The 133,081-nt window shown below is 47.4% G+C and overlaps 2 protein-coding genes across 2 annotated transcripts in view; both read right to left on the reverse strand.

Moving 5' to 3' along the window:
• Nucleotides 1-908: 908 nt before the first annotated feature.
• On the reverse strand, nt 909-75,109 carry HK1 (hexokinase 1). Its single transcript, XM_079135775.1, has 18 exons — nt 74,804-75,109; nt 55,824-55,986; nt 43,525-43,673; nt 38,253-38,372; nt 33,140-33,235; nt 32,498-32,597; nt 32,204-32,387; nt 26,797-26,952; nt 23,869-24,102; nt 20,902-21,206; nt 19,302-19,450; nt 18,841-18,960; nt 17,062-17,157; nt 16,481-16,580; nt 7,187-7,370; nt 4,891-5,046; nt 3,421-3,654; nt 909-1,900 (listed from the first exon to the last, which is right to left on the reverse strand). The coding sequence occupies exons 1-18, from the start codon at nt 74,864-74,866 to the stop codon at nt 1,756-1,758; spliced, it is 2,754 nt and encodes a 917-aa protein (XP_078991901.1). The 5' UTR covers nt 74,867-75,109; the 3' UTR covers nt 909-1,755.
• Nucleotides 75,110-107,768: 32,659 nt separating this feature from the next.
• Nucleotides 107,769-133,081, reverse strand: part of HKDC1 (hexokinase domain containing 1) — a 49,364-nt gene continuing 24,051 nt past the window's right edge. The window contains 14 exon segments of the mRNA XM_079135769.1: nt 107,769-108,273; nt 113,778-114,011; nt 117,581-117,736; nt 119,937-120,120; nt 121,896-121,995; nt 122,122-122,217; nt 124,291-124,575; nt 124,577-124,597; nt 124,599-124,648; nt 126,940-127,244; nt 128,347-128,557; nt 128,560-128,579; nt 129,601-129,670; nt 129,673-129,755. Coding sequence (XP_078991895.1) covers nt 108,126-108,273; nt 113,778-114,011; nt 117,581-117,736; nt 119,937-120,120; nt 121,896-121,995; nt 122,122-122,217; nt 124,291-124,575; nt 124,577-124,597; nt 124,599-124,648; nt 126,940-127,244; nt 128,347-128,557; nt 128,560-128,579; nt 129,601-129,670; nt 129,673-129,755 — 1,963 coding nt within the window. The 3' untranslated portion in view covers nt 107,769-108,125.

The raw sequence follows: 133,081 nt of genomic DNA on the forward strand, positions 1-133,081 counted from the left end.
CCACACATAGGATCAGCGCCCAGTGAAAGCCAGCTCTGATTGTGATCATTATCACACCCTCCACTTCTCAAGAGCACCACCTGCAGGTCAGCGGTGCAGCTCCAATATCACTTCTGCAGCAGAGACACCAACTGTCGCAATGCTCCAGGCCTGGCCCAGTCCAGGTGCACCTCTCCCACTTGACGACTCACCCTCCACACCCCAGTGGCCCTCAGGAGGAGCCATGTCACACTGCAATGTACACCCAAAGTCGAGGTCATTTGTGTGCTCCACAGAGACCACTGTGGCAGACAGACACTGGCACCTTTGTGCCCCAAATAGAGGGACTCTGATCTCGCCAAACTGAGTGGGCATGCAGTCGGTCCTGGGCAGCCCCTCGGACCTGTGGTCGTGGATGGGCCACGATGGTGCCCTGGATGCTCTGGTGTGAAATCCACCAAAGGGCTGCGGGAAGGAGCCCCAGCGACCTCCTGAGGCCAAGGTGGGGGTAGAGAGTCAGAAAAGGGCTCATTTCCTACAGATGGGACCTGGGAAGGAGGGCATGCAACGACTCTGCCTCCCTGGCTGCCTCCAGGCTCCAGGTGTGTGGGAGCGGGGGCACAGTTCATCAGCCATCTTGAGCTGGCAGAGCAGGTGGTGCAGGACCTGCAGGGGATGGGGAAGGACAGTCCTCTCATCACACCCAACCGTCTCTGGAGGCCAAGGTCCCCCTTTCCTGTGTTCTAACAAGTGTGAGGGGCGGGTTGCAGGAGAGCAGAGTCCTTTCCCATCTCCAGCCCTGGGGAAGGGCCACAGGATGCTGGGATTTGAGGCCCAGGCAGAGCAGATGTTGGAGACCAGGGAGAGGCTGCTTCTGTGATCTTTGCAGGGACGTTACAGAAGTCCTCATGCCAAACCAAGGCGAGGCGCTGATGACCGTACTCTTTATTTTAGACTCTCCCCAACCCAGAAAGTCACAAAAGTCCCCGCATGTGGCTTCTGCCACACCCTCCTCCCTCCCCCAGCCACCAGGCACCACTCGGCTTTTGAATTGGTACAAAGTTTACTAGGTCATACAACATGGCTCACAAAAGCGATGGGAAACTCCAGGGATGCGCGGCTTGCGGGTTGGTTCCTTTGACCCAAATGGAGACAAGACACTTTCCCACGGGACTGCCCACCTCCCCCCACGAGATCAACAGAACGCAAGACTGTCACAATGTGGTTAGGACCGGTTCCGTGGACACACGTCAAGTGGCATGGACACACGCCGCTGGGAGGCCAGGCCGCCGCGGTGGGGCTGGGACGGGAGCAAGCGGTAGCGCCGCGTCCGCGCTCGCCCTTCGGGCTGGGCCCCGGGCAGGGGCAGCGTCCGGCAGTGTCTGCTGGTGATAGTACACTTCACGCAGGGCAGGCGACCCCAGGGACGGGCTTCGGAGGCCACGGGCCTGTCGGAGGGTGTGGCTTTTCATCCGAGCCCATGGCCAGCTCCGCCGGGGGCGCCTGCGGGAGGAGGGATGCGGCTACGCTGCAGACGCGGGGACGCGCGACCGGGTGGAGATCAGATCATGCAGATGGCGGGGCGGGGGCCGGGAGAGACCATGGACAGCACACGCTCTAGGTCGTTCCCTACAGACACGCCTTAGTTGGACTGCTTCCTCCCCGCCGCGGGGTGGCGGGCTCTGGCGCTGAGGGCTCCCAGCAGGCGGGCCGAGAGGAACGGGGGTCGTCGCTTTGAGAGACGTGCCGAAGGCGCCGGGCTGGGGTCCTGTGCTCTTAGCAGCTCATCTCTCCCCGCAGCCTCACGCCCACGGCCGTGATAAGAGCGGCCCCCTTGCCGCTGCCATCTTCGGACAGGAGGAAGGACACGTTACACTTTGGTGACAGTTCCTTCACGGTTTGGTACATGATTCTGGAGAAGCTGGAACAGACACAAAAAAAAAAAAAAAAAAAAAAAAGGAAAAGATAAGCGGAAGAGACACTGGTCCACCTGAAATCAGGAAAGCACCCCGAAATAAGGTGGATGGGGCTGCTTAGAGTAGAAAGGCGGAGGAGCAGCCAATCCTGTTAGCACAACTTCCAGAAGGAGGTGCAGCTGAGAATCCCCCAACCTGCTGCTCTGAACGGTTTATGAGGCCAAGAGCATGAGGAACACATTCAGACATCCCCATCCCGGAGCCTGGGGCTCCTGGGGAACCTGAAAACTAAAAAAGTACATTGGGATCTGGCAGGGACCACTGAGGCAAGCCTGTGCTGGTCAGGTGCTGGGTTAACTCAGGAGGCTACCTGGGAACAAACGTGACCCATCCCCGGCAGCCATCCGCCCAGCAACCGTAGCCAAGATAGGCAGCACCCCAGGAAGGGACAGGCTGTAAGCGAGGTGACTCCAGGCATTTGCATGTTATGCTAAACATGAAAGACAGGCCAGGCTGATATGTCTGGGACAACGGGGTTCTTAGAGGAACTCCCATTTATTGAGTACCTACTGGGTGCCCCATACTTCACAGACGTAACTTCTAGTCCTGCCCATGGCTACTGTGCCATGAGACGACAGGACTGAGAGGAGAGCTGTCCAAGGATAAGCAATGCAGCATGGCTTCTGAAAGACAGAGCCAAGGTCCAATCCGAGAGGACACGGCTGCAAGCCCAGGCACTGCCTGTGCTGCCCTGCGAGGGCAGCTGAGAGGTGGAGAGATAGGTGAGGACAAAGCAAGACCTGAGGCCGGAGGCAAGCTGGTAATATCTCTGTGGAGTTGGGTGAGGTTGTTTTTAAGTAGGGTGACCTATGGCCCAGTTTGCCTACAGTCCCAGAGAAAGGAGTAGCAGCACTATGTTCATGATCAAAGCACCCCCAGTGTAGGCACCGTCACTCTGCTCCTAAGAGCCAGGTTTTGGAACGTACAGTGGATCAAAGAGCAGATGGGGTCACGTGTCCTTCACTGGTAAGGATGTCAGACACTTTACCCATAGTAGGCCACTCCCTGCCCCAGAGCCCAGGCCAGCACTGCCCCTGCCCTTCCAAGTTTGATTTTGCAGAACAAGACAATGGGCCCTTCTCTCCCTTCCCAAATGTCCTCTCCGAACTTACCAAGCACAGCCTCCCAGCTGGTTGCCCCTGGCCAGGTGGAATGGGCAAGTGCACCCCACCTGTACCTCAGTGGAGCCCAGGAGAGGCAGGGAGAGGGTCCTGCCACGCCACGCCACGCCACGCCACTGCATGAGTGCTGCTCAAGTGAAGCCCTTCTTCACTTCCCAAGGACCAGATTCTAGAGCTGCTCATCATCTGGCCCCAACCCCTGTCCTGTCCCCACACTCTCAGTCCCAGGCAGCCGTGCCCAATGAGGACTTTCCAGAAGGGACCCCCACCCTGAAACTCCATAACGCTCCGGGGAACTGGCCACCCAGCAAGCTCTGCCCAGCCCCACCCGGAAGCCCACTCACTGAGGATGGAGCTTGTAGAGCGTCCCGTCCACGCCCACCGTCACGTTCAGATGGTCCAGCCCTCTGTTCTCTCGGATCTTGTCCACCACAGCCGCCATGCCGGCACCGCACAGCTGCGCAGCCCTCTTGGACACCACCCCGCACACGGTCTTGACCAGGATACTGTCGTCACACGTGCTGTTCAGACCCAGCTGCTGGAGGATGGCCCGGACCTGGAGCAGCGCTAACCGGTCACTGCGGTGAACAAAGAAGCCCGGGGGCTGGATGAAGCAGGGCCCAGGGTGGGCACCGAGTCCAGGGACTGGCCCCAGGTCACTGCACTTATCCCTGAACATCACTGTGGGGATTTTCCCCTTTAAAATAAAATTTGTTATATGAACCCCAAGGTATTGCACGTTAAATTATAGAAAATTGGGCAAGTCTAGACAAATAAAAATGGAAAATTAAAACCATCTGCAACCTCAGCACCCAGGAAAATGCTGTTGACATCGTGACACGTTTCTCTGCCATGTGTTTCCCAGATGTCATCGCACCATGATGTTGCTCTGATGATGTGCAGAACAGGACTGCCCTTTATACATGCTTTTCTGACTTTTTTTTTCCATGTGATACAGCTGAGCATCTTCCCACAGTCCTCAGTCCTATCTGAGGACAGGTTTGGAAGTGGTTGCCAAAGAGTTCCACTGCAAGTGAGCCCTCAAACTGTGCCAGTCTGGAGAAAGCTATTTGCAACTGACTGCAATTATATAATGACATTTTGATGCAACTTCTTGCTTATAAACCTTGTGTGGGGACTGGGGTTGTGGCTCAGCGGTGGAACAGTTGCCTGGCATGTGTGAAGCCTTGGGTTCGAACCTCAGTACCGCGTATAAATAAATAAAAGATCTGTTGACAACTAAAACATATTAAAAAAACAAACAAACCAAAAAACCCTTGTGTGTGACTCTGATTTTTTTTGCCTTAGGATATATTTGTGGGTCAAAGGGCTTTTGGCACCCACTGCTGAAGGCCTTTCAGGGAGTGTTAACTCACTCCCTAGCTAGTACGGTATTTGGCCACAGGGGTCCTCAGAAGCAAAGAGCACTTTTAAAACTTTTGACCATTTCTTAAGAAAACCATTGCCAAACAGGTTTACTTTGCAGTCTTCTCTACTGAGGAGGATGACTTTCCCCTGTTTATTAGCCATGACTACCTGCTATGTTCCAAAACTTTTTTCTCCTCCTGGTATACTTGTCTTATTTGTAGTAAACAGGACAATGATGACAGTGAGGATGACGATGATGATAAGACCAGCCAGTCTTTTTAAAGGACTCACTCTGTGACAGATATTTTCCAGACTTACATCATTTAGTCCTCAACCAACCACTGTGTGTATGACTACTCCCATTTTAAAGACGAGGAAACAGAGGCTGGGAGAAATGGAGTCACTTAATCACACCAAAACGGAGGCAGAAAACCATCCCCACTCACCTCTCAATCTGAGAGAGATATTTGGTCTCAAAGATGCCCCTGGTCTTCAGCGGCTCAGAGATCTGCCCTCGGAAGAGGAATCCCTTCTTGGTGAAGTCGATCAAGATGTTGCGGACAATTTCCCCCAGGTACATACCACTAATCATCTTCTCATACCTGCCATAGGAGGAAGGGGCTATGGCGTCGTTCCCAAGAGGCCCCCTGCCCTCACAGTCCTTCCGGGTCACACACCTGCCCTGTGCTCCCCAGCAGAGGCAAAGACCAGGAAGGACCAGGGACCTCCACCCTCTCCATGTCAGACACCACCCACAGCATTCATGCCTCGCTGCTGAGTGCATGCCCCCTGCTGACAGCCTGCCGTGGCCTGGATGAACCTCAGCGAGTGCCAAGTCCTGGGGCAGGCTGCCTTGCCCCCCGACTGGCTCTACCTTTCTTTCCAGCCTTCCTCGCACCTTGCCCTTTTCCTTCTCAACAGTGACACAGGCCACCGCCCTGCGTCATTGCCACAGGGATTGACAGGCTCAGGAGGACAGGGAGTGTGCATCTTGCTCAGCTCTGAGTTACAGCCTGGCACCATGTAAGGCCCTCAGCTAGGTGCTCAGCACAAAGCTGCACAATCAGCGCATGACTGAGCTGGGCCTTTAAGAGACACGAGGGTCATGGAGGGAAGATTCCTCAGGTTTTTTTTTGTTTTGGTTTGGTTTTTTTGGTACTGGGGATTGAACTCCAGGGCACTTATCCACTGAGCCACGTCCCCAGCCTTTTTTTTTTTTTTTAAGAGACAGGGTCTCTCTGAGTTGCTTAGCACCTCACTAAGTTGCTGAGGCTGGCTTTGAACTCACAATCCTCCTGCCTCAGCCTCCCATGCCACTAGGTTTATAGGTGTGCATCACTACGCCCTGCTTTTTTGAAGGTTTTGCAAATACCCAGAGTGCTGGGCAGCACGCAGCAGCGTGATAAGCCACACAGGTGGGAGATTTGAGTGATCACAACACTTGAGATCAACCTGTTCTTGGGACTTGTAACTTCCTGCCCTTTCCAGGTTCAAGGACCTCAAGAAATGACAAGAGATTTAAAAGTTTCCGTGGCAAACACCCAGGCCCAGGTTCCCCAAGCTGAGAATCTGGATACTCCAGAATACTTGGGAAGATTTCATGTGGTCCACAGAAAAGATGCGGAACAGCAGAGAATGTCACAGAGTGTGGGTATCATCACTGTTCCTAGCCAGCCCTTCTTATTGCATCAAGGGGACAATCTCAGTTTACTGCTGAAATGTCTTTGGGTCCTGCTAACACTTGCTGGTCTCCTTTCCAACAAAAGTGGTTTTGGTTTAGAGCCTTTAGCTACACTAGTTATCTTCACTACATTCATCCCATGATTAGCATCTACTTATGGTAATATTGGTTTTACCTTTTTCTCCTTGATCGTTAAATTTAAGAATATAAGCTGATTTTTAAAAAACTCTACACAAGTCAGGTGTGGTAGTGCACACTTGTAGTTCCAGCTACTTGGGAGGCTGAGGCAGGAGAACTACAAGCTCAAGGCCAGCTTGGGCAACTTAGTGAGTTCCTGTCTCAAAATCCAATAAATAAATAAATTAAATTAAAAGGACTGGGGATGTAGCTCAGTGGTAGAGTGCTCCTGGATTCAATCCCCAGTACTGGCCGGAAACATACAAACACTAAGTAAATAACAACACACAGGCAGTATCCAGAAAAGGCAAAACCTTGAGAGAGGGGACCAACTTATGTTAGGAGGTGCTATTCAGACCTTCTTTCTGTTCCTGGGTATACAAACTTGACAGGCTGATTCTTGGGGTCTCGAGACAAAGGGCCGGTCATTCACCTCACTTCCAAGAGGCCCCTGCCAGAAACTGGAACTGCAAGGCTCCAAGTGGCCACTAGGTGGCGATAGAGGCTTGTGGGGTTCTAGACAGAAGACCTGGGGAAGGGCCTGGGCCTCAACCCTGACCCATTGCTCCCCCATATATTCTTCTGACGGGGGAGAAACGTAGAGCAAGGGGAAAGCCAAGCTCTTCCAGGCCAATAAAGGTCATGAGGTGTGTTCACTGTCACTTGTCCTCTTGGCATATTCTGGGGCCATCTTGTACTGTCAGAGGCTCATCCTCCCAGGTTCTCTGCTGTCCTTAGGCCAAAAGTCAAGGTCAGGATCATCAAAGGGTCCAGGAGCCAAGCTTCTGTCCAGACCTCATTTCTATTAGAAACCTCTTCCACTGCAGAATGTAGTGGAACACTCTCCACCCCAACCCTCAGTACCACCTCCACCTAGCAGTTACCTTTGTTTCCCAGCATTTAGAGAGTATTCATCCACCAATCTGTCATAGTCTGTCCTAATATCATCCAGACACCCGTTGTCCCCAAAGGCACCCCACTCCATGTTGATACACATCCGCCCTTCGTTCCCCTCCAGCATCTCCACGTTCTTCATTTCCTCCATATAGCAGGCATTACAGCCAGTCCCTGGAACACACAAGGGTGGGAATGAGTGACTATGCCATCTTAGTTGAGGATCTTGCAACTGGCCTGAGGCCTGGGACCTGGGAGTCCACAGACAAGGGGTACATTTTTGAGAGGGACAAAGCAATAGCTTTGCTTTCCCAGTGTTTTCCAGGAAAACTTCAAGATACAAATGGAGTACCTGAGTTAAAACCGCCTAGAACATCTGTTAACTGACTTCATGTCAAGAGCCTCACAGGTTGACCTGAACAGGCAGGGGGATACTTATGTTAACAGAAGATGGTCGGGGCTGGGGTTGAGCTTGCCTAGCACGTGCAAGGCACTGGGTTCAATCCTCAGCACCCCATATTTTAAAAAAAAAAAATTATTTTTTAAATAAAAGAAAATGGTCTTCCAACAAAGACCAACAAATGAATCTCCAAAGGTACAAGTTTAGGTAATACTCAGGCTGGAAGAAAAAAATATGTGTACATACACACACAGATGCAACACATATACACATACATACACAAACACACACACACGTGTAGACATGCAACGTTATCCTAGGGGACTGTCTACTTCCATACCTCAGATGCCTACTTATCTTCCTGTCAGGATGGACCGTGCCTGCTCAAGCTCTCCTAACGCTTCAGAACCCACCTTTCTAAAGCAATGGTTCCTCACTTTTGGTAACACAGACCTTTCTGAAAAATCCGATGCTGCTGCTGAGACAAAGGAACCTCCCTCTGTGCACCCACAAATGCACACATGCCATCTGGCATATGGTTTCCAGGACTCAGGCCTATGATTTCCATTCCTCAACTCCCTAGAGCAGGTGACTCAGAGTGGCCACATGAGGTGAGACCACAAACAGCGTGCTGTGACAGTCCACAAGGAGCTAAGTAAAGAAATCGAGAGGAAGCATTCGTAGCAGTTTTAATTGTCATGACCCACAGGATCATGTAGCAGTAGTTCACTTTATGCTTTGAATTAGCCCTTCCCGTTCTGCCACTGACTTACTTTTAAAAGGACATGTTTTCTTTCTCTTCCTCTCTCTCCTTTTTCCCTTTCTAATCTTAATCTCTTCCTTCCTAATCTGAGGGGAAACAGGATTACCTTTCTTCCCCATCCTAGGCAGAGCTATCTGTCCCTGGGCACACACCCACCATAGGAAAGAAGTAATCCAGACTCTGGGGATGGCACCAGAAGATCTCAGAAATTACCATCTCCCAAATTAACAACTCCCAACAGAGAATACGTGGAACGCAGCCTTTGAGTCACCTCTTTAAAAGCCCCCTGTTCCCCCTGTGCTTCTCCTTTGCTAGCAATGTAAGAAATCTTTTTTCCTTTTTCTCAAAACCGTGTCCTTGTTATTGGATTGGCATTGAGGACAAGGACTGAGCTTTCAATAACAAATCTGGCAACCCAGATGGGACCCAAGAGCAGTCCCCCTTCCAGCTTTCTTGGGCAGGCCTGGGTCTCCAAGGAACTCCACTCCCATGCTGAGGATTCATGGTGCTGGCGAACTTGTTGACAGCCAACTGCAGGAGTTAGGAGACAGGTGAGTTTGCCTCGGGTCGCACCAGAGGAGCTGGTGAGTAGAGGGAGGGACGGAGGGGCCATCCCGGCAGCTGCCAGAGCCCCTTTTGCTTTGAGGAACTCCCACCTTCTCTCCCTGAAAGGTTGCTCCATCTTGGCCCACTTTGAGATAAAGGAAACTGAACTCAGTTAAGTCGCAAAACCCTTGGCCATCTGGTAAGTCCCCCAGTGTGCGCACCAAGATCCTTGATTTCACACATCTGGTTCCTCTTTGTGGGGACATCCATGGTGCCACTGGTATAGCAGTCATGGTTAGCAGACTTGAGAAACTAGGGATATTTACTCCCTTTTGGTCTGTTTGTTGTTTGTTGACCTTGGATTCAGGAAGTCCTTCTGGTTGTGTGTGAATCTGTTACTGCCACATTTAAGACATGGGCGACACTGTGTTGATCCTATAGAGAGTCTTTTGGGAAAGATCTTGGCTGGTCTGTCTGTTTTAAATGTTCCTGACTGTCAGGCATGGTTTTGGAGATCCTTTCTGGTTGTTTGTTTCTATTTTGTGCAATCTTGCAATTGGAGTTGGTCTGTCAGAGATAAAGTGGAAGAAATTCGTATGTGCAGGTCTGCCTGTTTTAAAGGTTCCCGTCTGTCAGTCATGGTTTTGATAATCCTCTTTTGTCTGGCTCTGTGTTTTTGCATGTTACTGGCCCTTTAAGATATGGGCCATGCTGCACTGATCTTACCTGCAGTCTCCCAAGAAATCTTGGCTAAATTGGCCACTGATAGGTATAAGCCTGTCTAAGAGAGAGATGTTCGCTGTAACACAATCTGGCCCAATCTTGTAGTTGGAGTTGGTCTGTCAGAGTAAAGTATATGGAAGAAATTCTGTATGTACAGGCATTTATGCAGTTGCATGATAAGGAGTCTGAATAGTGAGGAACTAAGTTGAAGATACCAAAAGTACTTCCTCTGATATGCGATGATAGCAGGACACCAGAAGAAAGGGTAAAAAAAAAAAAAAAAAAAAAAAAAAAAAAAGATTTAAATCCTTTAAACCCAATGTTGGCACTCCCAGCGCTGTTTCTCAGCCTGGCCCCAGGCAGTCCCAGATCATCCTGATGACACCAGCCCTGGCCTTGGCGATGGGGGGGGGGGGGATCCCAGAAAAGCTGCCTGGGCTGGAGAAAAATGGCCAAAGAGAACCTAGTCTCTGGCCTGCCTTCCAGGGCCGTGGTGCGGGTGGAGGCTGCTGGTCACAAAGGATGTGGCAGGAAGTTCCAGCACTGTTAATTTATAACCTGGGGACAGGAATAGTTCTCCCCTTTTAAGACCTGACGGGACGCCCCTTTTGGCCAGGGGATATCTGTCCATCACTGGGGCAGAGCAATTCTTACTGTAACATATTCCATCAAAAGAAATGCACGGGAGACTGGCAGGTAACAACCGCACCCAGGAAAGAACAAACAGAAACTAAGGCCGACCCGTGTTTGGGTGGCAGCCTCTGCAAAGGGCTCTTCGAGGAAGCCTCAAAAAAAGGATGGAAAGGGCCTCCTGCATTGAATATCAGTGTGCCTGGTTAAGATAAAGCCCCAAAGCAGCCTCTGGATACAGCTGGCATCACTTAAAGTTGATGTCATTGTGAATAATGAGGGAGACAGGCCAGACTCAATATCCTATGCTTCGACCCTCTGAATGTCACCTGGGAGAAAAAATATTAAGGCAATTTTTGTAGATGGTTGTCCAACCCTCTCCTGGGATGTAGTTTATTGGGTAAATTAATGCACAGATAACATGAATAAAGATTGTTTCAGAATATGAATTTAAGAAAGGGTCTGAAACTAAAAAAAGAGATATAAGAAAGTTAGTGTATGGAAATATATTTTAGTATGAAAAATTAGAGGGTAAAAGATATGTTTCTGGATAAGAAAGTATTTTGTCTGGTAAAGTAATATTCTTATGCTAAAGTCCAAAATGAAGGACAGGACAAACCTAAGGATGTGAACAAGTTGTGAATGTCTAAGTTACATTGAAGAATTTGTGGAAGGTTAAGTCTCAAACTGATATGAGGCAAAGTCTGATCTGCTCTTATCTATCAAGATAATTTTCTTGTATCTGTTAGATTTTATTACTTAGGGAAACTAAGTCTTAAAGGAATTAGAATTTGTACCCGCTTTAGTCTTTTAAATCATTATGCTGTAACTGATTAAATAAACGACTGTTATTTTAGGTTATAACAATATAGTTGACACCCTAAATATATGACTAGATATATGCATACATCTGAGAACTATGTTTGCATGAGACTTGTCTAAGTGTTGGTAATGAAATGAGTATCATTTATATTCATATAAATGAATAATGTTTCATTTTATGTTATAAAATGAAAGTTCATGTAAGTTTACCAGCAAAGTAACCAATAAGTGCTCTCTTTTATACATTGTATCTGACACAGAAGGGTCACACTGCCATTTGAAGACCTGTCTAATATCTGTTTGCTTTGACAAAGTCAATTTCTCATCATTAACACTGTTTCCTAAATGTTTAAGAGATTTAAGGCTATCCTTTGATTTTTGCTACTACTGCTAACCCATGCAGACCTGTGATTATTGTTACCACACATTGTGGATCCTAAATTTTATTAAAAGTTAAACTTGGTTAAATGTAAAGCATAGGAGAGCATTTTACCAGGTCCATGTTCTCCAAACTAAAATTGTCTGTAGCAATAGTCTCCTTCAGATTTACAAAGAAATAACAAATTTGGTTGGTATTTGTCATTTAATGTTTTATAACTGGATAAAGGAAACCTGTTGCTAATGAGTTATACATAAAATTTTGTGTTACTTTTTACACTGGGCTGGGAACTTTATAGTATTTTTGGAAGGTAATAAGGAGAGCCTGATTTGTTCAAAGGTTGACAACATGGACTACGAAAACATCCTGTCACCTCTTCTGCAAAAGGGAAGTTAAGAGCTCTCTTAGCCTCTTTGTTTCAGAGGCAATGTTGTATTCATGTTAACTGATATGCAGATGGACTCAGGAATTAATAAGTGAGAACTTTGTAGAATGATATTTTTTAAAGGCGTAAAGATCAGATTCAGAAACCAAACAATTTTTAAGATTAGTCAAGAGGCCAGCCTGGCCTGAGTTAAGGCTCTGCCTCTCATCCTTCTCCATGTTGGGATGGCTCCATAGTAGGCTAGAATTAAGCTTATTTAAAGTTGTGTTCACAATGGAATATTATTCACCCTTAAGGAAGAATGAAATGACGGCATTTGCAGGCAAATGGATGAAACTGGAGAATATCATGCTAAGTGAAATAAGCCAATCCCAAAAAAAGCCAAATGTTTTCTCTGATAAGTGGATGCTGATCCTTAGTGCGGAGTGGGCAGGGAAGAATGAAGGAACTTTGGATTATGCAGAGGGGACTAAGGGGAGAGGTGGGGCAATGGGGATGGGGAAAATTTTTTTAATTTTAAAAATGGGAGGGCTAGGGATTACTGTACCTAGTGGTAGAGCATCCCTGGGTTCAACCCCTAATGCTGCCAAAAAAAAAAAAAAGAAGAAGAAGAAAAGAAAAACAAAGTAAAAGAAACCTCAATTATCCTTTTTTTTAACTCAAAATTCAGGTAAGGCCCTGAAAGTAGAATAGTGATTACTAAATATTGAAAAGGGTTTAGGGGGAGGAAAGGAGGAAAAGGGAGGCTGGGATCGATCAATCCATGCTGTATGTATGTGCAGAAATATCACTAGCATACACAATTAATTTGTGTTAATTAAAAAATAATTCAGATGTGGTAATGGAAAACATCTTTGAATTTTAAAGACATTAATTAGAAATTAGAAAAGGGCCTCAAACGCTTACGACTTTGTTGAATTGCTTTCTCTTGTTCATTGTTATTGCTATTGTTATTTATTTCCCAAATAAATTCCTCTTCCAAAAGTTAAAAAAATTAAAATAAAAATAAAGTTGTGTTCAAAAAAGATGAATTTTTGTTGTTGTTGTTGTTGTAAAGATTACTGTGATCTCAAGGTGAACCAGGGATACAATACAAAATTTAAGAAAAGGTTTGGGTGAATTTTAAAAGGTATTTAGGTTTGTAAGAATTTTTAAAAAGTAAAACTTGTATGAAATTGAGTTGACAAATAGATGGGTCTTTTTAGAGGCTGAGCAGACATCAAAGGTACTATTTGTTTTGCATTCTCCTTATAAAACTTTATAACTGTTGCCTTTCAGTGTTTTGCAGAAATACTGCTTCTATCAAAACAACGTGAATTGGAGACAATTAGCCATCAGGGCAGATAGGATATAATACCGACTTCCAGTATTAATACTGACTCCAATTAAATCAAAGGGGTACCTGTGAAATTATAGATGTTGAAGTTATAACCTGTTACTCCCACTTGAAGACTGGCGAAACTGGCCTGCTGGATTGCTTAAAACCAAAACTTGGAGACCAGAGTCAAGGAAGTAAAAGGGTCACTGAAAAATCAGCCAATATTGTGGCCCTTGCCCTCTGAGGTAAGTCAGGACCCGGGGAATGATGGGAGCCCTCTCTGAGCCCTGCAACTCTGCTGAGTCACCCAATCTGTTGATCAGGGAGATGGAGAGGACCCTGGAGAAAAGGAGCCAACCAGTGTGCATTCTGCAAAAAGGAGGGTCACTGGAGAGGGAAATGTCCCTGATGCTTCCAAGAGAAACCATTTATGGTCAGCAGGACTCTGACCCATCCTAGCAGATGGCACCAGTGGTAGAGAAAAGCTAAAGGAGCTAAGAGGCTTCACACACATCCCCAAGAGCGATCTCTGAGGAATCAACTGATTCTTAACAGTAGAGAGAAACAAGGTTGGTTTTGACCAACTTGGTCTTAAACACCTGGCAGGAGAGTATAGCCGAAGTACAGTCCTATGTGGAAAACCAATGGATTTTAAAATGAAACTTAAGATGTACACTAGTGTCAACCCTACCAAAAGTAAAACGGGAAACTATAGGGGAAGGGTTCTTGTGGGGGTGCTTAATAAGAATGATCACAAAGGACTCCAGAGTCACAAGTTTGTCCTAAGTCAAATTGAGCCTGACCTCCTAGACCCTACACATCTTCCTAACTTCCTACATAGATTAATTTGATCTGTTTTTCACTGATATAATTATGAGTTACTGTTTTCATGGTTTTCAGAGACTGGCTGAAATACTAATTGCTTTGGTGCTCATTGTTGGAGTAATTCTTTGCTGTCTTGTTTACTGTTATCTTAGCATCATTCCCTGTCCCACGTATGCCTTATCCAGTTACCCATCAACTGCCCAGATGCTGAATACCCTGAACTGTCCATGCCCCATCTGATAAGAATTTGGGTCACTGCCCCCAAATTTACCCTCTCTCAGCAGGAAGTAGCTTGGAAATGTCATCACCCATTTTTCATAGAAATGGAATGCAGAAATTAATAGTGGGGAACTGTAACAGTGGTCCACTTTATGCTTAGAATATAGCCCTTGCTGCTCTGCCATTGCAACTTATTTTTTAAATGGACATGTTTCTTTCTCTCCCTCTCTCCATGCTCCTCCCTAATCTCTCCCAACCCCTAATCTGAGGAGAAACAGGATTACCCTTCTTCCCCATCCTAGACAGAGTTACCTGACCTTGAGCACACACCCACCACAGGAATGAAGTAATTCAGACTTTGAGGATGGTACCAGAAGATCTCAGAAATTACTATCTCCCAAATTAACCACTCTGACAGAGGACACATGGAATGTAGCCTTTGAATCACCACTTTATAAAACCCGTTCTCCCAGCCTCTGGGACAGGGGTATGCTGTGCTTCTCCTCTGCTAGCAAAGCAATAAACCTTCTTTTTCCTTTTTCTCAGAACCACATCCTCATTATTGGATTGGCATCGGGAATAAGGACAGAGCTTTTGGTAACAGTCACTGGACTGAAAATTTTAAAACCAACCAACCAAGAAGTCCTTCCCACAGATATTTCAATATGTACCTGAATCACCTGGGAATCGGTGATGATGCAGACCTGACTTGGGAGGCCTGGGGTGGGCCCAGGGCTCTGCATTTCTAACCAGCTCCTCTTAAGTGGTATGGATGCTATAGGTCCACTGACCACACTTTCAGTAACGAGGCCCTGAAGACCACCCAGGTGGGACATACGTGAATTCTGAACATCACTGGAGTGATTCAAGGATATGCCCCTTGGCCAAACCAAAAGCACCAGATCATTTTATATCCCCTCTGAAGAAACTCAAGTGGCATTTGCAGACTCTTGGTGTTATTCAATTCTTTATGCTTCTTTTTTTCTTTAATTTTCTCAGCTTCTCAGTATAAAACAGAAAGAAGAGGGCTGGGGCTGGGGCTGAGTGGTAGAGCACTTGCTTAGCACGTGTAAGGCACTGGGTTCAATCCTCAGCACCACATAAAAATAAATAAATAAAAATAAAGGAATTGTGTCCATCTTCAACTAAAAGTATTTAAAAAAAAAAAAAAAAAAAAAAAAAGCCCAAGAAATGGAAGGGGAGGAGATGTAAAGAAAGCCGAAACATGTCCACCACCCCTCCTGCCTAAGGGAGTTCTAAGCAAAGCCATCAATTATCATTTGATGGAAAAGAAATTGGCTGGAGCCTGGAGCCAGGAACACCCTAACCAAGCTGTCCTGAACTGATGGGCCAATCTCTGGGGCAGGAAGTGAGGCCTGGCCTGCAAGAGGAGAATGTGCTGTGTCACCCTAGCTCTGCGGTCCTACCTAAGCCCAGCCCCAGGCAAAGAGAGGGAAGTGCTGGGTGGAGGGAGCTTTGCTAAAGAAAGAAGAGATGCCAGGCCCCAGCCGACCTTTCCTGGGGCTGCTTCCTGGTTTTCTCAACAGAAGCCAAAAGTGGCTTAACAAATAAAAAGGTCTTCCTGGCACCAGGAGAGGGGCCTGTTGGAGTCATCTCCAGGCACTCTGCAAATGGTCCCCAAGGCAGAGTGACAGTCTTCCCTGTTGAGTCTGCAGATGCTGGCTCTGAGGGGCTTCTTCCCAGCATCCTCTCACACTAGGAAGGGGATCAACTAGACAAATTGTCTCCTCACTGCCCAAATCTAAGCTCCTGAGGCCCAAGCCCCTAACCTGTTTGAAATATAAGGGAATAGACTGCAGAACCAACACATAACCACTCTGTAACCCCCCTAGTGACCAGGACCTCACAAACAATGGCTGCTGAAAGCAAAATGGCACCTGAAACCACTCTGGCCTTTTCCAGCTCTATGCATGGTCAGGAGAAAAAGTGGTCCCACTGCAATCTACCAGGAGCCCTCTATATAACCCAACCGTGTTGCCCGGCTGGCCAGGCAGCGCCAGGTACCCCACCCTGTCCACCCAAGCCACAGGGCCTTTGCACCCTCCCTCCTGGAAAGCCCAGTTCTTAATGGTCTATCACAATCTGCGTGCAGCACTGTGGGGTCCTGGGGAGGGAAAGCCCTCCAGAGAACTCTGAAGGTGGTAAAGAGACGGTACAGACAGACTGTCCCAAACTGAGCTGCTGGGTCCAGGTGCTGGAAAAAAGGAGAAGCCAGCTCTCCCTTCCCCAGGAGACGCTTCCCAAGGCACCCACCTACAATAAGTCCAACCTCACAGGTGGGCTCCTCGTAGGCACAGGTCATCATGGTGCCCACGGTGTCGTTGACCATGGCCACCACATCCAGGTCGAATTCCTTTGAAAAAGAAAAGGGACACTGCAGGTTCACTCCGCTGCATAGCAACTGGAAAACTGCGGGCTCTGTTCTAGAAAGGTGCCGTCAGGGCAGGGCCAGTCCATGACCATGCTCTGAGTTCTGACGGGATTATGGATCACTCTGTCTACATCTGTCAGGCCAACAGGGTGGCTGTGCCCGATGCTTGTACTCTGGGAAATTGAGTTCAATAGAACACCAAGGCCTAGCCAGAGTCCCAGGCTGTGCCCCGCTGAAGACAGCTGTTTATGACAGTCCTGAGTTTACCTTTCTTTAAAAATAACACAAAACTAATGACCCTGGTTTTGATGCTAGCAGTTGAATGAGGAAATGGGGAACTTATATTACCCAGGTCCCAGACTTCTGTATTGTTCAAATTCTTTACACTAAGCAAGTACAATTTTTATATCTATCCATCCCACAAAAAGTAAAAGAGTTTTGAAAACATTCTTTTAATAGTTACCTCTCTCCTTTTTATCGCATCCCTTAGTAAAGTAGCTACGTTGTGACCCACGCAGTCAGTTGCCTTAAAACCCTTTGTCCAGGTGATCAGGATTCCCTGAAATTGAGAGGCACCAGGAAGATGGCTGGGTGACTTACCTTTCTGAGTAGAAGGCAAAATTTCACACCCTCCCTCCCAGGTCAACAAATGCTGAGGACGTCCATCCAGACAGTGTCCAAGCGTTGGAGTCCCAAGCCAAGAGAATGTCCCTTCCCCTGCAGGCTAGGCCCCTCTCTACTGCCCGCACAGGGACTGAACCCAGGGGTGCCACACCTCCAGTCCTTTTTTATATTTTATTTAGAGACAAGGTCTTGCTGGAATACTTCAGCCTTGATAAGTTGCCGAGGCTGGCTTTGAACTCATGATCCTCCTGCCTCAACCTCCCAAGCCACAAGGATTACAGGCATGCACCACTGTGCTGTCAGCTTTAAAATTCCCTCTTTGCAGTTGGAGAAACTGAAGCATATGAAGTTAATGGCTAAGTCCAAGTCCCTAGGGAAATGGCAATACTAGGGTTGGGGATGTAGCACATGAGGCCCTAGGTCCAATCCTCAGTATCACACAAAAAGAGAAAAAAAAAAAAAAAAGAAAGAAAGAAAGAAAAAAGGAAAATGGCAATACTGGACACTTTTACATGGCTTCTTAGCCTGTAGCTGCCACTGACATGACCAAGTAGTTCCCCTGAAGAATTTACTGACTACCTAACTGAATGAATGCAAAATTTTAGTAACTCCTGTTACTACCTAGTAAACTTCAGGTTTCCTTGGGTGGAAGTTAAACACTTGCTGGGGGAAAAGAAAGTGCCACAGAGGCAAAGCCACTGTGAGGAACACAAGGTGGTAGTATGAGCAAACTGCTTGGAAAAAAATCATCAGATCTTAAAAACTGAAAAACAACAATGACAAAACACATTATATAGATCCAACTGCTGAGCTCTAAATTAAGAGGAGCCAGCACCAAAGTCCCGCACATGACAGTGTGATATCACCCTCCCTGGTCCTCCCAGCGCTGCCAATCATGCCTTAAAGCCTGGCCCGAAGCCCCCTCCCTGGCCACACCCCTACTTGCAATGCCTGACATGTTTGAATTACAAGAGAATAACAGCTCTTCCAAGAAACAGGCAACGTCTTGCCTGGTGAGGGCACAGCCCACTCCCTGTGGCAGGTACCCAGCCATGCCACCCCAGCCCTCCCTACACAGGTGCTGGATGTTGGTGGAAAGGCCGATTCCTCATGGCAGGGAGCTGCTGAGGACAGAAGCTGTCACCCTCAGCTCTGTGCTCACAGCTGAGTCCTGAGCCTGTACTCAACCCCTCCAGGGCCCTGTTTCATGTCATTTACCAAACGAGCGTGGATCAAGCCCCTCCTCTGACAGGACGCCCTGCCAGGGTGCACAGGCACACGTGTTCTTGCTCAGGGGACCCACTACTAGCCGAGAAGAAAGACAGGGCTACTAACAAGCACGTAAAAAAGTGCAACCATCAGGTGACATTCCAGGGAATGCAAAGAGGGTGAGGTTCTTGGTGCCTGGAGGCCCCACAGGCTTCCCAGAAGAGGGGACTGCTTCTGATAATGAAAGAGGAGGAGCGAAGGGCTTAGGATGCTTTGGAGTGGGTGAACTCTCTGTGCCATGGAAGCCAGGACCAGACACGGAGGGGTGACAGTGAACCTGCAGGCGGCCTCCAGGGCCGGCACACTGGGTCACAGGGGTGTCTTCACTGTTCCAAGGGAAGAGACTCACCGCATCCAGACTCGTCTGCTTGCAGGGAAATGAGAAGGTGAAGCCAAGAGGCATTCGGGGGCCTTTGATCCCCATGTAGTCCAGGAAGTCAGAGATGCAGGAGACGATGTGGTCAAACAGCTTTAGGAGACAAGAAGGGATCACCAGGTTCTCTCTGGTTTCATACTTTCAGCACGCATGCGCACACACACACACATACACACACACACACACACACACACACACACACACACTCCGACATATGCAGAGCAAGCCCCTTTCTCCAGGATCTTCTAGCCACCAGAACGCTGTAGGCAAGGTAGGTAAGGCTGAAAATACCAATGCTTTGGGGCCACAAGGGAAAAAATGCACACCTGGGGGCACTCCCCCCGCAGCTGCTGGTCACCACGTGACCACGGATGCCTCCAGGCACATGGGTAATGCTCACACACTACAGGCGTGAAAAGGCAGAACCGACTCACCTCTTCCCCAGTGCCCTGCATGATCTCAATGGGAATGGCATAGATTTTATTGTGCATTTCCACTGTTCTCTTTTTCCCACTACGGATTTTCACTAGCAGGACACGGAAATTCGTTCCTCCAAGATCCAGGGCCAAGAAGTCGCCATGTTCTGTTAGAGTAAAGAACACAAAGGATGCCACAAATAGCTACGTGCCTCTGGGCAGCTGGCCAGCCCTGGACTCCAGACTTGCAAGAGGGGGGGTCTCCGTGCTGCTCACAAGAGAGAAGCTGGAGCTACCCCTTCAGTACACAGCGCAGGCTCAAAGGTAGAGTAGACACCAAATCACTGCCCACATCCACTGAGTCACATTGCAAGGACAAAAGGCCCCAAGAGTGAACCGCCTGTCCAAATAAACAAACTTCACAAGGCTTACTAAAAAGACTGGCAACGATGTCCTGATTTTAGGGAACCTCATACAAAAATTAATAATTCGGGGCTGAGGTTGTAGCTCTGTGGTAGAGCGCTTGCCTCGCATGTGTGAGGCACTGGGTTCGAATCTCAGCACCCCATATAAATAAATGAATAAAATAAAGGTCCATCAACAACTAAAAAATATTTTTAAGAAATTAATAATTCATGTCAATGAGTGGAATGCATATAAAAATAGCCACTATCCTTCCCACCAACAGATGGGAGCATGTTTCTCCTCCCCTTGGGCCATGGTCCGACAGAATATGGCAGAATCGCTACTGAGCCAGGTCCTGATTTCAGTCTCCAAGAGGCTCTGAAGTCCTTCCCTGTCCCCAGGTAGACCCTGCTGTTACCACTGAAGAACCCAAGCCCATCCACTGGAAGATGACACCCACAGCCAAGCACCCTGCACCCCAGCAGAGATCATCCTCCCAGCTGACCATCCAGCTGACTGCAGCTCAGGAATGAGTTCAGCAGAGATCAGCCAAGCCTGATCCACAGGAGCAGAACCATCCAGCTGACACACAGACTCGTGAGCAACAATAAATGCTTGCTCGTTTATGCCACCAAGTTTGAAGGTGGTTTCTAATGCAACAATAAATGACTTAAACAGAAGATGTATTCACATCACAAACATACATTATCCTGAGGATCTACCCCAAAGTTCTTCAGACTCTACACAGAGCTCAGCTCCAATACAAACCATGGAGGTGGCATTGGGCCTTGGATGGTGTTCTTCAATCTGCTGAGGCGTAAAGAGCCCCAGGCCCCTGTCTCCTTCACACGCACTCTTCCAGGACTGACAAGGCAGCACTGTGTGTTAATTCTGCTACTGCTTTGCCAGGTTTGTGAGAGAACCTGCAACAATCTCTGCCTTCTACTACGAAACCCACTCTCTAGTTCTAACATGGTTTGAAAGACAGTGCTAGACAGAGAGGCTGGACCAGAGGCACTTAGCCGCCCTGAGACACACACACAGGACAAGTCAGTGGTAAAAATGGAGAACAGGTGGGAATGAGCTTCCTGCTTTGGCCAAATGATGCATCATTAGTGCAGATGCATGATCCAGCCCCCTCCCCCTCCCAGCTCTGCTCTGATGGGGTCACTGTCAAGACCAGGAGGGCATGGCAGTCCCAACAGGCCCTCACCGGTCCCGTCTGGTGTGCTCCGGACAAAGGAGGGGAGCATCTTGACCATAGCCTTGTCGTTGGTCTGTTTCCTCAGCCCCATCTCCATCTCGGTCCGCATCCTCTTCTTCACCTCCAGCAGCATCTCCTTGGTGAGGCGAAAGTGGGCGAGGGTCTCCTCTATCTGCCGGTGCTGCTCAGCCAAGCGGTAGGCCACTGCGGTCACCATGGCGGCCCCCTTGCCACTGCCACTCTCCGAGAGGAGGAAACGAACATCGGAGTCAGGCACCAGGCGCCTCAGGGTCTTGTGGAAACGCCGAGAATACCTGGGGGAGAAAGTGGGGTGCATGTGCTAGACCGAGCCACCTGCCAGGAACCTCACACACTTTAGTTCCGTTTCTACACTTGCTTTCTTTCATTACACAGGTCCTATACATCCATTGTAGAAAAAGCAGCGAATGCAGACAAGTAAACAGGAAAACTAGCCAGGTACAGTGGTGCCCATCTTTAATGTCAGATGCTTGGGAGGCTGAGGCAGGTGGATTGCAAGTTCAAGGCTGGCCTCAGCATCTTGGCCAGACCCGCTCTCAAAATAAAAAATAAAAAGGATCAGGACTGTAGCTCAGCACTTGCCTCGCATGTGCTATGCCCTGGGTTCAACCACCTGTACAAGAAGAGCAAAACACAAAGGTAAAAAGGAAACACAAAATTGCCCACGATCCCCCATAAAAAGATCCTCATTATTTTATGAGTAATGAATATAAAAAAATTCAAAGTCCAGAAATTTTGTCCTCCACCATGTTAAGGAGACCATCTTAGTAGTCAGAAGCACTGTGCTTCAGTCAGGTCTGAAAACACAGGTAAGCGTTACCGTGTCTACATCAAGTGACCTTGAGCTAGTTACTTAACCTTGGAGTAAATAAGGATCAGTGTCTGTGTGAAAGTGGTGTGATGGAAACTGAATAAGGTCATTAACATGCTTACATTAGTAACTGGCGCTGAGGAAGGACTCAATAAATAATCGCTCTTGTTTTTCCTTTTCACATGGGCTCTTTCTTTCCCTCCACCCCCACTCCCAAATCCTGGACATCCTTAGCCACTAGAAAAGACCTTGAGACAGGCCAGCATAAAACACAGAAATTGTGGTCTGCAGTGTGGAGGCTGCCTGCCAAAGGGAACAGGAAAAATGGTTTCCCAAAATATTAACAGTAGTCAACTCCAAGAGATGAGAAGAAGAAGGACTTCTATTCTTTACTGCAACTTTTTGAACTATCTCAAATTTCCACCCTGAGTAAATATTACTTCTGAAATGAGAAATGGTGCAAAAATCTAATTAAAGTCATCATTTAAAATGTGAAGTTGCAAATGAAAAAAGGTTTCTGGATACAGCTCATGGTGATAGTAACACAGTAAGAATGAACTCACCAAGACCATACTGTGTGTTTCAAAAGAGTTAAATGATATATTTGATGTTATATACATTTTAGCACATTAAAAAATAAGGTGATGTTGCAAATCCTTAGGCTTTCTTGTCCAAAAAAAAATTATTTTTTGGTACTAGGGATTGAACTCGGGCACTTAACCAGTAAGCCACATCCCCAGCCCATTTTATTTTGAAACAGGGTCTTGCTAAATTGCCGAGGCTGGCTTTGAACTTGTGATCCTCCTTCCTCGGCCTCCCAAGCCACTGGGATTACAGGCATGCACCACCATGCCCAGCCTCTTATCTAAAAATTAGCCAAGAAATTCCAAAGAAAACCTGGGTGTGCTGGTGTGTGCCTGTAATCCCAGCTACTCAAGATCGAGACAGGAAGGATCACTTGAGCCCAGGGGTTTAGGGCCAGCCTGAGCAACACAGTGAGCCCCATCTTTCAAGGAGAAGAAGGAAATTAAGGAAGGAAGAAAAGGAAAGGAAACTCCAAAGAAAAAAAGGTTTATTTTGTTACCAAGAATTTTACAAATACTTCAAAAGTATAAAAAATTACAAAATTATGAACCTGGCTGACATGATCTAACTAGCTCAAACCCTCGCCCCTTGGCAACAGAACTATTCCAACTCAAATCCACGTTCACAGAACTGTCAACGGCACTGTGAAGGCACAATATCTGAGAGGCCACTTTTTGTGAAATATATGCACAGCAGGAAACCATCCGAGGTCCCGTACATAAAAGCAATGCCACAGGTAGTTGTTATTAAAACTTTTCAAACGAATACTTAAAATTTGCCTTTGAGACCAGGGATCGAACCCAGGGGTGCTTAACCACTGAGCCACATCCCCAGCCCTTTTTATTTATTTATTTTTTAATTTTGAGACTTGTCTTACTGAGGTGTTTTGGGCCTTGCTAAGTTACTAAGGCTGGCTTTGAACTTGGAATCCTCCTGCCTCTGCCTCCGCAGTCACTGGGATTACAGGCGTGCACCACTGCACCCAGTTCAAGTCATGTTCTTACTGGCCTAGCAGGCTTTGGAAGCTAAGGTCAGCTGCAGGGGTCAGGACTGGCCATGGCAGTCAATAACAGGAAGGCAGCAAGCACTCGTGGGGACCACTTACAACTTACATCTCTCTGGCTCTCAGATGACAAGCTCCCCACTTGAAAAAAAGGAATAGTCAAGATCTGGGGGACTGTATCAGGAGTTTCTGAAACAAGAATATGGGTGCCATACCTAGTACCTAAACTACGAGGAGGATGAAGGTCCTCCTGATGAAATGCAGATGAGCTACAGACACACTCCACCCAGGCCCTGCAGCTAGAGGTAAGGAAAGGGGGCAAAGGCATGCAGAGGCAATGGGGACATTGCACACCAGTGGGGACCCACTGAGGCCAGACTCCCCAAAGGGCAAGTTTAGCCTCTTGCCCAGAACCAAGCCTTGGGTCCGCAAAAAACAAAAACACAAAAACCATTCACTGGTGCAAAAGTCTGATCTCTAGAGAAGGCCTTAGCCCCAAAGGGTACCGAGAATCAATCATAGCAAAAGGCAGACTCACTGTGGGTGCGTCTTGTAAAGGGAGCCATCCACACCAACTGTGGTCCGCAGCCTGGGGGTCCCCTTGTTATCACGCAGGCGGTTCAAGATGGCACCCAGGGTGGCAGCGACCAGGTTGGCAGAGCGAAAGGAGACAATGGTGCACACGTGCTGAACCGAAACACAGTCGTCGTCAGACGGCTCTACTCCCAGGCGGGTCAGGATTTCTTTGGCATTGTGGAGGCCTTCCTTATTCCTGTGAGGTTGGAGCCCAGAGCTTGTGAGTTAAGGATCAGTCAGGCAGTGCAAAGCACCGGAGCTTGAAGGCAGAACCCGACTCACCAGGTGTGCAGAGCATGGGACTGAGACCCTCCACTGACTGAAAGGGCTGGGGAGGGTGCACCTCCGTAAGAAACACCTGCTGGTAGTGGGAACAACTACAGGCTGGGATCTGGTGTGCCAGGTGTGGAGGGAAGTGCACCAGAGAGACCAGCCGGCCTCTGGGCAAGGAGGGCTGTAGCTCCTTCCGCCCAAGGCTCAGGACTAGGTGAGGCCTGGGGGACATGCTGCTCGTGGGGCGAGCTGCTTACACACCCTTCCCGATGTTTTCCTGTCAAATCTTTAATCTGCACATGTCTTATACATAGCTTTGGGTAGATTCATTCAAAGGGACTTTATAGTTTCGTCGTTACTGTCCAAGGTACTTCTAAAAATTACACACACATACATACACCCTTTAATGCAGCTTGAGAGGTTAACAACGGGGGAATATGGAAGAGGAATGTGCAGTACTACCGGTACTACTTTTGCAGATTTTCCATAAATCTAAAACTATTGCAAAATGAGAAGCTTATTTCAAAAAACATACATATTTTAATGATTGTGAATAGACAGAAATGGACTTGTCTATATTATCTCCAGATATTATTCACCTCCCTATAGACTTTGGTGGGGGGGACTTTCCACACAGACATTTACCATTGGAAAATGATGACAATTTTATTCCTTTTTTGATTACTCATGCTTTTAACTTCTTTTCTTTAAAAAACACTTCTCAGTTGGAATTGGAGTCTTCAACTCCAGCCCTGTGGCAAGCAGGAACTGGTGATACTGTCTTGATTTTAGAGAGACCACCTCTAACACCGGTGCTTGTAGGGAGTTTTGTGGAGACTACCTTTACTACAATGGAGACCTGCCTTCTGGAGCAAGCTCAAGTGCATTTATGATCCTTGGTAACCAAAGAGCCAAGCGTAGAAGCAGACCAAGAGGAAGGCGGGTATTTTCTGACTTGGCAAATGACTTAAGTCAAGCCAGCGCCCTGCTCCGACCCTCCCCCGCCTCCCTTCCCAGGCACAGACCAGGAGATTTGCACAGAGAGCTCCCTGCCCAGGGGCCTCTGCACCAAAGGCTCCTGAAGGAGAACAACTCAAGGGCAAATCCCAGCGCACGGACTCTAATGTCCAGAAAACCCGCCTTCCCCTTGCGGCCGCCTTCTGCTCTAATCACAGAGATGGCTGATGTGCACTTTCCGTCCAGAGCTACAGTTCCAAAGCCAGTGGCCCCATCGGGGTTCCCAGGACCACAGGGGGCGGGGAAAGGACTCCTTCATGTGGGGATGCACTGGCACTCCTGGCACTGAGGACGGCGGCAAGCTGGCCTCATCTTTATGCAGGTGGCCCCACAAGGCACAGGCTCCTGACCCTGGGGGCACACAGAAGCCAGCCACAAGAGTACAGGGATCCAGCCTACCTATGACCCTCTCAGAGGCGGGCCTGTGAATAAGAGTCAAGACGGTGAGTTCTGGGTTTCTTTGGGGAGGCCTGGCCAGCGATCGGGTTGCCCTTAGTCAATCTACCCAATCTCATCTATTAAACAAGAGTTTCTCAAACTCGTCAGGGCACATTTCTGGCTGTTAACAGATGTTCCCTGAATATATGTGAGGGTGGGGTTTGGGGCACCGAAGACATTTAGAAAATAATGAGTATTATGGTTTAGAAATGAAGTGTCCCCAAAAAGCTCCTGCTAATGCAGGAATATTCAGAGGTAAAACGATTGGATCATGGAGCTGTGATCTGATCAGTCTGTCCTAGTTTGAATGGACTGACAAGGAGGTAATGCAGGCAGGTGCAGCGTGGCTGGAGGAGGAGGGTCATGGGGGGGGGGGGCAAAGAGTGCACCTACCCTGAGGACCCTTCTCTCTCCCTCCCTCCCTCCCTCTCTCCCTGCTTCCTGACCCCCATGAGCTGAGCAGCTCTCCTCTGCTGGGCCCCTCCCCCATGATGTGCTGCCTCATTGGGACAAGAGCACTGGAGTCACTGTCTGTCCGAGGACCGAGACCTCGGAATCCTTGAGCCCCAAATAAACTTTCCCTCCTCTAAGTTGTCCTTATCAAGTATTTTGGACACAGTGATGTAAAGCTGACTAAAAAAATGAGTTAACCAAAGCAAATTAGGCTGTTTTTTTAACATGCTAATAAATACTGTAAATCTCTAAAAGGTGGATAAATGTACTCTGTTTCTCAAACCTACTAGCCCTGGACCCATCCAATTATCATCTTGAGGTCTCTAGGGTTCCCTGGCACACAGTCTGGAGGGGGTCAGGATATACCTGAAGGGAACACCAAGAACATAGGCCGGGGCTTGGTCAGCCGTCACTCAACGCTAGAATCAGCAGCTTCCTCAACTATCTTGCCTTAAGGGTGCACGTGTGCGAGAGGGAGAGGAAAGAAGGGGGAGAGGAGGGGGAGGGGAGGGGGAGTGGAGGAGGAAGGGAGGGGGAGGGGGGTCATTTTCCTAACTGGAAAGGAAAACCATCCAGGAAGCATTTGCTGCTAACTAGGCTCTTCCTTAACCATCCACCACGAGGTGCCAATAGGCCAGCCAGGATGGGAAGGGCCCTATCTCCCTTCTCTGTCCCTTCTACCCCCAGAAAGCCTCCACACAGCACCTACTTTTCAATGGCCGACACGTCACTGGTGTTAAACTTGCCCCTGGTAAGCAGCTCCGGGGTGATCCGCCCTTCAAATAAGAGGCCCTCTTTCGCCATCTTGACCAGGATCAATCGGACCAGCTCCCCCAAGTACATGCCACTGACCATCTTCTCAAACCTGCGGGAGAAAGCATGTGGGCACCCGTCAGTCGTTCCTCCACATCCAACCCTGGGCCAGAGTGTGGGGCAGGGGACAGATGTCAAAGGAGTATCACCGCTCACAAGTCCCCAGTCTCCCTGGCAGGCAAAACCACACTCATGTGTCTCAAGGAAAATGGTGGTGGGAGAAGACTCCAGAGAGGGCGAGTCATCCAGACCCCATGCCTGTGCCAGAGAACACGCTGGCAGGAGCAGGCAAGGAAGGCTGCCTGGAGGCGGGGGAATGCTGGGATTCAGACTGGTCATGAAAAATGAGAAGGCCCCAAACAAGCAAGTGGAAAGCGATCATGTCTCAAACTGTATGCTGTGTTTTGTTCTGTCTTGTTTCATTTTGCAATACCAGGGATGAACACAGGAGTGCTCTACCACTGAGCCACATCCCCAAACCTTTCTGTTTTTCATTTTGAGACAGTCTCACTAAGTTGCTGAAGCTGGCCTCAAACTTGTGATCCTCCTGCCTCAGCCTCCCTAGTCACTGGGATTATAGGCCTGAACCTGAACCAGTCCTGCTATGTTTTCTATTTTTATTTATTTTTTATTTTTTGGTACCAGGCATTGAACCCAGGGGTGCTTAACCACTGAGCCACATTCCCAGTCCTTTTTAATTTTTTTCATTTTGGGACAGGTTCTCACTAAGTTGCTTAGGGCTTCACTAAGTTGCTGAGGCTGGCCTTGAACTTGTGATCCTCCTGTGTCAGCCTCCCAAGCCACTGGGATTATAGGCATGCACAGGGGATACTATGCTTTTTAGAGGGCTTTCACCTCCATTGCTCTATCAGGGGGCCCTCCTGGAGGAAGAAGGTGTCAAGGAAGCATTCTCCTCATTGGGCCTCTGTTGGGACCTTTGCTGATCACCTCCTTGGTGTCCTTTGGGCTAAGAGAAAGTTATCCCACCTGTTCCCCACTGACCTCACCCTAAGCCGAAGGGATGGGTTCTGAGAAGCTGAAAGCCAATCAGCTCATTGCACTGCTCCAGCCAATCCTGAGGGAACCCACTCTCTCCCTCCCTCCAGGGGTGCAGCTGAGGTGCGGCTCTGTAACTGAGCTCAGGGCTGCAGGGGAACGTGGCCCGTGGAGCCTAAGACAGAACTGAGAGAGGCCCAGCCCCGAACCAGGGAGCCGGGCTCCATGCTACATCTGAGCCAGATTCAGCCCCGGATTTTGGCTGCCCAGGAGCCACGAGGGAACCCCGAGCAGGGCAGATCAAAGAGGCAGGCCTCTGTGAGAGAGCCAGCCTCTCCTCTCAGGGCTGGCATCCCCAGAGCCGAGAGTGACGCAGCAAAACAATCTGTTCCAGGCGGAGCCGGGCCTGGGAGCCCAGATGCTGTTAGGACCTGCGCACCCAGCGGGCGTCTGTCAACAGCACAGAGCCTCTTTAGAAACAGAGTCCTCATTGTTGCCGCTCCTGCAGGACCAGACAGGACCGCCCAGCCACAGCCCTGGCAGGAGCACCCTTCTGGGTCCTAGCTGCCCAGCTGCCACCCCCAGCTACCTGTGGGAACCAGCTCCTGGGAAGGGCCAAGCTGGAGGGAGCTGGGGCCTGACAGAGCCTGACTACCCAGCTTAGCCCTGACTCCGTCTCCACAGGGCTCCTCACCTCTCTGGCCTCTGTCTCCTCACTTTTGTAATAGGGACAAAGTCAGGGCCTCCTATGAGGTCGTATAAAGCATGTGGGTGAATATAGGTTGAATACTATGGTGTCTGGCTAATACTAAATTCTTAAGACACTTCCTATGCGTCTGGTACTTTTCTAAGCTCTTTAAATATATTAACTCATTTTATCCCCATTTAAATCCTATGAAGTAGACGTTAGCATTATACCCATTTCACAGATGGAGAAACTGAGAAACAAAGGTTATGAATCTTGCCCATGGACAGAGCTAACAGTGGCAAACCCACATGGTGGACCTAGCTAAATGGAACAACAGAAGCTCTGCTCTCACCACTGCGCCAACTGCCCGTCTCATGGACAGTGCCATTCAATGTTAGCTAGCACTGTTACACCAGGGCCACCTAGCCTCATTCCTGACCCAGCCTCCGCTTATCTTCCTCCAGTCACTTCCTAGGTGACCTGTCCACCACCGGGCAGTGTGACAAAAGGAAAAGCTTTCCCTCAGGATGAGCTAACATCAGCCTCCTGGCAACCCCATCCCTGCTTCCTCCTCTGCCTTCTGGAGACACCTGCGACGACCTGCTCCCTGCCCTACCCGTGTCCTTCCCATATGCGGACCCTGATAACCCTACTCCAGAAGAAGCAGGCTCTAGGCCAGGGCTCCGTCTTTTCTCAGTCTCTAAAACTGCTGCCAAACAACAGAATGAACTATGGCACCTCCCAGGAGCCCCTCTCTGCACAAGCCAAAGGCTGGTGGAGACACTGCTCTCCCTGCTGTGCTCCCGTCCGCCCGCCAAGTGAAATCTGCCTCTCAGCAATCAGACACGGAGTTTCATGACCCAGCAGCGAGGGGCAGCACCACAGTGTCCGGCTGCCTGCTGGTGGGCCCAGGCAGGGCTGAGATGGGGTCAGGGTCATGGGCAAGGACTTGCACTCTGATGAACCCCAGCGGTCAGCCTGGGGAAGGAAAAGGAGGGTGAGGCCCATAGCCAGGCAGAGATTCCATGGAAAGGGCAGAACAAGAAGAAGAAAGGGGGCTTGGGCCGATGAGAGGGCCTGTGCCGTTACTCCACCACCACCCAAGCCAGAGGGTTCCCTTACCAGCCCGTGTCCGCAGCTGCGGTCACAGCGCTGGCTGCTGTCCTCGCACTTTGAAGACGATAATAAGGAATCACAGGGAGATGGGATTTGGGATTCCAGACACAACCCAGACAATAAAACAACAAGAAACCCAAGACAATCAGAGGAAAGGAAGAGAGTTAAAAAAGAAAGAAGGGGAGGACTAAAACCTATAGTAGGAGACAGGCATGTCACAAGAACATCAAAAAGCCTGGCATGTAAGGGCGGTCGGCAGGGAGCCGAACATGGGTCCCTTGTAGAGAGACCACCTAGCTCCAGGGCAGGGCGGGGGGGCCTGAATACTCAGGATGGTTCCCACTGCCTCCACCAATCACCAATGAAAGCAGCACTCAACAGTGGTGGCAGGCGCCACACAGTTATGAGGACCGTGTGCTCCATCAACATTTACAGTAGGTGCTCAGTAAATTCTATGTTCAAACAAAATGAGTGCGCAGGTGTATAGTGGCCAAGAGCTCACATCTAACTACCCCCCCCCCCACCCTGAGGACAGGGGGTGTCTGGCGTAGCTATTTTTAAAAAGGCCCTTATACAATTCTTATGTGGACTCCAAAGGGAAAATCCCCAGACCACCCCGATAAGTGTTATCTGTAACTGATAAGCGATGCCTCTTGGGAGATTCTAGATGCTCATCCTAAAAACCTTCACCTTTCAAACAAAGCAGAAAACCCCAACCTACATCAGGTCCAACCTCAACACAGTCCTGTGCCAGTGCCTTCGTTTTACCATTAGTCAAATGGAGCAAACACAGCTCGGGAGGCTGAGGCAGGAGGATCACAAGCTTGAGGCCAGCCTCAGCAACTTAGCAAGACCCTGTCTCTAAATAAAATACAAAAAAGGGCTGGGGATGTGGCTCAGTGGTTAAGAATCCCTGGGTTCCATCCCCAGTAACAAACACACACACACACACAAAAAAAAAAAAACAATACAGTCACAAAACCCAGGTTTACATGCAAGCCAGGCAGGGATCCCACACTGGGTGACGGACAGACATGGACCTAGCCCACATCTGCTCAGCAATGGCAGTGACCTTCCTGTCGGCACTGCTGAGAAGGGAGACATCTGTGTTTAAGTGGCTGGTGGAAGAAGCTACAGGCACATAACCCCTTCTCTGAAACCCCTGGGGTCACATGCAATTGAGATGGTGGAGACTGGGGGACGTTAAGGGCACAGTATGATGCAGATGCTGTATGTTATGAACCACTCAGAGGTCCCCAAGGCAGCCCTGCAATCAAGTACAGCTGGGCTCGTCAGTGAAACATAAACAGGCCCTGTAAATAACTTCACATCAGCTGGGATGACTGTCCCAGGGATCAAAGTCAGGGTCACGGATTACGGGGAAGAAAAACAAAAAACCTGCTGGTTATCAAAGCTCTGGAACTGGAGTCCCTTGTCACCAAGTCGGTGCCTGCAAGGCAGGTTCTGGTCTCTGGGTCTAAGAATCTGGGCATCCTCTCACTGAGAAACCTGGTTCCTCCACTTCCCCTCCCCCTGGGGGGAGGGGTGCCGCCCACAGTTATGCAATGCCATTAATTCAGGTGGAAAGACCAATTGTTTAGCTTGCACGTGGAGATCTGCCGGGGGATGGGTTTCAGAATGACCAGTCAACTCCTGCTTCTGTCTGGCATGGGACAAGGGCTGGCAGGTGTATGGGGGCTGTGAACGCCTCTCTACGGGCCCGCAGAAGCCAACTCCAGGACGAGGCCGTGGAGGCTGGGCCAATTCAAGAGGACTGGCGGCGTCCACACATCGTGGAGAAAGCCACTTCAGGAAAGGAGTGGCCGTCAGAGCAAGGGACATCCGCTCTAGCCTGAATGATGCCACTCTCACTTCTGCGGCCAGGGGCTCGCCAAGACCCAAATCAACCAGCCTGGGAGTCAGATGTTCGATTGACTCTGATCCACCCTCCTGTGCTTGACATGGGTTCCTCCTAAGGTCTGTACAGCTCATGTGGTTCAATGCGATCCACCTTCCCATCAGGATGGAAGTCCTGGGAGGGGAGGTACTGTTTTGGATCTCTGGAGTCTAGCACAGGGCTCTGCACATAATGCTCATGAACATGTGCCAAGCGAATGGCTGCTCCCTCTCCCTAGCTCAAAGTGGTCCCACGGATAATGAGGTCCCCTCACCCCAAGCAGCAGACCAGCAACCACAGCATACAGAAATGTCTTTAAACCTTATCTTACACTAATGCTTCTGTGCTTTTAATTTTCAAAATGTTTCACAGGGAAACAATTATAATGTAATAAACAAGGAGAATAATATCTAAGAACTGCTTTTGAAGCTATCTGACTCCACAGTTGTGCCTCTGTTCAAACAAGGAGTAAAAAACCATGCACTTCTGATGGGCTTCTGCATCTGGGATCACCTGGCTTTGTGCCCTTCCCTCTTCCACCCCCCACATTTCGTTAAGTGTCCCCGAGGTCACGTAGGTATCTGGAAGGGAAAGTCAAGGACTCACAGCTGTTTTCCAGGGTTGAGGGACCCTCGGTCGATTTCTCTGTCAAATTCGGTCCGGATGTCTTCCAGGGACCCATCGTCCCCAAAGGCTCCCCACTCAGTGTTGATGCACATCCGCCCCTCGTCCCCTTCCACCAGATCAATGTGCCTCAGTTCCTCCATGTAGCAAGCGTTGGTGCCGGTGCCTGGGAGACAACGTGGGAAGCTGCAGTCACGCGGGAGCGGAAGGCGGGGCCCCAAACCATCAGCCAGGTGACGGGCTGAGCAAGCGGGGTGAACGAGTGGGGCACGTTACCAATGATCAGGCCGACTTCGCACTGCTGGTCGTCGTAGCCGCAGGTCATCATGGTCCCCACCGTGTCGTTCACCACAGCCACGATGTTGGCATCATAGTCCTGGGAAGGAGAGCAGGTGTGGGTGTCCGCTCCCGAGAGGGTGCCGAGATGGCCGAGGGTCCTCGGAACCTCCACCACTCTGGTGGGCGGTGCTGGCTTCGGTGCTGCCAGGACTCAAACTAATTGGATTAGAGAACTGTGATTACACTGTGGAAGCTGCACAGTCCCCTTAATTATCTGGTTTAGGATCCTTTGGGGAGTGGATTTTACTCACGGAGTCACATTCTTCCACAAGCCAACGGCAGGACGCAGGGGATCCCATGCCATGAGGTCAGCTCCTCTGTCCTTGCTCTGGCCCAGCAGGCTAGTCTGTGACAGTGGCTCCCTCCTGCCCAGCACTCACTCCCTTGGGAGGTGATCTTCCGGCCCCGGGGTTGGTGTCTTTGGGCAGCATTTCTGAGAATCTGGCTCTAAACACTCCTGGACCCTCACCTGTCCCCTGCTCGGGTTCAGACCATGGCACTGCAGCCCCCAGAGAGGGCTTTAGTCTGCTTTAGGATGCCGCTCCCCTCCACCCCTCTGTGCAGCCTGAGAGAAATTACCCCTCGCTTTTTGATGGCTTTGTTCAGCAGCTTGACAACATCTGCCCCTTCCACACCGCTGGCTTTAAACCGCTTTGTCCAGGTGATCAGGATAGCCTGCAAATGAGAGAGGACGATGGGAAAAGAGTCGGGCATCTGGTGCACCCTGGGCCCCTGGGGGCTGTCCCAGGGAGGAAGCAGAAGACAGCAGGGGTTCAGTGGCCCTCTCCAGCTCACACCCAGTGACAGAGTCCATTCTGTCCAGCTCCTGTTTACCTGCAGGATGGGTTTCTCTGGGGGCAACCATGGGGAGGAAAAATGGGCCCACAGTCTCCAGCTCACACCAGCACAAAACAAGCAGCCAGTTGGTACGGCAGCACACACACAAGCAAGGCTGACTGGAAGTCAGCTTTGTAGCCAGACCCCACTTAGAAAGAAAGCTAGCTGGGTGCAGGGACGCACGCCTGTAATCCTAGTGACTCAGGAGGCTGAGACGGGAGGATCAGGAGTTCAAAAGCCAGCCTCAGCAACTTAGTAAGACCCTAAGCAACTCAGTGAGACCCTGTCTCTACATAAAATATTTTTTAAAAAGGGCTGGGGATGTGGCTCAGTGGTTAAGTGCCCCTGAGTTCAATCCCTGGTACTAAAAAAAAAAGAGAGAGAGCAAGATACTGAGATTCTGAGCTGGTGGCACGCACCTTTAATCCCAGCTACTTGAGAGACTGAGGCAGGAGGATCACAAATTCTAGGTCAGCCAATTTAATGAGACCCAAGCTCAAAATAAAATTAAAAGGCCTAGAGGTGTAGCTTAGCGGCAGAGGACCTGCCTACCACGTGCAGGGCCTGGGTTTGATCCTCCATACAACCCAATATATATATATAGCAAGAGAAACCTCAGCAGGACCTGACTGCCTTCCAAACTTTCCATTTAGGACACAGCTTCATGGCCCCAGGGAAAGAAGGCCACAGCTAAATGGGAAAGAGAAACACAATGCCAAGAGAATTCTTGGCTGCTGGGCTTATGGGAGTCAGGTCCTAGATACTGAAAGGACAGCACCAACTAATTAAGATGTGCGCCTCTTTGAAACTTATAGCTCCATTTGTAAGCAGGGGCTCCACTACTAATACACTAGGAACCCCTTTCTGTTTGCATATTAATGGAGAAACATCGAGAATAGGTAGCCAATGATTTATTCACTTGGGAAGTGAAGGGGTAGGAATTCTTGCATCAAAATTTTATATTATTTTAATTGCTTTACACATTGTTTTTGTATGTTTTTAAAAAAATCTAAGATACTAAAAAGAAAATAACCATTTGGCTATTTCTCTGAATGGGAGAAGTCCCTCTAGATGCGGCAGGTGGGGAAGATCACTGTCGGTACCCTGCAGCCTCTGGCAGGTAACATAGGCATGGGGCTACCCTACTGTAAGAGCCACACGGATTGGAGGCTGCACAGGGACAGGTGAGCCCTCGGGTGAGTTTGTGGTTCTTTTCTCAGGAGCAACTATGGCTACACTGGGCACTGCACAAACCTCTGCACACTCTGTTTTGTCCCCCTTGACCTTCACCCCCCAAAGCCTCAGAGAACAGGGTGCTGTAGTTAGATCATGGAGGTTGGGAGTCAGGAGACCAGGTCCTACTTCCAACCTCCTGCCCATTTTCTTGAGGGCTGTTCCCTCCACCCCTCTGAGGTTCACTTTGCTTATCTAGAATAAGGGGGCTGATCTAGATTTGAACAGAGGTCTTAGAGGTCCCAGCCTCCTGGAGTGTCTGTGATGTATGTGTTCCTTAGAAGGCAGCCTGGCCACCTAGTGGCCCCTTCCAAGCAAATCTGCTCCACCCTTGTTATGGTTTGCATGTGAGGTGTCCCCCAAAAGCTCACATGTGAGACAAGGCAACAAGGTCCAGAGGAGAAATGATTAGGTAATGAGAGTCTTAATCTAATCAGTGATTTAACTGAGTGGTAACTGAAGAGGTGAAGTGGTGGGGTGTGGCTAGAGGAGGTGGGAATTGGGGCGTGGCTTTGGGTATATATTTATATCTGGCTAGTGGAGTCTCTCTGCTTTCTGATGATGTGAGCTGCTTCCCTCTGCCACACTCTTCCACCATGATGTTCTTGGAGCCCCCAGGAATGAAGTCGGCTTTCTATTGCAGACTAAGATCTCTGAAACCATGAGCCAAATAAACCTTTCCTCCTCTATAATTATGCTGGTCAGATCATTTTAGTCACAGAAGCAAAAAAGTAACTAAAACAGAAATTGGTACAGAGAAGTGGAGTCTTTGCTGTGACTAACCTGATCATGTGGTTCTGAAGCTTTTGGAGCTTCCTGGAATTGGTGGGAGGAATTTTGAGATGCTTAGCAGTACAAGCTGGAAATGCTTTAGATTATTGTAAGTGGAGATTAATGGTCGATTCTGGTGGGAGCTCAGAAGACCAGAATGGCAATAGGGTCATGGTCAGGGAAGAGAGGGCTCAAGAGGGTTCAGAAAAGGAGTATTCTACAAGAATTTGGAGTAGAGGCCCTTTGTGTTACATTCTGGCTGAGACATTGTCTGCATTTTGCCCATGTCCTGAGACTTTCTGTGTGGCTGATTTTAGAAGCGATGGACTTCTTAATCTGGTGGAAGAAATGTCTAGGCAGCATAGCATTCAGGAAGTGGCATGGATATTGCTGGCAGCTTTTAGCCAAATTTATTGTGATAATCAGGAGCAGAAGGCAGAGCAGAAAGATTTGGAAAAAATCAATTTGAAAGGCCCGAATAAAACTAGGGCTAAGGAGGTTGCAGTTGTTAAAGACACAACTGCCACTACAGAAATGTTGGAGACTTCGCCCAGAGACGGTAAGAAAGATGGCTTGGAGCTGGGGTTGGGGCTCAGCGGTAGAGCGCTTGCCTAGTGCGTGTGAGGCGCTTTGGGTTCGATCCTCGGCACCGCATAAAAATAAATACATAAAAATAAAGGTGTCTACCTACAACTAAGAGAATATTAAAAAAGAAAGAAAGAAAGAAAGATGGCTTGAAGGCATCTGGGGAGCTGGCAAGACCACACCCGCCTCAAGCTCAAGGGAGTAAAGGTGAAAATTCTCTTGAGAAGAGACCACTGGGGCACCCTTCCTGCTCCAGGGAGCCTAGGAAGGTTTTTCTACACGCTCAGCCACCCACTCGGAGGCTGCGGCAGCAAGGGCCCCTGGAGGCCTGGCTACTGCTCGAGATGGCAGCAGATCTTGGCGTGAACCACGTGGTGCTGGTTCTGCAGGAATGCGGGATGCTGGAGTTTGGGGGTCATGGAGGCTTCCGCCAAGATTGCAAAGGAGGCCTGGGAGCCAGCAAAGTGCAGCAGGCTGGAGTCCCTATGGGCACCCCAAGAAGTCAAAGTGTGGAGATGCAAAGAGGAAGCCGAAGCTACAGTGGAGACCCCCAAGGTTAAGAAATGCCAGTAACATGGGACACTGTCCTAGGACAGCTAGAAGAACTGAGCCAAGAGGAAGGCCCTTGGGCTGAACCGAATAAGGCCACAGGGGCAGAGTTACACATGCCATGTGGAGAGAACATCAAGATGCCTTGTGCCCCAGGTGCCGGACGTGCAGCTACAGGACCTATTTGTCCAGCTGGATTTCGGTCTTGCTCTGGTCCTGTCCCTTCTTCCTATGCCCCTATTTTTATAAGTGGAAGTGGTTACTTAGGACCTTTATATGTTGGATATTTGTAATTGCTTTTAATGTTACAGGAGCTCACAACGCAAAATTGCCTGAGCCTCAGAGAAGTCTCTGGACTTGAACTTTGAGCAGTCGGAACTGTTGAGACATGAGGACTCTTGGAAATGGACTGATATGTTTTGCATCGTGAGATGGTTGTGAGCTTTGGGGGGGCCAGGGGTGGGGTGTTACGGCCTGGATGTGAGGTATCCCCCAAAAGCTCAGTGTGAGACAATGCAAGAAGGTTCAGAGGAGAAATGATTGGGTTGTGAGCGTCTTGATCCAGTCAGGGATTTAATCCCAACAGGGACTGACTGCGTGGTCACTGAAGCAGTGGGGCGTGGCTGGAGGAGGTGGCACTGGGGCGTGGCTGTGGGTATATATTTGTGTCTGCTGAGTGGAGTCTCTGCCTCCTGATGATGTGAGCGGCTTCCCTCTGTCACTCTTCTGCATGATGTTCAGCCTCACCTCGAGCCTGAGGAATGGAACCAGCCTTCCATGGACTAGGACCTCTGAAACAGTGAGCCCTCAACTAAACTCTTCCTCTTCTATAATTGTGCTAGTCAGATCCTTTAGTCACAGCAATGAAAAAGCTGACTAAAACAACCCTGAAGGCTCTTATGCTCATGGGGATATTCCCTCCTGGCTCCAGCTACATCTTGGTCCCTGGAAGACTGTGCCTTCGGGGAGCAGGCCAGTCTGCTGACCATTCTCTCCCAGGCCTACCCAGTACCCATTAGTCACTCAGTAGCCATACTGGTTATCAGATCACTGTCAAGTTTCACAGCACCAATTAACATTTTGAGGGAGTACGTTCATATAATCTTTATTATAGTATTTTGTTAAGATTGCTCCATTTTGTTATTAGTTATGGTTGTTAACCTTTTCCTGTGACTAATTTATAAATTAAACTTGATTATACATATGTACGTATGTATGTATAGGAAAAAACACACTACGTGTGGGGTTTGGAACAATCTGCAGTCTCAGGCATCTGTTGGAGGTTTTGGTATGTAACTCTACAGACACGGGGTGACTACTGGACCAACCCAGGCTTCATAAAAGGGTTTGGGGGAGAGACTCTGGAGGCCAAGTTACTTTGAACAGCTTGGAGGTGAAATAGTACCAGACACCAGATGTGGCCCCAGTAGTGCTGGCTGGGTAAAAGACTCCAGCGACATCTCAGAGGCACTGACGGAAGGTGGGCCCGGAACCCTGGATGTCTCCAAAAAACACATCAGCAACTAAAGTAATTGTTTTAAAAAAAATTACATTGTGACCTCATGTTAAATTTTTGAAAATGTTTCTAAAAATACCAGATACACAGGTCGTCCTGTAAGCCTGTGCACGGAGGGCAGACACAGCAGAGGAACAGGAAGGGCTCAGAAGCTTTTCCACTTGGCATCCGCGGAGCCCAGTCCTTCCAGAACAGCCTTACCTCGTCTATCTTGGATTGCCGGCAAGGGAAAGAAAATGTGAATCCCACGGGTAATTTCTTGTCCTTAATCTTCCTTTTCTCCATGAAGTCCCCCAGGCACTCGGCGACATGATCAAAAAGCTGGAAAGAACACCAGAGAGCAGTCAGGTGGGACGAAGGGGCCTGAGCATGTGGTGGGGGGGAGTGTAATGGATTCCATCTCGTCTACACAGAAAGAACCACGTCCACCTGAGGGTCCTGTCCCACAAAAGCTACTCAGATTAGGAAGTGTCTCAGACCCTCAGAAGGAACAGGCTTCTCAGCAGTCACTGACCTGTGTCACCTGGGTGCTGAGGAAACTTAGAAATAACAGAAAAATCAGTGTATCCCTCCACAACGCACTGGCCGTGGGCCTCTATCCGCCACCCAGGTGGAGAGTGGCCTTCTGGCCCTTTTCCATGCTGACTTCTCAGTGAATTCCAGAAACTGCATGGCAACTCTACAGCCCCTAGCCCACTGGAGTGACAGACAGGCTTCAGGATAACATGCACACCAAAAAGTGTGCTCACCCTATATGTGGCGTTCACTGGATTCTCACAGACTGCCCCTGCCTGTCACCAGCACCCACATCGGGAAACACTACATGGGGCCTAGGGTGCATGTAGTTCAGTGCTTAACATGCAGGAGGACTTGTGTTGCATCCTTAGCAACAGACAGATATTTTTTACTTAAAAAAAAAAAAAAAATTAGCAAGGTGCGGTGGTGCATGCCTATACAGTGTCTCAGGAGGCTGAGGCAGGATGGCGAGTTTCAAGGCCAGCCTCAGCAACTTAGCGAGGCCCTAAGCAGCTCAGTGAGACCCTATATCTCAAAAACTATAAAAAAGGACTGGGGATGTGGCTTGGTGGTTAAGTGCCCCTGGGTACAATCCCCAGTACAAAAATAAATAAATAAACACGTTGGCAAATAAATAAATAAACACATTGGCAAGACCCAGATGCCAACCTCACATCCGTGCAGTCACTTCCACTGCCACCCTCATTTCTAACACCCTTGACTCATTTTCCTTGGTGTCTGCGTTTTCTCGCTCTACAATGCCTGTGTGAGAGCTATCCATGCTGCATGCATCTCTGTGGACTCTTCATTTTAGTTGCTACACAGTATTCCATGGTGTGAGTACTCCGCCACTTATTGACTACACTGCAATTTAAGCTGGCCTGCTCTACAACACACCTCTGATTAACAGGTGCACACACATCTTAGGAATCCACTAGGAAGAGCCCAGAACACTGACACACTAGCTTCTGCACAGGCAAGCTGCCAATGATGAGAGACTGGTCACCTCTAAATGTTTTGGATCTTCAAATAACTCCCCTCTTTTATAACCAGAACTGAAGACAGATTTCCATGTGTGTTCCAACCAGAGAAAAGCTTAGTAGAAATAAGAACCTCCCTTTTCTTTAGTGCTATGCCCCTATGAATAGAGCCTGTACGTATGTATGTCAGTCTTGGTAACCTCCTTGTCTTTTTCACAGGGCTATAGTGACACTAGACCTTCCTTATATATGGGACTAACACAGCCACCAGGCCTCTTGGTTCTCAGAAGAAAGCAGCGTTGAAAAGGCCAAACCACTCAGGCACATAAAGTAGCTCCAGTCAAGCTCAGAGGAGGCCACCTGCCTGAAGGGTTTCCTTGGAGGTGTGTCCTTGAGAGGGAGCCAGGAGTCATTGCTGCCACTCCCAAGTTCCCCAGGTGCCCGACCCAGTTCTAAAGTCAAACTTAGGGCAAAAGAAACCTGATCCGTTTTGACTGAGGAGGGAGGCTTTGTCCTGAGCCACTCTTTTTCAGACAGCGCCGCATCTTTGAAGGGACACATGACAAACCTCCCTGGAGAACCCGGCTAAGCTTCTGGTGACCTATATTTCCGACTGATATAAACCCATTATTAAGTCGTGCTCATGCCCCCCGAGCCATCTGCACTCAGAAGCTCCTGCGGACTCCCCAGTGGCAAGCCAGGCAGAGGCGGGGAGGCTGCCCAGGAAGAGGCTGAAGCCCTAGTGCACAGGACACAGAAAACGAGTCACACGGCGGGCCTGCCAGATCCAAGCCAAGCCCAATCCCCGGAGCCTCGATTGAGAAGAAAAGGCCATTTCTGTGGAATTTCCACAACCCCGGGACTCTAGCTTGCTCAAGGAGGCAGGAAGCCAGCCCAGGGCTGGCCAGAGCCTGCAGTCCACCAGGAAGCAGAGAGGTATGACCTCAGGGTACCCTGTAGCATCTAAAGAAGCTTTAATGTTGTTCTTTCCTGACAAAATGCTTATTATTTTAAAGATATAGAGACTCAGAGACTCAGTCCCTCTGACCCAAGATGGCAATGGCTATGACAAAAAAATTCAATATTTATTATCCAAAATTCCCCCAGCTAAGGGATTTTTTTTTTTTTTTTAAATTGTGCACTGGGGATTGAACTCAGAGGCACTTAGCCACTAAGTCACAGCCACGTCCCTTTTTATTTTTTTATTTTGGAACAGGGTCTTGCTAAATTGCTTAGGGCCTCACTAAGTTGTTGAGGCTGGCTTCAAACTTAACGATCCTCCTGCCTCAGCCTCCCAGGTCTCTGGGATTACAGCTACCATGTCCAGCCCTGAGTCATGTTTTAATAATGTTGTATTTGTGCTTCTGATTTGTTAAAGCTTAAAATTACACTAAGGCTTTGAGGCACTCTGTGTGTGTGTGTGTGTGTGTGTGTGTGTGTGTGTGTGTGTGTGTGTTTAGAGGGGAGACAAGGATAAAGGGAAGAGCTGACAACTGGGGAATCTAGATGAAGGGGGTACAAAGGAGTTCCTTGTGCTTGTCTTAGAACTTCTCTGTAAGTTTAATAGTATTTCAAATAAAAGATTTAAAAATCTTAAAACACCCATATAAGCCAGGCGTGGTTACACATGCCTGTAATTCCAGCAGCTTGGGAGACTGAGGCAGGGGGAGCGAGTTCAAAGCCAGCCTCAGCAATCTAGCAAGGCCCTAAGCAACCTAGAGAGAGACCCTGTCTCTAGATAAAATATAATAATGGCTGGAGATGTGGCTCAGTGGTTAAGTGTTCCTGGGTCCAAAAACACAACAAAACACCCATATATCCCCCATGATTACAACCCCAAAATTCACCACTGTTCATAGTTCCTGAGTCTGAGCAGGTCCACAGGCAGGAGGAGGACCCTGGTCACCGGAATCCTCCAGGGTACAAGTCAAGAAGAGACCTCAGAAGGAAGACTCTCCGATACCAATCCTAACACCCGCCCAGCTTCCAGGGGAGAGGCTCCCATTTTGTCCCTGTTCTTCGTCTTCCCATCCTCTTCCCGTGTCCTCTGGTCTATTCTCCTTCCCTACATGGCCCTCACATTCCCTTGCCATCAAAATTTGTTTGAATAAATAAATAAGCAAAGATAAAAGACAGAGCCCTGCCTAGGCGTTCCAAGTTGGGGACACTATAACTTCTAGCAGTCAGATCACCCAAGCCCACATCCCAGTGGCTAGTTATTAGACAGCTGAGCTTCCAGGTTCCCATCCGTAAAATGGGAATGATAATAATACCTGCTTCATGAGGCTATTGTGATGATTAAATGCGTTAATACAAATAAAGTGTTTGTATCCCTGACTTGCGCAAGCACTATTAAGTATCTGTTGTAATGATACAAAATGATACCATCATCACAGAGGCAAAGGGAAGAAACAGAGGGCAGGAAACAAAGTTATCCTGAGACTAAGAGGGGAAGTTAGGGACAGAGACTGGAAGAGGGGGACTGTGGTTAAGAAGGAAGTTGGAGTGGGAGTCAATGTGGGGGACCCCTGAAGGAACAAACTCTGCCCCTGAAAGGCCAGGCCGGAGCCCACTGAGGATGTCTGCAGAGTGACGGTCTCAGTGAGGAAGGCACCAGGCTTAGGTGGTTCAACCCAAGAGTCACGGGAACAGAGGGTGACAGGCCAGAGAGCCTGTTGCCAAATGAAAGGACAATGTGCCCAACCTGACACCGCTGCCCACCTGCCAGAGGAGTGGTGCAGAGCCTCTGGGGCCCAGCAGTCAGTCGCCTGCCCACCCAGGTGCAGGGGCCAGTCACTGAAGTCCAGTAAAGAAGGGGCCATGGAGAACCGCCAGGCAGGGTCCCCAAGGACTAGTCCACACCTGGTTCAGTGGCAGGCTGTAAAGTGGCTGCAGTGATAGTGTCCCCTTCACTGCTCACTGTGATGGGGTCACAATGCTCTGAACCCCAACCCCAGCGAGTAAGTTGAAGGCTAGGATTAGCCCGTGTTTCCTGGACAAAGAAAGGCTGGGTGGCTGGTCCCTGGTCCCACCCACACTAATTTAGGAATAAAGTGGAGTTCAGAGGAGACCCTCCTGGGTCTCATCTCAAAGTCCATCCCAGAAACAACAGATCCGCTGGGAGAACTCAGTTGTGAACTTTCAGGGAACACACCCTCCCTACAGCAAACATCTGGCCAGCTCTGAACGGCACCCTGCACCACAGCCTTGACCAGGAGGAAGCACAACCAAGAGAGCTGGACGACCAGAGGAGAGCGGCAGAGCGCCTGCATGAACACCCAAGGAGAGTTCCTGAACGCTGGTCACGGGGCCCTGGGGAGCTAGGGACCCATTACTCACCACAACTGGACAGGCAGGAGAGGGTGGCGGCCCTTCCTGGACATGCCAATGGCCTGCAGCCACAGGACAGCAGCCTTCCCAGGGCCCAGGAGGAAGTGGGTCTCAGGTACAAGTGTCAGAGGAGGGAACCGTGAATTCCAAAGCAAGCCCTGATTCTCTCTTTGCTAGGCCAAGGTTGTACACAATGCTATGCAACCAGGACCCAGGACCCTTCGGTTTCCTGCCCAGCAAGGTCACAGTCACAGCCTACAGGAGTCTGGACTTTGACCAGAGGGTAAGGAGGTCAAGGACCTGGAGAAGGAGCATTTCCAGCCAAGGGCTGAGCTAAAGCTGCTGGGAACCACCCAGGATCCTCCAGGAATGAGAGATCTGCCCCACAGAGCGGCGAGGCCTGCCCTTGCACCCCTCACCCTGTGAAAGTCTGAGCCCCCACGCCCACCCGCCAGTGCACGCAGCACAGTCCAGCCATCCCGGCCGCCACATCCTTCACCAGGGGTCCTTAACACGTACACTAGGATGGCCTCCTTCCAGAGGCCCCCGTCAGGGGATCAGGACACCGGTGCTCAGAAGCCGGGTCCCTGGCAATGCCCCAGGGCATGCTGGCCCAGGAGGGCTGACCTACAAGAGAGGGGACCCACCTGACTTCCACTGCCGTGCACGATGCTCTCTGGGGTGTCGTAAGCCTCGGACTCCATGTGAACATTCTGGTTTTTCTCGTGATTCACTTGCACCCGCAGAATTCGAAAGGAAGACCCACCAAGATCCAGAGCAATGAAATCTCCTTTTTCTGTTTAGGGAGAAAACAGGTGTCTCATCAGACTCCAGCATCAGAAGGCCACATGTCACGCCCACTTCCTGGCCCTGGCCCTGTGTGCCTCCCACTAATGCACAGTGCTTTCAGAGAAAGCAGGAATCATACTGATCCCACCCAACCTCTGCCCTGTGGAGAAAAGAAACCCCATCCCAGACCAGCTCCCCAGGCAGAAAGGGCTTGGAGAAACCTGTCTTTTTTTTTTTTTTTTTTTTTTTGGTGGCGGGGGCTGGGGGAAGGTGGGACCAGGCACTCAACCACTGAGCCACATCCCCAGCCCTATTTTCTATTTTATTTAGAGACAGTGTCTCACTGAGTCGCTTAGTGCCTCGCCATTGCTAAGGCTGGCTTTGAACTTGCAATCCTCCTGCCTCAGCCTCCCAAGCTGCTGGGATTACAGGCGTGTGCCACTGTGCACGGCCTGTCTCCTGCTTCTGACCACAGGGAATGGAAGTACTGAATTAGGACAAAGTTCATTCCATCTTTTCTAACATCTTACCCAATTTCAAAAATAGCACCACTACCCACAAGTAAAACTCATACAGCATTTCAATTCAGAGAAAACCCTACACCTGAGGGCGATCCCATGCCCTGGGCTCCTTCCATAGGTTCAGACTGATCACTGCACAAGGCGGTTCTTACATTGTTGTGGTAAAATATACATAAAACCTACCAATGTAACCCCTTTTAAGAATACTGTTCAGGGCTACTAAGTACATTCACCATATTGAGCAACCATCACTATCCATTTCCAAACCATTTTCATCACCCAACAGAAACTCTGTAACTATGAAGTGATGACTCCCTATTTGCTGGCCCCGCCCCCAGTCTCTGGTAATCTCTGTTCTACTCTCTCTAAAATTTGCTTATTCTGGATATTTCATCTAAGAGGAATCATGTACCATTTGTCTTTTTCTGACTGACTTCTTCCACTTGGTGTAATGTCTCCAAGGTGCATCCAGGCACCCATGCTTCCCCATACCCAGGTCAGACCACCAATTTGCACATCAGGACTGCTACTGACCTCCGCATAAAAACCTAGATCCATACAGAAAAGATGTGCTGTCAGCATACTGACATCTTCTCAGGCTGAAATCACTCAGGGGCCTAAAACTTCAGAAAGGGTCATTTCTCTATTTTCTCCTACACAGAGCAAGCCATAAAAATTTTGGGATGGAGGTAGGGAGAATGTCCTTCCTCTACTGAGGCCAGGAAACAGCCTCAATCACCAGAGATGGCCCTCTGGATTCCCAACTAAACCAACTGAGGCCACACATTGTCCATTGGCTTCTGCCCCCACCATGTATTTCTTTTTTTTTTTTTTTCTTTCTTTCTTTTTTTGGTACTGGGGACTAAACTCAAGGGCACCTAACCACTGAGTCACATCCCAGCCCTTTTTTATTTAGACACAGGGTCTTACTGAGTGCTTAGGGCCTTGTTAAGTTGCTGAGGCTGGTTTTGAACTCTTGATCCTCCTGCCTCAGCCTCCCGAGCTGCTGGGAGTATAGGTGCTGGGACTACCGTGCCTGGCTAGTCCATCTCTTCTTAGTAACATCCCCAAAGTTTAAGTCCCCCATCCAGGACCAGACTGGTTCTGTCATTCCTTCACAGATTTGTTGTTCTTTGTCTAAAACAATCTAAAAGTCAGGGTTGGGGTGTAGCTCCATAGTGCAGCAACTGCCCAGCAGCCCTGGATTTAATGGATCTCCAGCCATGCAAAAAAATAAAAATAAAAAAACAGACGAAAAAGAGAAAGGCCTCAATCCCACAAGAGTCAATACCAGACTGCTTTGAAGCATCTCCCTTACCCAGAGAAGGACCGTTATTATTATATTTTATATATCAGCATTATCGAAAGGTAGTTCACATGCCATACAATTCACCCACTTATAGTCTACAATTCAGTGGCTTTTAGTATTTTCAGAATTACGCAACCATCACCACAACCAGTTTTAGGAGCATTTTCTTCAACTCAAAAAACCCAGTATCCTTTATCACTTCCAAAAGCCCTCATCTCCCTCTGCCCCAGCATCCACCAATCTGCTTTCTGACTCTACAGACTTTCCTAGTCTCCATCTTTCACATGAATAGCATCATACAGAGTATGTGGCCTTTCACGACTGGCGTCTTTCCCTTGGCAAAATTTTTTTTTCTTTTTTTTTTTCCTTTTTCCCAGTACAAGGGGTTGAACCCAGGGACACTTAACCACTGAGCCACATCCCCAGCCCTTTTTTTTTTTTTTAAATTTTAAGACAGGATCTCACTAAGAGCAAAATGTTCTTAAAGTTCATCCCTTTTGGTATTGGTATTTCATTCCCTTTTGTGACCAAATAATGCCCCACTATATGGATATAGCACATTTTATTTATACATTCATCCACAGATGGTGGATACAGGGCATGTTTACATGAATAAAGCTGCTATGAACCGTGGTGTTTTTATGTGAACATATGTATTTCCCCTGAGCATGCAGAATTGCTGTGTCAAATGACAAATCCACATTTACTTTTTTGAGATATGGTCACTGTTTCCAAAAGAAGCTGCATTTTCCATTCCCATCTGCAATATTAGACATTTCCAATTTCTCTACGTCTTCAGCAACACTTGGGACTGTTTTTATTATTTGCATTTTCTCAATGACTAAGGATATCAAGTGCCTCTTCATGTGCTTATGCCATTTGTATATCTTTTTTGAAGATGTATCTATTCAGATCCTTTATCCATGTCTATTTTTCCCTTTGCCTGTTTTTAAAATTGCACTGGCTGTTTAGTGTTGAGCTGTTCGTTCTTTAAATATTCTAGATATGACCCACAAGTGTTTTCTTTTTTTTGAGGGATGAACTAAATTTTATATTTCAATAAAAACAGAAGTTAACTGGTCAGCTAATAAGTCAAACATGTAAGATAATAAGAACAAAATTTGATCTATTAGAGGAGGAACAATTTTGATAATTTGAGAATGTTGAAATGGAAATTCAGGTTTCTAATAACAAGCAGGTTTCCCCAATGTAGACTTTTTTTTTTTTTAATTTTAAATGTTTTATTCTTTTTTTTTTTTTTTTTTTTTTTTTTGCAGTGCTGGGGATTGAACCCAGGGCCTTGTGCTTATGAGGCAGGCACTCTACCAACTGAGCTATCTCTCCAGCCCATGTTTTCTTCTTAATAGGTTTTTTTTTTTTTTTTAAATACCAGGGACTGAACCACTGAGTCACATCCCCACCCCTCTTTTATATTTTTATTTATTTTATATATATTTATTTTATATTTTTTATATTTTATTTAAAGGTAAGTTCTTGCTGAGTTGCTTAGGGCCTCACTTAATTGCTGAGGCTGGCTTTGAACTTGCCATCCTCCTGCCTCAGCCTCCCGAGTCTCTGGGATTACAGGCGTGCAAGACCACACCTGGCTCTTGAAAGCATCTTGATACACAAAAGTCTTTTATTTTGATGAAGTGCAACTTTACCTTTTCTTTTGTTGTTTATACCCTTGGGGTTTGTATCTAAGACCCCATGGCCAAATCCAAGGTCACAAAGATTCACCCCTGTATTTTCTTTTAAGAGTTTTATGTTCAGCTTTCATTTAGGTCTTTAATCCATTGAGTTAATCTTTTGTATATAGTGTGAGTTAAGGGTCCAGCCTCACTCTTTTGTTTGTGGATATTCAGTGTCTCAATGTCATTTGTTGTTTCCCTCATTGAATAGTCTTGGCATCCTTGCCAAAAACCAACTGACCGTAAATGTCGGAGTTGGTTTCTGTACTCTCATTTTGGCTTCATTGATCTCTATATCTATCCTTCTATCAGTACCACTCAGTTCTGATTAGGTGTTTGTAGTAAATTTGAAATTGGGAAGTGAAAGTTCTCCAACTTTGTTCTTTTTTAAAGATTGTTTTGGGGTATTCTCAGTTCCTTGGGCTTTTTTTTTTTTTTTTTTTTTTTTATGTAATGGTTGCTTTTGGTTTTAAAAAAAAAAAAGGTATTCTCTTTTATCCTGTGGACACACTCTGTATTTGACTTCACTAAGCTGTGAGCTCTGACACATAGCTGTATTTCTGGAACTTAGAACGATATTTGGCATATGGTAAAAGCTCAACAATGAAGGTGTGAAGGAATGAACGAATGAACAAACCGAGGACTCCTGTGCACTAATTTCAGAGCTCCCTCCTAAATTTCACATGGAAAGGACTATAACGAAGGAAAGATTCCCTGCATTTGCCCTTGGGACCCAGGATAGCTTGCTATTTTTTCTTTCTTTCTTTTTTTAGTACTGGGGATTGAACCCAGTGGTGTTTAAGGACTGAGCCACATCCCCAGCCCTATTTTCTATTTTATTTAGAGACAGGGTCTCACTGAGTTGCTTAGGGCCTTGCTTTTGCTGAGGCTGGCTTTGAACTTGCGATCCTTCTGCCTCAGCCTCTCAAGCCACTGAAATTACAGGTGTGTGCCACCATCCCAGCCACCCAGGACACCTTGGAAGCTGCCTGACCACAGGGATCAGTGGCCCTGTTCATAATTAAAGGCGCCTCTGCTTGTGGTTCATGAAGCAAGAAGCAGTTATACCACTGGTTGGTTTTTTAAAAAACAGCTTTATTGAAATAGAATTCACATATCAAACAATTAATCTATTTAAAAAATGTACAATTCAGTGATTTTCAGAATATTTACAAAGGTATGCAACCATCTAATTTTAGAGAATTTTCATCATTGCAAACGAAGTCCTGTGTTCATCAGCAGTCACTCCCGTCCTGTAGCAAGCTCTAACGTGCTTCTTGTCTCTATAGAGTTCCCTATTCTGACATCTCATATAATATGTGGTCCTCTGTGTCTGGCTTTAGCATGACAGGGTTTTTTGCTTTCCTTTGTTTTGTTTTGCAGTACTGGTGATTGAACCCAGGGGTGTTTTATCACTGAGCTCCATCCCCAGTTCTTATTTCTTTATTTAGAGATGGGGTCTTGCTAAGTTGCTTAGGGCCTGGCTAAATTGCTGAGGCTGGCCTTGAACTTGAGATCCTCCTGCTTCAGTTTCTTGAGTAACTGGGATTACAGGCGTGCACTACCACACCTGGCTATAGCACATTCAAGGTCATTTATGTGTGACATGCACCAGTGCTTCATTTCTTTCAATGAATTAACTATTATATGATAGAGAGATACCATGTGACATTGCTGTTTTAAAATTATTTCCACAGTCCAAAGGAAAGAGGCCAAGGCAAAAGGCTGGGAAGCAGGTATCAAAGATTTATGGGAAATTTTGAGCCTTACTTTGGGTGTTGTTCAAATCAGTTTAAGGCTCTTCCTAGGTTCCCATCAGAATCCTAACCTCATGTACCTTATACCACCACCAGGTTAAAAACCTGAATTCAGTATGAAGTGGCTCCTCTCAGGCAGGTGAGTCACTAGAATGCAAAAAACACTTTATTTTACTATCAGTTTTCACTCTCGGAGCCTTTCTCTACTGGTCACTAAGTATTTTATAAGCACCATTTTAGTTCTATCCTACCAACCTAATAAACAGGTATGTCATGGTGCCCATTCTACAGATGAGCAAGTAAAGGCAGGGAGGGGTTAGATAACTTGCCCAAGCCCACAACCAGTGAGTGGCAATGTCAGAATTTGACTATAAAACCCAGTTTCATAACCATGAACTCTGACTCCTGAATAGAGCTCAGGGACAAAGATCCCCAGGCATGGGATCAGAGTGAGATTTCTGCATAGCAGCAACAGTTATGGATCTTTTCTGGGGCTCCTCAACATCCACAATTCTTTGAGGCTTTTCAAATTTTTTTTTTTTTTGCTTTGTTCTCTAATAAAGAAAATGAAACAGAATCTGGTAAACAACTACAGACCACTCAGGCTGAGGGAATTCACAAGCGCGAATCCTATGCCAGGATGGAATTATGGGAACTTTTCCTTTTAACGTTTTTATTTAATGAGCTCCTTCACCACTGAATGTTTAAGTAAATATCTGTTTCGTGTTTTACACTGGCTTTCCATCACAACTTCAGTTTTGTAAAGGAACCCAGGGACTTGCGCAAGCTAGGCAAGCACTCTGCCACTCAACTCAGCTACGTCCCCAGCCCCATCATAACTACAACAGCAAGGAAAAGCCTTCAGTCACAGCATGGTCTCATTTTCCCATGAATTAGACAAAGCGGGTTTTCTGTCACTAAAGGTACAGGTGATGGGGCTGGGAAGCCCTGTGATTTCTCAGTGCCCAGGTTGACAAGCAGCCAAGAGTCTGCAGCCTCTCATCTAGGAAGGGGACAGCTCTGCAGCACCTCTGCAGGTTCCAGGCCTGAAGTTTTTCCAATAGGATACTCAGCTGGCTGGAGATCAGGGAGCAGCCCAGGCAAGGCCAGTACACAGGGCTGGCCCACATTTCTGTGGTCTGCTCAGCCTTTCCAGGTAAGCCCAGGTCAGTGGGGTCCCAGAGAGATAGAGTCAGAGCTGAAAGGGTGGCTATAAAACGCCAGGACAAAGCCACCAACCAGACTCTTCACACACCGGCAAGTGGGAGTGATGGGCTTTCGAGGGGCCTTGATCAACAGCCACAGGTGGCAGTCACGAGGGATCTCTTTCAGCAGACCCCTCCCTGAGCAGGGGTCCTGGTTCTACTGGAAGGCATGCTTCGCGACTGCTAAGGAAAGGGGGGCTGCAGCTTAGGAAACACTGGACAAGCATTAACTCACCTCGCCTCCTGGGTCTTATGGATAAGGAAACTCCAACCAAACCAGGTGAATGTAAAAATTAGGGTCAGGGCTGTGGCAAGGCCAGGGTTGACCCCACCCTAATCTCAGACTTGCAAATATTGAGATGCTTATTGTTTTTTATATGCATCTTGTCTTCTCAGTTGGATGAGAAGTAACTTGGAGACAAAAGCAATGTGATGACCTGCCAACCTCCCTCTCCTGAGTGCCCAGCCCCACAGAAGGCAGGCAGTCGGCAGGTAGGCAGCTGGCTCAGTAGGGCCTACGGGCCAGTGGCATGCTGTTGGCTCCTAGAGGACCCAAGGAATGATTCTGGAAAGGTCAATGAGATTTCTGGTAAACTCTGTTGGATGTCTACCCACTTCCTAAGACTGGGGGTGGGACTGACCACCTGCTCCAGCTGGGAACCGGGAGCATCCAGAGTCACCCATCTCAGTCATCCTGATCAGTTCAGGATGGACACGTGGCCCACTCAGCCAGTCATGGCCCTCTCCAAGACTGTCACAGGTGCTATGGGGAGCTCTCTGGCTGGAATCCCTAGCTCGGAGGTGAGAAGTGTCAGCCGAGGCTTCGGGGACCACCTCTGCAGTTGTAAGGAAGAGGTACCCAGGGATGAAGTCAACACAAGGGAAAGCAGGACTGACAGTGAAAGACACAGGAGCTCACGGACACAGAGGCCGGACACAGAGGCCGACAGACAACTGGACTTCTCCGCTGCAGGAACCTAGAATTTCCCCATTTTTGCCTAAACGGATTTGAATTCTTTCAGCAACAACTAGAAGGCTCCCAGGTTCCATATTCTTTATTTAGAGAAGGTGTTCCCTCCAAATACCCACTTTCCCTGTACAACAAAGGGAACATACCACCCCTTGTACTTCAGGTTGGTTCAGGTACAGTCACCCATAACAGAGGAAGCAGTACTGCAGCCTGGAAGCTCCCCCACTTCGCGTGGGGTGGGGTGTCAGGATGGAGGTAAGAAAGCCTTCTCCCAAAACATCACAGAAGGTCGATGAGCTGTTAAAAATTCTGCACCCTTCCTCCAGGGCCTGGGCTCACACATTTAGGCCCAATGAGTGGGGTCCTTGACTATCTGCGTCAGTTAGGAAAGGCCCCCAAAGAATTCTTACCAAGCCAGTTATAAACTACACTGATGATGTGGATGATATGACCCACTGGAAATCTTACAGTGCGTTACAGTTTCCAAAGTACCTTCGCTTGGTCCTGATGACAGTCTTGAGACACAGCAGGGGCCATCAAGCCCATTTTACAGATGAGGAAATGGAGGCTCAGAGAAGCAAAGTGACTTCCCCAATATCAGACAGAGAGTGAGTGGCAGTGCCAGAGATGTATCCAGCATTCTATATTTTTGCTACATTTACTTTTTCTCCTTTAACTAAAAGTCGACAGCAGTGGATTTTCCTCCAACTTCCTCTTCAAATCTGTGGTCTCAAAAATGCCTTCCTGGCCCCTAGGGCCTCCTGCCTGCCGCTTCTCCCGCCAGGACCCATTCCCGCCCAGGAAGGGACAACCATTCTTCGAGAGAATGCTCATTAAACAAAACACCTGAAGGGCCCTGGCAACTCTCTCCTTTCTAATGACAGCCGTCATTACCAGCAAATAATGGAAAACAAACACGGGGACAGATGTCTCTCGAGTGCGGCCTGCGCTGGACTACTGGGTAAACAGAAATCCACCTCCGTGAAGTGCCTACCTTTGCCCTGTGCTGTCAACGAGCCCCGCCACATTCCCTGCCATCTGCAATCCAGCCCCTGCCGAGAACTCCACACCTTCATCAAAACCCACCAGAAGACTAGGCAGGCAGATTTCAGATGGAGGCACCTTTTGGGATAAGCCAACCATCTTTCCAGACAGAAAAACTGAGACAACCTAACACCAGAGGAAGAAAAGGCCAAGTATTTTTTTTCCTTTGGCTGGAACACAGGACTATTTATATTCAGGGCCCCAAAATAACTATGACCACAATATAAATCATTCGGTTTGCATGAAAATAAGATAATGGGACATCCCAAAGCTTCCAGGAAATATTTGTTTGCTTCTCTTTGGGTAAAGAACATGCTAGAAACCATGAGGGAGAAACAAATGTTCAAATTTATACACCCTCAGATAGCTTGCTACAACATCCTTCGTGATAAATGAGAGGAGGTCAAAAGGGAGGTTTCATGAATGAGCCACAGTTGGCGAAGTCTACCGAGAAAAAAAAATTACTGTCCATAATACAGTGTCCAAAGGGGGGGAAATTAGTTTAAAATGGGCCGATACATATCAGAATGTATGTATCAGAGGTCTTCGTGCATCTTTCTGAAAAGTCACTAGAATTCCAAAACTGAGTCCATTCCCCCACAGTCAAGATCAGCAGGAGAGGAAAGGTGTGTTTCCTCCTTTGCCCTGGAAATCACATCTTCACGTCACAGGCTAGGGCATTTTTCCACCGAATGAGATCTATTTGTCCTTCTGTGGTTTGGGATTATCACTAAATCTGTCTCTGACTAATTACTACAGTCAAAGCAGTGATTAACGCTTTAAAAAGGGACCAGCAGCATGGCTTCCGAGCAAGGAGACCTGCATTCCGATCACTCCAGGAGACCTCCTGGTTCTTTGAGGGTGAACCCCGAGCCAGGGCAAAGCATGGGGGAAGCCCCTTCCTTCACAAAGAGGCAGAGGTCAGACGCGGTCAGGTATCTGAGACCTTGGCCTTAGTAGCAATGTCTCTGGCTGTAGGGACCATTCCAAGCAGAGTGTGGGCCCCAGGGCATATGAACTGAGCCTATCCATATCAGGAACAGTCACAGGGGAAAGGCTGTGTAGGATCTGTTTTAAATTGTACTATTCCCCTAAAAAGATACATTGGAGTCCTAACAAGCCCCCACCCGTGAAATGGAGGCTTTGCAAATGTGATGAGTTAAGGAGAGGTCACTGGCTGAGCCTCGTCCAATGACTGGCATCCTCAGAACAAGCTACAGGGACTCACCCTGCTGTGCACTGAGGGGTGGGGAGTCCCTGAGGTTCAGGCCCTTTCTCATCTTTTGTCCTCCACACAGGTTTGTGCCCCTGAGAGACCTACACAGCACCTATCAGCACTGGAGGAGACAGAGGCTCAAAAGCGGGGCCCAGGTGGCTGGCTCCAATTCCACAAGCCTTCGACAGTGTCCCCAGCTCGGGCCTACAGCCACACAGCTCATCACGGTGACTCATCATGTAAGGCTCCGATGGTGAGAAACACCTTTATTTGATGTAACACTAGCAGAGAAAAACTGCTGCCGATAACAATTACAGGTGTAATTATTAAACAAAATAGTCCTGATTTCAGAGATAGTCAAAAAAAGAATGAGTGTTTCAAAACAGATGAAATGTGATAGCACATGTTGGGGGGAAAGGCAATTAGGCCAAGTTAAAGAGGTTTCTTTCCTACAGGGCTGCTCAAGGCCATTAGTGGGTTATATCTACTATGTTTTCTTTCTTTCTGGTTTTGTTTGTTTGTTTGTTTTGGGATTGAATCTAGGGGCCCCTGACCACTGAGCCACATCCTCAGCCCTATTTCATATTCTATTTAGAGACATGGTCTCACTGCGTTGCTTAGGACCTCACTAAGTTGCTGAGGCTGGCTTTGAACTCCCAATACTCCTGTGTCAGTCTCCTGGGCCGCTGGGATTACAGGCACGCGCCACCAAGCCCCGCACTATCATGAAGCTTTAAGAGGGAACTAGAAAATGTGGTATTTCCCCAATGACTATGAGTTCTGGGCCTTGTTTCGAGGAACAACTGAAGGGGCAAGTGGCTAGATTACTAGCACACTTGGAGACCCTGGACACTGTAAATGAAGAATAAGGGAGAAGGCCCCCCTACTAACTCAGAGTCCTCGTGGGACGGCAGGTTCAGGAGGGAAGGGAAGGTACCTGCTCCTCCTCCTTCCATGCCTGCCCTGGGCTGCTCGCAAAGGACCAGGTGCATGCCGGGATCAGGTATCCTTCGGAGATCTCCCAAGCCAAGCCCAAGCAGAAGCTCCCCTGGGGCTGCCCACACCGCCTCCTCCTCCTCCTCTTCTCTCAGCAAATCCATTAGTCCTGGGACGGCTCCTATGTTCCCAGGTGTGGATGCCGTCCAGGGCTGGGAAAACATGCAACTGATCTAGAAGGGTCTACCTCCCCTAGCCCCAGGCATGAGAATACACCAGGGCACTCCGGACTCAGGTCACTCTGGTGGCCAGAATCCACTTAGGACTTCTTAAAAAGCTCATCATTAGTAACCAAAAGCTCAAAGTGAACAAAAGGAAAGAGGTGGAGTCCGTTATACAATAGCCAAAGAAATGTCACCGGTGTAATGCCAATGTGCGTGCATGAGGCAAAGCCCATCCGCACCCACACAGCAAATGGCACGCGCCCCTCCCTGGGTCCCACACTACCCCAGGATGTCTGCAGGCCAGCTGTCAGCAGAGCAGGACTCCCCAGCTGCAGCCCGTGACAGCCAGCTGCAACAGCTGCGGCGTTCCCGGCTCTGTTGCACAGACTGCACACAAGCCGCTTTACACAAGAGCCCCCAGAGCAGGAAGAAGAGCGGAGCGTGAAGGCCAGGCACTCCCGGTGTGTACTCACAAGAAGTACCCAACTTCCTCGTGACCTCCCTCCCCGCGGCACGCAGTAGGGGGACTCCAGCCTGGGGCACCAACACAGCTCCCAGCGGGTTCCGGGGACGGGCCAAGACGCAGAACCCACCTCTGCAAACTAAAAACTATGGATTTGCTGGGCAGGACAGCTTCCACTGAGCAGGTCAGAGCCAAGGGCAGGGCTGATGCCACTCCTCTGGGAAGGGGCACTGACAAGCCTCAGGGAACCCCTGAGCTTCCCACTGTATCATGAGCCACAGGATGCAGACCGAGAAGATCTTTTTTTTTTTTTAATCCAACTCTACCTCCTTTCTTCATTTCTCTACTTTGAGGCTGTGTGGATTCAGCATCTAGAGGTTCGTTCAAATGGAAACTTGAATACCCCAAGTCCCAGACCCACCTGGCCACTAGGATGGCTACGTATCTGGGGCTCCACAGGGAGGGCTTGGTGCCCTGATTGAAAGAGTCTCCTAAAGTGAATCTTTGTTTCTTCTGGAGACATAAGAGCAACCCACAGAGCTTTCCACAAAGTCCAAACCATATTTTCAAAGCACCCCAAACCACCACACCGTCAGGTCAATAAGGGCAGGTCAGCCTTGTCCAACATGGTAACCCCAGTGCCTGGCGCATGGTAAATGCTCAGTAGACAGATAGATGGATGGATCAATCAATCAACGGATGGATGGGTAGATGGGAGAACAGAGGATCTGGTGAATAAACGTATGAACTCACGAAAGGTGGAAGGACGGTTTCAGAGAACATTCAGCCCTCAGAGCCAGTTCTCCGGGTGAGAGACTCACCTGAACCATCAGGGATGGACCTTACAAAGGTTGGCAACATCTTGACCGTGGCTGTTGGATTAAAATCCCGGGAGAGGCCATTCTTCATTTCCTTCCTGAAGCGTGTCATGATATCTATCAGAGTTTCATCGGAGAGCCGCATGGTATAGAGATACTTATCAATCTGGGGGAAGGAGAGAGGGAAGAGAGTGAGGCTGAGGCTGTGCAAGGTCATTTCGCTCAAGCCTCTCTGGAGGAGGACAGGGTAGGGTGAGGAACCTGTGGGCCCAAGACAATCCGGCTCCTTCAGGCACATCACACCACAGGAGGTCACTCAACTGCCACCAACCATGCCACCCAGAGCGGGTTTGCAAGTGTCCTGGGCCCCAGTTCCTCACCTGCAAAATGAACTAGACAACTCCACGGTCCTCTCCAACCCTTGAATATAACATGGAAACTGCCCACCAGTCCCCCAAGACACAATGGAGGCAAGTTTCCTCCAGCATAAGAACACCTCAAGTCTCTTCCCTCTGAGAGGTGCCTGGCTCCTTGTGGAGGACAGTGCCACGGAGGTTAAGAACAGGGGCTCCAGAGTCGGATTCAAGCCCAACCCTATTATTTAAAAGCTATGTGAATTTCTGTTTCCTTGACTGAAAACCTGAGACAATAAATAGAGCCTAACTCATAGGATGCTGTAAGATCAAAGAGACAGAGAGACATATAGAACATAGTATGTGCTCACTAAACATCAGCTATTGTTATTAACATGAGACAGTTGTACTGATGGGCTTCCTTGGGCATGACATCGAGAAAGATAGAAATGGTGGCCAAGGGGTTAGAACCTTCAGAGAACATGGGGTGGCAGGTCCAGAGCACAAAGACCAAACCCCACACTCAGCCTATAAGGAAACAGCCCTGTGCACATGTGCAGAGGAGGCCTGTGTGCCAGGGCCAACATGCCAATACCGCCACACAGACCACCCTGCCCTTCCTTCCACAGGACTCACCCAACCTGCTGCTCTTCCTGGGTTCCCCCTTCTCCTCAAGCTTCCCAACCTTAACTCTAGGCCCCTGGGCTATTATAGGTTGTTCTTTCTTCCTAGTATCTTCCCATTTATTCTCTCAAGAAGTATTTAACAGGGCAGAGGTGGGCGGAGTGGTGGAGTGCTTACTTGGCATGCGTGAGGTCCTGGGTTCCCAAGCACTCCCCAAAGAAGTGTTTACTGGGGGCCTACTATTCAACACTGGTCCAGTAGACAGTGTGAGGGAGGTCACTGGTCGGACCGTGGAGAGCTAAATCAGGCAGGGCCTGAGGAGCCACATAAACAAATTCAGACAAGATCCCAAAGCAAGGCGAGCCTGGGCACGTCCTCAACGAGAATCCTACATGAGCTGGTGTTCCTGAGAGAAGGAGGCGTCTCCAGGTGGAGGATGCGCGGGCGAGCAGGAGCAAGGACCTGCAAAAAGTCACACTGCCACCCCAGCCGGTGACGTTTTCCCTCCCACACTCCTCCCCCGCCTCAGGACTATCGACCGCGGACAGCACATCCCTTCTGACACCCCCTGAGATCCCCAGGAGCAGCCCTTGGAACGCCCCAGCAGCCGGCCCAGAAGAGGAGCTCAAGCCACGCTGGCTGCTGGAGTAACACTACTATCACACACACCTGCCGAGTGCTTTCACATCCAACGTATCATTTAACTTTCAAAATGACCCTGTCGGGCGGAAGCTCTCAATCCCCATTTTACAGATGCAAAACTGAGGCTCCAAGAAGCTAAAAGATTGGTTCAAAGCACACAGCCAGGGCAGTGAGGTCTCACTCCTGGGGGACACCAGATCCCCCTACTCTGCGACCTAAGGAAAGCTGTTGAGGTTTTCTAGCCAGAGAGAAGTTTCTAGAAAAGGCAGAGCTCTCCGTAGCTCCACAGCCACCCTGCCTAACTAAGGTGCAGTTCAGCACACATAAGAATGCTGACACTTCAGGAAGGCCATGTCAAACCCCAAGAGGGCCTAGAAGCTCCAGGGAAAAACAGAACAGGCATGGAAGGCAGCCTGGCCCCGCTGCATGGCGGCAGGAGGCTCCTCCTGCTCAGGTGCATGCATCACCACGGGGCACAAACCCCTCTTGAAGACACAGTGGAAACCAGAGTCAAAAGAGGGGTACAACTGGGGCAGAGCAGGAACTACAACTAGGCCTCCTGGAGCTCCAGTGAACGACAAGCCAAGGGCAGCCCTCTTGTCACTGGTCCTCAGTAAGTCAGCCAGGGCCACTGAACCAGCGTAGATTCTGGGCCAGGACTGGGCTGGCCAGGGCAGAAGTCACCTCCCAGGTATTCGGCTCCACTGCCAAGCCAGGCGACACCTGGTGCAGGACTCAGCGCCCTATGGACTGTGAGGCTTGCAGCGGCCCAGAAGCATCAGCACCAGAGGAGAGGTCATGTCAAGCCCACGGTGGAAACTCCCAGGAGCAGAGCACAGCCCCACACTGAACACCAGCCCTGCCTGGCCACCCGCTGTCCACGCGGGAATGGGTGGTGAGGAGAGGGAGGGAGCGAGGAGTCGGGGATCACTCACTCCAGCACATTCGCTCCAGGGCTCTGCAAGAACCCGAGTGGAAAGGGGGCCAAGGGCTTGGGAGCTGGTCTATGGTCCTTGCAATTTTCCTATTTCTGTTCTCTCTACAGATGTTTTCTTCTCTACCCCCACCTCTCTCTCTCTCTCTCTCTCTCTCTCTCTCTCTCTCTCTCTCTCACACACACACACACACATACCACACAAACACACACACACACTCACGTTTCCACTATCCTGTCCCACCCCTTAGAATGCGCCTTCTGCAGGGCGCAGTGAAGGCACACCTACAATTCCAGTGGCTCTGGAGGCTGAAGTAGGAGGATCGAAGAGTTCCAAACCAGCCTCAGCAACTTAGTGAGGCCCTAAGTGATTTAGTCAGAACTTCTTTCTAAATAAAATACAAAAAGGGCTGGGATGTGGCTCAGTGGTTAAGCACCCTGAGTTCAATCCCCAGTGTCCACCCCACAAAATGCTGCCTCCAAATCACTGTTGAGGTTTACTGATGCTTTCCTGACAAATGTTGGTGGCTAAAGAATCCCTCTTGTCCCTGCAACCCCACCTCACACAGATGACCAAGGGCCCAGCCCAGCACCTCTTCCGGTGGCCTCTCCTGCAAGCCTCAGCCTTGGAATGTCACAGACGGGAGCTCCCAGGAGCCATGAAAGGAACCCCTGGCCATCAAAGACTTACTCCCTAACATGATTCCTGATACAAGTGTGTGAGGTTCTGGTAAAACTGGTAGGCACACAGGGAGGTGCCAGGTCCCTGACGCCAGCAACACACACAGAGCTGGGTCCTGCAGATTCCGGCCAGAGACTGATGACAAGCAGGCCGCCCACGCAGCTCCAGCCTCTTCCACCACCCCTGCAGGGGTGAGCCTTCCATGAGGATGGAAGCCAAAGTGGATGCAGAGACCAGGCGCTCTTGCCCAAATACTGTCCAAATACTTGTCTTGAATAGTATTTCTTGCCAGGCATGGTGGTGCCCACCTGTAATCCCAGCAGTTCAGGAGGCTGAGGCAGGAGGACTGCAAGTTCAAAGCCAGACTCAGCAACTTAGCAAGGCTCTAAGCAACTCAGTGAGACCCCGTCTCTAAATAAAATACAAACAGGGCTGGGGATGGGGCTCAGTGGTTAAGACCCCTCTGGGTTCAATCCTAAGTTCAAGAAAAAGTATTTCTTGTGGACCAGGAGGGCCTTGACACCCTCAGCAGTTCCCAAAGCTCTCAGGCGAGAAGACATCAGCAGAGAGGCTGTGTTCTCCCTGCCAGGCCCTTAGTCCCAGAACCCACTGGCCCGCCCTGGGCTACACTCACAAACACTGCGGTGCCGACCCCAGCCCCACCTCCTGCCTGCAAGAGAATGTGCACAAGAAACAAATTCAAGACTGGACATGCCCAGACGAGCAGGCTGGTGGTGGCAGGAGTGCCAGTAACCACTGGCAACGGGGCATTGTCACCTCCCATGGAAGGGGCACAGTCATGGAAAATTTCACTCCCTCTCAGCCACTCTTGTGTGAGGGTCAAGGAGGCAGAGCAACAGGCATGACTGAAGCTGCTGCTCAGCACAAGTTTTTCAAATAAACTAACTTTCTTTTTTCTTTTGGTACTGGGGATTGAACCCAGAGGCGCTTACCCACTGAGCCACATCCCCAGTCCTTTTTATATTTTATTTAGAGACAGGGTCTCCCTGAGTTGCTTAGGGCCTCGCTAAGTTGTCGAGGCTGAATTTGAACTTGTGATCCTCCTGCCTCAGCCTCCCAAGATGCTGGGATTATAGGCATGCACCACCAGGGCCCAGCTCAGAGGAACTTTCTGAGCAAGACATCACTTGCATAGGAAGTTGGGGAGCCAGCAGAGAAGGGTAAAGAAGGCTGTTAGCTTATGGGCAGAGTGGATGTTTCAACATCAGATTCACTTCCCTTTCCAAGGAGACTGAGCCAGGAGAGAGCGGTCCCGGGTGCTGCTTAACATCATTCATAATCGCTCACATGTGCAGAGGCCTTGAGGCCTCTGCCATTCATACTCAAGATGTCACACATTCTATCCGATTTGAACTTCACAGAAAGAGGTGAAATGAGCTTGCGGGTGCCAAGTGCCAGACAGGAAGCAGGCATTTGAATATGTTGGTTCCTTTATTCTTGTCACTACGATCCGGTGAGAGAGGCAGGATAGATAGCATTAACGCCATTTCAGAGAGGAAATTGAAACCCATGACTCATGCACAAGCACATGGTTTGTAAGTGGCAGCAGGATCCAGATTCCAGGTCTTGAAACCCCTCACTGGGGTTTCTCCTTGAGCATTTCCACTTTTTCTCATGGGTTGGAAAGAACAGGGGGGTGTAAACAAAAATAACTGGGTTCAAATCCAGGTTCTGCCATTTATTAGCTGTGTGATTTGGGACAAGTTATTTAACCTCTCTGAGTCATGCTTTCCTCACTTTTAAGATGGAGATAATAATAACTCCACCTTAGAGGGATATGGGGAGGACCTTAATAATGTGCCTATAGCAAAATAAGCATTGATGGCATTTCCTTCCCCACCCCTGAGCCATATAACCATGTGTCCCCAATGACTTTGACAGAAATGCCTTTAAAATGCATCTATTACAAATGCAATTGACCCACTTTGCAGAAAAGAAAACTACAACTATGAGCCTGAAAACATGGCAAAAGGAAGATTCTGGAAAAATTCCTCTGAAACATTTGCACTGCTTTCTTGTTTTTTTAATAAACAACAGCAGTAATCTACTTTCTTTTAAAAATATTCAAACACACAACAATGCATAAAAGAAAGAAGGATGAATTTCCCGCCAAGACCCCCAGAAATACATCCCTCCCAAAAGAACTTTTCTCCAGGACCAGTTAGTTTCCCAGCTAAACACTCACACATACAGATTTTAGTTTTTAAATTTGTTTCACAAAACTGGAATCATATAAACACCTACTCCTTAACTCCACCTCCCTATTTCCCCTGCAAACTGCCACTAAGACTTGCACTAGGAATCATAGTTAAGATTCCTCAGGACCCAGCCTGCGTAGCTGTCAGGACACCAGATGGGACAATGCAGACACTGGCATCTGGCTGCTGGCTCTGCCATCTGGGCAGCACCTCAGTCTTCCCATCCATCCTGTGGGTGTGTCCACATGACCTGACCTATAAAGGCCTTGCTGCTCTGCACAGCACTTTCACCTACTGGTCCTTAAACCACCCTATCTGGAGAAGCCAGGCAGGCATGGTCACTTCCAGTGCCCCAAGGAAGCACTGGAGGCCAGAAAGGTTGCTCAGTTGGCCGAGGTGACCTGCTGGTCGTTGAGAGAACTGGGGCGGACACCAAGTTCCCCAATTCCTGGTCCTGTGCTCCTTCCTCAAAGTCCAAGGAGAACCAGGCTGGGGGCTCCTCCCTGGAGCAGCAAGACTCAGGCAGACGGGTGGCATTAGTGCCACAGCTCCAGGCCCCAGTGCCTCACAGAAAGCACACACAGGAGTGTTCGTTCAGCCTCCAGTGGGGATCAGACCCACTACAAGCCACCTACCTGATCCTGTCCCCATTCACACAACCCTGGGAAGGAAGCCAAAGGCCCCGACCCACCCGCCCTGCACTGTCGTTGGTCCAGCCCGGGGCTTCTGGACTCCTCTTCCTGCCTGCACAGGGCTCCTCCAGCTGCCCAGGCTAACCTCACGGCTGCGATGGCAGCCAAGGAAACCAATTTCTGTCCTGCCCTTGGTTGCCACTCTCTGAGCAGGGAAGGAGATGGCCATGGGGGAGTATCCTGGACAGCAGCCATCAGTTCCCAGTACCCTCTCATGCTGCCAGGGCCCCGACAGTGATTCCATATCCTATGGGTCTTTCCTCACACAGCCACCATCCAATGGCCTCTCTGACCTTCATCATTCCTCCCAAAGCCCCCTCCACACTCACCTTCTGCAGAGCAGATGCCATAATCCGCCCGGCCCCACACGGCCCACTCCTCTCCTCAGCATCCCCTCGGCCTTAGGTTTCCACCATATAGGAGTCAGTGGGCCCCAGTGGACATGCTGTGGTGAGTGTCTTTCTTGGGTGCTGCAGGGATACATGCATGGCCCACGCCTCTGCTAAACCATGAGTGTGCGGGGTGCAGGGGCCATACCTTCCAGGCCCTTTGTGTGCCCCCAAGTCCTGAGGATGGTGCCACGCGGTGCTCCTGGGCTGAGCTGGGTGGCTCCTCTGCCGGGCGGGAGACCTCTGGTGACGCCTAGCCCAGGAAGGTCTCAGAGGGTTTGCTGGCTCAGATAAGGCCTAATGACTCTTCCTCCCCAAACGGCCCAGCCCTTTTCCCCAAAATCAGCCCTCTCTGAGGTGCAGCGAGTTCCAGGCCTTCTTGGAACCCCTTCCTTCCCTTCAAAGCATCTCCCTTGCTGGCAGAGTCCCAGAAGGACAGAAGGGGCACTAAAGATAATCAGGGTTCTCATGTCCATATTTGAGCTTGTGGGAGACTGCTAAATTATCTGCAGGTCACCTGAGGAAGTGTACTTGGGAAAATAAATTCCACTGCAGAGGCTCCTCAGGGAAAGACCCACTGCAAATATCTCCAAAGCCAAAAAAAAAAAAAAAAGACCTGTTGGCATGCCATGCCAGGGTGGTTCCTTTCACGGCTCCTCTTCCAGGTCGGGCACCTCTGGTATCACACTACTCATGCATCTGAACTGTTCCCTTTTAAAGATTGTGAACTAAACGCCACATACTATTCACAAAACTGCTCACAACCAATCAGGAGGAGCACCAGATCCCCATTCTCAACAAGGACACTGAGGCACTAGGAATGGGAATGTGGACAGGCCCTGGTCCAAATCTGCACAGCTTCTAAAGTGGCCGAGAGGGACTTTCATTTTACATAAGAGGAACCTCAGCCTTCACAGTTAAGCAGAACTGTCCCCAAGTACCAAGCAGCCAGGGCAGCACAGGCTTAGGACCCCAAACAGAGCTCCTGCCCTTATTTCTCAGACTCTCTGCCCGTAAGGCCCTGAGGTCACCCCCAAGGTCCACCAGGTAACCTTGCCACACATTAATATGAGCTTCCAGGCTGGTGAGAGCCCAGGGAGAGAACAAAGCTGTCACATTGAACTAGCTAAAAATACTGGAGGCTCCCGTGCCTCACAGGGAAGCAGCGGCCCTGGAATGTGGCAGGGCAGGAAGCACAGGCTTCGTTCTCAGCCTCCCGCGTAGATGGCTTGGGAGAAGGCCAGCCTCCAGATTCACAATCCCCAATATCCCAGGCCCTCCTGTCAGAAGAAGAAGGACATCTGAAGAGCAGACAGGCCTACTTTCCCCATGAGAAAACCAGACCCTCGAGCTGGGGGTCCCAGGTCCTGCAGCAGTGGAAATTGAAAGCCCATGGGCCACATCCAGCTGCATTGCCCCCATGACCCTAGCAGTGACAAACATTCATGTTTCCTTCTGTCTTCACAGGTGATGGACACACCAGCTCCAGAGCACTTTGAGTTTTCAGAATGCAGGCATTTCACACACCCATGGTGGCATCTGATCTGACCATCTGACCAGGGAACATGGACATGCAGATGGACCATGAGCTCTCACACACAGAAGCAAAGGCAGAATGGTACCCAGGATCCTGGCCCAGGCTCAGGGCTCTGGTTACCCAGAGAGCTGCCATCCTCCACCTGGCTGCTCAAGTGCCTACAGGTAAGTTCTGAGTGAGTAACAGCAACACCTGGCACTTGTACAGTTCTGTACACTTTCTAAGTATTTCCATGTCCAGTCTCTAATCTGATAAGTGGGCAGATAACAAGGTAGCAATCATTTATCCCATTTGGCAGATAAGGAAACTGAGGCACACAGAGTTTGATGACCATCTAACAACCCTACTGAAGCTGGAGGGGTCCTTTTGAGATCATGGATTCTGGCCTCCTTACGGATGAGGAAACTGAGGCCCAAAGACCCTTAGGAACCCACTGCTGTAAATGCAAGGTGCTGGGCTAGGGAAGTAGCTCAGTGGTAGAGCACTTGCCAGCATGCACTTGCCCTTCTCTTGGGAAGGCCTGGGATATTAGGAATTGTGAATCTGCTGAGTTCAAACCCCAGCACTGCAAAAATAAAGGAAAAAAAAGAGAGAGTCTCTGTTCAGACTTCTGAGCCATCCAATTCACTGTCTAGCAGAGCCCTGTCTATCTAACAGGAATATAATATGAACCACATAAGGTGTTTTTAATTTTCCAGCAGCCACAATATGATTTCAACATGTAATCAATATTCAAAAATCATCAATGGCTATTTTATATTCTTTTGGTCACATTAAGTTTTGGAAAACCTGTGTGAATTTCACACTCAATAGTGCATGTCAAGGGCTGGGGATGTTCTGTTGGTGGCCCGGGGTTCAATCCCCAGCACCAAATAGCACACGTTAAATCAGACTTAGCACATTTCAAATGTTCGACAGCCACATGGGCTACTGCCCTAGACAGCATGGTTCTGGCATTTCAGATACATCCCCACTGTGGGGACCTTAGGTGACAGTTTCTCCTTCAAGGTCACTGTAACCCAGAACAAGTGGCGGGGGGAGAAGACATCTCTCATTCCCTTGTTAGGCTCATGGCTGATGTCCTTGGAACAAAAGACAGACTAATAAGAGAAAAGCATACAAATTAAGGTTTATCTATCATATGCTCCTTCATAAGGAAATGAAGACCCCAAGAAACAGGTAAACCTGTGCGGTTTTTATGCCCAATTTGATGAAGATGAGGACCATTGTAGAGAAGTATAATTGCTCAAAGGGGGTCTGATCCACAGGTAATAAACAGCGGGGGGACTTAGTAAGGTCTATTTGTTCAGATTTTTTTTGGTGTCCCTGCTTCTTCAAGGATAAGGATGCTCCTTTTCTCCAGATCTTAAAAGAAGTTCTGTCTTAAGACTTCAGGGAAAGGTCAGAAAAAAATCCTTCCTGGGCTTTATGACCTGCCTTGGGGAGAAGGGCAGAGCAGGGTGGTAGTGACTTTCTGGCTTCTGCTGTTTTCCCAAATGCCAACAGGTTATATGTTGGGGTAGGCTGCCGTGAATCCCATCAATGGCTTGAGACTCTGAAGCCCCATACCATAGCTCCAGTTCTCCATGCAGGGACAGTTGCCCACTTGTGTCAAGGAGCCTGGGCCCTCACACCAGCCCTACTGCTTTCTGACCACCAAGATCTCGTCAACTTCACTTTCTAAGCCTCACCTGTTCCCTGTGTAGGAGGCAGGAAAAAATGCCCACATCCAAGGTCACTGGAAGGATTCAACCAAATCAAACATCTTACTAAATCAAGCATTTTGTGAATGGAAAAAAACTTGGCAAAGGTGAGATAGTGTCCATCACAGCAGTGGCCAGGGCCTCCTCCACTTACCTGGCCCACCCAGACAGGGTCCTAGGAGACGCCAGGATCCAAGGGAGAGAGGAAGTCTCCAGTGAAAGCAGACCCCATGTGTCAATCAATGGGTGAAGTCAATAGTTATTTCCAGCATGGCCAGTCAGGCTGGCAGTGGGGGTTGGGTACCCTTCTTCCCTGGTAAGTCCATATTGTCCTCCCTGGGGGTCCTCTTTTAAATGTAAGCAAGGATAAGAGAAAGGAGACAAATGAAAAGGGCACAGGAAGAAATCTGAAGAAGAGCAAATGCCTTACATCTCACTGGAAATGACCTAACTAAACCACTTTCCTTCCCAAGTAGAAAGTACCATCAACACAGCCACAGGAGCGGGGGGAGGAGGGGAGCTGGTGCTGGGAAGGAGCCAGGGACCTGCATGACCCTGAGCCAGCTCTGCTTCTCCCTGCCCTGTCGTTCCCTCTTTAGATATTTCCCTAAACAGCAAAATGAAAGAGTTGAGTATGACATAACAGAAAGAACACGGGTTTCTGAGTCTGGGGGCCTGGCAGTAGCACTCCTGTCCCTGTCACTGTGAGCTGTGTGCTCCTCAGCAGGTCACACCACCACTTGGGAGCCTCAGTTTCCTCATTTCTAAATGGAGATGGTGCTTTTATCCAGAGGGTTAAATGCAGGAGCTCTCCCAGGAATTCCACTCCTACACATCTGCTCAAGAGACAGGAACGCAAGTCCACATGCAAAACTCAAAGGTTCACAGAAGCAGGATTCACAAAGACGAAACAATCCAAATGTCCATCAACTGACAATGACACCGCAAACAAAATGTGCCACGTGGACACAATGGATTACTGACATACGCACAGGTGGCTGTACCTTGAAAACTCTATGCCCAGGGAAAGGAGCCAGACACAAACGGCCACATTCTGTATGATTCCATTTATACAATATGTCCAGAAGAGGCAAACGCACAAAAAAAGAAAGATCAGTGGCTGCCAGGAGCTGTGGGGAGGGAGGAATGGGGAATGACTACTAATGGGTACAGGACTCCTTTTTTGGGGTGATGAAAACATTATGGAACTAGATGGTGGTGACGGCGGCACAAATTTGCAAACGTGTCAGAAACCACTCGACTGTACCCTTTAAGACCGGGCATTCCGCTTCATGTGAATTACTGACCAATTGAAAATCAAACAGAAAGTCAGGTGCGGTGGTGCATGCCTGTCATCCCAGCAGCTCAGGAGGCTGAGACAGGATCGAGAGTTCAAAGCCAGCCTCAGCAACTTAGTGAGGCCCTAAAATAAAGTATTAAAAGGGTTGGGGATGTGGGTCAGTGGTTGAGCACTCCTGGGTTCAAACCCCAGTAGGGAAAAAAAAAAAGAAAAGAAAAGCAGAGGCTTGATGGATCTGAACACCGGTTCTACCATTTACTCTCAGAGCGCAACATCTTCATCCAAAAATGGAGATCACCATCGCAGCTACCTAGCAAGTGCCCAGTGGTAAGGATTAGACAAGTTAACACTCACAATGCTTTTAGCGTGATACCTGGCAGGAAATGACACGTCTTAGAGGCTGGCCTTGATTATTACTTGTTATTACTAATGATGAAACAAGAGCCACATTAAGAAAAAGGAAAGGCATACAGTAGGCATGAAAGCCCCTGCCCGTTAGGTTCCCCACAGGTCTCAGCACCTGGAGCCCCAAATGGGAATGGGCATGGACTCCAGGTGAACCTGCGTTGACGTTTCCTGCACAGGGACAGCTCAGCTTCTGTTTGCAAAGGGCTGGGCTGCAGACTTTGCATTTCAGTCTTCTCGGCCACAGGGAGGGGGTGGGGGGTACAGCCACCCTCTCCTTTTACGGAAGATAGGCTGAGAAAGGCTGTTGGCTTAGGTTTTCTCTGAACAGAGCTGGGCACACTTAGGGAACAGATAAGCTCTCCCTGCCCAGGATCGATCCACCCAGGAAGAGAGAGAGAGCACAGAAGCAAAAGCATATGAGTGCATTTAATTCTCAGAAGTCTAAGGGCACTGCCCTAGGGTGCAAGGGGCTACAGAGAGCCATCCTGAGCCCTCCTCGGCAGCCACCCCCAGTCCACACTGTACAATGGTTCAGCTGCAGCAGCCAGTAGAGCACAAGGCTCACGATGAGAGCTGTCAACCTCACTCTGGAAAACTCTGCAACCAGGGCCACTTGATAAGGTAAATTAGGAAATGGGCTAATTTTAAACTGAGCCCCCATGCCTGGAATTGTGAATGCAAATAACTGAGGAAGGAAGAGACTCTAAAACCAATCTTAAAAATCTACGAAGATCTGACCAAAGGGTGGCATGAGCAACGGCAACCTGCATCCACCTCTGATGGCAGTGTGATATGCCATGGCCACCAGCGATGGCAACTTGGCAAAGCCTTTCAGATGGCCAGGTGCACATACCCCTCCACCTAGTAACTTCAGCCCAAGGTACACGTACAGCTTAGAGCCTAGAGAAACGTGCACCAGTGCCAAAGGAGTCATTTGAGAGAGTTCAGAGAAAAAGTTATTGTAAAAATTAGAAACTCAATTTCCCGTCAAAAGAAAAGATAAATTAAATTGTGGAGTATGTACACAATGTTAAGAGCATACAGTAGTTTCAATTAGTAAGAGTTAACAAGGATCAACATGAAAAAAGTCTCAAAAATAGGTTGTTGAAAATAAGTTGGGAGAAGGATGCATAGAGTATAGCACCACACCAATTATAAATATTTTAAACCACACTAGGCAATACTGTGTGGAGCTGGAAGCAGTGGCACACACCTGTAATCCCAATGACTCAGGAGGCTAAAGCAGGAGGATCGTGAGTTCAAGGACAGCCTCAGCAACTTAGCAAGGCCCTAAGCAACTCAGCGAGACCCTGTTTCAATATAAAATATAAAAAAGGGCTGAGGATGTGGCTCAGTGGTTAAGTGCCCCTAGGATCAATCCCGGGTATCAAAACAAACAAACAAATAAACATATCCATAACTGCTTGAATACATGCAGTATAGCATCATTTAAAAAGGTTAAGCCCAGCTGGGCACAGTAGTGCACAACTGTAATTCCAGGGGCTTGGGAGGCTGAGGCAGGAAGATCCAGAGTTCAAAGCCAGCCTCAGTAACAGCAAAGCAACCAAGTAACTGTGAGATCCTGCCTCTAAATAAAATACAAATTAGGGCTGGGGATGTGGCTCAGGGGTTGAATGCCCCTTAGTTCAATCCCTGGAACCAAAAAAAAAAAAAAAAAAAGTTAAACCCATATAAAGTAATACTATATACTGTTCACAGATACATGCATATGCAATAAAAATATAAAAGCAGGCATGGAAAGGATAAATTTGGTCCAGAGGTCACCTTTGGACAGAAAAGAAAAAGGGATCAGAGGTGGGCACAGAAGGGACATAATGTAATATAATATATAATGTAACTATAATTGTGTCAAATTCTCAAAGTGAGCAGGGCGTGGTGGTACACGCCTATAATCCTGGCAGCTCAGGAAGCTGAGGTAGGGGGATCGCCAAGTTCAAGCCCAGCCTAAGCAACTTAGTGAGGCCCTAAGCAACTTAGTGAGCCTCTGTCTCTAAATAAAATTAAATTAAATTTTAAAAGGCTGGGGATATGGCTCAGTGGTTAAGCGTCCCTGGGTTCAATCCCTAGTACCAAAAAAAAAAAAAAAAAAAATTATATATATGTAGATAGGTAGATAGATTTTAATGTGCCTCAAATATTTCATAATAAAAAAATTAACTCATTCTTTTTTATTTGTAGGAGGAGAAAATGAAAGTCCAGGTCCCAAGGTAAACTATTAAAATCAACAAGATCAGTTTTTCTCCCATAGGAAACAGAGGGAGCAAGAAGAGGCCTCCAATCCCATTCCTGATTTTCTTGCGACCTTGGGAAAAGTGCTTATCTCTGATGGGTGGGCCTCCAGTCTCTGTTTCTAAGTGGGGAATAAAATCTCTGCCCTCTGCCTTCTGTCTGTAGCACTCAAGGCAGGCACCCAGGAGAGGGAGCAGCCCTGTGAAGAGCAGGAATAGCACTTTAGGCCCTGACAACTTGCCTGACTGGGGTTTTTGAAAGATCCAATGAAAGTACATACACACTAGTGTATCTGTAAGCTTCAAACATTCATAATGTACTCTTCTTTGTATATATCCTCGATACCTGATATCACACACATAAAGTATTTCAGGATGTTCAGAGTTAAGCAACCATTAAAAATAAAAATAAAACTACATTTTAGTTACCATCCATTTAACTCCACCTTACAAAGTCTCTAAATAGAATATCCACGTTTATATTGTTTACCAGAAGTCAATGTTACTTCCAGAAATAAAAATCTGTCTATCGCGGGATCCATCTTCCTATCTACCGCCAGGTGTGATGGCACATGCCTGTATGCCCAACCTCTCAGGAGGATCGCAAATTCAAAGCCAGCCTCAGCAACTTAGTGAGGCCCCTAGGAAATTTAGTGAGACCCTGTCTCAAAATAAAAAATAAAAAGGGGGGTCTCAGATTGTAGCTCAGTGGTACAGTACTTGTGTGAAGCACTGGGTTTGATCCTCAGTACTATGTTAAAAAAAAAAAAAAAAAAAAAAACAAATAAAATAAACGTCCACCAACAACTAAAAAAGTATTTAAAAAAATAATAATAAAATAAAATGGGGGGCTGGGGAGATAGCTGGCGGCTGGGGAGATAGCTCAGTCGGTAAAGTGCTTGCCTTGTAAGCACAAGGCCCTGGGTTCGATCCCCAGCACCCAAAAATAAATAAATAAATAAATAAAATAAAATGGACTGGGGATGTGGCTCAGCTCAGAGGTACTGGGATGAATCCCCAATACCAAAAAAAAAAAAAAAAGAAAAAAGAAAAAAAAATCTATCAATAAAATTTTTACCTGATTTTCTTTAAGATCAGATATGATCAAAAAAAAAACCCAACATACATTGAGTGGCATCAAAAGATCCACTGCTGTGGATTATTCAGCTGGAGACAGTGGGCATGTGTTCCACTTCCCCAGGTTAACACATCAGGTGCCTGGCTTGAAGCAGTTCCTAAGTTAGTGACTTCCCACCCTGGGCCTGACCACCACCTGTAGTAGTCTCTGCTTGCACACACCTTAAGACAGGAAATAATTACTCACGCTCCAAGAGATAAGGGGCCACTCTCACCACATTTATGTTGTCACCCCAGGCTAGCACAGAACTCTGCATACAATAAAGGACTCAAACCTGTTTTCAAACAATTACTGTGTTCCTGTGATCAGATTCAATTCTAAGGGGTCTCAAATTCATGAGCAGGTGCCAGCAGTCTGGCTGCCACTGACTCCCTCTCTGCATCCAACGTCTCTCCTGGGAACTCCGCGGGCATGCTCAGAGCTGGCTCCAGCGGCTCATTCTATCAGCCAGGAATCCCTGACTGCAAACACACACACACACATAGTCCCAGTCATGCCCAATCAGTATTTTGGGGGAAAAGCTGGCCATGCTTCCCCCAGAGAACAGCGGGAGCGTGGGAGAACAGCGCAGCTGGTCAGACATGGGCGCACCTCACAGTCACCCTGCTCACCCAGTTAATTTCCTCACACATTTCCAAATTATCAAACGAGAGAAAGAGATGGGACTTCTCTTGGGGAGAAACCTTAGGAAGACCCAAGGTGGAGGGAACAGGGATTATGAAATGAGGATCCATCACGGGAACTTTTACTGGCTATTTGACACTAGATGGACAGGTATATGAGAGAGTTGCCATGATTTTATAACTCTCTCCTCTCTCACCCGTGAGCAATAAGGAACAGGAGTTTTTTGTTTTGTTTCGTTTTTGCTTTATGCTTGCCTTTACAAGTGAACACCCAGGTTCTGAGGAAAAGGGCCATGGGTCACCCTTCAATTGCTAAGCATAATTTAGGCTATCCTCCTCGGCCCAGCACTCAAGGACTTCTGGGTTTGGCCACTGGACAAGTCATAACAGTCTGTTCACCTCCTAACAGAGATTACTTAGAATTATGGGGATCCCTCCCAGAGAATACTCCACTCATGTTTGTCACCAATTTGTCAGGCCTAAAGGAAAGGAAGTCAATTCCTTCTTTAGAGGCCAAGTTCTGACCTTCCTGGATCCATCTTCCTTTTCTAAACAAACAGCACACTATGCAATCCTTCACTCTCCTCCAGGTCCTTACTGGCTACACCCAGGAAAGGAAGCTGGCAGGATGAGAGGCATGTTAAAAGTCACTTAGAGGTCAAAGGACCCAGCCCCTAGCTTCGGAGCGAGCAGATGTCTAGAATTCTAATGAATGGAATCGTTCACAAGCACACACGTGCCACCTTTTCCTTCTGAAAGCATTAGAAGAATGAAAGGAAAATATGTGTTTTATGCTTTGTTCAGCCTAACGCCAGGACACCCTTTTCACAGCACCATTAACCAATACCGTGCAGATGCTGCTTGGAAAACAGGGCTGCCAGCTCTATCAGTTCAACAGATGCTTGAACTGCTTCAGTCTGGGAGAAACGTGTGAGGCTGAATTACCAATGTGCCTCACAGGCAACGAGGAGAGAGACGATACCTTTTCGTGATCACTTTTGTGTTCTGAGCAAACCTGAGAACCTCCCCCAGCACAATCCAACCTCCCACCTCCAAGTCAGAGAGCTAGAAGATGGGTACGGGATACTGAGGAATACTAGGTCTGTATCCAGAGCCCTAGAAGCTGCCTAGGGCTGGATGGCTGAATCATCATGGCTGCCCACAAGGGGAAAGCAGTCCTCACTGGGTTCCCTTCACATGGCCCAGCCCCACAGGAAATGCAGGACTTGGAGTCCTGCACCCCCAGCCAGCCTTTCCCATAGTGAGTGGTGGGTGGGAATGGCAGATCTCTGATATGTCCTGAGCCCAGGGAAAACAGATCAGCACACAAAGCAGCGGATAACACCAACTGGTCACTGGAGCAAGTGTTCACTATGCTTATTCTCGGGAGGCTAAGAAGCTTCCCAGGGACCACACCCACATGTGGCAGTGTCATACAACATACCATGCATGTGGAGGTGATGCCCTGCAAGAACCTACACACTCTCCCATAAAAAACAGCGGAAGTCTGAGGAGAGCTGCAAGCAAGCGTTCTTGTTTTTAAGAATCCCCTTGACAAACAATGTTGCTGGGTGGAAGTTTTGGCCTCAGGACCCTCCCGCAGCAAGGTTCTGGGCTAGAGGAGGGAGAGATATCAGGGTCACAATCTTAGAGTGAGAAGGAATTTAGTGAAGAATCAGTTGAATAGAAGTCACACACTCAGACACTGACAGAGGCCTGAAAGATAGAATGTGCAAAGACAGATGTCAATCAGGCCACTCGTGGTAGTGGAGGGCTCTGAGGCCTCCCTAGACACTGCATGTCTGATGAGACAGCCCACTGAGTGCAGTCCAAACCTTAGCCCAACCCAGTTGCTGGAGGCCATCACCAGCAAGCAGAGCAGCTGCCAGTCACAGTCACACAGGTGGTAACGGGTGTGGATGCGGGAGGTTTAGCTTACAAAGTTGTTTGGGCCTCCACCCAGTGACTTGCCATGGTGGGAGGTCGAACCCCCTCTCCCCCGTCTCCGGGAGGATGAGCATCAGTGATGCACAACACCTTTGAAGAAAACTTGCGAAATGCATAGCCTTGCATAGCTCCTTGAGGTCATGCCAGAAGGACTCTCCAGGGTGCTCCAGGGGTGTGAGTGTGAGTCTCACAGTTTGACAACCTCAGGTTCGGAGCAGAATCCCAAGCCTATCTGCTAACTACGCTACTACTCCTAGTCTCCACCCAGCAGTACCAGATCTAGGATCCCAGCGGCATTCCCAGGGGCCCATCTCTCCGTATCTCCCCCTCAGCTGACTTCCAGGAGGAGCCCTAGTCAAGTTCTCTGGGAGGAGGGAGGCGGGAGCCCCGCCCTCTAACTGGCTGGGTGACCTTGATGAGGTCTCTGCCCTCAGTAGGCCTGTTTCCTAGGGTGCCAAAGGAGAGAGTCATGGGTGGTCAGGGACATCCAGTCGCATACAGGGCAGAAAATCAAGGTCTGTCACTTCTGCCTCTCACCTGTAGGTAGCATTGCCTGTCTGAACTTCAAAGTCAGGTTGACTTTGCAGGTCCATCCCACCTAACCCCAGTAGTAATCTCCAGGTGGGTAGGGACGCTGTGCCAGACCTGGCATTGATAAAACGGGTGTCTTCCACTATAATTTGGATTGTTTCTGTAAATTACCATAGTGAAGTTGGCAAAGGGATGATACAGCTTTAAGACTCACTAGCAGACAATATTTCACACTCAACAGACTTAAAGGCAGTAAGCCCCTAGGTTAGGGAGATGCACCCATGTGCACAAGCGCACACACATCAAGGCCTCCGACTGAAGTGGCCAGACTCTTATGTGAACTGGCTGGAAATTACAGCATAAGAGAAATAAAAAATTCCATTCAGACGTGCTGCTCCAGACCCGAGGCCTATGAGCAAAGTTTCCGGTGGCCTCCGCACCCCTCCCGGTTCCGGAAAGCCAGGCGGGTCACCCCGTCCTCAGATTAAGGAGCAGCTGCAATAGCGAGGAGAGCCCGGATGACAGTTTCCCTGAAACACCCGACCCCCTCCGCTGGGAACCCCAAATATGGGATGTTTGGCCTCCAGCCAGCACCCCCGCCAACTGCTCGCTCACCTCCCCAGCATCTCCGAGATCACGCCTCCCTACGCCCACGGAGCCCGGACCCTTTCAACAGGCCCTGCGGACCGGCCCGCTGATCCCCACCCAACCAGCTCTCGGAATGGCCTGGGGACCCATCTGACATCCACGGCCCTTTTCAAGGACACTGCAGTAAGCTGCCCAGTCTCGAGGGTCTTCGGCCCACCGCCCCCCTCCTCAACACACACACACACACACGGATGCTGACAATGTCGGGAGAATTCTAGGGCGAGGCCATCCCACCGCGCCCTGTAGTCCAACCACATGCTGGCCTGGGGGAGGCCGGGCGCGGGAGGATGGAGGCGGCGGCGAGCGGATGCCGGAATGCAAGGCTGAGGCCAGGGCGCCGGCTGCGGCGCGGGCGGGGGCTCACCTTTTTGACTTGGTCATCCTTCAGCTCGGTGAAGTAATAGGCCAGGAGCTGCGCGGCGATCATGCTGGCGGTCTGGGGCGCGGGGCGGCAGGCGTGGGGCCGGTGGGTCCTCCGCAGCCGGGGTGAGCAGTGGTCCTCCGGCGGCGGCTCGGCGGCTCCTCCTCCTCCCGCGGCTCCTCCCCCTCGGCCCGGGGCGCGGCGTCGGCTTGCGCGCTCCCAGTCTCGGCGCTCGCGTCTCCGGGAGGGTGACAGCCGCCGGCCGGCCCACCTCCTCTGCGCCCATTGGCTGCCGCCCGCCTCTGCAGCGCCGGGCGGGGGCGTCCCGGCCGGGATGGGGGGCGCGGCGTCCGCTCCCTCCCGCACCGGAAAGGGGGCGGGCAGCACCGCGAAATCCCCCCCGCTTGGGCATCACCCTGCACGTCCCCCACGTAGGGAGCCGGCGCCCGACGGGAGGAGCTCTTCCGAGCGCACCGTCACGCGTGGCGGTGCCGCGCCTGGGCGGACGGCAGCAGGCGGGGAGGTGTGGGGCGCGGCCGGCGGGACGAGAGGCCCCGGAAGGCTTGCTGCGGGACCGGGCAGACTGGAGGGCAGTGTGCCATCCCCCATCCTCAGAAATGAAGGCTCGCCCCCGAGATTCCCGCGGATGGGGAGGTCCCGGGAGGGGGCTTATAGAAGTGGGCGTGGAAAGCAAGCGGAAGAGGGAGCCAGGAGGCCTCGCGGTCTTGGCGCCCGGGTCCCCGCGCCTGCCGGCTCTCGCGGGTCTAGAGACCGAGCGCGGCGCCCCACCTTGGCCCTCGGCGACAGTCCATCACCCCACCCCGGCCCGCCCGGCTTACTTCTTGGGCTGGCGAGTTTGTATTGCTAAACCCCAGAGCTCCCTCTCCTGAGTCACGGGCTCCCGGGAGTGCGCACTCCCGCTGGGCGGGACTTGGGCCACAGGCCCCGGCCGGCCTCCCTGCTCTTGGGCATCCTTGCCCAGGGGGTCAGGGGTATAGTTCAGGAGCCCCTTCCAGGTGCTGTCTTTTTCACTTCCCCAGGGTAAGTTAGGTGGGATTGGCAGGATCCCTAGTAAACCTTTTAGCTTCAAGGGGTGGGAGTGGGAAGCAGAAACAGATATTTATGCTGCTACAAGGATGCATAGCAACCTTAAGATTCTTACATGATTGCGTTTGTGTGCCAGAGGCCACTAGAAGCTTTAGTGTCTTACAGGATGACATGTGATGAGCTCAAACATTATCCTGATTCAACGGGTAAGGAAACTGAGACTCAAAGAAACCTCAGTCTTGCTGGACTTTCACCACCATGCAGTTGTAGGTCAAGGATCAGAACTGGGGTCTTTGTGTCTCCAGGTTGGAGCTCACTCCTGAGGTTTATTATCCTGCCCCGGCCCCACACCCCTTGGATGCACCCCTCTGCCCAAATAGTCCAGTTCCTAAGACCAAAGCTGCACCTTGTGTTACCCTACATGGCCAGAGTTCACCTGGCTACCTCTGCCCCAGCCCTGGATGCTGGGAGCCCCTACCCCCTGGCCAAGTCTTGCAAAGTTACAGTTGCTCCAGGAAGAAGATGGCTTAAGTCCAGAACAGCCCTCCTCAGGACCCTGGGTGACCTAACAGCTGCCATCACCCACTGAGGAGGAGCTCACATGCAGCCCTGGAGAGCCAGGGGCTCCACCCAGAGTGCACTCCACCTTCTGCTTTATGACCTGTGCAGAGAGGCATCCTGAGTCACCTCCCTAGGCCTGTTTCCTCATCCATAAGATTGAGATGCTTCCTAATGCCCTTGGTTGTTGTGAAATACTACAAATAAAAAAGCCACCTAATAACTGGTGGGTATAATAAGAGAATTGGGAAACTGAAGAGGTTAAAGCTTCAGGGCCTTGCCCTTTTCTAGGCCAAGGGCCCAGCCATTTTATATTTGAATTTGTTTCCAAAGAGATCCCCCTCCCCCACACATTACTTAATCTTCAAGCCTCATTCTTCCCCTGTACAATTATAAACCAGGAACAGGGATTTTCTGGCACATATCAAACATAACTACCAATGTGGCCATAAGGCAGTGTGGGGTGCGTGAGAACAAGATGGTAGCTCTGCACTGCCATTTGATTTGAGTCCTGCAAATGCACAAAGCTCCCAAGGCTGGGAGCTCTTGAAGATGGAAGACTGCCTTCTTCATTGCTATGGCTCCTACACCTCACCCAGTGCTGGCAACCACTTGAATGAGCCAAGGATGGTGATAGAGTATTGCCCTCACCCAGTGCCCAGCTGGCACCATTTCCCTGGCCCCCTTACAATTCTTAGCCAGAGTTAGGGAGCAGCTGATCCTGCAAATGGCCAGGCTACCTGCAAGATGTCCTGCTCTCAGGCAGGAAGGTGCCTGTGCTTTATCTTCCCTGGCCTTGCGGAGAGATGCTGCTTCTCAAGGTGACTGAAACCTCCCCAGCCCCTGCATGCAACAGGCCCCAAGGCCTAGAAATACTTCCTAAGACACATCTCTAGGCCTGACCCACTGCTGCCTCCCAACCCCCAGTCCTCCTCCTGGGCCAGAAATATGACAAGAGCCTTCTAGCTGTCCTCCCTGATTCCTGGCTTCCCGCCATCCAAGCCATTCTGAGCTCCAGACCACATTAATCCTGCTAAGAAGGATCCTAATGACACCATGGCCACAAGCTTTCCCTGGCCCCCTGCTTCCTGTAATCTGACTCCACTCCTTCCCACTTACCTTTTCTTTCACCCTTTGCCACATAGCAAGACCACTTCCCACTGTCCTCAGCCCCCACCAGGCCCGGTCCATTTGTGTCCCTACTCATATTTCCTTCCTGCCTTCTCTGCTCACCTTCACCTAAGGAAATGTCTCCTCCCAAGGTCCTGCTAGCTCATCTTCCCCAGACAGCATCCCCTGACTCACCTCAGCCTCCCAGGCCTCGGCACCTCCACAAGGCACACTCGGGCTGTGTTCAGAGTCCATCCAAATAGAGAGCAAGGCTCTTCTTTGCAGACGAGGAGCCTGAGACACAGCTGGTGGGCCATCTTGCCCAGTGTCAGATCGTGGTAGCGTTTGGAGCCAGGACTCAAATCCAGTGCTGATGCCTAGCCAGTGCTCAGTCCTACCCCGCACCAGGCAGCCTGAGCCCCAGATAAGTAACACTGAGTCATGACCGCCTGCCTGATAGGGGTGACTGTCTTCTGGGGGGGTGGTCTTATCAGCCCCCATCAGACCACTTCCAATGCTCTGTCCCCTTCTTTATCAAACCAGGGTCACCTTCTGTTTGCCATTACACAGTTCTTAAACCCAGCTTTCCTGTATTACTCCTGAACCCACAGGAAGACCTCCACCCAAGGGAGTCTGTAGTTCCCTTTCCCTCAGGTCCCGTGAATTCTCAGTTCACTTACTACGGTTCCCCTTGTATAAGTTGGAGGAAGGATCAGATGGTGCCAGCTGCCACCTCCTGAAATACACCTGCCTGGGAGACAACGTAGGCTGCATTCTAAGAATGTCTCTACTGATTCCCATCTGGCCCATGGCACCGGGAATGTTACTCCAGAAATGATCTCCAGCGGATCAAAGTTGTACCCCCAGCACCTGGGAGCACACTGTAACAGCAATAATGTTTGCACAAGATTGACAGTTTACAGAGCAGTTTCTCATTTATTGCCTCATTTCTCCTGATAACAGCCTGGTGAGTTTAGAAGGGCAAATATCATTATCCACATTTAATCAATCAATGAAGTATGGAAGCTATAGTGCTTGTTTAAGGTCTCAAAGAGAGAACACCAAAAATGAAGGCCAGTGCCCAGACCACTGTGCACCTTGGAATCCTGACCTTATAGGGGCTGCCACGCACAGCACATCCCACAGGGATGTACGTTAGATCAGTGATTTTCTGCCTGGCTGCACTAGAGTCACCTGCAGACCTTTTCCAAACATCAATGCCCAAGGAAATACTGAAGCCAGAGAAAATGACTGAGTTGATCTAGGCTGCAATATTCAAATGTCACTTTATCAAGTTCCTTGTGAGACTCGGATGCTGCCAAGAATGAGAACTGGTGACAGTTCCTAACCTTGGGACTAACATCTGGAAGTTTTTGTTTTTGTGTGTGCGTGTGTGGTACTAGAGATTGAACCCAGGGGTTCTTAACCACTGAGTCACATCCCCAGACCTTTTTCATATTTTATTTAGAGACAGGGTCTTACTGAGTTGCTTAGGGCCTCACTAAGTTGCTGAGGCTGGTTTTGAACTCATGATCCTCCTGCCTCAGCCTCCTGAGCCTCTAGGATTACAGGCATGCACCACCATGCCCAGCTGGAAGAAGATTCTAAAATAAATTGACCTGTACAGCTCTTAGCAGCCTCTCTGGGATGCAGCCGAAGATGGCGCTGCAGATCCCTGGCACAGTGGGTGGAGGCTCATTCGACCTTGCACCTGCTTTGTAGATATTCTGCTCCCTACGTGAGAATGCTGGTGTGGAGGCACTGGCCACCAGCCCCCAGAGTGGCTGGAGTTGCAAAATCACATTTTCAGGCTGCCTCCTTCCCTCTTTCATTGGCCCAAAGTTCTGCCCTCCAGTATTATAACAGGGCCAATGAACTGGCAACCACCAGGTTTAAAACTGTGGCCCATCTAATACTTTATACATATAGGTCTACAGCTAAAAATTAAAAGATTTCACTTCAAAACCCAGGTGTCAAGCATCTAGGGCCCAGCCACACAGGACCTGTGTTGGTGATCGCATAGCAACATTAAGCTGGAGGAGCTGAGAGCCACAGCTCCCTTCAAACAGGACAGCAGCCTCCAACTGACCCAGGCCCAGGCCTACCTGAGCCACCTGCTTCACAGATTCATCCTGCTGGCCATTCCCTGTGAGGCATTTCAATTTTCAGCTCCTCAAGACTGGTATTTATAGGCAAAAGGCCTCCGGTATTAGGGCCAGGGTTAGGATGAAGCAAGAGAGGCAAGAAGAGCACAGAACTGAAATTTTGCACCTGGATCTTGAGCCCCGGGCACTTCTCTGGCTCTCCCTGCAGCACCAGGGCTCTCTGGTATCATAAAGGCCCACAGCTTCTGCCTCTCGCTCCACCCTGACCCTTTCACCAGGCTTGAACAGGGCATGACCCCGAGACACCTTTCTCAGCTTTTGTCCCAAGGAGGTTTCCACTTCTTTTTAGAGAGATAAAAGTTCCTCAGGGGAGCTAAGAGAAAGGCCCAGTCCCACTCTGTCATTTTCCAGACATCTCATCCTCATTCCATTGCCTCTGACCCTGACAAGCCTTCTAGGCCCAGAGAACTGTGACCTGGAGCAGGAAGAGTTAACCAGACTGCAGAGGCCTTGCTGGGCTTCAGACCTGCTCCTTATCTCAGGCCGGCTCCTGCCCCAAAGAAAGCCCATATCTGGTCGGACCAGAGCAATCTCAAATCACCCTGCTGGCCACCCTGAGTTTCCTGGGACAGTCTCCCCAGCGCCCACGTGGTACAGACCACCTTCACACCCACAAGGTCCCCCATTCTTAGAATTAGCACCCAAATAGTGAGCACTGGGAAGTATTCACACACAGAATCCACATCTACAACCTAAGCAGGGTTCCTAGGTCATGGGAGTTCACTGGCCAGCACATAAAGAATTAGGAAATGACTTTTTATTTTGCTCAAGAAAGATTCTTTTTTTGTGTGGGGCCGGGGGGGAGAAGTACCAAGAATTTACAGGGGCACTAGACCACTGAGCCAAACCCCCAGCCCTATTTTGTATTTTATTTAGAGACAGGGTCTCATTGAGTTGCTTAGGGCCTCACTAAGTTGCTGAGGCTGGCTTTGAACTCTTGATCCTCCTACCTCAGCCTCCTGAGCTGCTGGGATTACAGGTGTGTGCCACTGTGCCCAGCAAGGATTCTTTTTAAAGTTATAATTTCCACATTCTACCACCATAATTTCCTCAGAGGAAAAGATGTTCTAACTCAGAGGAGTAAAAATAATTGCTTTTGAAATTAAATACTTTCGGGCTGGGGTTGTGGCTCAATGGTAGACTGCCTGCCTAGCATGTGTGAGGCACTGGGTTCGATTCTCAGCACTACATATAAATAAATGAGTAAAATAAAGGTCTATCAACATCTAAAAAGATATTTTAAAAAATTGAAATAGTTTTGGCATTATGATAATAATGGCCAGTACTTAGGGAGGACTTATCATATTCCAGGTATTGTTCTAGATTCTTCGTTGCGAGTTGGAAGTGTAGCTCAGTGGGAGAGTGTGCTTAGCATGTGCATGGCCCTAGGTTCCATTTCTAGCACCAAAAATCAAATAAATTCTCATATTAATTTGTTCAAGCTTTGTTATGGTTTTTGTATGAAATGTCCCCCACAGGCTCGGGTGTTGGAATCTTGGTCCCCAAGGCAGGTGTTTGGAACGGTGTTCAGAGCTTGTGGGAAGTAACTGGATCATGAGGACTGTGATCTCATTAATGGATTAATCCATTGGTAGGTTCATGGGTGGATGGACTCTTGGGATGCAGTGGACACTGTAGGGTGTGGGGCCTACTTGGAGGAAGTAGGTCACTGGGGGTGTGTCCTGGAAGGGTGTACCTTGTCCCAAGCATACTTCCTCACCTCCCCTCACTTCCTGCTTCCTGGTGGCCATGAGGTGAGCAGCTCTGCCCGCCCCCCCCCCAACACACACCATGTTTTTCTGCTTTGCCGAAGGTAGAGAGACTATGAACTGAAAACTCTGAAAACCATAAGCCAAAATAAATCTTTCCTTCTTTAAGATGTTTTTCTCATGGATAAAGAAAATGTGTACATATATAAAATGGAATATTACTCAGTCATAAAGAGGAATGAAATTATGGCATTTGCGGGTCAATGAATGGAACTGGAGACCATCATGCTAAGTGAAATAAGCCAATTCTAAAAAAACAAAAATCAAATGTTCTTTCTGATATGCAAATGCTAATATACAATAAGAGGGGGCAGAATAAAAGTTCACTGGATTAGACAAAGGGGAATGAAGGGAAGGGAGAGGAAATGGAAAGGGGAAAGACAGTAGAAAGAATTGTACATAACTTTCCTATGTTCATATATGAACACACGACCAGTGAAACTTCACATCATGTACACCACAAGAATGGGAAGTTATACTCCATGTATGTATGATATGCCAAAATACACTCTACTGTTATATATTCTCTAAAAATGAACAAATTTTTAAAAATCTTTTAAAAAGATGTTTTTCTCAAGTATTTTATCACAGTAACCAAAAAGCTGACTAACCCAAGCCTCAAAACAACCCAATGAGGTGAACACTAGAAGTATCAGATTTGGTGACTGAGGTTAAGTGACTTCCCCAAGGTCACGTGGCTACTAAATAGAATACCTGCAATTGTAACCAAAGCAATCTGGCTCCCGACTACCCTGCCTTTCCGACAAGGTAAAATATTTATTGCACCTCATTGTTCTTATTTCTCTCATTTCACTGAGGTTTGGTGAAACCTCAGTCATAGATAGGTCCAAAGACCTGCATGGGGAGCCTGTCACCTAGGGGACAGGGTCATGGTTTAGCTAGATTTGTAAAGCCTGGCTCTGCAGCTCTCTTTTTAAAGGGCATTTTCAGACCAAGCAGGGAGACAGATCTGCATGGTGGGGGGCTACACATGGGCTCTTGCAGCCTTTACCCCTCTGAGCGGGGTTGGGAGGAGACAGCTGGCTTTAGTTGATTTCACCAAGCTAGCTGAGCGGCCCTGCTCTGTCAACTGTCATCTGGAGGTCTGTCTCAATGTGCCCTTCCCAAAGAATTAAGAGCTGCAGCTTCCATCCTGTCCCACGTTCCTGACCCTTATTTCCAACTGTCTCTGAGCCCCATCTCCTTTCCATCCCACAGGAAAGGAGACTGTGAAGCACCTGATCTGCCCTGTACTTCCCTAGTCCCTAGAAATATAAGAGTGAGGGCTGGGTTGTGGCTCAGTGGCAGAGCACTTGCCTAGGATGTGTGAGGCACAGGGTTCAATCCTCAGCACCACAAATAAATAAATAAATAAAATAAAGGCCTTGTGTACATTACAACTAAAAATAAAATTTTTTAATCTATATATATTTTGGGGTAGCAATGGACCTTTATTTTATTTATTTATATGCAGTCCTGAGACTCGAACCCAGTGCCTCAGCAGGTGCTAGGCAAGTGCTCTACCACTGAGCCACAACCCCAGCCCCCTAAAAAAATATTAAAAAAAAAAAAAAGGAATATGGAAGTGAGCAAGACAGAGAGTACCTGCCCACATGCCGGGGGGAGGTGGGCAGCAAGCAAATCACTTATTGAATATCCTTTAGGCCAGACACTAGGAGGAAGACGACAGCAGAGTGTAGCTGATATGTCATGTCCCACAATGTCCATTTCCCCTTTGACCCAACTAAAAAATTCTCCTATTTTTAGCTGATTTCAGGTCCCCAGAATAAGGACCACATTTCCAGCCCAACCCCTGCAGCCAGATATGGGCATGCAGCCAAGTTCTGCTCAAAGATGAAAGTGAGCATATCTCACGGTAGCTTCTGGAAGCCCACCTTAAGACACAGCCGTTGTACAGCCTTCCCTCCTGGTCATTCCTCCTTCCTCCCAGGCACAAACACAGGGGCCCCGGGAGCCAGTGACCCCATTGGCTCCTTGGGACAACCTTGACAACCTTGGGAAGGGCAGCCACACAAAATAAAGCAACAGGGTAAAGGAGAAGGAGCCTGTGCCCCTGTCACCATGGTGTCCCAGGTAAGCCCCAGACCTCCAGGTTTCTGGAGGAAATTTGAGAGAAAAATTATTTCCAGGGTGTTTATTCACTTGCTATTTTGGGGTTTTCTATTAGTGCCAGCCAGATCTAATCCTATCTGATACACAAGTTGAAGGAATTCAGGGTAAGGGCAACATTTAGACAGAATTGGCAGGGAAGGCCTCTGTCAGGATGTGACATGTGAGTAGAAACCAGAATAAATTGAGGAAGGATGCCATGCAAGACCTGCGAGTGTCCAGGCAGAACCATCTGCCGGCCACCCAGATTGGAGACCGGAGCATCAGCCCTGAGCTCCTTCCTCTCCAGAGGTCTAACTGTGAACAAATCCTGTGGGTTCTACCCATCAAAGTGAGCCTGGGGGTGTGGCTCTGGGGGAGCACACCTGTGAGCACTCGCAGGATTAGGGCTCATCACCTAGTGTGCACACGCACACGCACACACACACACACACAAGGTAAACTTGGATTACCAGCATGAGTCCTAAAGCCAAAGGCACGTGTCCTGACAAAAGGCAGAAGAAAATGCATAGGGAGAAAAAGACCACATGAAGACAGAAGAGAGAGTGAGCTCTGCAGCTGCAGCAAATACAGCCATCAGAAGGATTTTTCCCTAGAGCCTGCAGAGGGAGCACCACCCGCTGCCACCTGGATCTTGAGCTCCTGGCCTCCAGAACGGTGCAACAAGACATTTCTCTTGTTTTAAGACCCCAGGTTTGTGCTAATTTGCTATGGCAGCCCTAGGAAATTACTAAAGGCCTTTTATCACCATCAGCTTGCCCCTAGCCCAGCTATGGAACTTATTTTTAGGAATCCTGTCAGTGAAAATGTTTCGATCATACATCAGATTTGTAATCATGCAACTCAATAACAGGTTTATTTATTCCCAGCTGCTCAGGAGGCTGAGGCAGGAGGATCACAAGTTCAAAGACAGCTTCAGCAACTTAGCAAGACCCTGTCTCAAAATAAAAAATAAAAAGGGCTGGGATGTGGCTCAGTGGTTAAGCACCCTGGGATTCAATGCCAGGTATCAAAAGGAGGAGAAGGAAATTTATTTATAACTATCAATGTATACAACTGTATTAATATGTATGTTATAAACACAGCTAAAATATAAACAGGAAAACAAGATAGGAGTGTAAAATAATACAACAACTTTGAGACTGGCTATTTCTAATAAGGTTAAAAGACACATCTTATCACATCTTACCACATGATCTAGCAATTCCACTTCTGTGTATTTACTCAAAAGGCATGAAATCTTTTTAGGGTTCATCCATGTCTTAGTACATAACTGAACTTTTTTTTTTTTTTTTTTTTTTCCAAGTAACATTATATTGTATGGATATACCACAATTTACTTATTCAGACAAAGATCTGAGCACATGTTCAGAGAAGATTTATTATAAATAGTCCAGAACTAGATACAATCTAAATGGCCATGAACAGGTTAGTAGATAAGAATTGTGGTATATCCATACAACGAAATATTTCTCAGCTATAAAAAAGTTATGCTTTGGGGGATGGTAATATTTTTATTGGAGATGTAATTCACATATCACATAATTTACCTTTTTGTCTGGGGGGGATTCACTAGGCTGTTCTCAAACTGTTGGACTCAAAGGATTCTCCTGCCACAGCCTCCCGAGTGGCCAGTACCGTAGGTACAAACCACCACACAGCTAATTCACATGTTTCAATTGTACAATTCAATGATTTTTTTTAATGTGGTCACAGAGTTGTAATATCACCACAACAATCAATTTTGGAACATTTTCATCTCCAAAATGTACCTGCTAGCTATCACCTCCCAAACTCTTATACTCCCTGGACTTAGGCCAATACTAACTCACTTTCTGTCTCTATAGATTTGCCTATTCTGGACATTTCACAAAAATAGAATCATATGATAATGTGATCTTTTGTGACTGACTTCTTTTACTTAGCATAATATTTTTACGGTTTATCCAGGTAGTAATATGTATTGGAACTTCATTCTTTTTTAATGCCAAATAATATTCCATGGTGTTGATATAACACTATATACTTATCCATTCACATTGGACAAATGGACATTTGGCTCTTTCACTTTTTGTGTTCTTTCGGTGTTGTATAATAGGGCTTCTATAACAAAATCCAACAGACTGGGTGGCCTAAATGACAGAAATTTACTGAATCCCAGTTCTGGAAGCTAGAAGTCCAAGATCAAGGTGTGGACAGATTGGTTTTTTTCTGACACCTATCTTCTTATCCATTAATGGCTGCCTTCTTCACATGATTTTTCTCCACAGGTACTTATAGATAGTGTCTCTCTGTACAAATTTCCTTTTTTTTTTTTTTTTTTTTTTTAATGAAGCAAGCAAGCAGCAGCAGGTTTATTGCAAAATTGACAGTAACAGACTTTTCTGAAGAGAAGCACCAGAGCCAGGAGTCCCCAAATTTCCTCTTTTGATGAGAAAACCAGTCAAATTGGATTAGGGCCCACCTGAAGACCTCATTTCAACTTAATTACCTCTTTTGAGAACTTCTGTCCAAATACAGTTACATTCTCAAGTACAAGGGGTTAAGAAATCAACATTACGAATTTAGATGGGGGGTGGGACACAGTTCTGCCCACAATAGTTAATAAGTGGTTAAGAAACCACAGCCAAATTGAAGATCACAAAAATCAACACCTACATTTTCCTTGAAGAATTTCATAATTTTAGCTCTTCATCTATGTTTTTGATCCATTTCTAATACATTTTTCATGTGGACTGAACAATCTTGACAGCACCATTATTGAAAAGACTCTTTTTGGTCCCATTGAATTGTTTTCACATGCTTATGAAAAATAAAAAATCTTTGAAGCTGGGCACTAGGGTACACGCCTGTTATCCCAGAGGCTTGGGAGGCTGAGGCAGGAGGATGGCAAATTCAAAGCCAGCCTCAGCAGATTAGCAAGACTTTAAGCAACTTAGCAAGACTTTGTCTCAAAATAAAAAATAAAGGGGGACTGGAGATGTGGCTCAAGGGTTAAGCACTCCTGGGTTCAATCGCTGATACAAAAAAAAAAATCTTTTGACCATAAAGGTAAAGTTTATTTCTAGACTTTCAGTTCTAATCCACTGATCTGTGTCTATTCGTAAGCCAGTATCACACTGTCTTGATTAGCTTCGTACATTTTAAAATTAGGAAATGTGAGTTCTCTAACTTTCTTCCTATTCAAGATTGTTCTAGATATTTTGACTCCCTTCCATTTGCATAGGAATTTTAGGAGCAAAGAAGCAAAATGAGCTTTTGACAAGGACTGAGTCAAATCTGTACGTCAGTTTGGAGAGTACTGCCTGGTATCAATAGTAAGTCTTCCAATCCATGAACATGGGATATCTATTTATTTAGGTCCTTATTTTCTTTCAATAATATTTGTAGTTTTCAGAGTAAAAGTTTTTCACTTCTTTGTTAAGTTTATTCCTAAGTGAACTTTTTGTTTTTTTGTGTTTTGTTTTGTTTGATGCCATTGTAAATGGAATTGTTTTCTTAATTTCATTGTTGGCCTGTTCATTGCAAGTGTAGAAGTACAATTGCTTATAAATATTGATCTCATATCCTGCAATCTTGCTAACTTGTTTATTAGTTTTAGGAGGGTTTTTTGTGGATATGTTGGGATTTTTCTATATACAATATCATGTAGGAATGAAATTATTAATAAGTACAGCAACACAAAAACATTAAAGCTGGGTATAAGAAAGTACATGCAAAGTCCCCATTATATTTACATGCAGTTCAAGAACATGGGGTCTGGGGATATAGCTCAATGGTACAGTGGGTACTTAGCATGTGTGAGACCCTCAGTTTTATTCCCAGCAAAAAAAAAAAAAAAAGACTGTCACAACAACAACAAAAAAAAAGGACTGAAGATGAAGCTCCATGTATGCCCCCGGGTTCAATCCCCAATACCAAAATAAATAAATGAGGTAAATTAAATTAAAATTGGCAACAGTGGATTGTACTACTTCCTCCCTCTCCTAAACGAATCACCTTGCACAGCCCCCGCTCTGGGGCCCACTGGTCCTCTCTGGTGTCCCAGATGCCCAAGGCCCCCTCCAGCTCTTGCTCCTTGCCTCAGCTGAACAGAAAACCTTGATTAGCCACGTGACTCCTCAGTCTAGAGAATCCTTTAGGGCCCCAACAGTAGTTTCTTAACTGGTCAACCAATGGCAACCCCATCAATTTCCTCAGCCTCTCCCAGCTCCATCCAACCTGCCCAGGCTCCACTTCTGATGTGCAGCTCTCTGCCTGGACCACCCTTCCTACCTGGCAAATGCCTTCTGTTTTTAAACCCTCTGCAAATCTCACCATCTCCATCTAGCCTTCCCTGCTTCCCAACCGATCCTTCTCCTGGCTCTGTATTGTGACTATTTTTTCTTCTCATGCTGAGCTTCACTTCTCAGCCACAAATCCTTAGAGGCAGGGAACTTGAATCTTATCATTTCAGAAGAACAATATAGTAGCTCAATCAATGGAATGAGGAGTAGGGCAGAGGTGGTAACAAATCCAGACCCAGCCTTGGGCCTCATCTAGAACTAGGTAATGGACACAGATGCAGGGGAAAGTGAGAGTTACTAGACTTTTCTCCTACATCATGCTATTATTTCTTTTATTTTTTATTTTTCATGGTACAGGGGATTGAACTCAGGGTGCTCTACAATGGAGCTACCTCCCCAGCCCTTTTTATTTTTCATGTTAAGACAGAGTCCTGCCACATTGCCCAGGCTGGGCTCAAACTTGTGATCCTCCTGCCTTGGCCTCCCTAGAAGCTGGAATCCACCACAGGCATGCAACCCTGGATGCTACTGTGTGAAATTTTAAAAGCACACTAAGGTGTTTGCTTGGGGAATGGGAGGGAGGCATGGAAAACAGATTTAGATCATATGGACTATGTTAGCCTATGTCAAGAAATGATCTGGAACTTATCCTTGTTGACCCACAGAGGGAATGAGCACCAAGTTCCTGACCTACCTGCTTTTGCCCAATGGAAAACACAGAGAGGAGAAGCCTTTCTTCCTTGTCCTCTCCCACAATCTCCCCAGCAATCACTAGGTCACACAGCTCTGAGGTGGGAGGGCCCTGTGCTTAGCATTTTGATTCCAACAAAGGGCTAAGAAAGGGCCCTTATAACAAAGGTCCCTCAGAAAGTACCTGCCCTGTGGAGGTGGTCTGGGACCAGGAGGGAGCAAGTTGGAGATAAGAGCTACTCCTCACTCAGGACATCCACTGCAGGTCTGCCTAGAGGGCCTAGAACCATTATTAGAATTCCCATAGTCAGTTGCCATGCTGTTATCTATCTTTTATAGAGAACATTCTGGAAGGAAATGAAAAGAACGTGTAGACTTCTTACCTTAATTTCAGTAAGTGGGGGCCGGATTTGCATTTCAACTGCTACAGCCTTAAAGAAAGACAGAACAAGATGAAGTGTTACAAAGGCATCTTAGAAACTTGCATTCACAACATGCTGGTGCTCAAAACTAACCAAACACACTGAGAAAGCAAAAACAATTACAAGTAGCCTTGGAACATCTAAGCAAACTCTAACGGGATTAATGATTTTCTGGATGAAGAGTAACAGAGCTCAACAATGTCTAATTATTGCCTTAATTTACACAAACACTTATCAGGTGCTTACAAAAGTACCAGGCACTGTGCTAGGCACTGGAGATTCAAAGATGAAAAGCAGCAGTGGCTCAGCCCTTAGGGAGCCCACACACAGTCCACTAGGGGAGACAGATGTGCTATCTTCAATAAAGGTACAGCTCCTGCTAAGCTGCTAGCTAGGCTTGGAGATGGGAGCCCATGGGGCTGATTCCTGCCCAACCACTGGCCCCCACCCTGTCCCCAGGATTGCAAGATGCAATGTTCCCAAATGAGCAGGAAGGAAGCAGTGACCCATTCCTGTTGGGATCTGGGAAGAGATGGGTTAGCATCCTATCCTTTCATAACTTCTCTTGCCTCACAAAATCGCAGAGCCCACAATTTTCTCCAGAGAAGAGCCCACATGAGTTTCTTCATGATGGTAACTGAAGGCATAGGGATGGTACAGTAAATGATTGCAGTAGCCATTGTAGAAAATGGTCACAAGAGCCAGGTGTGGTGGCACACACCTGTAAACCCAACAACTCAGGAGGCTGAGGCAGGAGTCTCAAGTTCAAGGCCAGCCTAGGCAACTTAGCAAGACCCTGTCCCAAAAAAAAAAGACCAATGAGGTAGCTCAGTGGTAAAGTGCCCCTGGGTTCAACACCCAATATCACCCCACCAAAAAATGACCACAATAATTCTCCTTCCTGTACCTATCCTCTGGGATGACTCTAGGATTGGCCAAGTGACTTGCTTTGGCCAACAGGACACTAACATGATACAAGCCAAGGCTTGAAAAATGCTTGTGTGCTTTGAGACTTGTCTTGTCTTGTGATTCTTGGGAGTCTTGCAACCACCTCATGAAAGAGGCCCAGCTAGTCTGCTAGAGGGTGTGTGGCCCATGGCCCACACTGCTTCATCACATCTGCCTATTACCAGTCTATTGCCAGGCATGCACAAGAAGCCACAGACCTCAACTGACTACAACGCCTGCATGAGCCCAGCTGACAGTAGGTGGGACAGAAAAGAGCTATCCCTGTTGAGATCAGTCCAACTTGTCAACTCAGGATTGTGGGTCAAATGTTGCTCTTTTAAATCACTGGGCAGTAGAGTGAGTTCTTACACAGCCAAGCTAACTGATACAAAGGGAGATTTCAAAGTTGAAAACAGAAATGACAGTGCATGCACATCTCAGAGAGAGCTTCCTCCTTCAAGATCCCCCAATTCAAATGCAAGCAGGTCTGTGTAGAACTGGGCTCACTGGTTGCTGGAATAGTTCATGGAAAAGGAAATCTAGACCTAAATGAGGTGAGCTGAGGCTGTAACCTCAGGGACAGGTAAGTACCAGCTCTCCTGCCTAAAGGATAGGCTGGGACAGCTGGCTAAGGCTGGGGTTCAAGCTGTCATTTGCCACTGGGTACCAAAGATGACTACCTGAGGAGCACAGAGATGATCAACATCTCCACATGAGAGCCTGCCAGGCAGGAGTCAAAAAGAAAAATGAAAAAGTTCAGTGATGGAGTCAAGTCACATCTCCAGCAAGGAGGGTCTGGGGATACTCATGTGGCCAGCATGCCTACTTTGGAGCCAGCAGAGGCTAAATCAATCTTGTCTAGGGAAGGGGAATGGACTTGAGCTTGGCCCAAGCCTTCCACCTCCAACCAACCCCTGGACAGCTGGAGACAGACTTTCTGGGGAGCTCCAAGCCAGAACAGTTACAGCCCAAATTCAGGTGTGTTAGTCCTGATGAGGGGCTTCAAGGACTTCTGTTCTTAACTTGGAGATCTTGCAGAACTCTGCTGTCACTCTCCATGCATCCCTGCAGTTGTCTCTGCAGCATCAGGGGGGAAAAAAAACAGAGGGATAAAAGCAATTATGAAAATTGAGCTGGGTGCTAGGGCACACACCTGTAATCCCAGGTACTTGGGAAGCTGAGGCAGGAGGATCGCAAGTTGGAGGCCAGCCTGGGCAATTTAGTGAGACCCTGTCTCAAAATAAAAATAAAAATAAAAATAAATAAGGGCTGAGGATGTAGCTCAGTGGTAGAGCAGCCGCCCAACATGCACCAAGGCCCTGGGGTTTGCCATAGTCAAGGAGGCCAGAAGAAAAGCTGAATGGGCCACGCACTTTTTGACCTTTCCTTAGACTGAGTGGGAATTGAATCTACAGAGCTTAACATTTCTACGCTTGGAACAACCCAAACATATTTGTCCTCAGGAAAATAGGGTGAAATAGGAAATAGGAAAATAGGAATGACTCTAATGTGGAGGTAGGAAGAACATGGCCTTGGAGTCAGAGGTACACAAGTTTTTATCCTGGAATGTCACTAACCAAGTGTACAATCTTGGGCAAGTAATTTAACCTCTCTAAGCCACAGTTTCCTCATTTATTAAATGGGAATACTACTACTTCATTGGGCCTTTGTAACCATTTAAGGAGCGATCCACATACAGCATAGCCATCCCTTGGTACCCACTGGGGATTGGTTGTAGGACTTCCCCATAGATAAGAAAATTCACAGGTGCTCAAGTTTTTTACATGAAATGGCAGAGTATTTGCATATAATCTATGCACATCCTCCACAGACTTGGATTATTTACAATACCTTACACAATGATGCTAAGTAAATACTGGGGTTGTGGCTCAGTGGTAGAGAGCTTGCCTAGCATGTGTGAGGCACTGGGTTCGATTCTCAGCACCATGTATAAATAAATAAAATAAAGGTCAAATAAAATAAAATAAAGGTCCATTAACAACTAAAATTTTTTTTAATTAAAAAATGAATTTAAAAGAAAATAGTTGTTATACTGTATTATTCAGGGAAGAATGGCCTCATGTTTTCAGTAAGGATAAAATTTTTTTTGAATATTTTTAATTCACTCTTGATTGAATCCATGAATATGGAGCCCGTGAATACAGAAGGCCAACTGCATGCTTGTTAAATGGCACAACTCCAGTCAAGATCGCCAGCTGGCAGAGGCACGGCGCAACAAGAACCGCGACTTACCCTGGCCTATTTGAGGGATCAAACCAATTTTCAGGGCCTGGGTTTCCACCTCATATCTGAGAAGCCCACGTTCCTCTCTTTGGACCTGTACCACAGATTGACACAGACCCCAGATTGACACTGAACTCCGGACCGGTGCCCAAGCCTGCTGACTGCCACATGGCGCCTGTGACACTGTCTGCTTTGTGCCACCTCTCCAAGGCCAGCCGCCTGCTTTAAACTCTAGTGGCATGCTGCCTGGGACTGGCAAAGCCAGGCAGGGGCACAGGAAGGGGACAGTGGGGGTCCTGAGAGGTGGCAATGACCTCCCAAACATCGGGGTTTAGAAATACTCCTCCTTTCCCAGAGAGGGTAACACTTCTTTCCTCGGAGGTCCAATGGCCAAGGGGAATCTTCAGATTTATGTGTTTAGTGACCTCTGCACCCCCTGGTAAACCAAGCAGGTGCCTTAGGTTCCACAAGTGAGAATGAGATTGAGTTTCTGCCTGGGCACAAGAAATGGCAAGGATTCAAGCCTCTCAGAGCCTGTGAGAGTTTGGGCTGGACTTTGCAAAGCCTTTCTCGGAGGTAACTAAGATGGACATTTTAAAAATTAATTAATTAATTAATTATTATTTGTGCGTGTGTATAGTACCAGGGATTGAACCCAGGGGCACTTAACCACTGAGCCACATCCCCAGCCCTTTTTTATATTTTTATATTTTATTTAGAAGTCTCACTCAGTTGCGTAGGGCCTCACTAAGTTGCTAAAGCTGCCTTTGAATTCACGATCCTCCTGCCTCAGCCTCCTGAGCCACTGGGATTATGGGTGTGCTACCGTACCCAGCTATTTATGTTTTACTTTTTTGAAACCATGTCCACTATGTTTTCCAGGTGGGCACTCTACCATAGAACTACATATCCAGCCCGTTTTAGTTTTAAATTTTGAGACAGGTCTTAACTAAGTTGCCCAGGCTGGCTTTAAGTTTGTGATCGTCCTGCCTCAGTCTCCTGAATTGCTGGAATTACAGGCATGTACCATCGTGCCCAACTCAAGGAGGCATTTTAAACAACTTCTGCAAGACCGAGGGGAAGTTTCCAGCTCCTTAGTACCTAAGCCCCTCTCCTCAGGTTCAAAGCAGCCTCTTGAGTTTGTACATCTACTTTCTGAGGCTAACGAGAATCAAATTTTTCCCACAAAGGCTGACCAGGACAGTCTTCACAAAACTCAGTGGTGGTTCTAAGAGGGTTTTCAGTAAGTGCCAACTGACACACACCTGTAATCCCAGCAATTTAGGAGACTGAGGCAGGAGGATTGCAAGTCTGAGGCCAGCCTCAGCAACTTAACAAGACCCTGTCTCAAAATAAAAATAAAAAGGGCTGGGGATGTTGTTCAGTGGTAAAGCACCCTGGGGTTCAATTCCCAATACCAAAAACAGAAAAGAAAAAAATGTGCCAGTCCAGTGTTATTCCTCGGGTTTACAGTATACTGTGCCTCAACTATATAACCTGAGAAAGGGAAAATCTGTAGTCCTTGCTCCACAGGGCCCATCTGCAGCTCAGATCAATTGACAATGAGGCAGCTACTCAGAGGAACAGTTTGTTCTGACCCCATTTTGAGGTTTGTTTCAACCTTCAGGGAAGAAGCAAACCGCTTCAAAGATGTAACAATGGACTTCTGCTCTTACACAGCAATGGAAAATTCAGCCAGAGGGGGCTTCTCTTCTCCTCTTGGTCAGGATCCCCGTGGCCCAGGTGAGACTTGAACCTGCACTGAGAGTTAGGGGCTGGTCTCAGAGGCTCCTGCCTGTCCCTCAAGGCTCTCCTGCTGTGCACTTGGTCTGGGTTTTCCCTCCTCTGAGATGGGCGGAGCCGGCCATGGCACTGTGACCCCTGAGAAGCCAGAGAAATACTAGGGGGAGCTTACCTGACCTCGCTGGCAGTTCTGGCCCATGGTGGGGACAGCAGTGGCTGTGCCAGGTCTTTTCCTGTTCTTCTTTCAGTAGCAGGGTCTCCAACGCCTGGAGGAAGGTCAAGTTCAAAGGGCAGGTCAGGGTCTACGTAGCCTTGTCCTCAATGACTGAGAAACTAAAAACCTTGATACTGAGGACCAGCGACAGAGTGTGGGTGCCTACTTCTAGAAGCATCCATAAACCCAGGTGAAATGTGCTAAGGTTTCTAGTGGGATATTATTCTAGAAGAAACTCTCTGGAGTCCTGTCATCAGGACCACAGCTTCCTCTGCATACTGGGGAGGAAACCCAGTAGAAATGGAAATGAGCAGAGGCATCTTCAAAAGGTCAAAATTTGAAGGTGACAAAAGGTCACCTTCGTATATGTCTCACCCCCACCCCACCCCCACCATCTGTCTAATTTAAACAAGCAGGGTAGGGAGAATCTTAGGGCAAAACTTTGTTCCTAACTATAAAAGGAATGCATAATCATCATTTTTTTAAAAAGGCCCAAAACATAGGCAAGTAATTTAAAAATTAAAATCACATTTACTCCTATAGAAATAAGATCTACTAACAATTTAGCACATATCCTTGCTTGTATTTTTCTCTTGATAACTACATGTTGATAACAACACAAAAGAAGAACATTGTGTAATCCCAGCCACTTGGGAGTCTGAGGCAAGATGATCAAAAATCCAACTCCAGCCTCAGGACCTGACAGGATCCTGTCTCAGAAAAATAAAAGGAGCCAAGCACCAAGCACAGTAGCAGAGATCTGTAATCCCAGCAATTTGGGAGGCTGAGGCAGGAGGATTGCAAGTTTGAGGTGAGCCTCAGGAACTTAATGGGACCCTGTCTCAAAATTTTAAAAACAAACAAACAAACAAATAAATAATCTGTGGATGTAGCTCAAGGTAAAAAGCCCTGGTTTCAGTCCATCCCCAGTACCTAAATAAATAAACACATACATACATAGATCTGGCAATGTAACTCAATGGTAGAGTGCCCTGGGTTCAATCCCTAGCACTGAAAAAAAAAAAAAGAACCATACTGCACATTATTTCAGTTTATTACTGAATGTATATAAAGTATAGACTTCAGCAGTTATTAGTATACTTGCAGGTGAACAACCATTACAGCTATCTAATTCTAGAAAGTGTTCATCACACCTACACCTCTCAGCTAGCACCCCCTGAGAGATCCTGCCCCTGACTCGTGGCAATCATGAATCATTTTCATTGGCTGTGGATTCTCCTGTCCCAGACGAATCATTTGAGTGCAATCATAAATGTATATAATCTTAAAACAGCTAAAACACATGAATTGGGAAATGTGCCTGCAAAAATCGTTTCCTAATGGCATGCAGGACCAAAACGCTTGGGAGAACCTCGCTGGAAGACTGAAGCCTGGTTTTATCCCTGGTTCTATGTCTGCCTCCTCTAAAGGAGGCCCCTCCAGCTCCATCAGCCGTGCTAATCAAATTCCAATAGCTGACCCAGTCCAAAGCCGAGCATGTACACAACATATGCTTTGCCACTTACGATTTAACTCTGTTTTTATAAAAAGACGTTCTCCTAACTACATGAGACAGACTTACAATTTCTACGGATTCTGCACACACTCTTACCTTCCTTTCTGAGTGCCGGAGATTCCCCAGCCCAGTTCAAACTCTATGCACTTTACAGAGAATCCAAGTTACCCTTTTCTCTTTGGTGCTGATGTCCTAAAAGTCCCAGGGATCCACAGGATGACAGAGAAGAAGTGCCCCCTTTCTTCTTCCTCTGCTTACAACCTGCTGTTACCCAGGAGACAGGAGTGGGGGGAAGGGAAGGAACCTTGGGGACAGACCCTAGGCACTCTTTTGGGAGGTCACTCAATGCACTTGGTCTAGAGATCTTGTAGAAGGGGCAGGGGAGCATTTCCTCTGGTCACCACGTGAGCGGTTCCATCCTGCACACACACCCCCTTCTTGCTGGGAACTGGCATTCCCGGTGGCTCCAATTGCTCTGGGACCTTCATAGAGCCTCTCTCTCAAGACTGTCAAGGTTCTGTCCAGAAGCGTGCTCCTCGCTCTTTCTCCCTGGACCTAAAATATCTGTAAAAACCAAGTGTCGCCCTTTCAAAACATTCTGGCACAGGCTTCAATAGAATACAGTTCAGATGCTTTATTTCTTAGGTCATTTGTTTGAATTTAGAGATCCTGATATTTTGTTTTGTTTTGTTTTGTTTTGATGCTGGGGTTGAACCCAGAGGGGTGCTTTACCACTGACACATTCACAGCCTTTTTTTCATATTTTATTCAGAGACAGAATCTCACCGAGTTACTTAGGGCCTTCCTAAATTGCTGAAACTGGCCTGGAATTTGAGATCCTCCTGCCTCAGTCTCCTGAGCCACTGGGATTACAGGCCTGTACCACTGGGTTGGCATATCTCAGCAATTTAAAAACAGAGAAATCTATGATTCCTTAGCCTTTGCTAATGTCTTCATTTCTCGTTCCTTTCCAGGTATGGCCAGTAGACCATTCAGTGAATGTGCTCCCCTGCCCTTAGGAACCCGCCAGGAGGCGTGCCCTGAAGGACTTGGGCACAAGACCTCTTGGTAAGTACCATTATCCCCACTTTAGAAATGAGAAAGCTAAGTCTCAAAGAGGTCAAACTTCCTCAGGCCATCCAGATGCTAGCATCTGAGATTTGAGGTCAGGCTGAGATTTGAGGTCAGGCTGGTTACAACTCCCACATTTAAAAAAACGGTATTACATTGGCCCTCAATAGCAGAGCATCTGTTTAGATACTTAGATCAATAGAGAAAGAGAGATGTTTTTGCAACCAAACCAGCCGTGATGAAAACCAGTACAACCCCTGCCTTTATTAAACCATATTAAAAATGGCATTAGTAACCCCTGCATGGTGGGCCCTCGCCTGTAATCCTAGGGGACTCAGGGGCTGAGGCAGGAGGATCTCAGGTTCCAGGCCAACCTCAGCAACTTAGCAAGGCCCTAAGCCATTTAGTGAGACCCTGTCTCAAAATAAAAAGAGCAGGGGCTCGGGATGTGGCTCAGTGGTAGACCCTTGAGTTCAAGCCCTAGTACCTAAAAAAAAAAAAAAAAAAAAAAAAAGCATTAGTCCAGTCAACTGTAGTAAGTTTGGGTCCATTTCAAATCACTGCGTTTGTTAACCCTGGGAGAGTGCTTGCCCTCCTCTGGCCCTCATGAGTAAAATACACGGATTTTTATTTTATTTTTTGGTGACATTGGGGATTGAACGCAGTGCTGTGTGCACTCTCGGCAAGCACCCCACCACTGAGCTACATTCGGCCCGTTCTTAAATTTTTGAATTTTATTTTGAGACAGGGGTCTCACTAAGTTGCCCAGGCCGGCCTCAAACTCGCGATCCTCCTACTTCAGCCTCTCTAGTCATTGGGATTACAGGTGCGCCACCGCATCCAACTACACGTGGCTTTAAATGCCAGGATCTACCCTTTCAGATCCTGAGACTTGAGCATCTTTCTTCTACTTACTGCAGAGCGGCTGCCTGCAGTGGGGGTGAGACACCATGGATGGCAGCCCCAGCCCAGGCCCCAGTCACTTGCCTCGGGTTAACCTGAGTCACCTCTGCTGGCTCTTCACTTGGGCTCACTCCCGTTTTTTCCAAAAGGACCACATATGCTGTCCTTGTGCCCCGACTGGGGACTCTTGGCCCGAGGCGCGTGGGGGCGGTGTTCAGCCTCCGGTCTCTCTTGGGATCAATGCTCTGGGTAACAGTGTTCTTCAGATGATTCGTTGGAGTCCTGAGAACAGACAGAGACAAAAGATGCATTTGTCATAAAATCAAGAGTCACCAAAGGACCGGAAGGGGCAGAGCCTGTGCCAGCATCCTGTGGAAACAAGGGCTCAGCTTTGGCTGTTATGTGGGCCTCGTGGGCAGAGGCTGGGCACTTGGGTGCCCTTGACATTCAGACAGTGCTCTCTGGGTAACAGTCCTGTGTCCCACTGGAACGTCACAGAAACCCCATGTGGAGGGAGAGGGGGATGGTGACCGACAGTGAGGACAGTGACATGAAGATGGTAACATGGCAGCTCCGTGCAGGGAAGCTTCACAGCACCGGGCACTGTGCTAGGAACTCACAGGCATCTGCCTCTGGAAAACGTCCCAGCAACACTGTGGGGGCAGAGCTCCCTGTGGATGGGGAGCCAAAGTGTAGAGAAGTCAGGTCCCGTACCCACTGGACTTTGAACTCAGGTCTCTTCAGCCCTGGCACCTGGACTCTTTTCTGGCCGCTGCAGCTGGGAGTCTGAGCTGCTACAGCTCAGAGCTAATAAACCAACCAGGTTTTAAAATCTGTGAAGAACGGTGGCACACGCCTGTCATCCAGCAGCTCGGGAGGCTGAGGCAGGAGGACTGCAAGTCAAAGCCAGCCTCGGGAACTTAGCAAGGCCCTAAGCAACTCAGTGAGACCCTGTCTCCAAATAAAAACAAAGGGCTGGGGATGCGGCTCAGTGGTTAAGCACCCCTGGGTTCGATTCCCCTGTACCAGAAAAATAAATAAATTAATGAATTAAATCTGTAAAGAAATGCCCCGGTTTGTGGCAAAATAGAGAAGGAGAAGCTCTGGTTGGTACCAGCTAGAACTGGGATAGAAGTGACAAGCCAAAAGTTCCAATGACTGTCCCAGGCCACCCACATCCTTCTTCCTCCCTCCCCTTCCTTTGTTCTTTGGGGACAAAAAGCTCCCTGTTCTTTCACCCTCTTTTATCGCGTACAATCCTGGGGGCGACTCGCCAGCTCCCCCACCCAGCCACCCCATGACTTCCCTACTCTTCTTAAATCCTGTCCGTATGGAGCTTACAGTCTCTGGAGTCGGGAGATACTAATTCAGACACCACATGAATTGCGGTGTAAACTTTGAGCTGTGGTAGCTGTCCTAGAGGACAGGCATAAATTCTAACCCTGGGAGGCTTCCTGGAGGAAATGGCTTTGGAACTGGAATTCTCTGGTCAGAGTTTATCAAGGGAGCCTTGATAGGCAGAGCGCTTGCCTAGCATGTGTGAGGCACTGGGTTCGATCCTTAGCATAAGGAAGGAAGGAAGGAAGGAGGGAAGGAAGGAAGGGAGGGAGGGCGGGCGGGAGGGAGGAAGGCAGGGAGGAAGGAAGGAAGGAAGGAAGGAAGGAAGGAAGGAAGGAAGGAGGGAGAGAGAGAGAGAGGGGGAGGGAGGAAGGAAGGAAGGAAATGAGCGAGTGGGAGAACCTGGTCCATGTCCTCTAGGGCATGGGTGCCCACGGAGTGGTCCCTGCTCCAGCAGCGACAGCTGGAACCTGTTAGACATGCCCGTGCCCAGCCCACGCCCTAGGCCTCGTCAGGTGAAAACTTTGGAGTCAGTCTGTTTTAACAACCCACATTCTAGATGCCTACAGACGAGTGGATTTGCTCATTCAAAATCTGATAGATCCTGGTTCTCTTTCACTCATGTTCACCGCATGAAAGAGGAATTTATGAACGAGATTCTGGACGGTCTAATATGGGTCAGCAGTTGTAAAGGGAAACAGAATAAGTTGTTTGATGGGGGCATGGGGGATAAACTACAAGGATTTTAGCAATTCAGAGATCAATTACCCAGGGCATTAGGCTCTAGGAAGTGAAATGACATTATCATTATTGATACTGGGGATTGAACCCAGAGGGGTTTTACTGCCGAGCCACATCCAGTCCTTTTTATTTTTTATTTTAGACAGGGTCTCACTAAGTTGCTTAGGCCCTCACTAAATTGCGGAGTCTGGCCTTGAATTTGAGATCTTCCCACCTCAGCCTCCTGAGTTGCTGGGATCACCAGCACCCCCTGAACACACATTTCTCATACATGGCAGCTTCTGCTGTGACCTCACATGGTGGAAGGGGCAAACAAGCCCCCTGGGATCTCCTACTCACGCAGGCTGTATCTCTGATGTCATCACCTCTCAAAGGCTCCACCTCTAAAAGTCACACTGGGAATCAGCTTTCAACGTATGGATTTGGGAGGCAGAGGATAAACATTCAGACCATAACCCAGACGGAACTCAGACAAGATCCAGACAGGGGGATCCCCCCCTCTTCAAAGCAGCCTTTTCTGCTGGGTAAATCTGAGGTGAGATCTGCCTCCCTCAGCCTTCCCTGCATGGTAAACCCTCTTATCCTTCCTCACGACTGCAAAAGAATGACAGCCATGCTTACCCACGGGTCTTAATGAAGACACAGCCACCAGCCAACCGAAGTGTAGAAGAAAAACCTGGACGTTAATTAAAACAAGAAAGGAAGTGATGGACACTTCATGTTCACAGGCCCTTAGGCTGGGCCAGCTGACAGGGGTTAGCTTTGCAGATTGGTGGGGAAGGTCAGAAGTCAGAAGGACCGGATTTTCCAAATGACCAAGTTCTCCAGGGTCGTCCAGACCACTGGCCCCTCTCCCCTGTGGGTCATCTTAAGTTTTGCATTCATGACTTGGCTGACCCAAACTATCATTTCTTTCCACAGGTATTACCTACTTCACAGCCTAAGACCTACTTAGTTTCTGGGGAAACATGTTTCTTGTTTCATTTTGAGGTTCCTTGTCACATCCGACCAATTGTACGTTCATGCGTACATTCCGGGACCATTCAGCACATCCTGAAAACCCACCTCTTCGGTCTACATGCAATTAATCACTACCCAATTTCTTTTCCAAATCAAGAAACCAAAGTCAACCCTGGACATGTTCCATTCTCAAGAACATGCTAATAAAAGACACAACTTGTGGCTCGGGAGGCTGAGGCAGGAGGATCGCGAGTTCAAAGCCAGCCTCTGCAAAAGCGAGGTGCTAAGCAACCGAGTGAGACCCTGTCTCTAAATGAAATACAAAATAGGGCTGGGGATGTGACTCAGTGGTTAAGCACCCTGGGTTCAATCCCTACTACCAAAACAAAGACACGACTCAGAGGAAGTAAAACAGGCAGAGTACAAATGAACAGATTAAATTCTCTTTCAAACTTGAACTTGCTTGCCGTCCAGACATCCTTCATGACCCAAGGAAGAGGGCAGAGAGATGACTAGCCCATGTCAAAGACAGACCTCCTAAAGATCGGGGAGACATACCGCACAGGACCCTACTTCTCAGCCTGGTCATCCCACCACCAACCAGAGCGTCTGTCCTTCCAGGCCTCTGAAGGTTCCCAGGGGACCACCATCTGGAAATGATGTCAGTCCTTAAGTGGTAATATAGCATCAATCAAAAACTCAAAAGAAACTTACTAGGTGCATACCTGTAATCCCAGAGACTTAGGAGGCTGAGGCAGGAGGATCGTGATGAGCAAACTTAGCAAGGCCCTAAGCAACTCAGTGAGACCTTGTCTCTAATAAAATATATATAAAGGGCTGGGGGTGTTGCTCGGTGGTAAAGCGTCCCTGGGTTCAATCTCCAGTACCAAAAAAAAAGAAAAGAAAAGAAAAGAAACTTACTATGAAATGAGGCTCTGACCCTTCTTGCTTGAAGATCGTCTTTGGAGAGTCACAGTGAATACTCACACCTCCAAAGCTGCTGGGATCATGGCTTCTCTATTCTGTTGATGATGCCGGACAAACAAACGATGTGACCACATAAAGTGGCTTCTCGCCAAACACTGGAGAGAGAGCTCATCATCCCACCGCCTTGTAACAACCTGAGCCAAATCTCGAGTTTCTTTTTTTTTTTTTTCCCTTAAAAAAAAAAGTAAAAATGACTCCATCCTACCACAACAGTCCATTGAATTCAAGCTTCTTCTCAGAGGTAGCAAAAGACTTCCTAATCTCAAGCAAAAATGCCAGCTATGTGCTCCCACAGGCTTCCAGCCCCTGGAAGCCGAGGGCGGGGACAGGGTTATCACAGGAACTGAGCTACAATTCAATTGTCTTTTGTGCAGAACCCAGGCGCTGTCCATCAGTCCAGACCCGCGCTTCCATCCCAGGCCAGTCCACCCCAAAGCATTCCTTGACCTCACAAGCAGACGCAGAAGCAGACAGACTAGGATCTGGGCCAGGGTCTAACCATGGAGCTCCAGCTCTCTCTGAGGGGAGAGATGGGTTCCTGATGTGACCCTGCAAATGCTGCCTTCTACATACCAGGCACGGGGGAGAGTGGGGGTTGGGCTTCCCGAAGCCTCCTAGACAAAACAGGTCAAACGGACTTATAGTCAAAGAAAGCAAGCCAGGGGGCCAAGGGGCCAGCAGTCACCGAGTGTTTTGGAACAAGTGCTTTAAGTGTCAGAATGGTTCCCAGAAGATGGACCCAGCCCAGATGTTGGCTAACCTGTCAGTTTTCCTGGGAACCGTCACGCTGGTTTCCTCTGCCCCCTCAGCTTTAATCCCACCAGAAGATCTAATTTTGTGCCCTGCCCTGTCCTTTATCCCTCCGTAGTTCACTATAAAACAAATTGTTTTTATCAGCCCTAGGGAACCTGGTCAATAGAATTTTATGCAGGCTTCTAAGGAGCTATAAAAATGCAAAGGATGACAGATCATAAAGTTTCTTGTTAAACCAAAACAAAAAGAGTAACATATAGTAACATTTTTATCACCACTGACAACAAAAACAACATACCCCTGTGTATCAATTGCACTGTAAGAAATAACTGTTTCTGTAGGTAAAAATAAGAAGTTAGAGAAGAGGGGGTTTTGTTTGTTTGTTTGTTTTTAGTGTTGGGATAGAATTTGAGGAGGTGGGGTGCAGCCCTGAGAAGAACAATTTAAATTCTGCTTCCGGTCCCGGGGTGTGGCTCAGTTGGAGAATGTGTGCTTAGCATGTGTGAGGTCCTGGGTTCCATCCCCCGTCCCACAAAAAGTTAATACATAAATTCAGCTTCCGCTGCTCTCTATATGTAACCTAAGACAATTGTTTCCTGATCCTTCACTAGTGATAGGAAAACCTGCGAGCTCAGCACAGGTGATCATGAAGGAGGAGCAGGGCTGAGTTCTGTTTGGGTGACGAGCTGGAAGCAGGTGCAGTCCTCCCCCACCCCCTGATGTCTCCTTTCCAATCCCCACCTGGTGACCTGGTGAGATGTCTCCTTTAGGCACTGCTACTCCTAAGAGGTCAAAGGCCAGTTCCTAAAACACTGCCCAAGAGGTGCTTGGGGCTCACAGGACTGTTTTCCTGAGGATTTGGGGGTGCCCAAGACTTTCTGTCCTAGAATTCTGCCTCTCCTCTCTCACAGAAATCAGGCTGGGGTGGCCCTGACCCAGGTCACATTCCAACACAGAGCACAGGGTGATCCTTCTTGAATCTAAGCTCACCAGGCAAAACCCATCAGATATCAGGGCAAGAACCACCTGGAAAAAAGTCAATAAACTGGGAAACATGCTGTCTAAAGCAAGAAATACTAGAACGAAGAGACCAAGAATGTAAAATAGGGATGATAGATATAATAAAATGAAGAAGAAAATAAACACATGAAAGAGATGTGAAATCAGAAAGAGAATTAGAAGAATTCTAACAGGCAGAGTGGCAAGTGTCTGCAGTTCAAGACACTGGAAAAGCTGAGGCAGGAGGACCACTTGAGCCTGTGAATCCAAAACCAGCCTGGGCAACATGGTGAGATCCTGTCTCCAAAAAACAAACCGACAACAAAAAGAAAACCCACAGAAAGAAGAAAAAAGAACTAGAAATATCACAAACCAAGTGCATAATATGGGAAGATGAAAAAATAAGATAATGAAAACTTAGGCAAAGCTTTTAGGGTTTGTTTCATATTTAATTTTTTTTTTTAGGTAAGACACAAAAAACATTAGCTATAAAAGAAAAAATAATAAATCAACTTCATCAAAATTAAAGACTTTTGTTCTTTGAAACATACTGTTTAGAAAATAGAAGGCCAAAGACACAACAGATAGATATACACCTGTCAGAATAGATGCAGCTAAAGAAGGAACTGTTGAATTGGAAGATCGAATTGAGGAAGTCTCTGAGTTAGCAGCCATGAAAAAGAAATAGATAATTTCTTTTGATAAGTTAAACAATGTGGGAAAATAGTAGAAATGCCAACATTTAGATAATCGAAGTGCTAGCAAGAGAGGAAGTAAAAAGATTGAAAATATTTGAAAAAAGCAAAACAAGATACATTTCCTGGCAAAACAAACAAACAAACAAAAAAAAGGGTCTCAGATTGAAAAGGCATAGCATAGCAAAGAGATAAAAGGAAAATCCATTCAACATTATAGAATAGCATACACAAAACAAAGATGCAATTCTAAATACTTCTAGAGAGAGCTACATCAGTGTTAGCAGCATTTATGACTTTGTCTCTAGTAGAAAGTACAGATAGTTTCATTACTGTTGTTGCAAATGTCTCAAAATACTGCTTAAATGCATCAGACTTCAAAATTTATAATTGTTATTAGGTTTTGTAGGATCTTGTTACATAATGCATTAATAAAGAAAAACACGTATTACTATTTCACCACTTTTTTTTTTTTTTTTTTATACCAGGGTTTGAACCCAGGGGCACTTAACCACTGAGCCACATCCTCAGCTCTTTGTTTTTCAAAATTTTTTGTTTAGAGACAGGATCTCACTAAGTTGCTGAGCCTGTCTTTGAACTCAAAATCCTCCTGCATCAGTTTCCAGAGCTGCTGGGATTACAGTTGTGTGCCACCATGCCCAGCTCCGCTTTCTTAACTACATAATTCAATACCATTGGCTTCTTTTGTAATTCTATGCATTTTATGCATTTAAAAACACTCTGAGAAGCCAGGGCCATGACACATGCCTGTGATCCCAGCAACTTGGGAGGCTGAGGCAGGGGGATCACAAGTTCAAGGCCAGCCTGGGCAAATTATGAGGCCTTGTCTGAAAAAAAATAAAAAGGGCTGGAGACGTAGCTCAGCAATAGAGCACCCTGGGATCAATCCCCAGTACCACAAGCAAAACACAACAAGATAAAAAACATTCTGGAAAAGAATCCATAGCTTTCCTGCTATCCACAAAGTATACGATGCTCACACACACATCTGCGAGTTCCTGATCTAAAGGATGTAGGCGTGGTCCAGAAGTGCGCCTTTCCCTTGGCCCTGTTTACCAGGTTGGATTACAGGTAGTTACACACCTTTCTTTCCCTGCAGCCTATACGTTCTTACAGGGCAGTAGAGGTGTCATGCTTCTTTGAGTCCTTAGTGCCTAGAACAGGGCTTGGTGCCCATTGAGCCATCATTTATACAGAAGCTACTGTGCGTGGGGCTTGAGTCCCCTCAGGTGAGGCAGAAGAATGGGGCGGTTCAAAGGAGAGCAGTAATTCATCCGTGTGCTTGTTCGAGCATTCATTCATCAGAGAACTGGCCAATAGCTATTCAATGCCAGTCACGGTGGCAGGCTCTGGGGACAACGGGAAGAAGACCCAAGTCCTTATTCTCCTGGAGTACCCTTTCCTGCCGATGGAAAAAAGACAAAAGAAGATTTCTGAAGAAGGACAAATAGAAAGAGGTCGCAATGTTCGTTTTAAGAGGAAAAGTCTGTGGGTTCTGCTCACCTGTTGTATGGTTGCTGGTCTTGCTTAGTAAACTGAGAAGCTGGCCTGCTTTGCCCCAGGTGTTTCAGGGGCTGGCCAGTGCAAAGTCACAAGATGGATGTCTGACCTCTCTAGAGTTCCAGTTCTAGTTCAAGGATTCTATGATGCCATCAATTCGTTAGAATGTGCAAGGTTGCCTAGAAACCTCAGGCTCTTTTTCCTTCTAAGAAACCAGATCTAGAAGATAAATTGGATGACCTCCTCTAACCTACCAAGTGTGTGCCAGGAGACCAGGTTATGGAGGGCTTGGTGACAGTGATGTGAATCTCTGGTACACATCACCCATCCAGGAAGGATGCTGAATAAAGAGACCCTGGCAGCCTCTTCCAGGGAGAAGAAAGGCTGGAAACCTAGGAATGTTACCAAGGAAGGAGAGAACTGGGGAAAGATAACAAGAACAGCCTGGTTTGGGGTTCAGTAAGACAAATCTCAAAAGGTGATGATTTCTCCAAAGAGGCATAACCTCAAAATACAAAAAAGATTAATTGAACAAATTTGTACATTTCTCCAGGGATATTTAACCTTACATATAAACATGTGTATATATATATGTATGTATATATATGTATATATATATATAAATGTGTGTGTATATAATATATATATGTATGTGTATATATATATATATATATATATAGTTAATTTTGATTAATCTAGGACCTGCTCTGGGAAGAATCATCATACATATTTATTGAATGGAATGTATGTAAAAATATTTCCTGGGTCCCTTCAGATCCCTCATCTGTTCCCAGCCTCCATCTCACTGTTTTGGACGCAGCCTCCAGCATTCTGTCTGCAGAATGCTTCAGTAGTGGGTGACGTTTGGCACAGGGAATCATCTCTTCCTGCAGAGGTAGCCCACCACTCTTACTGGAGTTGAAGTACTATGTAATTAAGTGTGTAATTTAGTGCATAAAATGAAATCAACCCAGCCCTCTGTGATGCCCCTCCAATTTTTCCAAAGATAAAGGTTTTTTTTTTTTTTTCCCATCATGCCTCTCTTCAGTAAGTGGAAATAAGAATGACTCAGCACTCCTGACACTTGAGCAACACAAAAACATGTCTGAGGAAGAGATTATAATAATCTGAGCCTGGTGGCCCATGCCTGTAATCTCAGCAATTTGGGAGGCTGAGGCTGGAGAATTGCAAGTTTGAAGCCAGACTAAGCAATTTAATGAGACCCTGTCTCAAAATAAAAATAAAAGGGCTGGAGATGTAGCTCAGTTGTAGAGCACCTCTGGATTCCATCCCCAAGTACAGGGGAGAAAAAATGATTTTATAATCTACTAGGCCCGATAAGGATGTAACTCTATGACAAGAAAGTCACAGACAGTTCAGAGAAAGAGTAGGTGGAGGGAATGAAAGAGAGAGAGGGAGATGGAACATCCACTGGAGAAAGGGTCAAGGACAGGCCAGTTCCACACAGTTCTGGAGAACAGAATGGAGATACATGGGGTGTGGGGGAGGGGCCCAGTTTAGGGAGGGAAATGTCACCCTGGAGGCTGAAAGGACCCCCCAGTCAACTCCAGTTCAGAAGTGAACTGTGCATGGTCTGTTAAGGATATTGTAGAAGAGAGCCCACATATTTCCTCCAGTTGGAACAATTTTGGAGTAGAGAAATCCTCAGCGCCTCCTGACTCTATGACTTCCTTATCCAACCAACAGGGCGTGGAGATACCCAGTGAGCCTCCCACAGGAAAGATCAATGCCTCATGCCAAGTTTCTTGGGAAACCAAAGATTTTTATTCATTTGCTGGATTTCGTATACCTAGCAGTCCTTGAAACAGCTCTCAACAGTAGCAACACAAACCACACACACACACAAAACAGATGCCTCAAGCACACGCCAGGGCACGCACACTGAGGAACAGAATCCCACAGGGTGCTCCTACAGCGTCCTGCAAGCATGGCAAGATTCCTGTGGAGCACCAGGGCCACCAGCACCAATGCATCTCGGGCTGAACTATCCACAGTCTTAGTTCTCGCTTCGCATTGGAAGTCAACATGATGAGTTCAAGGCCAGTTAGATCATAATCCCCTAGTTTATTGCATGTGTCTCTCGTCCTTTGAATTGTCCGTCCACAGGAGAGGGCCCAGTCTACTCCTCCAGCATCCAGGCCACAGGGGCAGATTGATTGTTGCTTCCAAACCCAGCAGCCACAGGACCCAAAGCCACAGGAATTGACACTAAGGAATCTACTGAAATATTTACAGAAAGGGGATCTCTTGGGCCAGATACTTCAATTTCACAAGTTGGGCCACTGTGGCCAAATATACCCAGGGGGATGTCATATAATGCCACTGTAAAACCGGTAACAAGATGCTAAGAGTACCCAAGAACCTGGGGTTCCCTTTCAGCCACTGAGAAGGTGAAGTCAGCCAGCAGGTGGCCTCTTGGTCCCTGACCCACTCTCATCTGCCAGAGGAAGGGCTGATGAGTATCCCAGGTGCATCAGGCCCGACTTAGGGACTCCTAGTTCTCCTTCCGCGACTGCTGGAACCTCTTGGCCACAGCGGTGATCAGAGCTGCTCCCTTCCCACTGCCGTCTTCTGACAGCATGAACGTCACGTCACACTGGGGGGCCAGTTCTTTCACTGTCTCCTGCAATACTCGAGAAAAGCTGTGGACAAGAGAGAAGCGTCATCAACCCTTGCGGATGGATAAGCACAGTTATAAATATTCTGATCTGGATTGGTCCTTCCAGATCACTTCTAAGGCGTCTACGTCGCTTCTTAAACATCTGTTTAAATTGTGCCATTTCTTGAGCAACTATTTATGCCAGGGATTATTCTAGGTGTTTTCCATACAGAATAACAAAGAATAACAAATAAGGCTTCAGAAATAATTACGACTCTCTCTACCACATAAAGAAATCATTCAGAAATGTGTCTGACTTTGTACAACTCGTCAGTTGATCAAGATTTGAACCAGGCTTGTCTTTATCCAAAACCTTCCTTCATTTATTTATTTATGGTTTAAACTTTTCCCCAACTTTTTACTTTGACGAGTTTTACACTTAGAGAAAAGTGAAAGACTAGTGCAATGGACATCTGTAACCCTCTCCCCAGACTCCACAAGTTAAAATTCTGCCCTGTTGCTTATCCACCCATCCTTCATCCCTCCCTTTCAATTTTCCATGAAGCATACTGCCTTAATCACGGTGGGACTTGGACCCTCTCCACTGTCTTTTGGGGTATCAACTCCATCCGAATGGGCACGTTTGGAGCCAGAGTCACCAGGCTAGTGTGGGGGCCAAGGTGTGTTTAACAGAGGCCTGGGCATGTAGCCAGGGAATCCTGGGCACCTGACTGGTACAGGTGCTGGTCATCTTGGAGGGTCAGCCTGCCAAAGCAGGTTCTGAGCCAACTCTAACACCCAGCCAGAGGACGAACTTTGGCAAACCACTGCAGCTCCCTGGGGTCTTATTGGTGGTAAGCCCCGCACCACCTGGGACAGAGCAGAAAATGGCTTGGCAGTCACCACTCCAGCAGGAAGTTTTGCTTTGCTTTTGTTTTTTGTGTTTTTTCCCTTCAGTAATTATACAATTCAATAATTTTTAGCATACTCATAAAGCTGTGCAACTATCACCATTATCCTAAAAGAAAACTCCATACCAGATTCCTAAGGAAACTTGGAATGGAACCACCATTTGACCCAGTTATCCCACTCCTCATTTATACCCAAACGACTTAAAATCAGCATACTAGAGGGACAGAGTTACATCAATGTTATAGCAGCTCAACTCATAATAGCTAAACTAGGAAACCAACCTAGATGCCCTTCAACAGATGAATGGATAAAGAAAATGTGGTATATATACACAATGGAATTAAAGAAGAATGAAATTATGGCCTTTGCAGGTAAATGGATGGAGCTGGAGAATGTCATGCTAAGTAATATAAGCCAATCCCCCAAAACCAAAGGCCAAATGTTTTCTCTGATAAGCAGATGCCGATTCATAGTGGGAGGTGGGTAGGGAAGAATGAAGGAAACTTTGGATTATGCAGAGGGGAGTGAGGGAAGGGGTGGGGTGGTGGGGATGGGAAGGATGGTAGAATGAGACACATTATTACTCTATATACAGGTATGAAAAAAATAAAAAAATACAAAAGTAAAAAGTAAAAAAGTCTGATGCAAAGAACAAGGAAAAAGAAAGAAGAAAAATCTATACCTACTAATGTAGTCATTTGCATTCACATCCACAGGATATCCCAGCAACCACCAATTTATGTTCTATCTATATAGATTTGCTCATTCTGTTTTTCTTTTTTTAATTTTTATCGACTGCATTTTGGTTCATTGTACACTAATGGGGTACAACTTTTCATTTCTGTAGTTGTATACTATGTAGATTCACACCATTCGTGTAATCATACACGTAGGGTAATGATGTCTGTCTCCTTCCACCATCTTTCATACTCCTGCCCCCTCCCCCTCTCATTTCCCTCTACATAATCCAAAATTCCTCCCTTCTTCTCTTACCCCCACCCACCGCCCCCGCTATGCATCAGCATGCACTTATCAGGGAAAGCATTCGGCCTTTGGTTTTTTTGGGATTGGTTTATTTCACTTAGCATGATATTCTCCAATTCCATCCATTTACCTGCAAATGCCATGATTTTATTCTTCTTTATGCTGAATAACATTCCATTGTGCATTTATACCATTTCATATAATGAAATGATACAACATTTCATTAGATGACCTTTACTGTCTGATGTTGGTCATTTAACATGTTGTTTTCAAGGGTCACCAATGTTGTCCATGTGTCCATACTTCATTCTCTTTTTTTATAGCAGGATAATATTCCATTATAGAACTACATGATATTTTATTTACTGACTTATCAGTTGATAGACACTTGGGTTGTTTCTACTTTTTTACTATTATGAATAATGTTGCTAGGGTAAAGTTCTTGGGTGGACATGCTTTCAATTCTTTGGGCACCTCTAGGAGCAGAATTGCTGGATCATAGAGTCCATTCTGTTTATCTCTTTCAGGAACTGTCAGATTGTTTCCCAAAGTAGACACACCATTTTGCATTCCCACCTCAGTGTATGAGAGCTCTAACTGTATCACATCCTCTCAATGTTTGCTACTGTGTCTTTCATGTTATAGTCATCCCAGGGGGTGTGATGTTATCTTAAGGCAATTTACCTTTTCCTAGGGACTAATGATATTGTGCAGCTTTTCCTGTGCTTACTAGCCATTTGTATATCTTCTTTAGAGGTGATTGCACATCCTTCATCCATGGGCTATTTGAGCAATTTATCTTTTTAGAGTGAGTCCTAAATGGCCTTGTCTAGATATAAATCTCTTGTCAGATGTATGATTTACAAGTATTTTCTATTATTTCATGGGTAGTCTCTTCTCTTCCTCATGGTGTCCTCTGAAGCACAACTTATTTACTTCCTTACTTATTTTGGTACTGGGAATTGAACCCAGGGGCGCTTAGCCACTGAGCCACATCCCCAACCCCTTTTTGTATTTTATTTAGAAACAGGGTCTAAGTTGCTTAGGGCCTTGCTAAGTTGCTGAGGCTGGCTTTGAACTCATGATCCTCCTGAGCCCCTGGGATCACAGGCGTGTGTCACCATGCCTGACAACATTTTTAATTTTTAATGAAGTACAATTTGTCTTTTTTGGTTATTGTCATTGCTTGTTTCTTTTCTCTTTTTATGTCAGATTTATGAAATCATGACCTCATCCAAGGTCACAAAGAGTTACACCTACATTTTCCTCTGAGGTTCTTTATAGTCTTAGCTCTTAGGTTCAGGTCTTTGATTCATTCTGAGTTCATTGGTATGCATGGTGGGAGGCAGGTGTCCAACTTTGTGGTTTTGTTTGTGGCTATCCAGTTGTCACACCATGGTTGAATGGAGCCATTGAATGGTTTTGGTGTCTTAATCAAAACTCAATTGTCCAAGGGTTTATTTCTGAATTCTCAATTGCATTCCATTGATTGGTAGGTCTATAGTTATGCCAGTACCACATGGTCTTGATCACCAATTTTAAAATCATGAAATGTGAGTTCTACAACTTTCTTGTTATTATTCACAGTTGTTTAGGCTATTCTGGGTCCCTTACATTGAACACATATGAATTTTAGGAGCAGTTTGATAATTTCTCCAAAGAAGCCAGTAAATTTTTTTTCCAGTGCTAGGGATGGAACCGAGGGCCTCACATATGCTAGGCAAGTGCTTTGCCACTGAGCTTCAAACCCAGTCCAAATAGGATTTTGATAGGGATTGTGTGGAATCTGTAGATCAATTTGGGTGTTATTGCTATCATAGCATATTAAGTCCTTCAGTCCATAAACATGGGATGTCTCTCCATTTACCTACATTAGTTCTTCTTTATTGTCTTTAGATGTTTTGCAAAATCTTATACTTCTTTTGTTATGCATATTCCTAAGTATTTTCTTCTTTTCATGCTATCATAAGTGAAATTGCTTTCTTAATTTCATTTCTGGACTGTTCATTGCAGGTATATAGAAGTACAATGGACTCTTTCGTTGTTCTTTTTATTGTACTAGGGAATGAACCCAGAGGTGCTCTCCCACTGAACTACATCCCCAACCCTTTTCATTTTATTTTATGAGGCAGTCTCACTAAATTTCCCAGACCAGCCTCAAACTTAGGATCCTCCTTTCTCAGCCTCCTGAGAAGTAGGAATTACAGGCATGCACCACTACACTCAGCTACAATCAAAATCTATTGATTTTTTATCTTGAACTTCGCTGAACTTGTCAAGTAGCTTGAATAATTTTTGAGTATGTGTGTGGAGTCCTTAGAATTTTCTCTACATGAAATCATGTCATCTGCAAATAAAGACAGTGTTCCCTTTGCCTTTCCAATAAAATGTTCTTTGAAAACTTATTTTGCCTAACTGCCACGGTTAGATTTGTTCTCCATTTTCCCTTGAAGGTCACATATTTTTAGTCTGGTTTCTGAAAACCTCACCCCTGAATCAAGACTTGTCTGAGAGATAAAAGCCATGTGATCACGTGGCAGCAGTACTAGAGACAGGACATTGCTGGGGAGCAGGGGTGAGAGTGGACTTTCCTGACTTGTCCCTGAGCTTAAAGGCAAAACGTTCACTCTTGTACCATTACAAGTTAGCTGTAGATTTGCACAGATGCTTTCTAAGGAAATTTTCTTATTCCTTGTTTGTCGAATGCTTGAATCACGAGAGGGTGTTGGATTTTGTCAAGTTCTTTGTCTGCATCTATTGAGATAATCATGTGGTTCCTATCCCTTCTTTAAATTTTGGTTCAGGGGGCCAGACAAAAACTCTGTGATCCCAAGGGGAAAACCAAGAGAATATACTAGTTAAGTTATCCATACCAGAGAAAGAGCTAAGGACTGAGGCTCATGATAATATCAATGTCTTCATGAAGACAGTTCAACACAGATAGAAATTTTATAAGCTAGCTATTTCATCACATTTTTGCCAAATATATTGTGAAACATTGAATAAAATAACTCATTATTAAAGCTACTTAAAGTAATCCTGACAACAACATATCAAGCAGGTAAGATTTTTGTCTTCCTTCTGCAAAAAGAACTGAACTCAGAGGGTAAGAAACTAGCCTGAGGCCTCCCAGCTTCCCCGTGGCGGAGGTAGGAGTCAAACCCAACAGGGCTCTTAGTCCTTCTGTCCTCTGACTTTGAGTTTAGAAAATTACCGCCAGTTCATGTTTGACAAGAGCTGAGTGCCAGGCAAGATAATCAGGTCTCTTTACTATCCCATGGGGTCAAGTGGGAATATAATAACATCTTTTTCAAGCACTGTGCAGAGCCCTTGATATGAATTAGCTCATTTAATCCACGTGCATTCTGCCCTAGAGGTAGAGGGTACTGCTGCTGGCCTCTCACAGAGGAGCAGACTGGGCTTTGGAGAGGTTGGCTAATATTCCCACATGGTGCCACCCGGAAGCAGAGGCACCGCTTGTCACAGATTCAACAGCGGACCTCCCTATCCACGCAAGCTCCCTGCCAGCAAAGGGCAGCAAAGGATGGGGCGCCTCCTTCCATTCTGCAGCTGGGGACGTTGGGCCAGGCCGAAGACAGCCACCAGCACAGCACCTGCCCACCCCATCCCCCGTCTCCCAGGGCCACTCACTGAGGGTGCAGCTTGTACAGGGTGCCGTCCACACCCACGGTGATCCGCAGGTGCTCCAGCCCCTGGTCTTCTCTCCTTTTCTCCACGATGGCAGCCAGGCCTGCGCCACAGAGCTGGGCCGCCCTGCGGGATACGGCTCCACACACCTCCTTCACCACAATGCTGTCCTCACACGTGCTGTCCAGGCCCAGCTGCTGCAGGATCCTCCTGACCTGGAGGAGGGCCAGCCGATCACTGCAGGGAAGCAGAGGAGGGTTGTCAGCGCCTGCTCCCTACGGTGCTGGAACCGTGCAGCATGACCAAAGCTCCCACTCCTACATGCCTGGCAGGAAGAAAGAGAAAATGATCCAGGCAATGGCTAAATGGGAATACTTAAGAGCTGAAACTCAAGAGGCTCTGCAAGCCCAAGAAGTTCCATCATCTTAAAAAAGAAAAAAAAAAAAAAAACGGCAAAGTGTGAGTACCTCTTGTATTGGGCATGCTCATATCGCTCATCTCACTAGGAGCTAATATTAGAACTGGCAACCAACATATCAGGTGCTCATTTTTCAGAAGAGGAGTCTGAGGTTCAGAGTGCTGGCAACTTGCCCTCCCAGACAGCAGAGAACAGAACTTCAAATACAAGCCCTCTCCCACCAGCTCTAGCACTCTCCCACAGGCCAGTTCCATATACTCTGTTCCCATGCAGTTGGAGCCCAGTATTTTTTCTGCTTAACTTTTTCTGATTTTCTGCTTTCTCTTCCCTACTAGAATAAAGCTATATTTTCAGCAGTAGCCAACACAGGGCTGGATACATTCAATGAATAACTAAATAGATGAAGATACAATATGTAGCCAGGCATGGTAGCACATGCCTGTAATCCCAGCAGCTTGGGAGGCTGAGGCAAGAGGATTGCAAGTTCACAGCTAACCTCATCAACTTAGCAAGGGGCTAAGCAACTCAGCAAAACCCTGTGTCTACATAAAAAATAAAAAGGGCTGGGAATGTGACTCAGTGGTTAAGTGCACTTGGGTTCAATGTCTGGTACCCCCCTAAAAAGGAATCAAATAGAACTGTAAATACATGTAGAGAAACACCCATCATAGGGACAGACTGGACTTCAGTCTAGATCCTAATTATTTCCCAGGAATCTAGTGGTAATCAGTGATACTTACATGAAGCTCTGAATCTCAAACTAAATAATGTGAAGTTAATCCTTGACTTTTTCAGAGATACTTAGGGAAGATGAGTTGTCAAGAAAGAATAACTGAGAAATAACATACATAGCCAGAAAAGGGATTAAGCCTACAATCCCAGCAACTCAGGAGGTTGAGGCAGGAGGATTACAAGTTTGAGGCCAGCCTCAGAAATGCAGCAAGACTACTGAGTTTTTGAGAATATTTAATGCCATGGAAAATATTCATGACACAGTAAAAAATAGATTATGAAATACTATGTTTGATCTTAGTTTTGGGTTTATTTTAATGTTAGTTCATGCACAGGCCAAAAAATAAAATTTAAAAAAACATGAAAAAAAAATAGAAGGAAAGCTATTCAGATGTTGGTAGGATTACAAGTAATTCTTCTTTTCTTTCTTTTACTTATCCATATACTTAAAACTATTTTTTAAATAAGTGAATAACATTTGTATGATTAAAAGTTAGCTGAGTGTGTGTAGTACCTGCCTGTAATCCTGGCTACTCAGAAGGCTGAAGTAATGAGTATCAGTGACTGGTAATATCATAGAAGGAAGACAGACAGCTCAGTGCCACCTGTCCAAAATTCAACCACTGATCTAGAAGGACCCAGTTGCTTCTCTCTCTCTCTCTCTCTCTCTCTCTCTCTCTTTCTCTCTCTCTCAATTCTATTGCATTTAAAAAGCAATGCTCATCAAATTTCACCCTAAAAACATTTGATTTTGAAAAGTTCTTTTCATCTGAAATGTGCTACTGAGGCTTCCTGCTACTCTTCTTGTTCTCCGCGTCTCTAAGAGGAAATCCTACGATGTGTGTAAAACACTGGACAATTCGCTTATACTGTGTAGGGAATTACCTCCTATCGCCCCATAGAACCGTCGGATTAGAGCACTGCAGTTTTATATTAATAATTTGTAGGCTTTTATCTCATGTGCACTCGTGTACAGATTTTTAGAAGTTTTAAAATGTGATTAATCAGTATTTGATCGATCACTGTTTTGATTTTTTTATTAACATGTATGTTTCTAATCATATTTTTTAAAGCTGAGAGAGCTGGTTGAATGTTTATTTTCCTGAAGGCATTTTTAACATACAGCTTCATAATGGCCTGTAAACTTTGCATATATACATGTATAGTTTGATACACATTGTTGCATTTGAAAATCTGGTGGATTGTAACTGGTTTTATACAAAATATTGACTGGTGGAAATTGTACAATTATAATCATGCAATTAAAGGTATTAACCAAAAACAAAAAACAAGATTCAACACTGAATTTAACCGAGCATCTGGGTTTAGATGTAAGTTTTCCAGAAAATACAAGAGACAGAGAAAAATGCTAATTGCTGTAATCAGAAAAGTCTAGAAAATAGGAAACATAAGATGATAGCTTCTTCAACAAATATGTTTTAAGAAGAAACAAGAGAGAATGGGGAAAATTGTAGATGAAAAGAGATTTCGGAAACAAATCAAATGCAATGCATGAACCTTGTTTGTATACAGATGGCAACAACTGTATAAATCACTGTCTTTTGGCAATTCAGGAAGTGGAACACTGAGAAGATATTTTGAGATTAAGGCTTATCACTTCCTATTTCAGGCCTGGTAACAGTGCTGTGCTTATGTTTTTTTAATGAACTCATATTTTAGAAATACATTTTGAAATATTTATATATGAGATGACATCAAATGTGGGATTTATTTCAAATTAACCTAACCCAGAGGTGGGGACAGAATTGTAAAGAGGAACCCAGATCAGCCAAGAACTGATCATCGCTGAAGGCGGTGATGGAAACAGTGAGTTCATTTTACTATTCCCTCTACCTCTTTGTACATTTTAAAGCTGTTCAAAACAAAAAGTAAAATAAAAACCAGAACCATAAATGAACATTTCCATGAACTGAATAAAGTAACATATGGGCGATACACATAATATGACTACAATTCTAAAAACATGTTTATATGTATGCAAGAACTTAAAAGGAAATATAAAAATCAAGATAACTATATTTGGGTTTTTGTTTTTATTTTTTGTTATTGTTGTTGTTGGTACCAGGGATTGACCCCAGAGGTGCTTAACCACTGAGCCACATCCCCAGCCCTTTTTTATATTTTACCTAGAGACAGGGTCTCACTGAGTTGCTTAAGGCCTTGCTAAATTGCTGAGGCTGATTCTGAACTTGCAGTCCTCCTGACTCAGCCTCCAGAGCAGATGGGATTATAGGCATGCCCCACTGTGCCCAGCAAAATATCTCTATTTGGCAGTGAGCATATGGGTGATTTTGTTTTGCCAGACTCTTCTTTCATATTATGGACAGATCATCATTTCAGGAATAAAGGAAGATTACTTTGGGACCTTAATCTAACTCCTATGAAGGACTTAGTCATTTGTGCTAAGAACTCTGAGGCCCACTCAAGCCATCTGCTGCCTCTCAGCAGCACTCAGGGGACGTGGGGCTGTGACCTAATGTGGCTGGGGAGAGGGAGCAGCCAGGTGTCAGCCCATGCCCAGACAGGGCCTTCCTGATTTGATTTTCAATTCTAATTCTGCCCAACCCTGGCCTGATAACATCACATTCCATTCAGAACGTTTCACACCTAGCAGGTAAACTCGATCACGCATCACCTTTCAATCTGCGACAGGAACTTGGTTTCAAAGATGCCCCTGGTCCGGAGTCGCTCTGAAATCTGCCCTCGGAAGAGGAGACCCTGTTTGGTCAGGTCAATCAGGATCTGCCGCACAATCTCCCCCAGGTACATCCCACTGGTCATTTTCTCATATCTGTTTGGGGAACAGGGACAAGGTTGGGGAGGAGAGGAAAATCAGTGATGGCAAGTGGCTTCTGAAGTGGACCCTGGGCCAGGTGTGGAAGGCATGCCATTGACCTCACAGCCGCTGGTTCAGGGCGGGCTTGGGGCAGAGGTGGCCTGGCGAGGCTGTCTCCAGAGGCATTGCAGAAAACAGCCTGGGGCAATAAAGCCAGGCTTCAGGGCCACGTGGACCAGGGGGCCACCCCAGCTCTCCCACATCCCGCTGCACGATGTGAGCAAGCAGTGTGAGCTGTCATCTGTCCATCGGGACCCACAAAACTGGTAGAAGGCAAGCATCTGGTGCACGGGAGGCACTGAGCAAAAAAATTTGATCTGCTAGAGGGTCTCCTTGGCTTTGTATGAAGAAGACATTTATTCCACTAGAATCCTGAGATTCTACCTGCACATACATTGAAACTACCTGCACTCAAAAAATGTCAGTTCCTCTCTCCTCGCCCACCAGGCTGTGAACCCCATGGGGGCAAACAGCAAGGGGAAAGGGGGCTTGGAAAGTAGCAAGGCACCTAGAAGACACTCTGCCCAGGTAGGTGAACCATGGTTCCATGGTATCCATGACAACCGTGCAGAGCTAGACTTCCATTGGCTGTGGAGGTAAATAGAAATTCGAGTGCATCTGAGACTTACGTGTTCTCTAAACCTGTGGGACTCATTCAGCCTAAGAAACCAACACCAGGACAGAAGACTAATGTTGACCGCAAGGCCAATTCAAGTGTTCTGCCCTTGAACTCTCAGTTCAGAAACATGGGCCCCAGTGGACACAAACAAAAAATTAAGACGTAAGGAATCTGCCCCTCGAGAAGAGCCTTGACATTCAGATGTCCCCACCTGGATTCAGAGATAAGATCCTGCCGAGTGCAATGGCACAGGCCTGTAGGAAGGCTGAGGAGGGAGGATCACAAGTTCAAAGCCAGCCTCAGCAACTTAGCAAGGCCCTAAGCAACTCAGTGAGACCCTGTCTCTAAATAAAAAATAAAAAGGGCTGGGGATGTGGCTCAGTGGGTAAGCACCCCTGGGTTCATTCTCTGGTACCAAAAAAGAAAACAAAGATAAGGTTCCTTCTTTTTGCAGCAATTCCTATTCAGCTAGCCTTACCAAAGCTCACCTGCCTTCCAGGGACAAAGATAATGCCAAGGGCAGGTGAGGGGCTACGGGGCTGAGCCTAGCCTTGCCTGAGCCTTTTCCTACACAATGTTGTAGGAATGGTCACCAAGGTGCCCTGGCCCAGGCATCCCATCACATTCTACCTGCTCAGCCTCTCAATGTACACGTTACCCCTCTCGCGCATCTGTATTTTCCCTTAACTTGTATATTAAGATACTGAGCCTTAACTGTAATGAAGACCCTACGGCCTGCAAAAACAGTTACTACCTGGCTCTCTACAGAAGAGGTTTGCCGCTCCCTGTTCCAGTGCATGGGCCCAGGTCAAAAATCAAGGCCTCATGTGATAGCCCAGTCTACCCCTTTCTCTCCCACTCAAGGAGGCATATCATGGGCTGGGGAGATAGCTCAGTCGGTAGAGTGCTTGCCTCGCAAGCACAAGGCCCTGAGCTCTAATCCCCAGCACCGCAAAAAAAAAAAAAAAAAAAAAAAAAGAAGGCATATCATAATGCAAGTGAAAAATCTAGGCCCAGTTTTTTAAAGCCATTATTTTCAGTATTTTTAGTGTGGTTAGTAATTGGTATATCCCCTGATGTGACATGATGTTGCAGTTGAAAACAAGCCCTCCCCATATACCACAGGGGGCCGCTTTCCCACCCCCAGAACAGAGGTCACCAACCTGGCAGCCGGATCTTAAAAGGCCGAGGATGTTGACCTCTAAACTGAACCTACCAAGCATCCTTCCCAGAGGGCTCATTAAGCCAGCCACCCCTGCTCTGCACCTGGCCCCAGTGAGTAGGCCTCTGCCAGCTCTGCCTTGCTTCCAGAGCCAAGACCTGCCCTTGTGGTACCCTCCAGGAAAGAGAAAAAGAGACCTTTTCCTTCTACCTGTGGGAAACATACTTCTCTTTTACTGCATTGACAGTGATGCAGAGTTCCAGTAATCATACAAAGGTATCATGTCAATGATACAAAAATAGCACCCCTCCCTTAGGTCCTGAAAAGCTTCTCTGTGTGCACCCCGTATAAAGGTACACAGCTGCCCTCTTCACCTCTGTTTGCCAGGATTCAAGGACCCCTCGTCCACCTCCTTGTCATACTGGGTCCGGATGTCGTCTATGCAGCCATTGTCTCCGAATCCTCCCCATTCTGTGTTGATGCACATCTTCCCTTCATCTCCGTCCACCAGCTCGATGTTCCTCATCTCCTCCATGTAGCACATGTTGCTTCCTGTCCCTAGTAGGAATTGTGGAGGGACTTTAGTCCTCTAAGACACCATGAGGTCTTGGGCAGCAGAGTGCAGTGAATAAGAATCAGGATTGGAGTCAGATCCAACCTGCCATGAATCCAGCTCTATACTCAGCTGTGACCCTGGACAAGCGTCTTCTTTTTCAGAGGCTGAGTTTTCATCCGTAAAAAGGAAATAATGCCTGCCTTATGGATTTTTTATTTAAAAAAAATGAGGTGACATTGGTGAGTTTTCTCCACATGGTAAATGTTCAGGTCCCTGCCAGCCTCACCATCTTGATCAACATCACAGAGCTTCCGAGGAGTTAGAATTAGCAACCAGAGCCAGAAGGGACCAGGAGAAACCAGCTAGTCTTGAATAAGTGTTATGGTTTGGATGTGAGGTGTCCCCCAAAAGCTCATGTGTGAGACAATGCAAGAAGGTCTGGAGGAGAAATGATCAGGCTATGAGAGCCTTAATCTGATCAGTGGGTTAATCACCTGATGGGATTAATTGAGTGGTAACTGAAGGCAAGTGGGGTGTGACTGGAGGAGGTGGGCATTGGGGACATGGCTTTGCGGTATATGTTTTGCATCTGGCAAGTGGAGTCTCTTTGTCTCTGTTCCCTGATCATCACGTGAGCCACTTAGCTCTGCCACACTCCACCATGATGTTCTGCCTCACTTCAAGCCCGGAAGAATGGAGCTGGCTATCAATGGATTGAGACCTCTGAAACTGTGAGCCCTCAACTAAACCTTTCCTCCTCTAAAATTGTTCTTGTTGGGTCCTTTAGTCACAGGAGAGAAAAAGCTGGCTAGAACAATAAGCAAGCATGTGGCATCTGTGAGCCACCATTTTCTCCCTTGCCTGTGACCTGGCCTCAGAACTACTGTCAACACAGTAGTACGGGCAACTATTATATTCAAACAGGCCTCGCCTTACGGCCCCCTAGATCTAGCTCGTCCCTCCTGCGGATGAGAAAATTCAACTCAGACAGAACAAGCAACCTGCCCAAGCTCACAGACGAGGTGAGGGTCTGAGTGGGGTGGAGCCTCCACCTGGCATTGAAGCCATCGCAGCAGATCTGCGTCTCCTGTTCCACCTGCTGCTCGTACTCAGGATGACCAGACGACCACTGGAACAACTTCCCCAGGATCTGTCACTCCTCAGTCTGCCTGTCACCTGGAATGACCTTCATCCTCATCTTCACCTACTCAAACCCACCTGTCTCTCAACCGCTTAGAGATAGTCGTCTCTTTTTGGAATCTACGCTTGGCCGTAATCACTGCCAAAATTCTTCCAAAGGTCCCTAAAATGCCTTCAGGCTCCTCCCTTTCCCTCTTCTCAATTTCTTTCCAACTCAACCCCTTCCTACGTACCCTAAGAGCAGGAGGTGCACATTGGGACCAGAATTAGAATCAAGTTTCCTTCACCCCAGGCCTACGTATTTCAATTCTGGCCTCCTTCCTCCCAAGAAAGTCTGCCCTAAAGCCATAATTTGAAAATCCCTTCTTTCTACATCATCTCCTTCCTCAACAAAAAGGTTGACCCTGACTTAGAACCCTTAATGGAAAAAGATACTAAGTAGAGATTTACTAATTAGGCAATCTGGAATCCTAATCTTAATTAATTTCTTCTCTGCCTTGGACAGATCCTCTGCATAAAGAAGAAATAATGGGTTCCCCTACCACCGCCCACAATTCCTTCCGTGTCTTGCTGTGTTGAGAGGACATCTCTTAAGGATCAGATGGGATTAGGCCATGGGTTCTGTCTGACCACTCACCTGCAATCAAGCCAATCTCACAATTAGGATCTTCATAGCCACAGGTCATCATGGTCCCCACTGTGTCATTCACAACCGCAACTATGTCCAGGTCGAACTCCTGCAAAGGAGGAAGTTCTACTGGAAGCAGAATGTGGATGAGTCACAGGGACTGGGCATAGGACGGCAGAGCAGAGGGTCTCAGGGAAGGGCAAGGTCAGGTACAAGACTCAACACCATATCCTACATTTCTCCTCTTGATGGCTTCTCTGAGCATGTCCACCACATCCTCCCCTTCACAGTCAGTGGCCTTGAAGCCTTTGGTCCACCCTATGAGTGTTCCCTAAAAAGAAGGACAGGAAATTCATCTGAGCAATAGTTCACAAGGACCACCGTGAACTTCAACACTGACAATTTGATTGCTAGTCAAGCAGTGCTTTTGATTGGGCTTCCACCTCTGCAGCCCTGACACAGCACGGAAGCGTCACTGAGCACGATGCCCAGACAAGGTCTAGCACTGTGTGGAGTTGCCACCCCAATTCACATTCTTCAAGGGTCAGTCGTGCTCCCTGCCATTACTGAACAGAATCAAGAACAGTCCCACTTCTAATTCACCCTAGGACAGAGTGAGATGGGGTCGAGATGCAGTTACAACATGTTTATCAAAGCATTGTTCCACAGTGAAAAACTAGAGGCATCCTATTATTGCGACAATATCCAGGAGACTGATCATTTTTTGCAGCAATATAAAAAATGTCATGCAGCCACTTAAAATGCAGGCTGTAGGAGAACATTGGATGTTAAAGAACAATGTTTGTTATGCACTGTTACGTAAAAGCCCAGTAAACAAACACAGATAGTGCATTATTCTGCTTTTATTTTTAAAATTATAAATACATGTAAACCTGGAAAAAGATCTGGAACACTATTTTTTAACCACTGAGGCACATCCCCAGCCATTTTTTATATTTCATTTAGAGGCAGGGTCTCGCTTAGTGGCTGAGGCTGGCTTTGAACTTTCGATACTCCTGCCTTAGCCTCCCGAGCCACTGGGATTATAGGCATGCGCCACCACACTCAGCAGGAACACTATATATGCCAAGAAAGTTGATGGTGGTTGTATCTGGGAATGAAGCTATGTATGAGTGCCTTTTAGTCTCTCCTTATTTGTTTATATTTTCAAACTTTTCAAAAATTAACATGTACAATTTTTTACAATATTGATTAAAAAAAAGTATTTTAAATATTAAGAAAAAGCCCAAGGTTATCCTGTTAGCCTGAAGCAGATGTCAATCTAGCCCTAGCTCTGTAGCATAGAAAGCCAGGAGAGGGGATAGCTGGCAGGGCTGGGTGTCTCAGCCAGGGGAGTTCTTGGGAAGAAGAGGTGGCCAGCAAACCTGCCGGCAGTGGCCCACCCTTGTGGCTCGATGCCACCTCACCCTAAAGCCCTCAGTCAGCAAGCCCCAGTCTCCCTCCTTCTCTCCACAGTCCTTGAGAAACCAGGCACCTTGCTCTTTTCCTGGTGGACATATGTAGACAAATCAGAGAGGACAACCCAACTGAAAAACTTCTTCCTTGTAAACTGCAATCACACAAAATAACATTTATTTTTGAATCTTTTTTCTCCCCAGTCATGGGGTGCCTTTGTTTCCAGCTGCCCCTTTGCTTAACATGTCAGAACGCAAGAAGAAAGAGGCCCTGGGAGCCCGGTGCCTGGGCCAGAAGCACATTTGTGTCCTGGAACCATCAACCCTTCAGGACCGTGGACAGCTGCATACAGCTCCCCATCTCTCGCCTCCCACAGTGTATTGATTTTTAAGGGCAACAGTGACATAGGGAGGCAATCATCTTTTAAGAAACTAAAAGTTACTGATAAGAATACATTCCCTTTAACACCCCCTCCCCGCAACCTGAGAGGTCACCTCTATTATTAGTCCAGTAGGAATCCTTCCAGATCCTTTTCTCTATGCCTATGTATTTTTAAATAAATAATCATACTGTGTATAAGCTACCGCTATTTGTTTTCTTGTTCAACAATGCACCTTCTAGACCCTTTATAGATCACCTGACAGAGCATCTGCTACAATCCTTTGCTGAACAAAATATTCCTCAAATACAATTGCAACAGAAATTTTGGAATCCATAAAACACACCTTTAAATGAGGTCTATTTTTATCCTCATTTTTAAATGAGGAAATCAAAATACAGAGAGGTTAAATAAATTGCCCAAAGTCACACAGCTAATAAATGGCAAGTCTTAGATTTGAACTAAAAAGAAAAATTTTTAATGGTTAAATTATGCCTCCATGTGTTTCTAGATGCTCTGAACTTCTGACCCCTAAATAAAGCAAACAGTGACTGGGAGGAAACTTGAGGTGCCCCCCAAAGACGGAGAGCACCCCCCGGGGTCTCTCACCTTGTCGATGCTCATCTGCCTGCAGGGAAAGGAGAAGGTGAAGCCAAAGGCAGCCGCGCTCCGCTTGAGGCCCATGTAGTCCAGGAAGTCGGCGATGCACTGCACGATGTGGTCAAACAGCTGCGGGGAGAGAGCAGCATCCATGCCAGCTGGGCACCCAGCAGGGTGGGAGCCCAGCGCCCATGGGGCACAAAACTCCCTCCTATACTCACCTCCTCTCCAGTGCCCGCATAATCTCCAGGGGGATGCAAAGATCTTGTTGTACATTCGCACTGATCTCCGTCCCACTTCGGATCTTCACCAGGAGGAACCCGGAAGTTAGTCCCCCCCAAATCCAGGGCCAGGAACTTTCCTTTCTCTGTGGTGGAGAAGGTCTCAGTGGGGACTTGTGTCAGGGCACTGGGAGGAGGAGGAGATGCCCAAGCCAGCAGACCTGGAACCCTGCCTTCCTGGGCTCCCAGAGAGGAGCTGAGGCCCGGGCAGGGCTGCTTGCACCTGTCTGAGGCTGGACTACAAAGGTCCAGGTGCCACCTGCACTATCATGGGTGAGGGTTGCCAGCCCCCAAAAGTTGCCCTGGACCTAAGGAAAGGACCTAGTGGTTCTGAAAAAAATGGCTTTTCATATAAGCAAGGGTGGCCAGGCCCTCTCTTCCCACATCTGGCAGAGTAAGGAGGTTGGGCCTCTGAGGGTCTTTATATGCTGCTAAGCACCACCATACACGGCCCTGTTAGGAAGCCCCAAGGCACTGCATTCTAGGTACAGAGCATCCGCTCAAGGACATGCAAGAGGCCTCCGAGGGCCAATCGGGCCCAGGTTACCCATACTGCAAGGGACTTCCGGAGTGGGTTTCCATCCTGCCTGTGCAGTCTAGAGGAATCAGCACGGCATGGAATGATCTTCTCGCTCCCTCTCCTCCCCTGGTCCCCCTCGCCACAGCCTGACTAATAAACACCATGTCAAGTCCTTCCTCCTTGGTACCCTGGGGACCCACGGGCGGTGGCCTCTGGCTGCTCTGCCGCTGCAGCCTCTGCCTCCTGAAGAGCCTCCTTCCTGCGCTCAGCCTCACCCTCTTGGTTTTAACCACTCTGGTCTTTGGCTGTTCCTTGCCTTTGCCAAAGACGTCACTCGCAGCCATCTCTCTGACCCCTTCTCCAGCTCTAGTTTTCTTCCTCACCCCTGTCATCACCCCATATCATGTGACCTGTACTTGTTCACTGCCCGACAGGCTGCAAGTCCCCCTGCGACGGCAGGGACTTTATTTCATGCTCTATCACCGTGCCTGGAACAGAGCCTGGGGGCAGTAGGAGCTTAATAGAGCTTGGAGGAGTGAAGGCAGAGGATGAAAGAGATGAAGAATGCTGTTAAATAATTAAGTGATTTCTTTATATTCCTTGATTTTTTTTTTTTTTTAAGTTGGGGAGTTTTTGTTTTGTTTTGTTTGTTTGTTGTTTTGTTTTTTTTCTGGAGGGAGATTGTTTGTTTTGTTTTGGTACCAGTTTGTTTGGGTGCTGGGGATTGAACCAGGGCTCTTCCCACTGAGCCACATCCCCAGCCCTTTTTATTTGGCACAAGTTCTCACTAATTGTAGAGGCTTAGCCTCGAACTTGTGACCCTCCCACCTAGCCTTCTGAGTCACTGGAATGTCCAACTGTGCACCACCACACCCAGGTGGATTTTGGGCTTTGGTGTGTGTTTGTGCGTGTGTGTGTTTCTCAAGTAAACGCTAAGGATTTGGGTTTCATAAAAGATCTCTGTTGTTCAGAGATCCAAAACGTGACCTTTGCAGATCGTTAAACCTGAGTCTTGGTTTGGGCACTCATAAAACGGGAACCATTCCCTGTTTGGGTAACATACAAAGTGGTTGTGGAGATGAAATGAAAGTAAAGTTTCAAATGCAAATTATAAGATGTGAATCATCTCACAAAGGTCATTATTTCCATAAGTGGTCCATGAGATTCAAAGAGGTGAAATACCTTGTCTAAAGAACTTACGTACTCTTCAGTGGCTCTCTCCACTGAGCCAGAGAAGCAGGAGCAAAATCCAGAGTTGAAAAAGTTCAGGGTAGAAACCAGTGAGAGGAGGGAGAAAGCACTCCAAGCGCCAGAAGAGAACAGGGCAGGAAGACCAGCCCACGCCTGCCCAGTTATCCAGACGGAAGCTCAGGGACAGGAATCTGGGTCTTCTTCTGCTCCTGTCTTCACCTACACACACACACACACACACACACACACACACACACACACTCACACTCACACACACCCTTGGGTTAACCAAGGCACACAGTTCAGAAGGAGAACCTCCCTATCTTCTCCTTTCATTATAGACATGAATCCAAGGATCTAAAAACAAATACCTCCCTGGATTCAGGGAAGGTTTTTTTGGCGGGGGACATGTCAAGGATTAAACTCAGGGGCACTTAACCACTGAGCCACATCCCCAGCCCTTTTCTGTGCTTTATATTTAGAGACAGGGTCTCACTAGTTGCTGAGCACCTCGCTAAGTTGCTGAGGCTGGCTTTGAACTCACGATTCTCCTGCCTCAGCCTCTCGCGCGGCTGGGATTACAGGTGTGCGCCACCACAGCCGGCTCAGGGAGTTTTGATGGGAGGGTCTGAATGGCCCTTCAGAGCAGAGGGCTTGCAGACCCACCTGTGCCGTCGGGCATTCCATAGACATAGGTGGGCAGCATCTTGACAGTGGCCAGCGCCTGCGTCTTCTTCTTCAGCCCATACTCCAGCTCAGCCCGCATCCTGCCCTGCACGCCCACGAGCTGCTCTCGGGTCAGCCGGAACAAAGCCAACACCTCATCAATCTGTTTCCTCTGGGCCTGCACACGGGAAGCCACTGCCGTCACCATGGCAGCCCCCTTGGTGCTGCCACTCTCTGACAGGAGGAAGCGGACGTCACAGTTTGGGACCAGTCTCCTCACCACCTTGTGCAGGCGTTTTGGGTACCTGGAGGTAGGGATGATGCAAAATATTAGCAGTCATAAAGGACCAGGTCTGACCAACGGGAACAGACCCAGGTACAGTGGTGGACTGCATCCCGGAGAGCCCTGCTGGGCCAGGGCTCACCCCTTTACTTGCTGGATGTTGTGGTCAGGGGTGACAGGGGCAGTGGAAGGGCACTTGGAGGCTCAAGGAAGCACTTATTTGATCAGCTATATTTCAGCAGTGGGGGCATGTCCATGCATAATGTATTAGCTGGACATCTTCTCTAAAGAAGGATTTTCTTGCTTAGCCCTTTCTAGGGTGTACCACCTCCATTAGTCAAAAGGGGATTCTGCTCTCCATCTTTCAGGGAAATTCTCATTTCCCTGTGTCTTCCTACCAGGATCCTTTGGGTGAACTTGGCAACTTCTGCCATCCCTGTTTTTTCCCATCGTTAACTAGGTGTATCTTATTTTCCCTTACCATCTAGTATGTTTCAATAAATAATGGACAGATGGATGAATAGCTGAATGGATGGATGGATGGATGGATGGATGGATGGATGGATGGATGGATGGACAGATGGATGGATGGATGGATGGATGGATGGATGGATGGATGGAAGGATGAAAGGATAAATGGATGGATGGGTGGATGGATGGATAGATGGATGGACAGACAGATAGATGGATGGACAGATGGATGGATGGATGGATGGATGGATGGATGGATGGATGGATGGATGGATGGATGGATGGATGGAAGGATGAAAGGATAAATGGATGGATGGGTGGATGGATGGATAGATGGATGGACAGACAGATAGATGGATGGATGAATGGATGTATGGATACATGAGTGGATAAATACAAGATGGGTAGATAGCCTTCCAAATTAGGCAATTGATTTTAGCAGACTATTTCTTCAAGAGTGAGTCCCAAAAGCAACCCAGCCATTTAGGTAAAAGTAGGCTTTGGATTCATCCACCCTTTCCTTTTTGATCTTAGAAGTATAAAGGGGTGGTCAGTTCCATCTGCCCAGATAAACAGCAGTGTTCGGTAAGAACTGGAACCTAGCTCCAGGAGAAACATGCTGGAAGGGTTGTAGGTGGGCAGGCGGTACTCACTGAGGGTGTATCTTGTAGAGTGTGCCATCCATGCCCACTGTGGTCCTGAGTCTCGCCAGCTTCTTGTTCTCCCGGAGGCGTGTAAGGATGGCTGCCAGTGCTGCTGCACAGAGGTTGGCGGAACGGAAGGAGACAATGGTGCAGACATGCTGGACAGCAATGCAGTCAGCCTCAGAGGGCTCCAGGCCCAGATCCACCAGGATCTCTCTGTATTACCAAGGCCTTCTTTATACCTGGCCAGGGGACAGGAATGAGAGGACCACACTTGCCCATGCCACAGGCATCCTTGGGGAGCCAGCTTCCCACTTCTCAGGGTTATGAAAATAACAGACTGGTTCATGGCGATAGAGTAATACAATATCAACATTGATAACAGCAGTTACTTCTTATTCAATACTCACTCCATGCCAGGTTCTTGTCTAAGGATTTTATATGTATTAACACATTTAATCTTCACAAAATTCTAAGGAAAAATACTGTCATGCCAAATTGTACAGATGAAAGAGGTGAATCATAACAAGGGTGACTTGTCCCTTTTTGCACAGTTATAAGTGCTATAGCCAAGATTTGAACTCGGTAATTAGATCATAGCCCATACTTTTAACCACCCTGTGCTATAAGCCATCCCCAGAAACTCTGTCCCTGCCCAAATCTGTTCAGTCACAGACTCTGGGCACCAGTGCCAGTCTGCTGAATCCAAACTGGTTCCAAAGCCCATGGCAATGCCAGGGATTCTCAGCCTGAGGAATAGGACCCTGAGTTGACTGGGGCCAGCCACCTTCACCAGCAAGCATTCCATTGCAGGAATATGATGTTGAGACTCAAATCACCAAATCCAAAGGCAGCTCTGCTGGGAGCAGATGGGAAGGCTTTTGCCACAGCAAGAGTTCTTAACTTAGGTCCCATGGCTTTCCAGGGCTCAAGGATGCCCTGATACTGTAAGCAAATTGTGCACAAACATGCATTTTGGAATAAAGCATCCAGAATTGAATCAAACTCAAAAAGGTCAGAAGTCATCACTTAAGGGAGAAAGAAGGCAGCAAAACATGGGGAGAGTCCCTGATTGATGAACTAACAAGAATATGGCATCTGAACCACAGCAGAAATTGCTAGGCTGCCTGAAGCTATGCCCAGCCTGAAGCCCCCCTAGTGAAGAAGGAGATCTGGTCCCCACTATTGTCCCACCATCAAACACACCATACCTTGGCCACCCACCTCCCACAGAGCCAAGGCAGGAGGGACACAATTACTTACTTCTCCATGGCAGCCACGTGCTGTGTTTCGATCTTGCCTTTAGTGAGAAGAGCAGAGGATCTCACACCACAAACAGGAGGCCAGCCTTAGCCATCTTCAGCAAGATAAGCCTGACAAGCTCCCCCAGGTACAAGCCACTGATCATCTTCTCAAACCTGCAGTTCGATAAACACATGAGTGGAAGCCACACCTTTGGTTATACAGCATCATTTCCCAAAGCCAGGAGCGTGGCTCAAGGTCAAGAGCATGTGCAGGATAAGAGCCCTGTGGATCAGGAGGTCTCAGTCCAGTCCAGGCGCAGTGTGCCCTTGGCAGAGGAGCACTATCCTGTCTCGTCATCAATAATAGGAAAGGGTTAAGCAGGAGAAGAAGAAAGATTCCTCGTTCACAAAGGGCTGAACCCTAAGAATCTTTATTTCAAATCACCCCTGGCTGTGGGGGTGCCAGACTTACTTTGGGCATAAGGAAACTCAAAATCACAGGTTTCAGGGACTTTCCTCAGTTCACATAACCATTGCATGACAAATGAATTTCAAGAGAGAAAGATGCTGCTGTAATTTGGATCTGGAGTGTTCCCCCAAAGGCCCATGTGTGATAAGCTTGGGGTGCTGCTATTGGGAAGTCGGTGGGGATGTTTTAAGAGATGGGGACCTTGTGGAGGCCGTCCAGTCACTGGGGAGTGCCCTTGGAGGGGATGTTGGGATTTCGTCCCTTCCTCTTCCTCTCTCTTTCTCACAACCCAGCCAGGAGGTGAATTGTCTCCTCTGCCATGATGAGCTGCCCCACCCAGGCCTAAAAGCAGGGGGGCCAACCATGGGGACTGGAATCTCCTGAACGGTAAGCCAAAATTAAACTTCCTCCTCGAAAGTAAATTACCTCAGGTATTCGTTACAGTGATGGAAAGCTACCCCAGTGCCGTCTATGAGACAGGCTAATGGAGTCCAGAGAGGATCTACCCTAATGTGAATGCAATATCTCGATGGCTACCTACACCTCCGAGTCTGCACTCTAGACAGTTGCTAATATTTTCCCAGGTGAATTACTAAATATGTTTCGTTTTCAAACAGGATATGACACAAATTCAAGGACAATCTGTTTCATAATCTACCTTATATATTTCACTTTTAAAAAAATCTTAGAACATTGAAGAAACAGAAGACATCGAATAAAATTCAGGTTAGGGTTTAAGAGAATGGAATTTATCTTAAAATGAAATGGAAATGAATGAAAATGACAAAAGTCAAAAGAATGAGCTTCGCTTCCTTGGGATATGCCTGCTCAGGGTCCCGAGGGAAGCTGGGGTATGCTGGGTGCAGGTATAGCCAAGACAGGAATGTACTGTGTGGGTTTACATTTCTGGTGTCTGAATGATTTCTAGGACATGCCTAAACATTCATTCATCAAGGTGTCTTGCAAAATGGTCGATTCCAGGGTCAGGGCTGGGAAAGTGTGAGACAAACCTGGGACATATTATCTACACCAAAAAATGAGTTATTGAAAGAGCTATGGAAACATGTCAAGAGGACACAGGAGCCAGCTTGAAAGGGCTTCCTTTGGCCAATTCTCAAAACAAAACAAAACAAAACAAGAAAACACTTTGAGCATCAAAATAAACAATGATAGGAGAAAACTGACACTCATTTAAAAAATAAAAGGAATCCACAAATCCATACTAGTATAAATAAATGGAGGAGATAGGAAAGCTCTTCCTCACAGTAGAATAACAACTAATAAGCATAGAAGGAATGATGGGTTTAGAATTTCATCCATGGATATGAAAGCAGGAAGCTAAAGCTTGAGGACAATCTCTCCACCAGACGTGTGCTCATGGCACAGTCATGAGAGTACCCTTTCAGTGAAGAACCCTGCAGATATCCCTCATCCAAGTAACTGGAGTTAGCATAAGCATGGGACAGACACCCAAGCCTCTTGACACGGCACACGGGGAAGGACCCACCACGTACAGGATACACCTGCCAAAAAATGCATCTGAATCTAATCATGAGGGAACATCATAAAAATCCGGAGTCTTTGATTTTTGCAAAATCATTAGCCTCTGTTCTTCGAAGTCACAAAAAACAAAGAGATACTAAGGAAGTGCCCTAAGATACTAAGGAATATACTGAGGAAGTACACCAGGTTAAAGGAGGCTAAGGAGAACGTCACTGCAAAGGTAACCTGAAATTCTGGATGAGAGATCAAGCCATGGCATTTCTTTCCTTTCTTATAAAATACATGGGTGACGAGGATGTGGGGGAAAAGGCACACTCATACATTGCTGGTGGGACTGCAAATTAGTGCAACCACTCTGGAAAACAGTATGGAGATTCCTTAAAAACTTGGAATGGAACCACCATTTGACCCAGCTATCCCACTCCTTGGTTTATACCCAGAGGACTTAAAATCAGCATACTACAGTGACGCAGCCACATCAATGTTCATAGCAGCTCAATTCACGACAGCTAAACTATAGAACCAACCAGGATGCCCTTCAATAAATGAATGGATCAATAAACTGTGGCATATATACACAATGGAATATTACTCAGCCTTAAAGGAGAATAAAATTATGGCATTTGCAGGTAAGTGGATGGAGTTGGAGAATATCATGCAATCCCCCAAAACCAAAGGCCAAATGTTTTCTCTGATATGTGGATGCTGATCCATAATGGGGTTGGGGGATGAAGAGAGGTACTTTGGATTGGGCAGAGGGGAGTGAGGGCAGGGGAGTGAGAAAGATAATGGAATGAGATTGACATCATTAACCTAGGTACTTGTATGATCATACAAATGGTGTGACTACATCATATACAACCAGAGAAATGAATAGTTGTGCTCCATTCGTGTATAATGAATTGAAATGCATCCTGCTGTCACGTATAACTAATTAGAACAAATAAAAATTAAAATTAAAAAAAGACATTGATGAATAGACAAGTGAAAGGAAGTCTAGTAGAGCGGAAGGAGAATGGAAGAGGGGAGGGAGCATGGGAGGGAAAAGGGGGAAGACCATGAACTGAAATGAATTTCGTTGCATGTGTGAGTTTGTTGGGATGAACCCAACTGCTGTGTATAACTATGAAACTCTAGGAGAAAAAAAAGACATTGGGTGGGACCAGCCACAGTGGTGTACACCTGTAACCCCAGCTACTTGGGAGGCAGAGGCCAGGAGGATCACACATTTAAGACCAGCCCAAGCAACTTACCAAGATACTATGTTAAAATAAAAAGTAAAATGAGTGGGGATAACAAAATCAATTAATTTTAAAAAGAATTTTAAAGTGGGGATGTAGCTCAGTGGCAGAGTGCTAGCTTTCCTAGACCCTGAGTTCAATCACTAGTACAAAAAAATACATACATACATACACACACACACACACACACACACACACACACACACACATATAGCAACAGGCATATTTTTAATAAAGTCTAAATTCAATATTAGAACTGATTAGATGCTAATTTTTTAATTTGGTGA

The sequence above is a fragment of the Sciurus vulgaris genome, assembly GCF_902686455.1.
Source record: "Sciurus vulgaris genome assembly, chromosome: 4".
Classification (NCBI taxonomy): Eukaryota; Metazoa; Chordata; class Mammalia; order Rodentia; family Sciuridae; genus Sciurus; species Sciurus vulgaris.

Excerpts from the sequence above, each read along its gene's own strand:
- HK1 (XM_079135775.1), bottom strand. The coding sequence starts at position 74,866 with ATGATCGCCGCGCAGCTCCTGGCCTATTACTTCACCGAGCTGAAGGAT. Across the intron at positions 43,674-55,823 it reads GTCCATCCCTGATGGTTCAG|AAAAAGGAGATTTCATTGCT; the intron begins GTGAGTCTCTCA and ends CTCCCTAAACAG. Across the intron at positions 38,373-43,524 it reads TGCACGGCAGTGGAAGTCAG|CTTTTTGATCATGTCGCCGA; the intron begins GTGGGTCCCCTC and ends TGTTCTTTCCAG.